The 142,159-nt window shown below is 44.4% G+C and overlaps 1 protein-coding gene across 1 annotated transcript; it reads right to left on the bottom strand.

The window, feature by feature from the left end:
- Nucleotides 1-21,829: 21,829 nt before the first annotated feature.
- Nucleotides 21,830-135,250, bottom strand: LOC115911757 (protein spinster homolog 2-like). Its single transcript, XM_030962952.1, has 11 exons — nucleotides 134,826-135,250; nucleotides 100,146-100,211; nucleotides 74,397-74,533; nucleotides 53,588-53,739; nucleotides 51,695-51,761; nucleotides 48,931-49,073; nucleotides 47,650-47,802; nucleotides 45,775-45,964; nucleotides 40,271-40,336; nucleotides 33,470-33,568; nucleotides 21,830-21,997 (listed from the first exon to the last, which is right to left on the bottom strand). Exons 1-11 carry the CDS (start codon nucleotides 135,118-135,120, stop codon nucleotides 21,830-21,832), a joined length of 1,536 nt encoding a protein of 511 aa, XP_030818812.1. The 5' UTR covers nucleotides 135,121-135,250.
- Nucleotides 135,251-142,159: the final 6,909 nt, after the last annotated feature.

Raw genomic sequence — 142,159 nt, 5'->3', positions numbered from 1 at the left:
CAGGAGCCCAGAGCAGCTGTGGCTGCCCCTGGATCCCTGGCAGTGCCCAAGGCCAGGCTGGACAGGGCTTGGAGCAGCCTGGGACAGTGGAAGATGTCCCTGCCATGGCAGGGGGGTGGAATTAATTGGTCTTTATGGTCCTTCTAGCCCAAACCAGTCCATGATTCTATGATTTGTGATGTAATATCCTGAGAGATTTTGCCAGGGACTCTGAGCAATGGGTGCAGTGTTGGAGTTGCTCAGGAGAGGTTGCCATGCAATCAGCACCTCTTTGTACAATGTGATAATTGTAAATGCACCAGGGACATCAGGGCACTGCAGCACACAGAACACACAGAGCAGCTCAGGAGAGGGTCAGGGCAGCAGCCTGTGCCAGCCCACGAGGCTGTTGTTTGTCACAGCATGGGTGGCCCTGTGAGAGCTCTACAGGCAGTGAGGGAAGGGTTTGTGAAGCAGGGATGGGGAGTGAGCAAACGTGTGGGGGCACACACATAACACACACACATATAACACACACATAACACACACACACACACACACACGGGCATGGCCCTGATCCAAACCCAGTGTGCACAGCACACTCTTCTTAGCAGTAGTTGATGGATGGAAGCTAAAGCTGCTGAGCTTCAAAGCTTATCTATCTATCTGCTGGAACATCACAATTTGGAAAATTATTCTTAATCAAGTCATTTACAAGAATGATTAAGCTGAAAGCCCTGAGAGACACTGACAAAAGGCCCTCAGGGATGGGTGTTTGCAGTGACAGAGCCTTTGCTTTTGTGGTTTCCTGGCTTGGACACTGCCCTGTGCTGGAGGAGGACTCTGAAGGGAGGCCCTGCTGTGGGAGGGTCTCTCCCAGCTGCTCAGGGGAGCCTCAGACATCTTTGTCTGTGTCAGACAAGGCTGAGCTGCAGGGCTCTGATGCAGCAGCAGCAGCCCCTTCTCTCCTTTACCCTGTGAGCTCGGTGGGCATGGCTGCTGTGGGACCACTGGGCAAGGGCAGCCTTGATGCCCACTGTGGGACCACCTGGGAATCATTTCCTGCCTTGCTGAGCACCCCACCCATGAGCACCCACCCGTTCTCACCAGCCAGGCCCTCTGTTGTGCTGTGGGGGGCTGAATGGGGCTGGAGCAGGACCCCACCTCTGTCAGGCCCACACTGACTCCTTCCCCCAGCTCTGCTCCAGCTGGATCCAGCTCTGGGGAACAGGAGGCTGTAATCCATCACCCTCCCTGCTCCTGGTGTTATTTCTCCACAAACTCCAGGCAGGCTGGTGTCCAGGGAAATTCTGGGCAGCCCTGTGGCTGCTGAAGCTTGGAGCATCCTCATCCCAGGGACCACAGGAGTGCACAGCCAAGAGGTGACACAAGAAACGGAGCCAGGGGGTACATTTTAAATACTTTTATTTCTTAATTTACATAAAGGTATATATTTGGCTTATCTTTTTTTTTTATACTCTGAGATTCACAATCAATTGCTCTTAAAAAATAAAATAGTCATTTGCTTCTGAAAGAAATCAGAACACTATTTTATACTCCTCCCTTGTATAACAAGAAAATATACTAATACTCCCATACATCACGTAGTAAAAGTGATTGTAAGTGCTGGTTTACCAGACAACAAAGCCAATGGAGAAGAGAAGAAGCATTTGGGGTGGAGCTTGGGAGAACTCAGCTTCCCAGAGCACAGCCAGACATTTTTGGGGTTCAGTCACCCTGACTGTAAGGGGAGAGGCTCCTGGGGCCACCCAGACCTGCTCTGGGGGTGGTGGCACCAGGAGCCACTGGGGTGGCACTTGCTGCCTTCTGGGTCATTCTCTTGCTTCTTTGGGCAGGTGCCCCTGCCTCAGTTTCCCACACTGTACAAACCACCTGACTGCCAGTGCAGGATCAGCTGGGGGGAGTTCATGCTTTAAAAAAATCCCCTTTATGGAGTGGAGTAGAAGAAAACCCTTGTGATTAACTGAGGGGCAGCTGGAGCCTCCCTGGTGCCTCTGGACACTTGCACAGACCCTGCTGAATGCAGCAAGGATCTGAAGAAGCCTGAGCCTCCCTCTCTTAGCCTGGAACATGTGGGAGCAGGGATTCAGGGATCCCTTGGTGAAGGTAGGACTCATTCTCACTCCTTTGTTTGCTCCCTTCCCTCTGTCCCTGTTTAAACAGAATCCACAGCATTTCCTTCATGTGCACAAAGGATAAAACCAGCACTGAGCTCTGGCAGGGACTGGAGCCTGTCACAAACAAGGATTGCCAGTGACATTACAGAACACTTCAGTTCCTTTTCCATTGTTGACTCCTGAGAATTAAGGAGAATTCCTAATCTCTGAAACTTAGCAGAAATGTTCCATTTTGTTGACAATAAATGCTACACAACAGAGAGCCTATCAGAAAAGCAATTTAGAAAATGTGGTTAATCTTCTTTGGTCTCTGAGATGAAATGACTGATTGTTGGGTTGCTTTTTGTTTCCTTTTAAACAGCTTAAAAAGGAATTTCTTAATGGGAATCAGAAATTCATGTGCCTTTAAAGCCAAGTGTTTGGCTCCCAGACTACAGCTGCTGTGTTTCCCCTCTGAGTGTAAATAGTGGCACGAGGTAGGAAGTGAAGCATTGTTGGGATTTGCTTTGCTTTGTTATTTCTAGCACCTGCTTGCTCGGGCACTAGAGGAACACTTCTGGCTCTGGTTCTTTAGCCAACTCTTGGAGCTATTGTTAAGGAATTCCAGGTGACAGAACCCTTGCAGAGGAGTCCTGTGAGGTCTGGGGAGGAGGGAAGGCTCAGGGGATGACCGGAATCCCCAGCCTGGGCAGGGATTTGCCATGGAGTGAGCACCTGGCACTAGAACCATCTCTGCTGCAGGGCTGTGCTGTAGGTCCCAGCACATCCTGGCAGGGAATGGGAGACAAACCCAGATTTACTAACAGTACCCTGCTGTGCCTCAGAAACCTTATGGCACAGCCAGGACAGCAGCTCCAGCCTTAACTCACATCTAGTTCTGCTCTGACATTTCCTGAGCAGATTTATTCCTCCTTGGACTCCAAGTGCCCTTCATGTGGCAGCCTGGCCCTCTTCAGGACCTGTGCTCCCCTTCCTCCCCCATCCAGCTGACACAGCACAACTTTGGCTCGTGCAGGTCCAGCAAACAAGACTCCAGTGGGATGGCACCATGACAGCTTCTGCATTTGAGTGTAACCCACTTCAGGCACTGGCCTTGTCTGGCAGCTCTCAAAGGCACCTTTGTAAAGGTACAAGTACACCCCAGTGCCAGGTCAGGCTGGGTGTGCAGGAGCCCAAGCACTGCTCTGAAGGCAGTGTCAGCCACCTGCTCTGGGATATTGGCAGGGAGAATTAGCATTGACAGTCTGATATGGTATCATGTAAACAAAGCACGAGGTCACTGGCACAGCAGTATTGCACTCCCAGGCCCAAGGTGCAGCCATTCAGCCAGGTGGATTTTGGTATTTTAAAAGCCTGTGAACCTCCTAGGAAGGCTGAATTTAGCATATGGAAAACTCTAGAGCCTGTAGGGATTTCTGTCCAACGTTCTTCTGGGCCTTTCTGTAACAACCACCAGCACACCCAGTGCAGTGAAACTCTCTCCTCTGTCCCATTGCTCAGTCTCAGTGACAGGCAGGTCAGCCACTGGAAGTTTTCCTGTGGTGCCCTTGCAGGCCCTGGCACCTGGGCACTGAGAGGAGGAGAGCTATGGACGTTATTCATGTCTGCTATGGTTGCACAGGCAGCTCCAGATTTCAAATGTTTAAATAAAAAATTTATCTAAGTATATATTTATATATATATATCTCATCTAATGTCTCCAGCAGAGATAAAGCATCTTATAACATATTTAAATAAAAAATAATAATCTGAATCAAGCCTTCAGTGTCAAAGAAAAGGTGATGTACAGAACAGGTCCTCAACTAGTGCAGTCTGTGGGAGTGGGAGTGCTGGCAGAGCAGCAGCATTCCATAGGACACCAGCTGCCCTACAAACAATGTGGACTTCATTGGCTACAACTAAAACCATGTACACAATCTACAGTTGCTCACTTGGGCAGCTTTTTCTGGGTCCAGTGGACAGTTGGTTTCCATGCTCAGGGGACCCCCTGAATGTCCTCACGCTCCAGAAGTTGCCACGTTCCCGGCTGCCCTGCTCATCTCCTGGTGCCTGACCCTGCAGGCTGGAGAGAGGGATGGATTTGGTGTGAGACCCCCTCTGGGATGTGGAGCTGAAGGATCCACTGACACCCAGCACAGGAGGGCTTCCAGACTGAGATTGGTGTGGTGGGAGCAGGAGTCCACGTGTCCTGGCCTTCACTGGCAGCTGCAAACAGGGAACAGAAGGTGTTACTGGGGAAGCTCCAGGGATGGATTGCTGGTGGTGCACCCCAGCTCCTGGGGTGGTGGGGGCCAGCTAAGAGACTGTCCTGGTTTGAAAAGGAAGTGAGTTTTGTTGGAGGCTGTGGTCAAACCAATGGGTACTCAGATCTGAATATTGGCACCTGGTGTGGCCACTGAGGACATGGACATGCCTCTGAAAACACAGGGGGTTAAAAGCAGACAACTCCCAGGGGGACTTTCTCTTGGTTCTGGTCCATGAAAGAGGTCAGACCTCTTTCATATTGTTAAGTTAATAAAGTTCTTTCCTTTATTCCTAAGCTGGAGCCTGCTTTGCTCTATTTCTGGTCACATCTCACAGCAGACACTAAGGAGAATATATTTTCATGGGGGCACTGGCACTGCACTCTGTCAAACCATGACAGAGACCCCTGGTGTCTGTGCAAGCAGGGGGCTGGCAAAGCTTGCCCATGGGGATGTGCTGAAGCCATCTGGAATGGGAACAGAGGCACTGTGACCCTGGCCCAGCCTGCTCCAGGAGGTCACTGGCAGCTGTGCAGCCCTTAAGGGCAGCTGTGGAGGCACAACTGCTCCTGCTGTGGGCTGAGGCAGCTCGGCACAGGACAGCTCCATTCCTGTAGACTGCTTTTGACCCCCTCAGTTTACTAAAGAGGGGCTGCCTTGTGCCTTAAATTGTCATGTTAGAAACAGCTGTCCCCTGGAGAGCCCAGCCCAGGTGCCAGCCCAGCAGAGCCCAGCTCAGTGTGCTGCTGGCACGGCAGGGCAGGCACTGCTGGTGGCCCATGCTGCCTTCAGGGACATGTCAGCACCTCTCCTCACTGCTGAGGTACCACTGGGTGGCCTCTCTAGCAGCCAGCTGCTGTCCTAGGTAATGGGGCAAGGATAACCAGTTGTCTCACTGCAGGATTTCCTGTGAGAGGGTCTGTGCTCCACGTTATGCAGGAAATTGCCCCTGACCTTAAAAATTAGTGGCTGCTGCATTACAGAAACATTCCCCTATGATGGTGCCCTGGTTTCTTTCAAGCTGTATAAAACTGGACCAAAAAAGAGGGAAGTGCAGTGAAAAACCTTCGTGTGCCCAGGACACAGGTAGTGGGGTTTATAAGTCTCTGGTTTATAAGGCAAGTTTCAGTAACAGCACCAAGGATTTCCTCCCGGATTTGTTGATGGCATTTTTTAAAAAAACCCTCCAACTTTATCTAAAAGCTGCTGCTAAATAATACTGTGTGAATACACATCCAGCCCAGAGCCTGCAAACTCCAGGCAGTCCCATCCCATGCCCAAATCCACTCCCTTCTGTGGAAATAACACATCTGCTGTGCTAGAGATTGCATGAAATCCTTTCCCTCAAAAGGCCATTCTGAAGTGTCTTATTGAGTTCTGATTTTCTGATTAGTCTTTCAATGCACTTAATTTATGGGAAAGAAATCTCCTCTTCAAAAACTTGCTTTAATTAATTTTGGCTGCAGTAAAATGCTGGGAAGTGTTTATCACTTGTGGCAGCTCCGAGCAGCAGCGTTGTGGCTGTGGGGGAGTGATAAGGGCAGCATGAACACAAGGGACAGGGTGGGCAGCAGGAAGGGGACAGGCCCTGGTCCCTCTGGCTCAGGGGTGTCACCATGGGTCGAGGGTTGCAGAGGGGACAGGGTCAGGTGTTGCCAGGAAACACTTTCTGCAGAAAATCTGGACTGTGCCAGAAATGGTGGTTTGGTAGCAGCGCATGTTTGACCTTGAGCAGGGCAGCAGGAGGTTTTGTGAACACCAAAAGGTTTTCAGTTCTGGCCTGGGACAGTCACATTGGTCAAGGGACACGGGTAACGTGGGCTTTTCTGCTCAAAGAAGGGAACATCAGGTTCTGGAAGCAACTCAGTGCCACAAAGGACACTTGAGCTGACCCCTGGTTTCCCTGGTCTTGATTTGCTCTGCTTTGGGCTGAGGGTGGCAAAGGTGCAAAGCAGAGCTGGCTAAGGAAACTTCTCTGCAATTGACAAGGAAAGAAATGAGCTGACAGGGGTTTGGAGCAGAGCTGTAGCTTGGAACCTGCAGCTGGTTTGGGTCACTCACCGTCTCAGACTTTCACAGAGGCTGGTGGCATCACAAGCTGATTTACCCTGGTGGAGAGAAAACAAAAGTGCTATGTGAGAGCTGCAATTAGCAAAGAAATGGATTCCTAATAACATACCAGCCTGGTAGATCCAGGTTTTGGTTGCTTAACAGCGTCTAAAGAAGTGGGACATTAAAAACTGTCCGGCACAATGAAACCTTGTCACATAGGGGTGCCTGACAGCAGTGCTGACAATGGCTGGAACATGGCAAATAACACTGCTGGCACTAACTGACAAGGATTTGGGAAGGTCCCAAAGGCATCCAGGTAGCTACTATTTCCCTAAGCCAATACAAGATTGCACAGTGGCTGTTGGTGTCCTTCAGCCTGACAGCACAAATGTAAACAGTCATCACTGATAAAAATTAAGTTAAAAAGTGAGTTGTCTTTCAGTTTGCAGCTGCTGAAAACCTGCTGCTGTTCCAGGCACCTGCTGCTGGGTGATGGGCAGCGTGTGGCAGGGACTGCTGTGCCACCAGGCAGGAGCTGTCCTGCAGCTCCTGGGATGAGGGCAGTGAGGGGATAGCTCCTGTCTGCTCTGAGGGACCCAGGGACAGCAGCAATACTCCTGCCAAGGCCATCCCTTGCCCCTGCTGCTTGTCCTTGCAGTACATGCCCTGGAAAATTCAACCTTCCTCAGCAGCAGCTCCTCTCCCGTCCCCTCCCACGCTGTTCGTGTTACTGCCTTTGACAGTGACACACAGCAGGGCCCCGTGTGAACTGTCAGAGGTGACATCCTCACACTCCAAGGCCTTTGGACCTCAGTGGGAACACCTGGATTCTTACAACCCCGGGAAACCCCCAGCACACCCACTGACCTGCCCTGATGTGGTGTTTGAGTGCTTTAGCCAAGGGCTCTCTGCCTGTACTTGGGCAGCAGCAGCGTAAATAAATGTGAGTTACAAAGGGACAGTCTCCACCTACCAGTGGAGGTCGGCTGTGCCGGTGTTTGGGTTTAGGACTTTTCTTTTTGTTTATTTCTCTAAAAGAATTTTCTGCTATACGTGTTGCTAGGAGACAATAACAACCAGGTATTTAAGAGAGGCAAGTGAAGTGGCCACAGCTCAGGGGAGGGGTCCAGCTGGCTGCTCTCTGTTTTTACTGGGGGGTTCTCGGGGAAAGGCAGAGATAATGGGAGAATTGGGCTGGGGGAAAAAATACCAAAGGGGCTGGGGCAGCTGCTGGCTCTCTTGCTCTTTGGAGGAGGAGGGTCAAGCTGCTGCTTGGAGGAGGGAATTTGCTGCTACAGCTGGAGCCCAGCCCAGTCCTGCTTCCTCTGGGTGAACCGCTGGGACCTTATGAACACCAAAGGACCAAAGGACCCTTCACCATCTGCTGGGGTGCCTCAGGGAGACCCTCAGATCTCCGAGCCCCTTCCAGAGAGCCTCTCCTGGCTCTGCTGGGGAGCCAGGCTGCTGCTGCCCAGCCCTGCCGTGCCTCTGCTCCTGCTCCAGGGTTTTTGAACACTGTAGCCCACACTCCTGGCCTGCCCAGACAGCAGACAGCGACAGCTGCGGAATTTCTGACACATCTCATCTACTGCCCTGGGATATTGCTCCTCCCTGCCTTTCCACCTTGCTGCTCCGAGGTTCCTGCTACATCGCCTTTTGTTCTGAGGGGGTACCAGGCTCGGCTGCCCCCCAATGTTCATAAAGAAGCCTCTCCTCTATCCTTTCCCATCTCGGCTGAACCGCCATTACCGCGTGAGGGGGATAAGGCCGGGCCCGCCCCACAGCGCCCCCTGCCGGCGGGGGAGTCCCCGCCCCGCCCTGCCTGCCCGGAGCCAGCAGCGCCCCTGGCGGCCGTGCCCGGAACTGCACCCAGGGGAAGGTCCCTTCTCTGCAGCGGGACAAGGCCGGGCTGGGCCTGCGCTGCTGCTGCCGCTGCTGCTGCTGGCTTGCTTGGTATACACACATATTCCAGTAAAAGAACTGTTGTTAACCATATCTTTGCCTGAAAGCCCCTTAATTTCAATATTATAATAATTCGGAGGGAAGGGGGGTTACATTTTCCATTCCAAGGGAGGCTCCTGCCTTCCTTCGCAGACATGTAGTTCAAAGCACGAACCAAACCGCCCCAGTGTGGTGTTACATTTTAGTTAAATGGTTTGCTCTGTCTCACCCCTTGAAAATGTACAGTTTATTCCAAGCCTGTGATCCTTCCCCTGAAGAACCATGGATCTGTAATCCCATTGGCCCAAGTCTGATTCCGTGCCCACTTTGAATCTCCCTGTTAAACTGTGTGAGGGAGACCAGAAGCTCTCTTGACTCTTTGCTCTCTCTTGGCCCTTTGCCTCTCTTGGCCCCTTTCCCCCTGGGCTCTCCCTCTCTCCCCCTTCCCTCTCCTCCCCCTTCTCCCTCAGAAACCACGCTGCTCCCAGGGGTGGGACCCCCAATAATTAGCACCCTCACCTAATTAGCACCCTCAGAAGCCATGTGGAGTCTCCAGCCTGCCACTGAACACACAGCTTAGGGGGACCCCGGGGACTCCCTGGGGACCCTCAAATGAACCACACCACCCCAGCAGTGGTTTGTAAATCTGCTGTCACAGGCAGCTTCTCTCTGCAGCAGTGAAACCCTCGGACAGCGCACACAGAGCATCACAGAGCTGCCACTGCCCCAGGCCCTGCCAGCTGACAAATTCTCAGGAAACATCACTCTCCTTTGGACACGTTAACACTTAGTTGTGGCTCTCCATCACACTTTGTCCCTGACCCAGAACGCTGTTTTTCACTGAAATGGATTCAAACACGTTCCAGGATAAAAATTAGGCAGTACTCAGGGGACACCTTCCAAGAAATCTCTGCATCAGGAACTGGTCCAGTTTAGCCCACAGCTCTTAACTTCACACCAACCCCACAGGTCTCCTCTGTGCTTTTTCTGCCTTTCCAGGCTATAAACTGAAATATTTCTGATGGAAGAGCTGACCCAAGTTTCTTCATGCAAGTCCCATTTTTGGTAACCCCACTGCACTGGAGATCACATTGTATTGAACACTGGCATTGTGCAGAATACACCAGAGAAAACTACCTGGGCGTGCTACAGGTCACAAAACTATCAGAGAACACTGAAACTCCAGAGGTTTGACTGAGCCATAATGTTTGAAAGTCCTGTCCTTTGGCATGTCATTCCACGTTCTTAGAGGACACAGAATCTATACAAATAAAGTAAGTTTTGCCATGACTTTATCATGGACCTGCATTGCTGACACAACTGGAAATAGACACAACTTTCCTGCTTGAATAACAGTCCAGCCTCCTATGGGATAAAATGTACCACCCTTTTATTTTAACACATTTCTCTCAAGTTCTGCTTTATCTCTGTTTCACAGATGGGAACAGAGGCCTGGAGGGACTAATCCTGAAATGTTTTTTGAAGATTTGATAGGAAATTAGACTGCACGTGACTTGTGAACCTGCTGGGGAGAGAAATGACTTTCAGGGATCACACAGGAGGATGGTGGACAGGAGAGAGAACTGAAATTGTTCCTAAATTTGGGACAGAGCCTCCTCAGTCCCGCTGAAGCCCCGTGCTGCAGACACTGGTCACTGCCACAACCAGTGACAGTGGGGCTCAGTTCCTGGGTCAGGCGGGATTTTGTTTACTTTTTTTAAAGCAAATCTACAAATAATAAATTTTAAACTCTCTTAGGTGGCAAAATGTAGTACATGGGCTTAAAATAACAAGGCTCAAGAGCATCTAAATCCCTCACTAAGTACCACTTGCCTTTCTAATAACGATAATCCCACACTGAATGGATCACTGAGCATTGGCTCCCAAATTGTTCTGTTTGCTCTGCAGTGTTTTTTTAAGATTGTGAATGTTTTCATTCCTTGAAGAGAGTAGGGTGGGAACCAGTCTGTTATTTCTGGAGGAGGAGGAAACTCACCCAAACTGCCTTTCAAGAACAGAAGCTGTACAACTTTTTTGGGTTTTTTTTAATGGATTCCTCTAGCAGTTAAAAATGTGGCTGATTCTCTCTAACTCCATCACTTCCTCTCCTGTCAAACCTAAATATTTCTCCTAGATCCTATCAAGTCATTTCCATGTACTGTGACAGCATCTATAATTCTGAAGTATTTATAAGACTGTCTGTTTAATATTAAACTACATGCTCTAGAGCTGTTAAATATTTATGCTATGTAAAATGGATCTAATTTCACTGCACCTCGGCCAGTTAGAGACCTGCAAGAGGACAAGACAGCCAATTTAAGATAACAGATGACTGGCCAGGATCTTTTACAGGTCAGCCATGCTCTATTTCAGGAATTGGGCAGGATTATTCTCCAGATGCTCTGTCCCTTCCAGCCTTGCTGGTGCCCAGGCCAGCAGCTAATGGAGATTACAGGTTGTAGTGCAGCCAGCACTGCTGGGCACTCCCAGGGGTTTGAAAGGATTCCTGCTGCCTACATCCAGAGCAAGAACCTTCTGCTCTACCCTGGGCAGCAAGGGGAGAGCCCAGATGGCCCTGCTCACCTGTGGGGAGCACTGTGGGATGTGTGTGCTCCTGCTGAGCTCCAGGGATGTGTCACCTCTGTGCCTGAGCTGCAGCCAGGAGCAGGCTGCCAGGAAGGAGGACACACCTCAGTCTGCTGTGCCCAAGGCTCCAAGAGAGGCTTTTGGGAATGCTGCCAGCCTGGTTCATGTCAAGTTTCATGCCTAAGTTAAACACCACCTGTGTTTCAGTATCCTGCAGCTTTCCCAAAGCCAAGTTTTCTTGCTATCTACATAAGCCAGACTCTGGCTTTTGTATCTGAGAAGCACATTAGGAAATATTGTCCTGGTTTTTACAGCCTGCTGTACTTAACATCACTTAATTTTTACAACCAACAATAAAGTGCTCCGGTAGGGTCCTTCTAGCCTGAAAATAAATCAGTTTTTGTGTTATTGAGCAGGAGTTTTTTAGTATTGAGTTGTTGAGCTCGACCTCATTCAGCAGACAGAAGTACAGGGGCTACAGTGGCAGCTGGACCACTGGACTTAGCAGCAATTCCTGTCAGTGATTAAGGATCCTTGTCCTTAATTTCAGTGGAGAGAATTGTGTGTTTCTGCTGCAATGTACCATCAGGTGCCTGTCTGAAGCAGTGCTTTAGGAAGGGACACAGGGGGACCAGTCACTAATGGCAGCACCCAGCAGATTCCTCATGTCTGAACTTCCTCAGATGTTGGGAGGTTAAAAACATCTCCAAAAGGCCTTGTAAATATATTAAAACATGAAATTTTAGGTGATGAAAAGTTCATGGCCAGACATCCTTGAAAGGTAAGGAGACTTTATGGCCTTCATCTATGAAAAACAAATCTATTTTCAAATGCAGCCAGTTAAAGGATGGTTTTTGCATCAGAGCAACATCACCCTCCAGCTGTGCCTCAGGGATGATGAGCAGCCCAGCCAGGCTGAAATTCCAGCTACTGAAACAGCGGCATTCAGAGCTGATGTTGCTGCTTGAGACTGGACAAGGAAAACAGAGGCCAAGGATGGTCACTGGTAGCTCACTCCTGCTGGAAGAGTGAATTTTATTAACTGATCCATGAACACAGAAGGGACTTGCACTGCTGCTGCTGTTATCACTAATTCCTGCAGATAACTGCTGGAAGAGTTATGGAGTAGGAGAGCTGGAGCAGCCCCTGTAACAATCAAAGCCACAGCTGTTCTTTCCCTGTTTTGCTCACTGCAGAAGCCAAAACAAACCAGAGATCTCTCAGCTGGATTCTGCCACACCCTGAGTGCAAACACTGGTGCCAGTCCTGCACCTGCTTTCCACCAGACACTTCAGGAGGAGCAAACCCAGCAGGCTGGACACTCCAGTTCCAGTGTGTACCTTCTCTGCCCTCCATTAGAGAGTTTTGGTAACAGTGCAGCAGGTAGCTGGGTTTGCCAGTGCTGCCTGCAGTAGCTAAGCACAGTTCCCATTTTCACCTGCAGCTGGAAGGAGATGGATTTGGTTCCCTGCTCCACAGCAGCTCTCCTGGGATGCTGAACAAGCTGCCACAGCCTCCAGTCTTCCCCAAAAAGGGTTCAGAACATTCACCCTCACTCTGACCTCCTACCTTCAGCAAGAACAGCAGAATCAAGGATTGCTCCCAGAGAGCAGCTCCTGCTCTGACTGACCTCAAGCTGTTCTGAGGGTGAAGTCAGGAATTCTGGGACAAGATGTGATTGACAACATGAATTCCTGCAGAACTTCAGACTCCAAGCAGGCTGCAGCTGGAAACAGTGACTGAAAGGGAAGGAGAGCAGCAGTGACCCATCAGCCTAGAGCTCTCAGTGAGTGGCACAAGGACAGGATGGCACTGTTAAAAATAATCCAAGCACTGAGCTTCCTGATGCATCTGACAGGTTATCCAGCCTGCAGGAAGGGGCTGTTGATGGAGCTGAGGTCAGTTTGCTGGAGGAAAAGGATGCTAAGAGAACTCTAACAAAATTCAGCCAACAATCTGGCACAGGAGGAGTTTGCTTTGGAGCAGGAGCAGTGCTCACTGTGGCTGCTGCCTGTCTGTGCTCCATTCCCAGCCAGGGGCTCTGTGCTCTCCATCCCAGGCTCACACAGGAGCTGGCTGTGCCCTGCCTTTCCCTCTGCACTGCTCTGTCACTGTGGTGTGACAGCTCTATGCTGGGGACAGAGCTCCTCCAGCTGCACTGAAGAAATGAATTGGCCCCAATCCCCTTTTCTTCCTGCATGTCAGTGGGTTTAGTAAACAAAATATGATAATCATGTACAGCAAATATGTTTTCCCCTCTATTTGGTTCAGCCCCTCAAAGCTGCACAGACTGTCAGTATTTTCCATCTGTTCATTTAATCCAGGTGCAGATTTGTCTCCAGAGGCAGAAACATGGGTCAGCTTCACTTTTTCCTCTTTCACACATCTTTACTGAGGAGAAAACTGGCATAAAGGAAAAATCAATAACCTTTCCTGCTATTTTCCCAGGCAGCAGAACAGATGTGAAGATGAGCAGTTTACAGCATCAATCAGGGTCCCAAAGACCTGGATGGAAATGAGCTCCAGAGCTCACCAGTCTTTGGGGGTTCTCTGCCACAGATCCCTGAAGTCTGTGAAGATGTGGGTCTTGAAACTTTGTGCCTGAGTCTGTCTCTGTAAGGATAATTCTGCCAGATATTGATGGGCTCAGAACTGAGGTGGAGGGTTTTAGTGCCACGGAAGATGTGTGTAACAACATGCAATTATGTCCTCTGAAATAATGGAGAAAAGAGGCAGTGGAGTGCCTCACTTTTGATTGAATGATTGGATGGCAAGGGAAAGAAAACATGACATAAAAAGCAGATAAGAACGAATTAAATCTTAAAATAGAAAATCCTGTAGAACATCCTGATGGCACTTGATTAAAAACATACTTCTTATCCTCCAAAATAACTGCTCATGCTACAGGTCTTTTCACCAACCTCTGAGCTACCAGGAGTGGGAAATAACAGAACCATGGAATCAGTTGGGGTGAAAGGGACCTTGAAGATCACCTCATTTCAACCTTTGCCATGGACAGAGACACATCCCAGCAGACCAGGCTGCTCCAAGCCCTGTCCAACATGGCCTGGAGGCCTCAAGGAAACATCCATCCACTCCAATCCATTGCTACAGTCCTGACATGTGGCATGCAGTGGTCTGGCGAAAACTTTGGGAATGACCAAGCCAGAGCACTTAAGACACTCCTTACTGGAGCACTGGAGGTAATACTGCAACAGTTTGTCCCTGTTTCTCTAAAAGATGTCACTCAGCCTGTGCTGGGTTTGGCTGGAGTAGATTTAATTGAATTTTCCTCCCAGTGTCTGGAGTGGGGGTGTGTTTTGGATTTGTGCTGAACATGGGTGATAATATAGAGATGTTTTTGTTATTCCTGAAAAGAGATTGCATGGAGCCAAGGCCTTTTCTGCTCCTTGTCCTGCCATGCTGGTGAGGAACTGGGTGTCCATGGGAGGAGACAGAGCCAGGACAGGAGACCCAAACTGATATTCCACACCCTATGACACTGTGCTCAGTATATAAAGTGGGGGAAGAAGGAGGAAAGGAGCATGTTTGGAGTGAAGGTGTTTGTCCTTCATGTAATTTGTGTGTAAAGGGGCCCTGCTCTCCTGGGAGATGGCTCAACACCCACCTGCCATGGGAAGTGGGGAGTGAATTCCTTGGTTTGTTTTGCTTTGTTTGTGGTGCAGCTTTTGCTTTCCCTATTAAACTGTACTCAACACACAAGTTTTCCAGCTCTTATTCTTCCAATTCTCCCAATGCTCTGCAGTGGCTGTGAGGGGTTAAAGCCTGGCCCAGGTCAAGGACCCAAGCACAGTAAATTGCTCTAACACACCCAGAGGCACAGGATCTGCCTTGCAGACTGCTGCACAAGGAGAGGTCATTGCTGCTCATAAAAGCCAATACCTTTGCAAAATGCTCTGACATCAGGAAACAGCATGGCTGAATTTTTCATGATTTCTTCCATTTCCTTGTGTCAGAGATTGTTTCTTGCTTGGAAGGCTGCTGCCTTCTGCTCAGTGCTCCAGTCACCTGCGTGGGATCTGATCAGATTTTGTCTCTGCGCCAGGGCAGCCTTAGCAAAGGATCTGTCTCAGTGAGAATTTAAATCTCCTCCTGCATGGCAAAGTCCCTGTATGCCAAGAATTCTCCTTTGCAATGCCAGTGCCAATTGACATGCTGGGTCCATTGGTAGCATATGATTTCAGTGCCCCTTGCAGTGCATCCTGTGGGAAGGTGCCTTCAATCCTGATTTACAGCTGATGAGCACTCTAGGGACAACCTCTGACTTCCTGGGGCTCACAGCAGTGAGTCAGTAGCCAAGACAGAAGGAAAACTCCCACGTAGTTCTTGATCTGGAGCTCTTGGAAAAGTGAGCTTTGGCTTTCCTACAGCATAAGGCACATGGAGAAGTTCCATTCTTGCTGTGGCAGAGCACTGAGTAGCTAGTGTAGGAATATTGTTTCCTTTCTGTGGCACAGGGGATGAACCTGGGAAGGTCAGTCTGATGGGGAATGGGTGGTTTGGAGAGCCCAGAGCTCTGCCCACAGCCCCTTCCACAGATCAGGGGTTCCCAGAGCAGCAGCAGCTGCCCCCATCCTTCTGCCTGGGCTAAAGCAAAGCTCCTGCTGCCAACGCTGAACTCTGACAGAGCATTTCAAACACCCTGTCAGGACCACAGCTGAGCTCAAACTGCCTGTGAGAACCCACACTGACCTTTGCCACCTCACACCCAACCTGCAGGAAATCCACAGGCTGCCTGAAGGGGCACAACAAATCAGCAATTGCTCTATATGAGAATATTTTCCACCTGCATGACACCAGCAGCTCCCAACTGCAGCAGCAAACCAGCATTTAAAATTCAAGTTCCAAGCTGTTACATTCTTGGTTTTGTTACATTTTTGGTTTATGGAGTTATAAACATGGCCAGTAAACAGGTGAGAAACCAACAGCTCTACAAGGAGCTTTTCCAACCAATAACAGAACCACTTACATTTTTACCACCTCTCCCCTTCATATTCTTACCACAGATTCCATATAAACCATCTAATAGTCTAATCTTATTCATCTGCAGTCTGTGAGTTTTCATCACGCCACTGTCAGATACTCAAAACTCACTCCTTGCCTCTCTCCTTCCATCACCGCAGATCCTCTGCATTTAATCCAGGCTTTTTGCTGTAAATTCATGTGGCTTCAAAGGCCAACAATGTCTTATGTGGGCTAAAAAACATTGCGAGTTTCTACCACTGTAGAAATGTTTAATTATTGTTCTTTTGTAAAGTCAAAACAAATGAAGCAATGATATTCCTCCCCATAAGCAGCTGAGTTTCAGCATTGAGCAAACTGTTCTCAAAAATCCCTTTTTGGGAGTTGTTAAAATCCACTTGCAGCTCCTGAAATCCTCAAATCCAAACTCTGCCTCAATGCAGCACTGACACATCTCTCTAAAATAAGTGTCCAGCATCCTATAAAACCCTCTGTGATACAGCTCCAGCAATTTCAGAGAAGGAATGTTCTTTTTGGCAATGCAAACTACCAGAAATGGAGCACACTCAGCACCAGTCAGCTGCCACCTCAATACCTGGGAAATGGTTAATGGCAACAACATCAGGTCACCTGGTGGGTCCCTTCTGTCTCCAGCTGCTGCCACAGAAAAATGAGAGAAAGGGAGGTTCGACAACTCTGTGAGTCCTTCCCCTGTCCCACATAATAGAATCTGCAAAGCAAAAATAAGGTCAGACACTTTCAAATTGCTGCAATAGGAGAACTGGGAGATAATTTTATATCCAGTTCTGCAAAAGGCTAAAAATAAGCCTGATAGGAGGCAGAAGAAAGAGCCTGAAAATGGATTATTCTCATTTTTCCTGTAATGCAATTTGAAGATGTGCCATGTTTAAGACAGAAGTGTCTGGACTAGGGATGGTTCTTTTTGTGGATTTTGCTATCTCCTCTGTAAAGAGGATTTTTTTTCAGTGTTTGTACACACCACTTTTAAAATTAAATGTCCACCAGCACTTCTACTCATCAAGAGCTTCCACATCAGATCAAAGACATTAAGAGTAAATTTTTTTGTCTTATTAAATGTTTAATTTTCATTTTAGAAGGAAAGAAATACCTTGAGTTGTTTAAATAACCTGATTCTTATTACGCAAACAAAGGGGTGAAGGATTCAGGCTTGCAGGCTCTCAGGTGCTGAGTGGTCACTGGTTAAAGACTTGAATTCTTTTGTTCTCAATATCTGCATCAGTGCAGCTCTTTGTTCCTGCTCTGGCTGCACCAGGGATCCACTCTGCAGTTGCATCCTGCTGCCTGATCTGCATTGCTGTGTCCTTGGCAAAAATATCAGCCTCTATCATGCAGAGAGGGATTGAGCCAGTATAAAACTTGGACACCCATCCTAAGCATCTTTTCATACCTCTGGAAAAAACCAGCAAATCTAATGTTACCAGGTGTAAAACCAGGGGTTAAGTTTAAAAAAATGAACCAAACGAAGAAGAAGTTAAAACAACAGAATCCTTTGAGGTGTCCTACACCTGCACAGGGTGATTTTTCAGGAAGAATCCAGATGAATTTGGTTTTCCCTCAGCAGCAGCTGGGAGTGGCCATGGCTGGGGACAGGGCTGCAGGATCACTGCACTCACTGCCCAGGAGAGGATCCTGCTACACATTAATTGTGGTGATTGATATCCCTGGTACCCAAAAGTTGTCACACCTTGGGAAAGGGACTTTTTTGAATCCATTTTTCTAATTAAAAAATAGCACATTTTTCCTAATTATTGATGGAGCTTCTGTCAAATACCCAACGTGGGCTTTTCTTCTGCAGCCCTGCAGGGTGAAGCTTTCTTTGTCCCAGTGCTCCACACTGTGAGTGAGGAAGGGATGGACACAAACCTCAGACACAACTCTCAGCCTTGCTGGGTTTTTAATTCCATGGAGTGAAGAACCTGGACTGCTCCCAGCCTTGGAAATGGCTCCTTGGCAGGGCTGCACAGGTACCTGGGATGGAGCTTGAAGATAAAAGTGCAATTATCAGATTTCTGATCCACTCCGGAGGGCTCTGCCATGGCAAGAGAGTCTAAAATCTAGCTTGGGTCTCACCAATATCCCTCAAGCAGGTAAGAGAATTACAGTTCAGAGTGCTGATGTTTGGAATTTAAGTACAACTGCTTTAAGTCTCCTCTGCAGAGGTGCAGAGCAGGAAAGAAAAAGCAACACAGTCCAGTGATATCACAGAAGGAATTGTAGTTGAGTGGTTTAAAAAACAATTGAAGTATTTATCATTGCTAGTGCCTAAGACCTCTTACAGAACCCATTCTTAACTGTTTTCTCTTTCTTATCACTTTGGAATGGTGGGATTGAATTTGTGTTATAGAACTAGTCCCCAAAATGATTGGATTATTAGCACAGAGTGATGTGCTATCCTGTTCTCTGCTAGTACTACATTTTCTAAAAACCTCTTTAAAATATCAGACTTCTGAAGCAGCATGAAAATGGTAATAAAAGAATTTCTATTGAAATTTTTTTTTCATTTGTGTTTTGTGAGCAGCCTTGTTGACTGGAATTCCTGTGCTAAAAAAAATACAAAATATGTCAGGAATTGTGGCAATGGTAAAAGTAGTGTGAAAGCCTGGAAATTCTTGTTTTGAAAGGAAGCATGGTGGAAACTGGAGGAAGCTTTACAGGAAAGAGTTGCTATCCTGGTATCTGCCCTGCCTGGAAGAAGAAATTATTTCTAAGCAGATGCCCAGAGACGGTTACACAAAGAAACAAACAAACTCAGAAATCCCAGCAATAAATCCCTGAACGACATTTCACAGGAGTGTGGCAGCTAAAGCAGGGACAGCTCAGCTTCCATAGGCTGTGAGAGCAGTGTTCCACTTCTCTGCTCCCGTGCTGGGTCACTGGAGGGGTGGTGACAGTGCCCTGTGCCCTGGCCCTGGCAGTGATGGATGGCTTTAATCCCTGGCGTGTGACGCCGCTCCCGCAGGTTAATTGATTTCTTTTGGCAAAGCCAGCTCCCAGCTCCTGTTGTCTGAGCAGCAGGACTGGCTGCACAGGGAAAACAAGGCAGCCTGAAATAGAAATTCCTCTGTACCCAGCAAGTAATAGGTAGGATGGAAGGGAGGACTGGCTGGGCAGAAAGCAGCCCCTGCCAAAGGGGTGTGATGCCAAGGGCAGATGGACTGACAGGTGGGAGCTGGATGGTGGATCTGGGGTTTTTATCCACTAATAGCAAAATGCTGTTACCTTTCCTCTCACAGGCAAGCATGGAGATGCTAACAAATAAATCCTGCCCCATAAATTCTGAGGAGCCACTGAAGCTGCTGGAGGGGGCAGATGGGACCTGGTTGACAGCACAGACCCTGCTGCACATACCCACATATTGAGCATGACATTACACATAGTGACTCTTATTTTTCAACAATGATGAGAAAGAGACTAACCCCAGAAGTTTGTATGTCAAGGGTCCCCCCACAGTCTCCAGCCTTACTTCTCTCTTACTCCACTCTCACTTCTCAGTAACTTGAGTGAAGCTGCACTCCAGGAATCTCACTGCAGGATGCCACAGTGTATTTTTAACATAGGAGTGGGCACACCCCAGAAAGAGTACCCTTCCTAGGAGTCACTTGAGAGAAATTATTTTGTTAACCATTATTTATGACACTTGTTCTCCCCGGTTTGCAATACAAAATATCTGCGACTGACTAATAAAAAATTCATAAACAAATGTGAGTCAGGAAAGGGAATGATGCTGAAAGAGAAGCAAAACCAGATTTGAAACCTGAATGTTTTTCTTCTAAGAATGGAGCAGTGGCTGTTCGGGAGGCTGGTTGCTCTGGATGTGGACAGAGTACAACCAAAGCTGCTAAGGGCAGAGATCCCTTTTGTGTAGGAGCAATTGGAGGTGTGGATGTGATCTCCCTCCCACATTAACACTGCTGTGCAAGCTGGGGCTTTGGCAGAACAACTGTGTAAGACACAGCAGTGCTGGCAGCCAAGCAGAGTCACCCAGCTAGTAACCAGCCTGAGACCTGTGGTGTGTCCTGAGTGAACCAAACCCTCCTCCTTGAGGTCTGCACTGGAGCTGAGAACAGCTGGATACCACAGTGCCCTGCTCAGCATAAAGGTCCAGGTGGGCTTGACATGCTAAAAAATGGGAGTCACCTGGGACTCATCACTGTCTGAATCCTGAGCCCCTCCTTTGCCACCTGAGGTGCCATCATGCCACACTGGCAGCATGTGTTTTGCAAAGGGACACAAATCACCACAGTTGGAAGTGGAATGAGCACTCTCCTCTTGGAACACAGGAATAACAAGCCCTGAAGCTTTTCTATAATCAGGTGAGCACCCTGAGCAAAGGAAAATGCTACAGAAGGGGTTTCATCTGCTGCACTGACACCAAGTAGGACTTTCAGCTCCTTGCAGCAAAAAAAACCACCCTGAGCACCCAGAAACTTCTGTTCATCTTGCCATGTCACCAGGTGGTCGCTGCCTGGACTGGCATGTACAGCTTATGTGCACAAGCACAGCACAAGCACAAAACAGGGCTGGAGAGCAGATCCCACCTCCCTGCCTCATGCCATTCCAGGGAGGCCATTAGAAACAAGGGACAGCTTTCACATCTTACCCAAATAATCTGCTGGAGGATTTACCTCTTTTTTCTCTTAGGAAGTCCTTCCTAGCACCTACTCTCCAACCTCCCTTCCTGCCATTCAAGACCCTTGTATGAAGATAACAAACCAGGCACACACATCCTGGCAAAACCAGGCAATCACACCCCCAAAGCCACACTGAAGTTCAACTCTGTAGGACTTCCCATCCTTATGACATGAGGTCTTGTTTTTCCACAATGTTTAATAAAATAAAATAGAGGAACTTCTCCTTTCTTTGGTATTTATGTATGCTAGTAAAAGGAGGGCAGAACTGCACTTGCAGGGCCACAGCACCATCTGTGGCACTGCTTCCAAATCTCTTTCATCCATCTGATAAGACAGTGTGAGCCAGAAAGTATCACCCAAACTGTTCCCACACTTATGTCAACTCCAAGCACCTAATTTTCCTTCCACCTCTACTACACCTGGAGTGATATTCCAGGGTCCTTCTCCTTAAGGTAAATCAAGGCTCCCATTCTCCAGCAGGGGAAAAGCAAAGGCAACTTACAGCCAACACCAGACTAGTCACCTACCCACATATTGAGCATGACATTACACATAGTAACTCTTATTTTTCAACAATGATGAGAAAGAGACTAACCCCAGAAGTTTGTATGTCATGTGGAAGCGTCTTCTGAATTACTGTAGTTGCCAACCGTGAGATGATCCGAATCGGTTTCTTTACTGAAAAACAGTAGCTTTTCTTTCATGAAGCTGCAAGAAGGGACTGGGAAAGACTCTTTATCATAGCAACCCTTGAATGCACATGTTCCCACACACAGCTTGCTGCTTCCTTGCCTCATGTTCTTGACTGCCAGAGATGGTGAGTGGGGCTCTGGGGATGGAGGCAGGTGGGTGCAGCCTTGACCACCAAGCTCTGGGGAGCACCTCCTGCTCCTGACCTCACACTCCACCAGCTCCAGCACCCAGCAGCCCCTCACCATGGACAGCCTGGGCTGTGACATGCTCAGGCAAGGGTGTGAGGGGCCTGTGCTCCCCTCTGAGCCACGTGGCCAACAACTGAGATCCACCAGAGCAGAAGCGTGTAAAGGATGCCCAGCCAGCATGACCCAAGCCCCTGTGCTTCGTGCAGCCTCATGCACTCTGCTGAGCCCAGGTTCTGAACACACAACCCAACATCCTTTACCTGGAAGGGCCAAAGCCAGGGGAAGAGTACAAGCATAAGGTTCAAGAGAGCAAACAGGCTGTGGTGCCTCCCTGTTGGCAATGGCCAGGCTACTCACTGTTGCTCAGCTTTGGCTCGGTCACTGAGGAAGAAGAGGGCTGTGGCCAGGAAGAACATCCCTCCCAGGACAACCACGAAGGGGCAGAGCATGAGAGCATAACCCAGGCTGAGGAACTCCCACACTGGAGACTCCTTTGTGCTTTGTCGTATCAGGTCGGAGATCTACGAGAGAGGAGCAGAAAAACAGACACCATGAGAGTGAAGGGAACAGGATTCCTGAAACAACCACCCACCAAACATGTGTGAGCTTTAAAATGGAACAGTGTGTTCAGTACAAGCTGAATGTCCCTCACACCCTTCAGCCTTCCACTCTGGAGCCTGGGCAATTTCTGCTCTGAGGCTTGGCAGGGGCTCTCCTCTGGCTGTCACTCTTCTGGCCTGATCTCATTTTATTCCCACAGCCCTTTCCATGCTCTCCCAGGCAGTGTCAGTGACAACATCTGTGGGTGTCTGACCTTGCTGCTCTGCCCAAACACCCTGGGGAGGCAGCAGGGCCATGCTGGTGCTGCCCAGGGGGTGAGGCAGTGATCAATCTTCTGCAATTCCTGTCAAGTCCAGCTCACTCCCACACCTGATCTATCTTTCAGCAAAGGGAGGTATTAAATTCCATTTCTGTGTACTGAGTGGGAAGGGGGGGAAATGTTTTCCAAAGAACAAAAAAACCCAAAAACAGATCCCATCTGATTTGGAGAAAAATAATTGGAACCTGGGGGCTTTATGCCCATGTCTGAGGTATATGGGGCTCATTCCTTCTTCCAACCTCTCAAGCCTGAAGTGTAATTGTGTGCAAGTCATGGCTCTGTCCCAGGCTCAGACATGGGGCTGTGCTGGCACTGCACACCACCAAATTAATGGATCAAGGCAATCTGCACCTTCTGACAACCAAAAAGCATCATTACATGAAAGTAAACACAAATTATTTACACCTACACAAAGGAGCAGAGACATACAACCGCACTATTTAGTTTGTTATGAAAAGCTTTTGCTAAAACTCAGTAAAATGTAATGCATATCTGTAGTTTAAACTTCCACATTTTAATATTTACTGCCCAGCGAACAATTTTACTCTCCATAAATCCAACAGAGAGGTAGCAGCAGTTGGGGTGGGTCTCAAGGCATTGGGTATTTAAATGTCCAGCTCTGTTTTTATCCATGACCTTTTGCTGGGGGAGAAACACTAATTTATATCAAAAGACTGCAGGGAATTTGCAACAAAAAATCCTGCTGCTGTGCACACACACAAATCAGCTCCAGAAATAGTCAAAGCTTGTGCAGCAACTCCAAAACTGCCACATCACTGGTAATGGAAAAGTTGGAGTCAAACACAACCTACAAGCAAGTTCTGACATTCAAGGCTTAAATCTTGACAGTGAAAAGAAGAACTGTCACCATGCAGGACAAATCACCAGCTCACACTCTGCAGTGACCTGGAAGGTAAATTTGTGTGAGGAGATGCCTGAGCAGAGCCAAGCACAGCAGAAGGTCCCAGGAGGATGATGCTCATGGGGGCTCCAAAGAACATTGGGTGTGGTTTAGCAGGAAAATTCTGGAGCACTGGGGGTCTCAGGTGTGTTTATGCCCCTCTCACAGCCCAGCCTGGCCCCTGGGGAGGGATGGAAAGGAGGAGCTGCCAGCCCAGTGCTGGAGGTGACACTACTGCACATGCTGGAGATGAGGACACATCCTCAGCACATCCTGCCCTACAGGAGGAGTGAATCAACACTGGAAGAGTGTAACTACAGAAAGAATTGAAGGGTTTTAGCCTCATTTCTCTGTTTCATTCCCTGCCCTAGAAAGGATGAGGAGAAAATTTCAGTGCTTGGGATACAGAAGAGTTCTAGTCCTCTCAAAAAGAACTTTATTCACAGTGTAAAACACAAGAAGAAAAACAAGAGTGTTGCAAACAATTCTCATGTGAGACTGAAGGCAAATAAAGTGACCATTAGTCAGAGAGATTTATTAAAAAACAGCAACAAGACTTGAATGTGAAAAGGATGCACCACAGGAAAGTAGCAGAATGTGTTCTGCATTCAGGGACATCAGCTGGTCATTAATTCCCTTTTATATCCACACACCTTAATTCCAAACATTTCCCTTACTCTTCATGATCAACCAGAATTTGGCATTGAGTCAATGTCTCTGTCAGACTGCAATAGCCAGAATTGAGGATATTCTAAAACAGAAATCTAGACATTCTAAAGCACTTTTCATTTTTGGGAATGGATACAATTATTCTCTAAAAGGACCGGACAATAAATCACTTGACAAGTTGACATGGTAAGTCTGCAGCAGAGGATGAAAAGCCATGCATGTGGTTCTGATTGCTTTCTCCATGGATGGCATGTCATTCTAGGCTAAAAAACTGCTTTGAAAGTGTAAAGTCTCCAAAAGATAAATCTCCCAATGCAGTTTGTCTCACACCTTCCCTTCTAATGCAACAAATTGTGTTGACCTTTTCTAGCAACAAATCATGTTATTATTAAATCTGCTGTATTTTTCATTTTTAACCAAACACATTCTGTAAATGCACAGTTTAGAAAAAATTGCCTTTCCTCCCTTTCAAGGTGTAATTCTTTCCACCAAGCCTGCTGGGCTTCCTCACCCAGGCTCCATATAATTCACTCCCCACGGTCTCCACCTCTAAACTCTAGGATTTACCTGGTCCACATATATATTTTTGCTGTTAGCAGTCACTGCTCTCTGTTAGTTTGCTCCAAACCACCTGCCAAGGCTGGAACTTTGGCATCTCCACTCAAGAGGACACAGGACATAATTACAGACCCAGGCTCCAAGAATGACACACCGTTTGCCAAATGCTCTGCTCTGTACTGCCAATTTTGGGTTTTCCTTGCAATGACAGCATCCTGAGCTGGCCAACTGTGATTTGGCAGGACCCAATCAAGCATAATTTTTGGTGTCTTCTCTCTAAGATGAGTAACAAACTGCGGGGGCTGCGCGTGGCCGGTGCCAGCTCTGCAGCACGGAGTCGTGTGTGGGATTCCTTCCTTTGTTCCTCCAGCTGGGAGGTGCCAAAAAGCTTCAAAACATCTCTGCAGAACGTGGGGGTGGAAAATCAAGAGGGAAGTCCTGTTGCTGCTCTGCAGTCTAATCACAAGTCTTTGATACCAACTGTAAGAGCCTGAATTAGGGATGTGGGACTCCAGGCAGCTCTCCAAAATGCAGTTTATTGGATCCAAGGTGTTACAGCAGTCCAGGGTTGTGGGTGACAGAGCTGTGCCCACAGCTATCAGCTCCAGCTGCAGGCAGGCCTGGAGACCCTGAGTTTAGGTTACAATGCATTATAGACTTTTCTTTGCTGAGCATCTTCATACAGTAGAACCAATCTATACCTTAACTTTTATCTATAGCCTACCATAACTCCTGTAATTACCATATTCATGTTACTGCTCTCAAATCACTAAAAGTCAATACATTACAGTTCAAGCTAGAAGTTGTTTTTCAGTTTTCTTGCAGTGGAAAATTCGGAGATCTTTTTTCTACTTGCAACTTTGCTGACTTGATTGCCTGTGCTGTCTTTCTGCTTGGTAAAAACATCTTGTTGTTTGAGGTGAGTTTTCCTTTGCTCTAAGCCATAAAAACCCCTTCTAACTAACACACCCTTTGCCTTCTTGGTTATCCAGTAAGACGGGCTCAGCAATTCTTTTCTTCTGTATCAAAACTTGCTTCCATCTCTATTCCTTCTTCAGATTCTACATTCAAAAATCTTTCTGCTAAGCACACATATCTGTGAGACTTGTCAAACTCTCATCCTTCCCAACAACCAACCTAGCTGTGAATGTTCACATCTCCTCCCTCGCAGTGCAGCACAGAGCTCAGAGCAAGAGGAATGACTTTGCTGAACAAACTCAGCTGGAGGCACTTTCACAGCAGAACAGGACAGTGTGTGCTCAGCTGGTGGCAGCACCTGGATGGAGTCCAGCTGCAGACAGCTCCTGCTTTCTGGAGAACCAGCAGTGCAGCTGCAGTGGGCACCATCCCAGCCCCAAATCCCCACCTGTGTCTCCATCTGAGCACAGGAGACAACAGAGGAACAAAAGGAAACTTCATTACTGTCTTGGGAGGAGTGTGGTGTGTGCCTTGGAACAGGGGACAGGCCATGGAGACAGGAGATGCCAAGATGGGCTGAAGCCCAAGGAAGGCATCTGGATTCCATGCTCTGTCTCTCCTGAACAGTCTGGGTGGGTAAATGAAATGATTTATTAATTACACAGTGTAATGGTAACAACATTTCTGAAATGACTGTTTTTCATTTCCTCCTCTCTTGTTGCTGTGTCAATATCTCAATTCCTCTGCAACTGGCTTCTCTAAGTTGCTGATGTTGCCACTTGGGCACAAATCCTGCTACATAAGAGTATTTCTGGCACAAATATCTGATTTTCATGATTACCAGTTTGATACAAGCCAGGTTCTCCCTGGCTGATCATTTCAGTACAGTTCCTTAACACAGTATTCCCTGTAACCCCACAGTGGTTTGAGATCCACCCACTCTCAAGTCAGAGTGAATATGAAAGGTTTCTTTAATTTCCTAAAAAAATGGACTATGAATGAAAATGAAGCTGAGAAAGCAAAAAGGAGCGATTTTATAAAGTAAACAATTTGCTGAGCCTGGGGAGAAGCAGAAGAGTTTACACTGTGCTGAATGGCATAAGGAACATTTTGTAATAAGAAGAAGTAAACCTGTTTTTTTAATGATATTTTCTCCCTCCCAGGATGATCAGGCTGCATTAAATACATGGTGCTGCCCTGAAAAAGGCTACAGTAAATTCAGATTATCCATAGGGATGCTGCTTGCTGTGCCAGGACATGGACTTGGTACATCAGAGCAATTATCTGCCCCATTTGCCCTGAGAGGGTTGGAAGTCTCTTTTCCTCAAGTCAGTAACTGCCTTTCTCTCTGGTCTGCTCTGCTCAGGGATTTTCTAAGGTGAGACTGGCCTTCCTCTGATCCCAGACAGAGATGCCTCATGCCATGGGGAATGTGAAGGAACTCCCATGACCCAGGTAGGTGAATGTGTAGGGATGGGGGTGCCCATTCCCATGCAGAAACAGGTCTGGGGCACAGGATCTTTAGCAGCAGCCCTGTCCCCACCTCTCCTGGCTGCACGGGCCCCTTCCCTGTCTGTACATCCCACAAAAGCAAAGTGAATCCTTGTGTTGAAGAGAATCTGGACACATTCTGAAAGGTGCTCAGCACCATGAAAACTGCCCATCTTGGGAGCATGCAGATCCTTGGCAGCTCAGAGGAAGAAAACTTTTATTTAAGGAGGTTTTCAGTGCACAGAGGAGTGACAGAGCAGATGAGAGAGAGCTTGAAATACTCGAGTGCAACAATGACCTGCTTTGGATTTCTGGGCTTTCTCTATTGACATACTTTCACCTACATTAAACATTTATCAAAAATACTGAGAACCTGAACATCTAACAAAGTCATGAACGTGACAGATGCACAGAAATCTGAAAAAAACACCAAAGCAGGCTGTGAACCCTGGGTACAGAGCATTTAGAGATGGGAAGTCATTTGGTATTTTATTAACAGACTTAAATTTTATCTGTTCCTGACTCATCAGAAGTGGGAAGCTTGTTAGCTCGTTGCAATGAGGAGATCAATCCCATGAGGACTGGTCTCCAGGTGGTTAATTCTCCTCTTCTTTTGCAGCTGACAGCTATGTCAAAAATTTGGCCTTTCAGTGCACTATGAAAAAGGCTTTTAATTACTCAGGACCAGAGAAATCCTCAACCTAAAGTTACTGCTTGAAGAAACAGGTAATAAGGAGGAGGGGTTGGAGGTTCTCACCCTCACATCATTTCCCTGGCAAGCACAGTGGATGTTCAGACTAGCAAGGCCAAGTCCCATTTTACCCACCACAGTGTGGGTCACACCCAAGCATGAACGTGGGGAAAGATCTCTGCAGGAGGAGTGGTGCCATCAGGGTCTCACCACACCTGCCAGGCAGCTGGCACTTGGACAGAAAGAACAATAAAAGCCATAAATGTGTATCACACTTCATCTACCAACTCTATCAGGTGATGGGAGATGATGCTCATACAGGCTCATATTCACTATATTAGAACATGGCTGCAAAAGGCAACAAGACAGAGACCTCTGTTCCATCCTCAGCCCCACAAGAGCAGTGGGATATCTCCTGATGGTCCATGAACCAGAGACGGATGGCAGGATATTGTATTTGCTGGGAAATGTCCCAACAAACACAGGAATGATGCATCTGACTCCATGTTCTCAGAAGGCAAATTTATTTCTTTATTACACTATATGATATTAAAGAATACTATACTATACTAAAGAATACAGAAAGGATACTTACTGAATGCTAAAAAGGGAATAATGAAAACTCCTGACTCTCTCCAGAGTCCAACACAGCTTGGCCCTGATTGGCCAAAGAGTGAAAACAACTCACAGGAGAATCCAATGGAACAATCACCTGTGGGTAAACAATCTCCAACCACATTCCACATGAGCACAACACAGGAGAAGCAAATGAGATACGAATTGTTTTCCTTTTCTCTGAGGCTTCTCAGCTGCCCAGGAGAAAAATCCTAGGAGAAAGGATTTTTTTTCAGAGAATGTGAATGCCACAGCAGGAGAGTATTTTGCACATTTTTGTTTCAGGACATGACTGCCTTTTTGACCTTGAGCTCATCTCTTAGCCTGCTTTGGCAGGAGGGACAGGGCTGTGTGACCCCCAGCAGGCACCTAATGGGCCATGTCTGAGGAATGGCTGCATGGGTCACCCAGGGACACAACACCCAGACTGCAGCATCACATCCCAACCACCCACTTTATTGCTATACCCTGGTTTTAAGTCAGACAGAAGTGGATTGGACTCCCAGTGGGCCGAGGTCTGTTTTAGTCTAGCAAACTAAACTGGAAAAAGTGTCCTTCCAGAGTAAGCATGTCCTACTCTGAAGCAGCCACAGCATTTTAAGCCATAAAATATTAATTTTAAACCATAATACACGAATTCTGCTTTCTCAGGCAGGCAAGTCTTTATACACAGAGCTACTTTGCATACAGATTTACTTGGTCAGGTAAACACCTTCAAACCAAATCAACAAAAAGGCTGTTTCAAACTGGGCCAAGACCCTGTGAAATATGCACCTCCGGGTATAACTTTCATTAAAAAAGTATCTTAATTGCTGCATTTACCACAGTTTTACTTGCCTTTCCCCTAATGAAATTCTGATCTGCTTGCCCTGGTACTCTGCACCAGGGGTAATTAACACAGCTCTGCTAACTACTTGCTAAAGGAAGGTCATTAGTATTCTTGCTGCTTAAATAGCTCATTAGGTTTATCAACCTGCTCAGAGGAAAGCTGGGGAAGGAGAAAAGTGAAGGGTGCCAAGGCTGGAGGTGGTGTCCCTCCAGTAAAACTGGAACAGCCCAGGAGGGCAGGAAGGATGGGAGCCACCATCAGATGAGGCCAGGGAGCAGTGCTGGCCCATCTAAAGGTGCTCCTGGAGGAGAGCTGCCTCTGGCACTTCAGAACATCCTCTCACAGGCTGATGTGGCCAGGTGACAAGGAGATACAGACTGGTTTTCATCCTCAGACCTTCTGAAGAGCTGCACAGAGGAGATGAGAGGGAGTTGAAGCAAACAGCAGCAGCCAGCAGCAGGGCAGTGAGGGCAGTGTGTGCCCACACAGGGACAGCACCTCCTGCAGCAGGTCCCGCTGGCATCACAGGCAAGGCAAGGGTGGAAGAGCAAAGTGCTCAGCAAATCACAAACTTGGAGGAAGGAAAGAAAAAGTCCCAAGCCACAGCCTTGAAATAAAATTCTCCTTCTGCCTGCATTCAGATTTCCAGAAGCAGAAGAGCAGTCAGGGAGTGGAGGGGGACACAAGAGGAAGGATGATGTAAACCCTGAGCAGGGAAAACAGGTTCATTCCTGTGCACAGATGGACACAGCAGCATGGACTTACAACTGTTTTATTTTAAAGGGCAACCAAGATCAAACCAGTATTAGTGATCCAAAGAGCTGGAGCTGTGTTGCAGCCTGAGAAGAGTTAACTATTTCACGTGCTACTGCCACTGCCCTCCACTTGCTCTTCTGAGTCTGAAATGCTGCCTGAGCAGCAGTTGAAGACCTTTATCTGATACTCAACATTAATGGTGGGATTTGGGGCATTTCTCTTAACACTTCTGCGCTCCAGCAATCGTGGGAGTGGTCAAGACAGAAAAGTACTACACATATGTGGGTGCAATGCACTGAGCAGATGAGATTTCTCACCTACTGCCTCAAGAATAAAGCGTGGAGTGACTCTGGAGGTGTTAAAAAGGAGTTATTTAAACTACAGGTTGGTTATCACAAAGATCCTGAAAAAAGTTGCAGGTCTCTAGGAATAAAAGCTGTCTCATCTACTGAACTTCTGCAGCAATGTCTATTCTTATTTGGAAATGAGCAGGCAGTGCTGATTTACAGTAAATGATCTCAGAGCTTGCCATGTAGTAAAGCTTTATGCAAATTGCAGCTGCCACCCTAAAGCTGTATTTGCATAACTCCTTTGTAAGTCAATCTGAAGCCTTTTTACCTCAATAAAAGTTATCAATATTTAAAGAGACATGAAAAATAGCCACACATATGTTCTCCCTGCCACTTAGCTTTTAAGCACCAATGTGTATTTGCTGCTTTAGGTGGTTTAAGGAGCTGCAGTGCAAGATTTGGAATGGGTGAAGTGACAGAAAGTCTGAGTGTGACCTTGAGTTCCAGGACACACCACAGAGCACAGCAGCAACTGCACACCTGAGGCTGATCAGTACCTTCTGTGTTTTATACAGGGATTTTAAGACCAATACCACATTTATTGTCTCCAGCAGAGATAACTGCCTGACACAGCTTGGCCCTACAAGGACAAGGGTCCCCAGGTCTTTATTAAGAGCATTGCTGGAGGGAATCTCACTATAAACTCACCAAAGCCATGTAGGATTCCAGCCATGTTTGATCAAAGCACTGATCATTTAGTGAGGGAACTCTGGGGGAATTCTGTAAGCAGTTGGAAGACACAGCAGATCCCAGGGGAACCCAAGTGATCAGGAGGTTGAGTTTCACCCATCCTGAGCCTGCCTGTTACTGCAGCTCACAGAATCATTGAGGTTGGAAAAGATCTCTCAGATGATGAGGTCCAACCTGTGACTGAATATCACCTTGTAAACCAGACCAGAGCACTGAGTGCCACATGCAATCATTCCTTGGACACCTCCAGGGCCTTCTGCTGCTCTCCTTCAAAACCCATCCCTGCTCTTGGTCTGCCTTGTGAAGGATCTGGAGCCACAGCAGTGGGAGCTGATGCCCTCAGGGTGGGGATTCCCAGAAGAACTGTGGGAATTAGGATCCCAAATTTCCCTCAAATCCAGCAGGAGCAGGTTACTCAACCCTCACAGACTGCCTTGAAAATCCTGGTCAGAATCTGAGCCCCTTCTGCAGCCTGCCCAGCTGGGGTTCAATGCTGCATGGGGTTTCTCCACCCTGCACTGCAGCTGGACAATTCCTGTGGTTTGTAACACCCAGGGCCAGTGCTTGCCTTAGCTCTGGTGCAGAAGTTGGCTGTCCTTTCACTTTAGTTGTTTTCTGTGTTATGTGGAGCTGGAGCTGACCTTTCAGTCCTGGGAGCAGAGGGAGGATGAATCAGCCCAGCCAGAAAAGAGGCTGCACAAAGGGATGCTGGCTCCTTTCATGGCACGAGGGCTTCACTCATCTTCTGCACAGAGCCTTGGACCTGCCTCACCTCCTCTCAAATCACAACTGCCCAACAATTCCAGCATTAGAAAAGGAAAATAATTCAAAAATAATAACGAATAATTCAGAAATAATTCAAAATAATAACAAATATTTTCCCAGTCTAAACAAAGCCTAATGCAGCTATTAAATTTGGGCTATAGATATTTCAGCCAGAAATCCTTAAGTAACTCACAACTTGCTTGATCTCTGAATACCAGGAGGGCAAGGCACATTATTTCTACAACCAAAGACCTTTTATTTTTAATCTATGACATCGAAGAGCCCCAGGCAACTTTCAAGAATAATTGCAATCATTCAGAGCCTTAGGAATTCCTCCTGGACATCTCTCTTCTGGAAGGAAAAGGATGAACATGCAGCAGTCACCTGAGGCAGCCTGGCCTGCCCCAGCCCTGCCTGGCTCCTTCTCCTCTCCCACGCTCCCCACATCACCTGCCCTGCATGAAGCAGCCTCTCCTGCAATTCCTTTGTTTTTGTCACCTTCAAATAACTTCTAAAATAAGATTGTTTCTCCCCAGGCACCCAGAACATTGAAGTAAATAAAGAGTTAAGCTAAATGGTGCATTTTTATTCTCTTGAGAGATTTCTCATTTCTTTGGTCTTCTCAGTCTTATCTGTATCTGTCTTTTCCTGTGTGCTTCAGAGAGCTACAGAGCAGCCACAGCACTGCCACTCAAAAGTAAACATTGATGTATATTTAAACAGATATACTCATAAAATTAAGTATATATAAATAAATATGTGTAGCTACACACACTGGTGTCTATAGGAGGAATAGATGAGCAATGATGGCTGTAAAAAATAAAAAAAACCCCACAGCACCCAGCAGCTGTGTGTGAGCTGGAGGAGCACATCAAAGTCCTGTCATTCAGGAGATGGGACCAGTGAAGATCCCAGTTACATCCCTGGGAAGCAGCACTTTCAACACACCAGGAGCAGGGTCACTTATGGATTTCTGTGGAAGCTACTGTGTTTTATAAATGATGATCTGTGATCTCTGAAACTCCATGCATCAAACTCCACTGAAGTAAAAAAAAACATTTCCCCAGTATATCCATATTTCTTTTCCTCATTACATTTCCCAGACCTTTTATTTTCAACTGTGAATGTTCTCTGAGTGCCAGATTTTGGATCTGGGTCTCTTGCTCTGTTCTGCAGCAGAATAAGGGTGGCATGGGAAGGGAGATCCCCAGTCAGACCAAGGCCAGTCACTGCAGAGGTCACAGAAAGGAGCCCAAAGTGAACACCCCAGGAAGGAACACAACAAAAACCACTGGCTGGGCATTGCCCAGGCTCCCCAGGGCATGGCCGTGGCCCCAAGGCTGCCAGAGCTCCAAGAGAGTTTGGACACCGCTCTCAGCACAGGGTGGGATTGTTGCTGTGTCTGTGCAGGGCCAGGAGTTGGACTGGATGATCCTTGTCAGGCCCTTCCAGCCCAGAATATTGTGTGGTTCTGTGATTTACTGTCACACAAAGCAGGTACAGCTGCGTCTTGCTGCCCATAAACAGGTGTTTGGTTTCTGAGGTCAGTTAACAGCTAAACACACACATAACTCTCTTCCAACCTAATTTCTCTGGGCCCCACATCCACACCACAACAGGAACACTCTCTCTTTCCAGAGCTGGAAACATCTCAGGCTAAAAAGATGTGGAAGCTTATTTCCCACACCCAAGTAGTCCCCCCGGCTTGAACTGCAGCTCACAACAACCCAACCAGGTAAAGAAAGTGGCACTGCTCTGCAGCACTTCCCATTCTGCTGACAAACACAGGCCTTCCTTCCCAGCAGGATCTAACCTGGCATTTCAGATGAGCAGTTTGGAAACCAGAGCAAACCCTGCCAGAGTCTGCTGTGAGCACTTACAAATCCAATGAGATAAGGACTGCCAGCATCTCCCAGGAGGTGTGAAGTGAAACTCTGCAAGGCCACTGCGGTTGCACGGCGAGTTGGAATGACCACGTACTGCAGAGAAGGGGAAAGAAACAAAAACAGGTAAAGAAGCTGAAACAAGAACCTGCCCATCTGTCTTGAACTGCTCAGGGCAGCACAAAACAAACCCAGACAGAGGCACTGGCCAGTCCATAGCTGGCTCAGGCAGCTGGGAGCCCCAGATATCCTCCCTTCCCACTCCATCTCTAGCCACTTCACATTTTTCTCAAAAATTTGTGATTCCATTTGTGAAAAGTGACAAAGTCACCTTGGGAAAATTTTCCAGAGCCAAGATACTGTGTTTTGGCCTCCACTCCTCTAATAGGACATGACACCCCTTAGCCAGGTCATGCAGAATCAGTCAGATTACACAGGAGCAGTGGAAAACACAAATTACTTCCCCATGAAGGGACTAGAGCTCACAGATAACAGAGCCCTAACCACAGAAGGGGATGAAAAATTAAAAAATAAAAAAAAAAAAACCCCAGCAACTCCCTGTCCTGTTGAATGACCTTAATTTTATAATTCACTTTTTAGAGGCAAAACAAAGTAATTGTCTTTGGCATAAATTGTTAAAGACACTGGCTAAGGACATCTGCATCAAGTCCACATATCCCAGTTTATTAATTGATCCTTTCTTGATTTAAAGGCTGGAAGTAATGAAGAATTCAATAGGTCTCTGAATCCAAGTGAGCATTGTTTCTGCCTGTAAGCACTGATCTCACTGTGCCTTTGCTGTGCCTCTGACAGGCATGACTCTTTTTCAGCCCTCTGGAGACCATGATCCCTTTTATTTATCCACTTTCTCTCTGATGGGCTGCCTTCATCTTGCTTTACAACTCCTGCCTTGCCAGGATCCTGAAATCCTTTCCCAAAGTAATTTATAAATGAAATGTGACATTTCAGGAATGGCCAGAGATACACAGAGACCCTTTACCTGCACTGACTGGCAGGGAGGACTCACTCAGGGCACAGGACTAAAGCACATTGCAGTGCTTGAACTATTCCTCACAGGGAAGGGGAGCTGCCCTGCCTGCAGTGGAAAGAATCACCAGAAAACCAGAAACAAAAGAAAGAGCATTGAGAAAATCCACACTAAAAGAGAACTGATGCTTATTTAAAATTACCATCTCATTCCAAGCACAGACAATTCTGAATGATGGGTAAAATCAGATTAAATGCTTTTCCTTAGGGTTTACCATGTATGTTCAGATGACCTGCCAGTTCTTTCATCCCTGATTTGACAAAGCTGCAAATGCACCCTGCTAATGCACTTTCATGCCATGTATTAAGCAGGCACCCTGTTCAACTTCTTGTGTGCAACAGAAGAGCAGGATAAGTTCAGATCCAGAGCACCCACCCAGCTGTGTATGTCAGGCCCTGCCCTCCTTTTGCATCCAGGAACCCAGAATGTGACTTGAAGGGAGAAATCCCAAGAGGAAAATTAGCTCTGAACTTCATTAGAGACACAGAAGTGTGCTGAAGGTCAGGATGTGAACAGTAGGAGAGCCCCACAATTCATTCCCACTCCCCCAAGAGGCAGATAATGGATGCAACCTGGATAGACCAGACAGAAGAAAAAGATAAAATTAAGAGTGAGTTATTTTTGTTCTTCCCACCTGGCCCAGTTCACACAGGGGCAGTGGAAAAACATTCTGCAAGAGCTCTTTGGGAAAGGGCATCTGAGTAGATAAAGTGAAATTCTACCTAATTCAAGAGTTGTGCATAAATTTGAAACACAAAATTTAAAACCTAAAATATTTTTTCTTTCTGTAAAGTTTATGTTAACCAGTCTGGAGAAAATGATCTGCCTGGTTCTGTATTCTATCAATTTTTGTAGCAAAAGGACAAAATAAACGGCACATTTATTAAACATTTACCACTTTCAGGGAGTGGCAGTGAATTGATGCTAATTAGAGGTAGAAATCTTAATGATACCTGTATCATATGTGTGCATGCATATATAAATATTTATACACATGAATACACACATATATTAGACATAATTTTGCATGTGTAGCTATATTATGCAAACACAGTTTTGCAAGCAGGCGTACAGTTTCCAGCTTAACTGAAGAAGTTATTGATGGTTGAAACACCATGAAGTGCAAAAACTTGGTATATTTGTTGTGGAATTCAAGAGACAAAGCCCCCCTCAAAGCAAAAACCCAACATGTAGCAAGGAAATGAATATGATCTCCTTGAAAAACATATTGGAAAGAAAGAAAAAAAAAGCTTAAACCAGTATCTCCAAAAAACAACAGAAATACTCCACCCTATCCCTGCTTAAAAAAACATTTTGTTCTGATGGACAGGAAGCAGTTGGTAGCAAACATCTACTGTTCTTGGAAGACAGAAGTAAATTATAACTCTAAATGGGCATTTCAATACTAAAATAGACCTAAATTCAAACCATGCACAGCCTGGTTTGGACATCCCACAGAAACTGGAGGTGGGAGAGCCACAGCAGCCAAGGAGGAAATCTGTGGGATTGCCCTGGCTCATCCCTGATTCCAGGTTCAGAGGCAGCACAGAGGATGGGCAGGGTGGCTGACCAAGCAGCTCTGCTCTTTAAATAGAGGTTCAGAAAGGCCAGGGATTGCTGCTGACATCTCCTTCCTGTGATGAAACCAGCAGGAGATGGTCTGAAAGAAGATAATGGGGAAAGCCAAGGAGAGATCACTCTTCTCCCAGGAAAAGGCCACGAGTCAAAGAGGGAAGTTCTCATGTTTATGTCTAAGCTTGAATAGGTACTCTCTCAAGCACTCTGCTGCCCTTTCTGGGTCAGGACAATTCAAACTGGCCTCTTTCAGCACCAAAGACAAAGAAAACAGGCACTAACACTGTTCAGCCACTGCCAGAACCTGGAAACAGCCCAGTTGTCCCTGCTGCTCAGAAAAGGGGAAGGCTGGGATCCAGAGAGACCCTCCACAAAAGCCAGGCAGACACTGTCTAAAAAAAATATTCCTAAATGAAGAGAAAGGAGGCTGCTGTGGTTTTGCAGCTCCCAGCACCATGGGGCAGAACACCTCCACCTGCAGCCCTTGGGTGGTTTGGGGTGGGCTGTGTTCCCTCATCCCCAGGCATTCCTCCCCTGCCTTCAAATGTAACCTGCAGCACTTGGAGTATTGTGTGGAGACACTCAGAGAAACAACAAGAAGAACCTCTGGAAGTGCAATTCATCTTCGGCTATAAAAATAGGGCAGCATTTTGTACTAAATAAATAACTGGGGTTTATTTTTAGGGAAGGTAATCAGAATAAAAGCAACATTCCTACATGCCTATGGCACAGCTGAGCATCAGTCTGTGCCTGTTTCAAGCCTAAAGGAAGACTCTGACTTCACAACAAAACATCAAAGCAGCTTCTCCATGGCAGGTCATGACCATTTAGAAAGAACTAGTGTTTTAAAAGAAATCAGAAACATTCAGAGCAATTTTTTTTTGCATGAATGTCAGGACTATGAATAAACTGGAGGATGGCTTTTCTCAGCAAAGTCCTAAAGAGAATGTGATTGAAATAGAGGCACTTTAAATTGCTTCGTGGCTCTTACACAAAAATTCCAAGCCCCTGCCCATCATCTCTGTTTTTGAGATGTGGTATGGATGAAACCCCCACTATTAGCTCCAGATTCCCACAAAGCCCCACACACTGCACATGTCTCAGAGTGTTCCACACTTGCCTGCTGCACTGGAGCTCATTCATTGTTGCTGTTATGAGGCAGTTTTAATGCTACTTTGGGGTTCTGGCAATTTTTTGGCCAATTTGCAAAGATGGCTGATGAAATCTGTTTCATAATTAGCAAGCTCCACACAAAACATCCCCCCTTTCCCCAAGCACCATCTGAGCATGTGCCTGGGAGGAGATATGGAGAGTTGTGCTCAGGAGAATCAGACCTGTTTTGTACAGATTTGCATTCAGAACAAATATCAGCCCTTCAGAATCTCAGGCAGTGCAGAGCTCTGCAGCACTGACAGCTTATCAGAGCCAGCACTTGGCACCTTGGGCTGCAGAAAAGACAGGAGCAGGGGATGCAATGCAAGCACAGAGCTAGGAAGAGCCAACAATTAAATTGGAAGATAATAAGCAAACATCCTTGTTTTGCCACGGAAATTAAACTTGCAAAACCTCTGGAGGTCCTTAACAACTTGCCCGATAGGATTCTTAAGCAGTCATGGGATCTGTAAAACTTGGGAAAGCTGTGAGAGATCATCTGGGAGGCAGTTTCCAAAAAGCCTCACTCCTGGCATAATGAAATCAGTGTTCAGGCAGTATTGAGAGCTTTTATCCATGAAAACAGGGTAATATTTATGTATAGGATGAAAGTGTTGTTAAGCTTAGGCTTATAATGCTTTTAAACTCCTTCCCAGCCTCAGGCAAGAACAGACACACTTCTGATTACACCAAATAAATAGTAATCAGGAAAATTAATTTGCCAAACATATAAAGTGCATCTGCTAAAGCATTTCCACATCTTTGTCTGGCAAGGACTTCCCACCAAGCTGCCTGTCAAACGTGGCTGTAGCCTTGGCTCTCACCTACTGTCAGTCTGAGCCCCCTCTCATCCCCTGTGTGTCTGTCTGCACTCCAGCCTGTTTGCTTCCAGCTCTGGCCTCATCTAAGTGATGTTTACATTTAGTTCTTTAAAACTTTCACACATCCACTCATGCTGTTAATGCATCAAGCTGGGCATTATATACAACACTTAGTCCATTTTCCAAAACAGACCAGAGAACAGCGAGCTGAAAAGCTGGCAGCAATTACCAAAATCCATTTTTCAACATGGCTTTAGTTTCTTTGCTGTGTTTTGGAAAATTGAGCTATTATTTCCAATCATTTCTTATGGAACTCTTTTGCACTAAAGCAACATAAATAACTGCAAATGCATCCCTACAAAATGCAACTGACTATAGGATGCTGGCAAGACAGATGGCAAATCCTATAAAAGCTGTTAAAAAGCTACAGGATATTGAAGTCACATTGAAATCAAGGCAAAAACCTCTGTAATTAAATGGGACAATGATGGCAGCCCTAATACCTTTGATATAACAGAGCAGTTGGTTGAAAATATCTTTTGGGGTTACCTTGAGACAACACAGGTCAAATTTCAGGTCTGTCTCTGGCCCAGATTTTCTGGAAGACCTCCTTGAACATGCCTGACAGGATCCTCCCTTCTGGCAGCTGGGACCACCTCATCTGAGCCCTCACCTGTGCCAGCCAATGTTAAGAAGGGTATAAAACAGCTGCAATTTAAACCTCTCCCATAATTCTGAGTGGAGAGAGCTGGGATTGCTCCTGGGAACACCACAGCCAGGGGCAGGATGCAACAGGAAGCTCTGGCAGGAGGCAGGAATGAGCAGCTACACATATTGTACTGTAACTTCTTCCTCAGCACAGCTGTCTCCAGGCTGCACATCTGGGCAAGTGTTGAGACCCCAATTATGAATGGCCACAGCGGCCTTGAACTCAGCACAAGCTGCAAAAGCCCAGGGAAGCCCCACAGAGCTCTGTCCCACCACAGCGGACCTGGCAGGAGGAACCTTGGGCATTAAAAGCCATCCAAGGCTACCAGAACCTTTGTTTCCCTGAGCTTTACCCACACTGAGAGGAGTGGATTTAACCACCCCACCCCACCTCTCAGAGAGTTCCCTGCACAAAGGAATGAAAGATGGAAAGTTCATCAGGCAATGCAGCGATGGCAACTGCAGAGCTACTTCAAAATATAAACACAACCTTGAACTTCAACATAAACACAGCTTAAGCACAGAGGCTTGGAGTTCTTTGCTGAATCAATACATCAACACCATTATCTTTACATCTCAGAATACTGAACCTGATTGTTTCCTTGCTGGTGTTTGCATAACCAGCAAATACAAGTCAAGGGAGTTTTCTATTGATGCCAGACTGATTATAATTTTAGTTCTGTCAACAAGCTGACAAAAGACCTCAGGAAAGTCCTGTAATGGTCCCGTGCCTGAGTGCCTTTCTTTTCATACAATTAGCAACACCTCCTTCACAACAGGGCTTCAACACAAGTTATGTTTGATGGGCTCTGATGGAAACCTCTACAAAACATGCAGAGCTCTTGAACAAATGTCCAGACTATTTCATGTGAAAATGGGGCTGCTGAGGTCAGCTTGCTGATTTGAAAGACTTAAAAAGCTCTGTGGTGGAGAAAGAATAGAAAATGAAGGACATGAGTTGAAAAGTCCCTGACAGTTTCCTCTTGGACAAGGTGAACATGGTCCAAAAATTCTTTATACTTTCTTTTCCTCTCTGCTCTCCCAGAGGTGGGTTTCTATTGTGTATGTGTTGAATGGTAGGTAGATGGGCTGCCTTTGTGGTCACAGGAGGGAGGGAAGGATTTCCTATTGCAGAACAAAGCTGAGTTATTGCTAACAAAGCCCACAACCATGCTGACTGTTAGGAAATGCTGCCTGAATGCTCTGCATGTGGGGTCTTGCACAAACACTTAAAATTTTGGGAAATTATTAGAATTCAGAAATGTTGTCCTTTCTGGACATCTGTCCCTGGTGCTCAGAACAAAGGACAAAAAGGATCTTTTTTTCTCTCTTTCCCCCTATGTCACTTTTCAGTAAGCAAAAATAATACTTATGAAAACCAGAATAGGCTAAAGTAGGGACTAGGATCTAGCAGAAATTGTGAACTTCAGGTTGTTCTTGCAAGTTGCCAAACTTCTCTGAGCACAGAAAGATGCTGTTCCAAAGTGCACTCACCATTAGTATGTCTGCTGTGATAGCCCAGTTTGAGAACAGAAGAGTTTCTCCGATAAAAATGCAAATCTGTTGTAACAAAACACACAAAAAGGAGAAGATTTATTCACTTGACATTCAGAGGAAAAATAACCTGCCACAAACTTTCTTTTGTTGCTTATTTTTCTCATACCTACACAGCACATTCCTTGTTGCTGTTGAGGTTTATCCTGACTATCAAGAAACCATAGACTTGTATCAGAGCTCTAGAGGGCTGAAATGTTGTTATTGTAAACTAAGTTTATGATCTACAGAGCAGCTAAATTAAAGGCTGACACATTTGATTTTAGAAGAACATGAAAAACCAGCATGAAGAGACAGCCCCAGGCTTGCATACTTAGAATCATAGAATTGTTGAGGTTGGAAAAGCCCTTTAAGGATCATCAAGTCCAACTTGCACTATTCTTTTCCAAAAAGCCAGTTAGAAAAGGCAAGAAAGCCACAGTTCCCCAAAGCACAGCTATTTCCATTCCTGGGAAGCAAGGTTTGTGTTCAGCTCTGCAGCAAAGCAGCTGAAGTTCTCTGCAGAGAGCTGAGGAGGATCCCTTCCCTCCCTGCCAGCCTCACACAGGTAATATCTGTCCAGTGGAGACTGGAATGAACTGGGCTTTGCTACATCAGTGTCTTGTGGTGAAATACAATCCTTGGCTCCGTGGAGATGGTCAGCAAGAGCCACTAAAAGCCACAGAACTGCAAGAGTGGCAGCTGTGCCATGATGTGACCACTGCCACTGTCTTTCCCACACACCAGCTGAGGTTGCCCAAACCCCTCAGACCACCCTGTCACTGCCAGGAACAATGTGCTTTATTTAGCAAGTCTTATGCACTGACCTACAGAAGCTTCCTCTATTTGTTTCTAAAATTCTTTGTTTCCCAAATACTTTCCCTCCCTATCCCCTTTTTCTGTGACTGGATCTGCTTCCTCTGTGATGGTGTCCAAGCCAGTCATTACAGCCCAGCTGCAGTTAGGAAATCTCTATTTCCATTTTACCACTGCCAATGGGTCTGCCTTGAGACTGGCTCTCCAAGGAAATGACAACTGCCAAGATAAGAACACATCCAACAAACCAAGGTGCTCTCAGGAGTTGAAGCCATGTGTCCCATGGGTACCAGATACATACTCAGACCTGCTCTGAAATCTGCCCTGCTACAGCTTTGCAGCTGCTGTTGCTGGGCTTCTGTGGCTGGAGAGACCAGTCTGAGCTTGGCAACAATGGAATCACACTGCTCAATGCAGCATCAACCTGTCCTGCCTGCTGCCAGCACTGCAAACAGGCAACTGCTGCCTTCAGCTGGTATGAACTGCACACATCTGAATTGCTCCAGGCAGCAAGAACGTGTCCCTTGTGCAGGAATTTAGCACAAGTCCTTTAAATAAATCACTGAAATGCTGCAAACTTCAGAGCACACCAGTTCTGAGCTGATGAATGGGTGTTTCAACCAATCCATGAAACATGTGATTAATAGATGGGTACTGGTAAAAGGAAAAGAGGAACAAGAGGAAGATCAAAAAGCAGGATAGAAGAAACATTAAAAATGTCTGCCCTTCAGCTGCTGATGGGGAATTATAAAAATGAGTTCACCCACTGCAAAGGGCATATGAGGATATGTGGCATTTCTGCAGAAGGGAGGCTCTAGGGAAGCTTCCAGCAAATAGGGCAGCCCCAGAGCAGATTATAGCTCCAGAAATGCTCACAGTTTGGATTCCTCACACACTTTTTGAAGCCTCCTTTTACACTGAGACTTCACCTCTACATATACATCTGTTTCTGACTCTAGCTGTGCAGTGTAACATCTCACCGTGTCCATTTGGTGCCTGATTGCTCATCTGTGCTTTTCTGTTTAAGTGATCAGTCAGCCAATTCTGACTCCCAGAAATGATAAATAAAGCAGATTTCAGAGTGGACACACCAGCAGCTCTCACAGCAAGTTCTAAGCAGGTTACAAATGCCTTCCATGACTGCTTGCAAAGGGCGTATCTGTCAATATCTTCATTATTTGTATTTCTCTCTGAAATGGTGGATAACACACCCTCCTGAATTTGGAGCAATTCTGCCTCCAGCTCAGTTCTGGGCAATATTGATGCCTCAGAAGCAGGCAGGTCACCAACAACATGACAACAGAAAGTCCCTGGGGTTGAGACTAAGATGCTGTAGAAGCTCTCTGGCAAGATTTTACCCTGGGATTTGCTGTTTCTGCAAGATCATAAAATGTCTTTGAGGAATTGAAATAGATGTTGAAACTGAGGAATTTGGAACAGTGTCAAAGGAAGGCAAAGCAGAGCATCTCTCTCCAGTCACTTGGAGATTTAAACAAGTGTAAAATCTGCAGTTGAAGTGCCTGAGCAGTGTGAGATGATGATGCCACACACATAATGGGTTTCCAGAGACAGGTTTGAAAACCAAGTTTCAAAGAGTTTGTATTTCAGGAAAAGTGGGACTTACAGATATGCCAACTGGTGCTTTAAGGAGCTGGATTACAACACACAAATCCACACACTGCAAGGCAAACTGAGTAAGAAGTGATTGGACTATACAGCCAAGCAAGATAGTAAAATAGAGAAATACAGGTGTCTGGGCAGCTAAATTATACAGAATTGTTGTTTTAGTTCACCTTGCCAGCCACTTTACCACTGCCAATAATTTACTGGATCGGTATAAAAAGACTGGCTGGAAAAAAGTCACCTGTCTACCTGCCTCAGGTGGGAGTGACTGCTACAGAATGGGAACAGCAGCTGCCCCCAGGGACCAAAATCAATTGCAAGAAAGGACTGAGCAGGAGAGAAATAATACATGTGCTCAGGGGAGGGAGAGAGCAGACAGTACACAGCATGTAAGGGGTAGGGTGATTGTGTTAATGGAAATGCAGGTCTTTTCCAGAAAGATAAAACCTATAAAACCAAGAAATTCAAAAGCAAGGGCTCTGCAGGCTCTTGCTGGAGTGCTGAACACTTCATTGAAGCTGATGCCTGTATCAGCCAGCAATAAAGCTCTCAAACTGTTAACTAAAGCAGGCAGGGAGATGGTGATCTGGTGGCCACTAGCAGTGAGAGAGAACATCATCTCATGGGAACCCACCTAATTGCTTGGAAGTGAGAATTTTAAGGCTCTGAGCCAGGGAGGGTTGCAAAAACATTCACTGTCAATTTTTGCATGGTGTGATCCATGACAGAAGCCTAAGGACAGTCACAGTACAGAAGGTTGGCAAATACCACCATACTGGGGGACAGACACTGCCTTGCCTTCCACAGACACAGAACTCAAGGACGTGAGCCAGCACAAGCTGTCAAGGAAGATATCAGAGACAGGAAAATCAACCCATAAATTTTACTGTATTGTTTCCAGAAGGAGATTTCATCATGGATTTTGACATAAGGAAGGTAACTTAGCCCATCATTCTGCCCACCAGCCACAGAACACTCTTCTCTTCATTATGGACCAGTGAGACTTAAAACAAAGAGCAATGAGAAACTGCTACACCATGCAACCTGGCAATGCAGGTCCCCTATTCCCATTCTCTTTGAAATACAAGGGAATTAAACTCTCTGGAAGTCTGCAAGATTGCACCAGCTCTTTGAATGGAAAAACATGAGTTTGTGTTAGACACTCGCCTTGGAAAGTCAATTCAGTGTGGCACTGCTATAATAATGAGAATAATGAGACATTGGTAGCTCCAACCCAGACCTGTCCCTTCTTTCTGGGCATCAGGTTTCCAGCAGCAGAGTTTTTGGGGCTGTGGAGAGGCAGAGCTTCTTGCTTCAGCCTAACAGATCACAAACAGGCTCATATTCCCTACACCCCCTCCACAAGCAGCTCTAACTTCCTTTGCAAATCATTGACTCCTTATTAGATTTACTGTTCATCCATAATAAAATGAATTGCTTCAACGATTGTTTAAATGATACCATCTATATTTATATACTTAAACAATGCAGAATAGTCACATGGCTATTAAAAAATAGAAAAATAAGATAAAAATGAGCCACCTCCTGCTGCACAGTTTCTGAAAACAGTATTTCCAGCCTAGAAAGGGAGACGATTGTGTATAAAGAGACTGAGCACCACAAATGAACATGTCTGTCACTAGGTCTGGGAAAGGAGAAAATCACAGCTCTGTCTGCACAAAGAGGTGGAGGGAGCAGGTGAGGGGTGTGATAGATCAGTGAAAGGAGGGTAACCAGTAACACCCTCTCACAGGGTGTCTGAGGTGAGCATTTTCTGCCAGTTCAAATGTTAGTTCATGGTCACAAACCAGAGACCTGAAACTTAAATAGCCAGAGGAGGCATTCTTGGCTGTGTCTTAAAATGATTTTGAACTTCCACTCTTTCTGGTTGTGCTTCCCCATAAGTGTGGCAGCTGCTGAAAGACTCAGCAAACAACCATGGCCAGGCCAGCGTGGAAACACAGAGAAATGAGGAACAGCAGTTGGCTGGTCACTTGTACAGGAATTCTCCTTGCTGGATGAGCAGGTGCTGCAGTGTGGAAGGGAAGGGTGGGCTTTCAGAAGGGATCCCATTACTCCAAACATCTCATACTTTCCCTCCAAAACTTCTCCCAATTCACAGACTTCTCTCATTCTGACATTAAAAGGGAAGCAGAGACTTGTTCAGTGCCTGGATTTTTACTCCCTGCTGAAAGAAAGATTCCAGCCTGAGGCTGGATTATTACAGTTGAGCTGTTCTTTTTCCCTTTAGTCTAACTAAAAGATGGTTGGTTTAGATGAGGTGTAAGGAAGGAGTTTTTTAAAAGGTGGTAAAGCATTGGCCAGGAGGTGGTGGATGCCTCATTCCTGGAAATATTCAAGGCTGGATTGGAGGGGGCTCTCAGCAGCAAGGTCTAGTGCTAAGTCAGGTTGGATGACCTTCAAAAGTCCCTTCCAACCCAAACCATTCTATTTATCTGGATCTATTTGATATCTTTTCATATAATTCAATTATAAGCACTCAGGGAGGGGGCCATATTTTAATCTGCATTTGTGCAGCATCAAGTACTGTAGGTTCCTGGGCTATGGTAAGACAGATAACAAATTGAAATTACTGGGTTATTAATACTGGCCTGGTGCAATCCACCTGGTTATGGAAATGAATGGCACTGAAAGGGAGCCAGAAGCTTGCCCACAGACAAATTACACTGTAATTGTCATCTGGTACCACTGCAGCTACATTACCCTCACTGCAAGGGAAGTGCTCAATTTTCCTGTACCAAAACATTAGGCAAGAGCAATAAAGGTGTGGATTGAGGTGCAGATAGAACAGCCCAGAGGCTGTGGGTTTCCATGGAGCTCTGAATTCTGACGACAGCAGGGATAAGCAGCTGAGATTTCAGGCACACTTAGTGCCAGAATGCCAAGAGGCAAAGAGAAAGACATTCAGAAGGGCAAAGAGAACACCCCAGGCTTTTGCAGGGGACAATGAACACAGCCATTAAGGAGTCTGGTGGGGGCTGGCATATGGAAAGGATTTTACTTACATAGGCTCCCACGATGCTGCTCTTGGCTGCCACGAAGATCAGACAGATGAAGATGGCTGATCCCAGCATTCCAACAGCACAGACAAGAGGATCAGCTCGCTGGGTCTTGGACCTGCACCATTTGGTGGCTCCTGCCCCTGTGATTACACCCAGGAAGCCAGTGAAGCACGTGATTGCTCCGAAGATCAAACTGTCCAAAAATAAAAAATGAAAAAAAAAAGGAAAGAAAGAAAGAAAGTAAGAGAAAGGTGGGAGGATTTTTTTGAGTTTTTCCCCAAAATAGGCATAGTCTTTGGGTATTATTATTTTGTTAGGCATTATTATTTTATTAGGTATTATTATTTTGTTAGGCATTATTATTTTATTAGGCTTTTTTATTTTATTACTAATAATATAATTATTAGGGTGAACTGACTGATGGAAATTTGCACAATTTGCATAATGGCTTTGCAAATGTTAAATAAAATAAATGCTCATGATTTTAGCCCTTTTCCCCTGCAATTAAGAAAAACACAGCATGTGAAATTTTATCATTGTACACAGGTTTTGATCCATGTGCAAAGGGGTGCAAAGGGCTCCCACTGCTTCCTTAGGTGGAACTGGGGCTCCTAGGAAGAGCCCTGAACAGCTAATTATGTATACACAAAACTAATTAATAACCTCTTCATTGATCATGTGAGGGAAAATCATGGACAGGCACCAGGAAGCTTCAGGGCAAGGAAACCTGACAAGACTCTTAAACACCAGTGATTTCCAACACACTTTGACTTTATAACTCCTTTCAGGCCACTTCAAAGCAGCTTTTTGCTGTTAGGTTACACATTTGAAATGAGTTAATTTCAATTTAAAAAGCCAGGAGGATTATTCTCGATATGATATGTGCAGGACTTGGATTACAGGGTCTTGGGCAACCACATTAGAGTAGCTTGAGGACAGTTCAAAATTGAGGTGTCATAAAGGAGGGGGAAATTGTAAACAGCAGACAGGCAGTCAGGCTGGAGCTGTGTGTTTTGCTCACTGCATTTTTGTGGAACAGCCTGAGCTTGCCTGCTGGACACTCTGGTTGATGGACTCCACACCACTAACTACTTTAATTGAGATGGGATTATATTATGGCAAGAAGGTTTTCCTAATATTATTTTCCCTCATGAGCTAAAAAGCAAAAGATCTGACAAAAGGCTTTTTTAGTATCTTTTATTTACCTGGAGGAACGCTTTTATAGCGTTTCTTGGTTTGTGCCCCCATTGTAAATCACAAAGTGAAGAATTACTTTTCACAGTTTATGTGTTGCAAGTGATATTCCATAACCAGGACTGAAAACAAAACCACTGTATAACATCAAAAACTCCAGCCCAAAGTGTCCCAGATCTCTGGGACATTCTTCAGCAAAACTCAGCACACACAGCAGTTTACAGAGCAATAAAACAGAGAAGTCCTGCCTCACACAGAAACAAAAGCCTGCAGGATTAGTCCCTGCAGCTTTAGGGAAACCATTCCAACCTCTGAATTACAGGCACCACTGGGGCCTCCTAACCTGCCAGCTTATTCTGCTGCTATCACAGATGGGTCTTAAGGAACCAAATTCTCAGCTCTCCAAACATCCTCCTTAGAGGATTTCTCTTTTCTGCTCCGCACCACAGCCTGGGGACTAAGACAGAGCTGAGGTCATTGCTTCTCCCTTGGTTTGACTGCATACAATGAAGAAGAGAAATAAAGCCTCGTTTACAATCCCAGCATTTCCTACCATTGTTACAAGGACCTAGAGGAAATTACAGACATTCTAGTGCCTTGTCTCTGTGGGACCTGCCTGTTTCCTCTGGTAAATAACCCCCACCCCCTCTCCCCCTGTGTAAAGCAGCTGACTCTGGCTCTCACCTATCTTTGGTGCCACAGGGCTGGGAGCTGCAGGTCTCTGCTGTTTTCTGCACAACCTGTGCTCTGTGAAGGTACAGAGGGATCCACATCCCAAGTGCCCCCGTGGCAAAGGAGACAGCTGAGGTGGCCAGGGATGAGAACACATAGCTGCGGCTGGGAGACAAAACCAAGAGAAGGTTTAGTGAAAAAAATGAAAAAGCAGGGCCCCCATGCAGGAGCCAGGGCTTCAGTGATAAAGTCCTGTGCTCCCCCACATCTGCCACTTCTCTTTGCCAAGGGGCAGAGGTAACACAGGGTATAAAGGAACGGAGAATAAGAAGCATGGAATATCCACATGTGATGCTCCATTGATAATAACAAACTGAACTCATCAGAGATGCTACACAGGGGCTGTTTGAGAAGACAATCAGTACTAGGTGACTAGGACATGATATGTGAATTACAGGGCTTTCACCCTTATGTCACCTGTTTACCTGGAAGAGAAGTTTCACTTCTCCCTCCCCATCCATGCCACCACATGGTTACTACCTACATAAACTACCAAAACAGTACCATAGAAATAATGATAAATTAGCTCACATCACTTTTCACAGTCCTTTGGCACTGGATGACAATACCAGGGAGGTGTTCTAGCCACTAGTTCCATCATAAATTTCCCATCAGAATGACAAGGTAACCCTGAATTCAGAAGTGAAAGTATCTGTACATTCACAGGCCAGATTTCTGGAAGGAAGTGCAGCTGCTGAAGCACTTGTGAGCATGTGAACCTTTATGCACACATAAAGTGCCCAAGCACATTCAGTTCTCATGGATTCAGCCACATGTGGCTGTTCACATGTATTTAAACTTGCCATAGTGCAAGCTTCTGTGTGGTTTTTTTAATCTTAAATTGCTAAAACTCTCTTTTCCCCCTCAGCAGAATAGCTCTTTTAAAGAAGAAAAAGGATCTAAGTGTCTGAACAGCAGTGGCACAACAATTAATACAGGAACACAGCACTTTCTACACTTCAAAAGCCCTGATTTGTGTGAAGTATGAGCCAAGCAAAGCAAGCTTTTTCTTAGATGTCAATCTTGGAAAGGTTAGAGCAAAACTTGGAATTCATCATTGTAACAGCAGTCAGTAACTCATGTAACTGTGATTTTCTTCCCTAGGTCCACAGACTAAACTTCCTGCAACTCCCTGCATGTCATCACTTTCCAGTCTCACTGTGCTAAATTCAGACTATTGGGTGTTCCAATTAAGCATTAGAGGCAAAACATGGTTTTTACTCATGCTCTTACTTTCTAATCAATGCTTTCATGTCTCTCAGCCATGAAGTCCGAGCCTTCAGCTGCCCCCCAAGCTGTTCAGCATTTCCTCTTTTAGCAGCAGGCACAAATATCAAGATGAGTGTCCCTGTTATCATTCCCAGGAGTGGAGATACCTGCAAGAAAGGAGCAGGGAATTAGCACAGGAGCCAGGAGGGTTTGCTTTGGCTGGTCAGGAAGAAGCAGAAGACATCCTTTTGGTTTCAGTGACTGCTCCTCACAGCCAGTCAGAACCTGTAAGCATCGAGGCATCTGCTCCTTTCCTTCCTCCATGTCATTCCCTGGACTCGCTTGTCTCACTCTGGAAACATGCAGCTTTGAAAATACCCTGAATAAGGCAGTCCATTGTGTTAATAAGTACCAAGATTCATCTAAATATGATTCTTGAGTGATGTTTAACTCTTTGGAAACCTACTCCCAGCTGGGCTGAGAGACCAGCTGGTTTCTGGGTGAGTGCAGAGGCCATTTAAAGGCAATTGGACCAGCTGAAAGATTTTTGGATGTAGGAAACATGCTGGTTTTGAAAACCCTTGCTTGATACACATCCCTCTTCCAGCTAACCCACAACGGCTTCCTGTTTTCAGGCATCTTCCTCAGTACAACAGACCAAGAAACATTGAAAATTCAGGCTGGAAGATAGGGAAACAACACATTCAAGGGCTTGGTTTCCCAATATCCAACCCTTTCTCCCAGGCACTAGGCAAAAATAAAAAGATCACACAGCATTTTGTAAGCTATAAGAACTATTCTTGTTTTGACAAGAATTCTTTGTTTTGAAATTCCATTATTGTCAGAACGGAAAATAGCTCCATCAGGAAAATAGGAACATGGATTTCACTGACGTATCATCTCATCTAGACATGCTATTTAAAAAATAATTCGTGTCCAAGAAAACAACAACAACAAAAAAACCCACCAAAACAAAACAAAAGAAAAAGACAAAGAAGTAAAAACCCAAAAAACGTCCATTATTAACCTAAGAATGGCCTTTACACATGGAACAGTGTTTCATGTCCAAAGATAACAAATTCACAATCCTTCTAGGGAAGGAAAGACAAAAGTATTTCAGAATTTAAAAGTCAGGAAAATCACTCATCCAGCAATACACTGAAGCCTGATACAGTATCCTTATGACAGGTGAACAGAAGACACAGAACTGGTAAAAAATATTAGAAATGCTGTTTTTTCTACAGCCAGATGATTGCAAGTATCTTTGATTTTTATCTGAAAGCTTAAGTACCCATCAGGACAATATCCATGGGCACTCAGTAATGCTGCAGTAAAACACTTGGTTTATTGTTGGATCCAGAGGCAAAGCTGCCACTTGTCCACGTGCCCTTCTGTCTTTTTCAGCCCACTGAAGTGTGGATTATTCCTGATGTCTTCTGTATTTGGAGCCCACAGGAGATCACAGAGGGAAGCATCATCTTGGGGAGTCATTCCCATCTTGTAAGAGCACTTAATTGCCATAGGGATGGAAGCTGCTCTACACTGATGTCTGGATGCTTTTTATAGGTGCTGTGTGGCCACAAAGACTGAGCAATGGTGTCCAAAGCAACCCCCACAGATGTGTGCAGCTCATCAGATTCCCCACATTTTGTACAGCCAGGGAATCCTGCACCAACGTGTCATTTATAGTGGAAATCATGATCCGTAAGGGGTACACTCTTGCAGATAGCCTGGATTTCTCAGGATAACTATGAAGACACCACCTGAAAAATTCTAGTGATGATCTCTTTTCACAGATTAACCATTTGGGTTTAACAGACAGATTTGGGTTTTCCAAGAGTGCTCCAGTTAAAGCCCTGCTGACCAGAGGACAGGCTTTGGGGTTTTTACTTCTTGTGTTTGCCTCTGCTCAAAAGTTCATGTTACTCTTAAATATTTCTGCTAATGAGGCAGCATCCTCCTGGTGGGAAGCTTTAGGCTACTCCACTTTCCACTCCAGTTGCAGAGCTGGAAACTGCCCTGCACTCTCCCAGATGAACCATTCATGGTGATGCTCCTGGCTTTGCTTATCCTGGGCATGGGCTGTGTCACAGAAGGCATATTTGCTTCAGATGGGAGCCCTTGCATTTCATCACCAACTGTTATAAACAGTGCTGGCCTGAGATTCATGGTCTCCATGAAGTGCCAGAGCCAGAGAATGCACCTCACATGCCACCCACAGCCCCAAAGGTCAGAAACCAGTTCTGCTGGGCCACTTCCTCTCAGCTCTTTCAAGACATCTTTGTGTGCAGAAGCTGTTTGTGAGCATGTGATTGGAGTGGATTATCTTTTCAGCCCATTTATCAGGGTCCCAAGAGGTTAAAATAGAAGGAAATGGAGTGTCTCAGGGCAGAAAAACAAGCGGAAACTGGAACAAAGTGTTTTTTCCTCAAAGCCGGAAGCCATTCTCAGAGTTTCTTGACAGCAGGAGACTGAAAGACTGTGGAGTTGATTTAAGGCCAATGCCTCGTCTTCCTGCCCCCATCAAGAAGTCATGATTGATTGATTGATAAGAAAGTGATTGGAAAATTCTTGCTCCCAAGCAGGGAAAACTCCAAGTCCCACAAGCCAAGCCCAGGTATCTTTGCTTAGAGAGCGCATCTGCCACGCACTCAACATCCACAGATGTCATCTCCAATCCTTCACCTTTCAGATATAACAACAGGTTGAGCCATTGTGTGATGGAACTCTTGCTAACACTAATCAACCAACCCCCTCTCATTAAGATGTGTAATTGAGAGGGACTTACCCGCAGTGCCCAGTGCCAGTCTCCAGCAACCTGCTTCACACTGGAGCCAGTGATGTACCCCAAGCCACTGCAAGAAAGGCCAAGAGAGAGCTGGTCAGAGCTTTAAGTGTGCCACACTCACAGCTGTTCTTAGACAAAGAGAGGCACAACCAACTGTGTGTCCTCAGCTCTCTTGTCCTACAGCAAGAAATATGGGGATTGAAGCAGATGGTGGCTACTATGTGACTCTACCCAGCAGTGCTGATCTAAAAATGTCCAAATCTGATGGAAATTTGGAAGTTTATAGCTGATCTTTCAATCTACAGTGGATGGAAAGAAAGACTTTAAAAGAATTTATTTCCCAATTTCACTTCTACATCTTTTCTCTGTACTAACATGAATATTAAACAATTTTATGTTCAAGCTTTCAGTTAAAAAGTGCCCATCAAGGACAGGCCATATTCTATCATTAGATTTTTTTTTCTTGCCACTAAATAGTACTTGGCTCTAATTACGCAGGAAGAGTCGATTTTCTATTAGCTTGGAAGAAAAACCAAGAAGAACATGCAAGAAGTTTGTTGGGAGACCTTCAGCTACATGTAAGACTAAAGGTGCATCACAAGAAACTAATAGCCACAGTTCTCTCAACATGAACTGAAGATAAATACCCTTTTTCAAAACTGCTGCATTTGTTGCTGAGATTGCCTTGGCTAAAAGTTGCCAGGATTGCAGTGGGGCAACTGTGAGCCCCCCTCCCCAGACTCCCCTTCCTTTACTGAAGAGGAATTGAACCTCCTTTATTTGGAGGTTGTCAACTGTAACCTCCCTAGAACTGGACATTTTACCCATTCAGGCCCCAAAATCAAACCATGAATCATCACAGACTGGTTTGGGTTGGGGAGAAACTTAAAATCCATCCACTTCCACCCCCTGCCATAGGCAGGGACACCTTCCACTGTTCCAGGCTGCTCCAAGCCCTGTCCAACCTTGGGCACTTCCAGGGATCCAGGGGCAGCCACAGCTGCTCTGAGAATCTTCACCACCTTCACAGGGAAGAATTTCTTCCTAATACCCAATCAAAACCTCTTTCAGTTTACAGCCCTTGTCCTGTCCTCCATGGCTTTGTAATCCACGCTGCTGCTGGATATTGAGACAATGAAGTCCCAGAATCAGGCTCAACAGGATCAATATTTGTAATTTCTTTTTTGTTCGTTGAATTTTCTATGTGAATACTTGGAATCCTTGGTCCTCTCGGCAAAATATTCTTTTCACCAGTTAAGGATCTGTTTCTCTCTATTTCCTCAAGAGCAAAAGGATGTTTGTGAGTTTTATCTCACAGGTAAGTGCTCCAGCTTGTAAAATGCACCACCAGGAGATTTTCTCTGAGTTTGGAACATGTTGCCCATGGATTCCCTGCTGGAAATGAACCCATATTGCCCTTTTTCTCAGGATGTTGTCCAGCTCTGGGAAATGGTATGCAAACTATGCAAAGCCACCTTGCTGACAATCTCACAACAGAGGGTCAGCCATTATTTTTAAAAAATAAAAGTAATGACAGATTCCCTCCTGTCCCAACAATCAGATACTGTGCTGGGCTGATAAAGAAATGCCACTGGAAGAAAAAGTCAGCTAAAATATTTTTATTCCATTTCCACCCCATTGCTGTAAAAATGGAGGATAAAACCTAAATAAACCAACAACAAACTTCCCATTAGTTCCCAAAAGTCACACATGAACCAGTAACAGGGCCAAAAAAGAATCTAATTCCTGCAACTAATTAGTCACTGCTCACAATATTTTCCTGTCTCCCTTCCAGCCAAGGTCAAGAACTATCATCACTAGCAATTTCAGATCTATGTGAGTTTATTTAAGAGAAAAGCCATAAGCAGATGGAAGAATCTTTGTGTCACTTACCTGCCCAGAGGAATTGCAAAGTAGAAAACAGAGAGCATCAGGGTCCTTGTGTTTTTGGTGAACAGGTCTCCAATGATGGTTGGTGCAATAGTTGAGTAACTCGCTTCACCAATGCCAACCAAACCCCGGGAGAGCACAAAGAGCCAGAAATACTGAGAAAAGAAATAGAAACATTAGCAGGTCCCCCCTTGGCTTTTTTAATTCAGGATGGACAGCATGCAGGGAAATACAAATTCATGTGACTGGAAAATGATGCTCCTGTATGCATTTATTTTTAGAACTTCAGAGCTCTTTCATTTGTCTTTTGCCCAGAAGAAAGGGACGATACTTTTTGTGAAGATTTATGGGCATGAAGCAAAAGTAATAATAAAAAATTTACTCAGTGACATTCAAGAACATTTCCTAAAAGAGGCAGAAGACCCCCAGTTTGTTGCCAGATCCCAGCTCACTCTTGCTGCTTTGGGAAGGCCTGGGGGGGTGGGTGAGTGTAACAAACCCTGCTCTGGGATCCAGGAACAGCAACTCCTGCTGAGCACAAGCCATCCTCCCTAGTGTGCCAAGGACAGTTCTACTGGGAAATCCTAAAGGCTCTTCAAAGCTGGGAAAGAGTGGAACATGCAATCCCCCCAAACTAAATGTGTTCCTTCACTAAAAGCTATGGAGTAACGGAATCTTTCAAAGGTGCTGAGCACCCATCTCACTCCACTTGCCTTGAACAGCAGCAGACACCTCCCCAAAAGTGTCAGAGGAGACCTGAGCTTTACTGGGAACCCAGGAACATCTGTGTCCTCTGTAAGCAGGAGCTGCAGGGAATGACCCAGAGCCACACAGGGCAGGGGCATGCAGGAGGCATTCAGCTGCCCAGGGAGCACCTGCCTCTCTGGGTGAAGGGCAATCCCACAGGATGAGGATATACCAAAAAACAGGTGACCCCAATGTCTGGGAGTGATTGGAATCTGACTCCATTGATCCAGAATGTTGAACAATTGCTTTATTAAAACTATATTATATTACATTATACAATACTATATTAAAGAATACTAAAAGGATACTATACTATACTATACTAAAGGAAACTCATGACTATCTCCAGACAGCCAGGACACAGCTTTTTCCAACTGGCCAAGGAAACAAAACAATCCTCAGCAGAATCCAAGTGACAAATCACTTCAGGTAAAAAATCTTCCTAATATTCCACACGTGCAAAAACAACAGGAGCAGCAAGTAAAGATAAGAATTGTTTTCTCTTTCTTCTCTCTGTTCAGAGAATGTGAATGCCACAAGGATACACTTCACATTCAGCACAACTCAATCTAAAATGGTCAAAAAGAATTTGCTTATCCAACAGAATTTTTTTAATGGCCCATTTCAATCAACACTTTCATGAACTGAGAGGACCTGATTTTCAACCTAAGCTCTTTCACTGCCCCTGCAGCTTTCTGGGTGCTGCTGAGTGCAGGCTAAGACACAATGCTTTGATGCCTGAATACCAGATACATGAGAACAAGCAAACTCTCAGCCATCTAAGCAGCTTGAGCTACACCCAGAAATAATTGCAGGGACAGAAATGAAGCAGTCAATGCAGAAAGTTGTAAGCACAGGGAAATCTATTTCTACAAATTTAACCTCTACAAATCCTCAATTTGCTGTCATTATTCTCTAGATCATTTGTGAGAAGAGCAGCAGGGATTTCAACTGAAGGAAGGCAGATTTAAATTAGATATTAGGAAGAAATTCTTCCCTGTGAGGGTGGTGAAGCCCTGGCACAGGTGCCCAGAGCAGCTGTGGCTGCCCCATCCCTGGAAGTGTCCAAGGCCAGGTTGGATGGGGCTTGGAGCAGCCTGGGACAGTGGAAGGTGTCCCTGCCATGAAAGGGAGTGGGATGGGATGGGATGGGCTTTAAGTTCCTTGCCAACCCAAACCACTCTGTGATTCTATGCTTATGATATGTCCTTAACCATGAAAGTGCTTTGGGAAAAATGACCAATTACCAATTCTCCTTCTTCAGATAGGAAAAAGTCAAGGGAAATGACTGATTTTGTGCCCTACAGCAAAGCCAAGCTAGAGTACAAGTCTCATTCACAAACATGGAAAATGCCATGCAGACTCCAAGCCACGTGCCTCAGTCATAAATACATCCATCAGCAGACAAAAATCTACCACTGACACCTTTGCATTGTTTTCCTCACTGTAATCCCTGGCTGAAAAGAATATTTTGAGGATTCCAACAGCCACAAACACAAAATACTTCCGTGTACTCTTCACTTCCTCATATTTTGGTGTGAATTGTGGAGCAATATGCATTTTCTGCAGGAGTACAAGTTCCTTGTTTGCTGGCAGGGTGTGTGCAGTGCTGCTCACATTCATGCATCTCCCACAAGCTGCACATACGTAACTCACACACGTGGGTGTGAGCAGAAAGGGCAATACTGTGACTCAAGTGATTTAATTTCTGTCAATTTCCCAATGCTCAACCACTCCACTGCAGAAATATGCTGGCAGTCATTGGTGCACAGGTAACCAATGTATTTTGAATGAGCAACAGTATTTATAACGTGCTGAAAGGCTTAGTCATGCAGAATTAGAAAGCAGGGAGCTGCAGGCTGGCTGTGGTTTCTGAGGAAGATCTGGATCACAGAGAGGGTGACAGGCAAAGTAGTCACCTGCTTGGGATGAGCATGGACAGTGTTACCTACAACTGAAAAATGACAAGTTTGTAAATGCACTGGATGTTCCTCAAATTTGAAATACCTACAGAAAAATGACACAGTTTTGTGCTCACCAGCTGGTATTGCCCCCAGTGAGTGCACTGGGTAGGAATTTCCTCCAAACAATGCTGAGAGAAGGCTCCTCTTACAATCCTTGTGCAAAGCAGGAAAACTGTACCAAGTGTTCCTTTTGTGGTAGAGTGACTCAGTTTCATCAATACCATGGAATCAGATGCCCAATACCATGAAATCATCTGCAACAAGTAACACATCCACTCTTCTCTCTCAGTTCCTCCTCAAATCCTTCTCCTTGGTTTATCCCATGCAGACACATTCCAAATATCTGTTTAATATTTAAACTATGTTGTTTGAAGCAGTGGTATTCGAACTTAAGTAAAGAGATTTTTACTTCATCTGGGAATAAAAGCAGCCTTAAAAAGCATAATCCACATAAAGACCTGAATAGGATTGCCCTTCTGAGATCAGATATTCAAGACTACAGACCATCCAGCCATTAAGCTGTGATAACTAGATTAAACATACAAAAATCTAAAACAATGTAGGGAATTATTTATAGTTGGTTCCATATTGTGCCTGGTTTTGGAGCTCTATATCTAGGATTAAAGAGCTAATTCCTCTTCTTACCAGTTCTTTGGGATCTTTGGCTAGCATGCACCCTGTTGGAACTCAGATGATAAAATTAATTTGCTCAAATGAGCTGGGGCCCCCATCTTCCATCTCCAATCAGTCACTCAAAACTTATGTTTTAGCTGTCTCTGAAGAGGGACAGCTGGGGAGCTCCCCAGGGCAAAAAGGTGTCCCATCCATGACAGGCCTTGTCTTTTAGTTTTCCATATAAGAAGAAATAAACACAAACAACAAAACAACTCTAAAATTCTTATGCTGCTGCTCATTTGGACCACAGGCATTCCATGAACCACTCAGAAACTGGTCCCAACACCACTCCACATGCAATACAGACAACTGCTATTTTTGTGAACATTTATACACATACACCCATAGAACATCCTTTTTCATCTCCAAGTGTATGTGGACATGACAACCTGCACAAACACATGGCAAAGTCAGATATTCCACACACTGAGGGAAACTCTGTTCTCCTCCACAGCTGTGGCAAGACACCTCTGCCATTTCCTCTGCACTGGATTTTCCCCCCACTGCTTTTCCATTTATGTCCTACCTCAGGGTTCTCAGGAGTTTAATGAAAAAAAGGGCTGACACCAGCTCAATTCTGCCAGTGCTCAAAAGCAGAACAGGCAGCTCAGACTTTAACTGAATTTCACTGTTCCCCAAGCAGAAATTGATATATATTGAAGAAGCTAGTTTCTTTCTATATGACTTGGTAACTCTGCTGTAATTTGTTCATCTGTGCAAGTAGGTTTCTGGCAGGAAAACTGAAAATATCTGAGTCAGCTTTCAGGACCTGAACTAATTCCTTCCCCACAGGTTAAGCCCAGCAATCTCAATATTTATCAGTAGTGTTTTCCTAAAATGAAACGCCTGAAACTTAAGTTTTTTTGAAACAAGGTGCTATTAGGGCAAGCAAATAATTTGTCTTTAATTTTGGAAAGCAGTCATATCAGAGACTGTCTGCACCTCCACGAGAGCTGCCAACATCCCCTGGTTTGGAGAGATGCAGAGGGTTTTTTGGGATGAGCTCATAGCCTCAGTCCCCCTCCTTGCCTGTGTGTCAGCCCAAGGTGCAGCTCCCTGGCTGCGCTGGATTCTGCAGCCACAGAGCAGCTCTGTGCACCAGCCTGGCTGTGGCACTGGGAAGGGACACCTGGGCCACACAACCTGCCTGCTATGAGCTCCAGGAGCAAGTCAGGGTGCAAAATTTGCTCCAGGAACTCACAGCAGGCAGGTTGTGCGGCTCAGGGCTTCCAGTCCCTTTCTCCAACTCGTGTGGCTGGTGAGACACAAGCCAGGGAGGATTCCAGTACACAATAAACCATCAACATATGGAAAGAATGTTGGCTGCAGAGACCCAGAACTGCCACAGCCTTCCTGGGAATTTCCCTTGAAGAGATGACATCACCAGAAATTAATGTGTGGAGAAAGCACTCACACCTATGAATGGGAGGTACAAAGGGTCAATGGGTGTGCTCTCTTCTTCCCATCTCCTAAATGCATAGAAGGAAAAACAGCCTCTAGCCATGAAGCAAAAGAAACCAAATTCCTCAAAATAGAAGTGAGTTTCAGAAGGGATACAAATCCTTATCCCTTGGGGATGTGTCAGTAAGGAACAGAACATTCTACCTACCAACTTCTACCTTTTTTAAACTATCAGCAAGTCACAGACAGCAAGAGTGACAGATCATGGGGTCCAAGGGACCTGGTCTCATTACTGTCACCAGTGTCACCAAACACTAGAAGCTATGGATGTGACACTCCTTCCAGAATTTACATCTGAAGAAAAGCTTTCATGGTTGGACTTAAATATTTGTAATACAGAACCATTGAATTGTTTAGGTTAGAAAAGACCTCTAAGAACATCAAGTCCCACAGATAAAATGTACACTGTGGTTTCTATTCACACCTTCATACTGACTTTACTCTCAATCTCCTGCCCACATAAATGTTTGATGGCCTAGGACACATGACTGGCTTTAATCATGTTTGGTGAAACCTCCTAATTATACATTTATCCTAGTTGTATAGACCATTCAGGGAGTAATATGTGTTTTAAGAGGTCTAATTACAGCTTGAAGTTCTTTCTCCTTTTTTAATTAGCTAACAAAAGGAGGAAAGCCACTGGGTCTTTAAAAGATTATCTGCCAGTGGTAAACCTATAATCTGCCAAATATGTGTACAACTCTGAGCCACCAGATTTACTGTCTAAAGAATCATATGATCCTTAAGCTTTGTTTGTTAAGTATTTGCATTTGAATGTGGAATAGCTTGCAAGGGTCTCAAGAGAAGCTGAACACATGCTCTTTCAGATGAGGGACACCTGGACTGAGGAGATCCCACAGACAGAGACACTCCAGAGTCATGAATTCCTCTGTGTGCACAGCACCAATGCAAACCATGTTTAAAACTGCTGTGCTGGCCTAAAAGAAGGATCTTTTATACTGCTACAGCACCTGCACCCTTCCCTATGTGAGGATGTTGATAACTCCTGTGGATAATGCATTTAGCTGATGTAAAAGAGGACTCAGTACCATTAAATTCTTCTTTGAGCTGAGTTTTGCCATATTTTTCTTTCTTTTATTTTATATTATGCAAAAATCAAGAATATAGAATCAGGGTTTGCATCCTTTGAAAGAAGATGTGCATGAAGTCATTCCTACCACAGGCAGCTGGGGTTGCCACACAGAGCCTAAAATGTGGTGAAATGACAATAAACTAAGGAGAAAGCATTGGGATTGACCTAATTTCCCTGAGTTACACTCCTGTATTTCTCCAGCTGGCTGAGCCTTGCACTAGGCAGCCAGGGTAGCACAGCAGTCACAAGTGATCAGTTGGATAAATCTGAGACACTGCAGGAGCCATTTGATCAAAGTAAAGCCCACAGGGCTCAAATATTGATTCAAGGGCTGCACAGCAGTGGTTCCCTTTGACAGAATTTGCCCTCCTGGAGCACACCCTGCATTTTCTGGCCAGGCAAACAACACTTTCTCCCTTGCTCCTGTAAGTTTTCCCAGCACCCTGCAGGGTTTACATGGTTAATGATGACACACCACACCTTCTGGAAAAGATGCACCATTAACTATGAGGTAAACCAAACCAGGAACCTGCTCTGAGTATCGGGGTGGTGACTAAGAGCATTGACTCCTGCACAGTCACAGCTCAAATTCCAGCTCGTTAGCTGAGAGTCACTGAAGAGCTGAGCACTGGAATGACATTACATATTTGCTTAAACACTAAAAGCTCCAATTCTCTCAGCCCTCCCAGGAATGAGGGCTCACCTTGAAAAATATGAGAGTTTCTAAGTCAAACAAGGACACTGACATAGCACGAAAGACAAGCTGACATTAAACAATGAGGTTGGTGTTTCAAATTCCATTCTGTGCCTGGGTGGATGACAAAGGCCACAGCAGAACAGATAAGCTTAAATACATCTTCCAGCAATGTGCACCCCTAAAGCTTTAAGAATTTTGCATATATATCTGCAAGGCACCTGGTTTCCATTGCTGGATACAAGTTCTGGGCACAAATACTTGATGGGAATCCCATGTCAAATCTAGATATGAAACTCAAAGTTAACGCCTCACCTTCTCAAACATCAATGGTTCTAACTCTTCTCTGATAAAAGCAGAATAAATATTATAAAGAGTCAGAGAGGGGTTACATAGTACTGGTGAATTGTTCCATGCCAATCCTGAAGCACGTCCTCCTGTCAACTTCAGCCCAGATTTTTAAGTAACTGAATATTCATTCCAAATTTTGGCCATCTGATGTCTTACCATCTGGGAGATCTTTGAGCAGGAACAAAGGAAGATGAATTTCTTTTTCTTTATTGACAAGTAATCTTACCTAATCCCTCATGGGAATTGCCAGCCAAGAGACCAAAATACAAACCAGCATGAGGGCAAAACTGTGCACTGAGATGCTTTGCTGATCAGTACTCTCCTCCTGTGTTCAGGGGTTGGCTAAGCACTGGTTTCAGCATTTGCTACAACCAAAGGAGTGGGTTCTGCTCAGTCTCTGGGTGGTACAAAGGGACCAGCAGGGCACACGCTCAGGTGGGGACTGGTTGGAGACAGGCTGATGGGTTATCAGCTCTGAGCCAATGCTGACAGTTTTCAGTGTTTAACTGTTTGCTGTAGAGATACCAGTGCACTGAGAAGTTCATGTTAGAGCTACCTGTCAGATAAATCTAATTATGAACCACCCTTCTCACCTCCACCAAGAGTTCTCACCTAATCAACCCTGACTCCTGCACCCAGGGCAGATGCACTGCAGCTGCTGCTTCTTCTGCCATTTATCCTCTGCAGGGAAGTGATTGGGTTTAGATTCCTCTTTTCTTCCCTCATTGTGTGTGTTATCTCTCACCCATGCCTACTTCTCACTCCCCATCTCTACCATCACAACCACTCTGTAAGTCATTACTGCACACAACATTTCCCAGAACTTCCATCACCACTGGATTCTATTTAAGTTCTACAGTTTCCTCCCTTCAAATGGAACTCTTGATGCTAAGTCCATCTTCCATCACCATTTTTAACTTCTCCTTTGCAAGCACTCAGAGAATAAGAGAATACCTGAGACTGGGAGGAGTTTTGGACATAGTCTGGTCCCTGTCCCCTGATCACAGCAGAACCAACTACAGGCTGGTCAGGATAATTTCCAATTGAATTTTGAGTATCTCCAAAGATGGAGGAGCCACAGCCAGGCTGGACAACCTGTTGCAGTGTTGGACCATCCTCAAAAATTGCTTCTTCTTATGTTTAAGTGAAATTTCCAGTATTTTAGTCTGTGCCCCTTGCCTCATCTTTTCACTGGGGACCTTTGAGAACAGTCTGGCTGCATCTTCACAGCTCCCATCAGGTATCAATACACACCAAAGCAGCACTGTGGCCTCTATGGGGACATCAGCACTTCTAGAGTGAGGATGCCACTTTGACAAAGGTAAAGTATTTAAATTCAGTTAAATCCATACAGCAGATGCCATCTCACATTTGCTGTGTCTCTGCCACGTTCACACTAGCCAGGTTTTGCTTCACTCCTTTTCCCTTAAGCCTGCTTGGCATAGAAAGTACACTAGTTTAAATATTTATGTCTGGCAAAGGATGCTCCTCTTACCCAAAGATCCTCCCCTCAACTCTCACAAGCAGGTCACTAAAATTCAAGTGCAAATGCCCCAGGCTTTCTTCCTTCAAGTGTTCACAGCTTTTATTCCCACATTCACATTAGTTTTATTCACATGTATTTATTCTACATCCGCTGGCTGGAGGTTATAACTGAGTTACAGGTGAGACCACACCAAGATTTAACAGCAAACTCTGATTTACTGAAACCTTAATGCATTTGATTAATCATTTGCTCAAGGGTCAGCACTGAAACCCTTTGCATTTAGGATGGACTTATACAACAGCTTCTAAAGCAGGTCTGATTCCTCTGCAGCATCCATTTACACTTTGTCAAACACTTCCAAACTTCAGCTCATTTGGATGCATTAAGTGTCTCACTGATTCTCAGCTCTGAACACCTCACCTTTGAACAATTCCCTTTTGGGAAAATTCAGTTGCTACTCAGAGCCCTAAGAGGAGAAAAGAGACTGTAGCAAGCAGAAAGAGATCAAAATACATATTTAAATATAAAAATGAGCAAGGGAGATGAAGCAAAGTCCACTCACCTTTCCTTTGATTGTCTCTATTATTTGTTAATGGCTTTAGTTCTCCCAGGTAGCCTGTTCAGGCACACTTAACAGAATGTGGAAAGTTTTATTTGGGAATGCATTTAAGATTCTGGCTGATTAAAGCATTCCTATTTTATGAGATTTATATTATTATTATTTAATAACCAATTATATTGTTATTTCAAATAACTAATAAAGATTGTATGATACTCCTTTTTCAACTCATCACACCCTTCAATCAGCAACTGGTGTTTAACAACTGCAAACCTACAGGGAGGCTCTAAGGTGAAACACCCAATTAAGTGTTCTGGAGATAGAAAACAAACCCAAAGGACCCTGGAAGTAGCAAGACTCCCACAACACTTCTTCCACAGAATTGCTTTGTGCTTCACAGGGACAAAAATCCGTGGCAAGGTTTTCTGAGCTATTTGGAAATGTTGAATGTGAAAATTCCTTTCAACAATAAAATTTCCGTGTCTGAAATCCAGGTTCCCATCACTCTCCTCCCTCCAAAGCTTTGGCAGTCCTGAGGGAATCCTCTGTTGCTTTTCAGTCATTTTTGGGCAGGGAAAAAAAAAAGAGCAAGCCCAATTTCCATTCTCCATCCCACTGGGGAGTGTAATTACAAGACACTGGGTGATGAAGCAGCACCACCAGGCCCTGATAATAAACTGAGTAAAGATAAAGCAGAGTTTCAGCTCCCTAACTGAAGGGCTTTTCATTTGATTGACCTGCCCATGGTAAAAATACTACAACATGCAAATGATTGGATTTACATTCTCCTCAGCATAGTTTCTTGGTCATTAATATTGGATTAATGACATGGACCTGGGATGAAATTAGGAGGGAGGCACCAGGTTACTCACACACCAAACCCCATCCAACAGATGCAATGCTGCTGTAAAATAGACCTAAAGAAAAAGGCTGATGTTCAAATAAATCACAGGGTTCATAAAGAGCCCCATGTTCCCAGTGCCTGGTAGAAGACAGAGTTAAAACATTTCTTTTCATCCTTGGCTGTGGTGTAAGGCCCAGAGGAGTCCATGGCCCTTCACATGGCTGAAATAGTGGTCATTTATCCCTGTTACAAACCCATTACACCAGAATGTATCTTCCAGAAGTGTTCCCCTAAGAACATTGATAGTTCTGGGTCGGAAGCAAATGGCTGCTTTTTGTTCCAGATCTGTCAGGTGGGACACACTCACCAGCACTTGCCTCAAATTTCTCTGGCATTAGGCACTATCACAGTTTCCTTCCTGAGATGTGCAAACACAGCCATAATCACTAAAACAGGGACTGGAAGGAATAAAATGTATTTTTGCAACTGTGGAAACACTGCAAGGTTTCTGACAGACTCAGGTTCCCAAATGCAGCTGGAATATGGAGTGGCATTCACTGAACCAAAGGATATTCACAGGCAGTAATGGGCTACTGTGTCCCACCACAGATGAGCCACAAGCAAAGCCTAAATCCAAGCAACAAAGAGATGCCAGATTTTTCAGAACAAACATTTTGAGGCACTGATACCTAGCGCTAACAACATCTGCACCTCCAGTGATGTCTACAGAAATGTGTGAGACCCAACTTCTTAAACATGATGGGCTGTCTTGGCTCCAACTCTTTGGTTTGGACCAATTCTTAAGCAAAAATTTAGTCAAATCCATCAGGTTGGATTGGAAATTCTTGGAGAGCACAACCCCATGTCCCTATCCCTGAAACCATTGCAGAAACTGATTTCTCAGTGCTCTTTGAAAAAAGCTTCATCCAACTGACTGAGACAGCCAGGTGAGAACACTTTGCCTGCACTAGACACATTCAAGTTTTGAGAGTGCATGAAGGACACATTTTAAGGGAATCCCTCAAGGTTTAAATGAAATTCACACGAACTTACAGTCCCTGCAACTTTTCCCATAATGTTGGTTCTGCTGATTCTTGGCATATTTTGCTCTGCATATGCTAAAAATCAAGTACACCAGCAGGTCAGCTCTTGCAGCAACTTTGCTGAAGAACCATTTAAATCATTCCAAACTCTGATTTTTGCTCCTGCTTTCTGTTTTCACACTTCCCTGGGCTTGCTGACTCAATCAAGATCCAGAGGCCTCCAAGAACCCTGCAGAAGGCTGAGCTTGCAGTATGTTTGGCCCATATCTGAGAGATGCCTCTCTTTTAGCATCAGATTTCCAGAGAGAAAGTGGTGCACCCACCAATTCCTTCTACTTTGGAGTTGCTTCTTATTCATGATCTTCCTTGAACAGTTGTCATGTTCCTTTTCGAAGTGTTATTAATTGACAAGGTTTTGTCGTGCTGTAGCTTAATTTCATTCTTTAAATCCAGCCTATCTGACAAAATGACAGCCTATTAAACCACACTAAATACATTTGGATGTTTTGTGACTATCTTCTCATGAGGCTTCATCACTCATGTTTTCAGATTTGATGATCAGCACCACTGCCAGGGATTTCCAGCTCAAAATCTATTAAGGAGGGTTGAGATTAGTACTCTAATTTGACTTATCTGAATTGCAAATGCAGTGTTTTGTGTAGCCTGGGAACTTTATACATTTAAAAGAAATGTCAACACTTCAAAAGACTAATTTAGCACCTGGTACTGTAAAACATTTCCCTTTTTCCCACTATTTGCACATGACTCAGAACATAATGGTCCTTTTCTCAGCCTTTATGCACAACCCAGGAGGCCAAGGCTGTGTGGCCATTGAGGCAGCACTTACACTTCCCAAGGAGTGACTGATGCATTTGAATCAGCAGGCAACCAGGAGCTCAACCAAAGAAAGGCTCAAATCCATACTTTTGCATCTGAACAGAAGCCAGAGCATGAATAACACATTCTCTCTCTCCTGCATCCTGTTTTTCAGGACAATACACACAACCTTCAAGAACCATCCTGCTAACAGAAAGTTTAGATTTGTTTCCAGGCCTCCTAATGAACCTAAACCTGGGATGAATGGATTGTTTTCTTTGTGAGGCATCATTAACCAAACTCTGCTAAAGGCATAAGCTCCAAGAACACCATCCATAAGCTGTCTCACAGACATCCATGCTAAACATACATCAGTTTACAGCCTTCAAAAATGGTAACATTTCTCCAGACCCATATCTGACCATCCCAGTGCATCATGAAGGCACACATTCTATACCACCAACTTGGCACCTTCTCTGTACCATCAGCATACAGCTAATTGGGAACTAATTCCCAAAATGACAGGACCACCCAGGCACTGCAGAAGTGACTTTCTTTGCCTTCTGAACTCGTCTGACCAAGCCAGGCATCCCCCTATGAAGCCCAGCATGCAGCCATGGACCCCACACCAGGAATGACTTGTGTCCCTCAGGCCACAGCACCACTGCAAGGACCCTGCCAGGCTGATAGGAAATTTAACAATTCCTCTATATTTTAACATTTGCTTGGAAACTTACATGCAGCACTACTACTTTTTTTTTCCTTTATTTTTTTTTCACACCAACTGATTAAACCCCAGTCTATTTAAAGAACATTTTCCCATTCTTCCATTCCTTTAATGTTTTGAACAATGTTGAGCTTAAGATAGTGTCATAATTATTTATAAAATATAATGCTAAGGCATTATAGAGATTTCCACTTACACAGATTTAAGAAATAAGACATTATTTGTGTTCCATCAGCGTGCCCCAGGGTTAGGCCTCTGCTGCAGCATGACAAGCAGAATATACATTTTAACAGACAACACAAGAAGAAGGAATTTTTCCAAGACACACACAGCCTGGAAATAAAACAATCATGCCTTCTTCTCTCTGCCTCCTCAACAAATAACTGGCCCAGGTGAGATTTCCTGCTCAGGCACAACAGAAGCAGGACAGGTGGAATGGTACATTGCTCCCACACCATCCATCAGCCGACACAGCAGATCAACTTTCCTGCTCTTCAACCTAGATACTATAAATTCAGCTTTCTGAAAAAAATGGGACAAACTTGTAAAGGTCTTTGGCCTGCAAAAATCCTTCATGCACCATGCTGCTGTCTCTAAGCATTTCCATGATCCAGTGAAACAGCACCAAATGTGTGATGTAGGGTCTGACTCAATTGCCACAGACACACAAAAGGTTCCCACAGACTTCTAAAGAAGGAGCTGAATCAGAGCCACAATCACAGAGCCTGTGATAATGGTTTCAACATCTTCCAGTAACCCAGATAACAAAGAGTGCTCTGAAACAGGACAGGCAATTACAGAGGGCCCTCACTGAGACCCTGTGCACATCAGCACTGAGCTCTGAGCCTGCTCCTGGGGGCTCTCCCAGCACAAACCTCTGTCCACCTGCTCCAGAAAATGCCTGAGCTCTGAGGGGCAGCTCTGACATCTCAGTGCAAGTAACTGCCCTCATTCCACTGAACTGGAATCACAGCCTCTGCTGCAGCACACAGTGAGTGACTTCTGATGCTGAGCAATGGAAACATCTCTTCTTTCATACCCACAGTGTTTGATTCAGATACTGTGTGATTTCAGACCAATTAATGACCTAAAAGGAGGTGCAGGAAGCACATTTATGGACACACAACTGGGGTGATTTGAGAAATTTGAATAGGACATGGTGCCAGACTGACCCCACCTGGGGGGTGCATCTTGATTGCTCTCAGGTCCCAGAAGGGAGAGCAAAACCATTCCTGTTCCACACACTCTGCAGATGGGAAATGCAATGTGTGGTAGAGATATTCCTTATGATAGTTACTTGAAGTTCATTTTCCTCATCACAGGAATAAGCTTTCTGAGTAGGCTTTGGAACTGTGCTGTGCCTCTCTCCTGGCAGCCATCACCAGCTGTGTTTTCAGTAACTCTTCCCAAATGCCTCACAGGTACACGGACACAGATACTGGATGGAAAAACCCCAGCACTGAGCAGAAAATACACTTCAATTTCTGATAACACCTTTGAAAAGCTGCCTGCTCTCACAGATTGGCTTTTTTGGGTCTGATGCTCTGAGAACACCTTAATCTGGTTTTCATTTATAGTTTCCCTTGGAAGAGTGACAGGTACAAAGGGACAAGGTAAGAACATAAAATGACCAGGAGACAAACACATGACAGTAATTCTGCACTCTACAACTATTTCATTTATATAAATCTTTTCCCAATGCTTCTATCCTTGGTTAGCAAAATCTGAGGGAACAGCGAGGACCCAAGATTCAAGAGTTCAAATCATTGCACTTGTCTGTGCAAGAGAAGATGTTCTTACAGAAAAACAGTTTCTCCAATACAAATACTCCAAATACAGTATTTGGAATCAGCTGTGCTGAAGATGATAGCACAGATACCTGGAACATCTTAAGATAGCCAGAACATCTTAAGACCAGCTCAGTCAGTGCTCCATTATTAAAGGAATAATCAATAGTGTATTTTTTCCTACAGTACACCTCATATAATCCACATTAAAAGGTGTGAGATAGTAACACAAGAGCACTGGGAACAGCACTTGGAACAGCAGGTGCCTTCTTGCTGGTGAGGGGTTAAAGAAATGGTGCTTTTCAATTTCCACATGGTGATGCTGGGTTAGTGGCTGGACTCCATGATCTCAGAGGTCTTTTTCCAGCCTTAACAATTCTCTAATTCTAAAAGGGGCTGTGGGAACCATCTCTCTTTAAATTACCTCCTTTCTGACGCACAAGAGAGGGACAGTGGGGCAGACTCAGTCGATACAGAATTCCACCCTGCAGTATAAAGCAGAGATGAGAGCCCTTATCCTTTCCCTCTCTTACTGGGACTTCTGAGCCACCTAAGACCAGCCCAGCACCTCCTGCACCAGGCACCCAGTGACCCCAGGCCCCTGTGGGGAGGAGAGAGCTCTGATAGCTTGAAGGAGAAGAGATGCAGGGATTGCCATATCTCACTTTAGAGAGCAGAGGCCATGCAGGAAGCTGAGGGTATCTTGTGGTGCAGGGGCACTGGGGCAGCACAAAGGGCCAGAACTGCAGCTCAGAGGGATTTGGGAGCTGACAGCACCCACACAGAGAGCACCAGCACCCACCCGACCTCCCTCTGATACCAGAGTCCACAGCAGGTAGCATTTCTCCTGAGCAGTCTAGCACAGGCCAAGTGTGCAGAAATCCAAACTTCAACAGCACTTGCTCATCTGCAGAGCTCCTGTGCCCCATCAGAGCTGGCAAACACAGCAGAGCCAGCCACGAGCTGTGGCCATGCCCCCCTTTAGTTAGTCCAGCATCACCTGTGTGGCAGCCACAGGGCTGCTGGGAACTGCCTGTGAGGGAGGGGACTGGATGCACACACAGCTGACTGCCCAAAGCTGCTGGGAGAATCCCTTCTGCCTTTTTTTCTAGAGAAAAAAAAGAGAGTTCTGCTCAAAAATAACAGGCCGGAACAGTAGGATAGAAACGTTCCAGTAATTCAGGGGGACTTCAAAGACAACACTCAGTCTCCTTACATATAAAATGTTGGCTTGGGGATTTCAGTTTTGTTTGTTTATGTTTTTCAGGCTGTGTATTTATCTAGCACAGTGGAACCACAGGCACAGGAGCTGTATGTTTCATATTACAACTTTTGCCAGAGCACTTAAAACTAAAGGCTTTTTTTTTTCTATAGTGAATCATCATGTGTAGGGGGCGGCTGGATTATATTTATGTTTTTAAAATTAACCCAGCTAACCATTTGTTCCATACTGCACACAATTTGTTGCTTCTCTTTTAGAAACTCCTTGAAAGACAAGTTTTGGAAATAAAAATACATCTGGCAAGTCTGAAAGACAGGACTTGAGCAAGCGCTGCAGACTAACTGGAACTCCACCGTGGACAATTTGCTTCCTCTTCCAGAGATAAATCAAAATAAAAGGAAAAGAAAACAACACTAAAAGAAATACCTATCCAGAGGTAAATTGCAGTGGGAGCAAAAAGGTTTTGTCATGTCAGCTATATCAAAGTCTGAACAGAAATATTTACCAAGAAGTGGAGAATTCCAAAGCACATTCCTGGTTTACCTTGTCAATGCTTTGCTTTTCCAATTCCCAACTTTCTGGCTGGTGTCTCCCAGCCAACCCCCATTAGCACAGCCTGCCCTGGGTGCTTATGAGGCACTGCTGGTCTCCCAGCCTGGGGGAGAAGAAGCCTCGGTTCATTTGTAAGCCAGCACACCTTTTACACAGAAATATGCTTTATACAGGATATTTACATGGACACAGCAGTATTTCAGAAGACTAGAGAACAGTCTGGAAATTTTCACCTCCAAGCTCTTTCTTGCTTTAAGATAGAGGCCCACGAAGAGAGGGGTCCTGATGTGCCAGAGGGCTGTGCTGAGAGGGGCTGGAAGTTTAGCACCAAACCCCAGGGCTCACCTAAGACAATCTGCTGCTCAGACAAACCAGCTGAGAACATTTATCATGACTAATGGATGTGGATATCCAAGCAGGCAGAAACAAACTCTCCTGATAACTCTCCTGATGATCACTCCTGACAACCAGGTTGCTTCATATTAAGCTGTTCAGAAAGAGAGAAATGGTGCAATTGGGATTACAGACCCTTCCCAATGGCATCTTGGAATATAAAGCACCCCAGGGTGATCAGCCACCACATGCAATCAGGCACTGTGCTCATGAAAATGCTACCAAGGGAAATAAACTGGTTACTTATTAAATCAGAGTTTATATTGATACAGAGGAAGACAAACATGTATTTAGCTTTTTGTGTGGTTGGAAACACATCTGGGTAAAGAAACTCTATGAAGATTGAGCCCTTGGTTCATTACTCTGGGATATGACTCTATACCACACAAAACCCTACTGATTTTTGTTGATTTATTACAGTTCATGAACCAACAACCAGCAAGTGTTTCCCCAAATGCCTGGCAAAAGCCAAAAACAACACAAGAAAGGGCTTTGCAGGTGCAAGTGCCAAAAGTTGTGCTGGTAGGTGCAGATCTGATTTAAAGTCAGGTTTAAAGGGAGAAAATCTCTAAGCAGGTGTCTGTACTTAGAAAATAAAAATTAAGAAACACCCATTATTTATTGAAGCTTCGATAAATGGAGTTAATCTAGAGATACGTCTAAATATGTACCAACTTTACCTAATTTTATATTATTGAACAAGTTTGTTAATGATTTCTTAATGTAACTTTTCTTTTAGCAAGTGCTAAGGAGTGTTATAGAGCAGAAATGTGCAAGTACCAAAGCAGAGAGGCCTCATGTCTTATCTTTCTATAGAGAAATTCTGTGCTAACATAAATCATCAAACAACACTAAAAAGTGAGCTTCTCAATGTTATCTCAGTCTTACTACTTCTGATGATTTTCTTTAGTTAAATTTATCATTAGCTATTTTATCCATGGAAACAGGTGTATTTATGGAATCAATCTGTGGCACGGTATTTATTGTGTTTCTTACTATGATATGTTTCAAAATTAATTTAAGATCTCATGAACAGCGAACAAACTTTTAATCATGAGTTGTCCTGTTTCTATTTTGCTATGTGTGGAATTCATGCATTGCTGTTTTCTATCACCCCCTATATGCACTGGAACGACCCCCGGATTTTAGCCTGATTTTCTTTTTCATTGTGAAAGCCTATTATCTAATTATTTAGTACCTACCAGCAGATAAGACATTAATTCTTCATTTATTTGACAGTCATTATTCCATTTTAGGAACCCAGAGATACCTGATAATAAATAACTAATGATATTTTAAAAAGGCAGAGCTCTCTAACAACTGTCTGTATGGCACACGTATCCAATTCCTGATTTATCTGCTGATTTTCAGTTACTTTTTTTAACCCAAGCAGAATAAAATAGCATTTAGACAGTCTCTTAGATGAGCTTTACTGCACTCCAATCCTTTTGTGCTGCTTTTGGCTGGGACAGAGTTAATTTTCTTCCCAGTAGCTGCTATGGGACCATGTTTTAGATTTGTGCTGAGAACAGAGCTGATAACACAGGGATGTTTTCATTGCTGAGCATGGGTTAGACAGAGTCAAGGTCTTTTCTGCTCCTCAGCCCCCAGAGAAGGGCTGGGGGACACAGGAACTGGGGGGACACAGGAATTGCAGAGACACAGCTGAGCCCAGGGATATCCCAGACCACAGGGCATCATGCTCAGCAGATGAAGTTGTGGCAGGACAGTAGGACAAATAAGAATGAACATGTCTCTCTCTGTAAATTTGTTTGCACAATAATCTCGCCATTGACTCAAACAACAGCATTTCTCATGGCTTCCTTTAGATGTTCAAATTTTAGCCAGGAACTGACACACCACCAAAGAGCTTTACAAACTCAGTGCCTTCAGAGTTCACCAGCTCTGTAGCTGCTTTTGGCCTTTGTTAAGCTGTCTCCTTCCATTTGCACTCCAGATCTGAGCTGTGTGCTGTGCATTCTATTTAATTACACAGTGACAAGATGCATGAGGCACTGGGCCCCATCAAAATGTGAAGAAAGGCAATCCCTGAAGACAGGGATTCTGTTATTCCTCCTGAAAGGCTGCTCTTTCTCACCTAATTCAGGATTTTTGGTGCTGCCACATAAAGGAGTTCTCTAACGGGCTCAGCCTGTGTCAGCTTGCTCCTTCCAGCCCTGTGTTCTCATGTCAACTTGGATGTGAGAACTTCTCTACTCACAGTAGTTTTACTACTGTTTTTATTTGTGCCAGCAAAGAGTTTTTGACATTTCAGCTCCCTGTGCTCCTTCCCAACAGATACATATACTGTCTTGAAAGGAAAAATAATATTGAGAGAAAAAGCAAGATTTTACTCTTCAAATGAATTCTAGAAAACAAAGATCAGGAAAAAATGCCTACATGTGAAAAAAAATAGAAAAAGCTCTTCTCTGACCCTTTTAGCATGTCAGGAATTCACCTTGTTCAGTGTGGCATGTCTTCCCAATTAGGGATCAGGGCTCCAACATGGGCACCAAAGTGGGAGGGATAACATGGGAAGCTGGATTATTCTTAGGACCTTGCTCAGCTGCTGCAGCCACTGGGTAGAGAACATCCTTACAGCAGCTGCAACATTTTCCATTACCTCCTGGAGCCAGAAACAGGAGCTGGGCATGAGAACTCTGGATTGATAGCTGAGTCTTCTGCTGGAGTTGAGGATTGCAGGAAAATCGGGACAGGGGATTTTTCTAAGTAGGAGGGTGGTTTTTGTCAAGATGGTCTTTGGAGTCCAGAGTTAGTACTGATGCATATCCAAGATGACTTAATACAGGTCAGGCTATTTTGATCTTGCCTCTCTTATGACTTCCAAAACATTGGGTTTGGATTCCAAACACATGCTACTGCCACTCTGAGCCCCTGTGTACAAATAACCGTATATATTAATCCCTGAACTACTTCAGCTAATAAGCCCCAAATCCTTAAACTGAAATTCAACTCTGAAAACATCAGTCCAGTTCCAGTGCTCTCCTACTTCCAGCTGTGGGACCCAGTTGCAGGGAGATCAATGAGAACCTAAGCATAAATATATGTCTGTAACACAGGAAGTGTTTATAAGAAGGTCACTGGTTCTCTCTAAAATGCTTCTGTCTTTGGGCTCTGATCAAAGCTGCTTTTGCAGAATGTTATGAGAAACATTTAAAGAAAAAAAAAATTAAAGAGAAAACAAAAAGAATCCTTCTTTATTTTAGATGAGAGACATTCTTTCTCTGGAAAAGGTGCTTCCTGGCCAAGGGTAACTCAGAACAATTTCCTGAGTTAAAGGCGTCCACATTTGGCCATATGCATCGTGCTTTAGAAATGCAGCAACAACCAATCCTGGTGAAAGCCACACTGACATGAGTGCCACTGCCTGCTTTAAGTGGAAACTCTCTTTTTTAAAAAACTGAAGAGCATGTGGGTGGGCAGGATGGAGAAGGGTGGAGAGGGTTAGTCCCTGGTTGTCATTCTTTAGGCGTGACCACAGTGCTGCAATCTCTGGAACGCAGCTGGACAGAAAGGATGAGGAATGCCCCCGCCTCCCTTGGGGAAATCAGCCTGATGATGCCAGGAGCTGTGATTTGTCTCTGCAGGAATGTTGTCACCTGCAGCAATTAAATCTCTGCTATAATATGATTTAAACAAGAGGATACTTCCCCCCAGAAACTGCCAGATCATTGTTTCCTCCAACTGCCTCTGATAGACAAGAAAATTAATGCAGTGAGGAGTGCTCAGAATGGGGCACTGCAGCTGTCCAGGGAGCAGGAGAGGGATGCAGAGCTTGGCAAAATTAGGTGAGCCTGACAACTCCATCACCAGTTTCCCCAGACAAATCCACTGACAAGTGTTGAAGGAGCTGAAAGGCTGTCTGATCTCTGTGTTATCATCCACTTTCTCTGCCTTGGTGGACAGAAACCAAAGTGCATCTCTAAAACCACTGCTGGATGCATTTTGTTATTCCACATACCATGAGCAGACTTCCCAACAAAATCCAATGGCTTCAGTTACATATTAGAAGACAAAAGAACCACTGTGTAGCCATAGATTCATTTTCCCAAGACTTTTGTAAAGCCTTTTAAAGCTTCTTTAGGATCTCCCTCCAAACAAAGCCCTTATGTCAACAGAAACTCTTGCTTAGATAAGCTTCATCTGTTCCTTTTTATGAATATGCACGATCAAAGGGTGACAGCTTTCACAGTTAAGCAAACACAGTTACACAGAGCACACTTCTCCCACAAAAGGTCAGATAATACAACATGCTAAATGTTAAATACACACAGGAGGGATGTGTTCCTCTTGAGCACACTGCAATGGGGAGTTATTTAGGAATATACTGTCCATCTTTTCAGGACAACCTGCAAAGTGTCTTTGCAAAGATCTTACCTGTTCAGTGATGAAGGAGCTTGAAAAAGTGACAGCTGACCAAAAGAAGATGCCACAGCTGAGAATGATCTTTCTGTTGAAGCGGTCACCAAGGTAACCAAAGATCGGCGCCGCGACCATGAAACTACAGATAAAAACTGCAAAGGAGAGAAAAAGGAAAGAAATGTTTAATAAACATCAGACCAAGAACAGGAAGACTAATTTTCTGCAAGCCAAATCCTCTAGAGAACAGTCCCAAATAATCAGACATTCTGCAGCCCTGCCTTGCAGAGCTGTGCAGGCCAATAGGCTTTCTGAAGTCAGTGCTTCCTTAATCAAACAGATTTTTCACTCCCAGAGAAACTTCAGACCAGTGAACTCATATTACTTGAAAGCACCAGCCCCTCACAGTCAGCTGAGCTCACATCTGGGGATGGGCAAAACCAGGACAGAATAAATTAGGAGCTTCTGCTTAAATGTTACTGAGAGGGTGAAGTGGAGGTTGGAAGGAGCTTCAAGCAAACAGAAAACAGGCAAGGGCTTCTTGTTGGCTCTGCAGCAGGGACCTGAGAGAAATGGGCCACAGAAACTGAGGTTCTTTCACCCTTCCAATTTTAAAGAAATTGTGAAACAGTGAGGAACACCAGTAAACACCACTATCATACTACTGACACCAGCCCTGTCTCCTCACTAGGTCCTTTCACCATCACTAAACTTGCATTTAAACCCATCACTGAGCAGCAGCCTCACTAGAACAAAGAGTTTTAACCTACAAAGTCCAAACAGGCCAGGATTGCCCTCACCTGAAAGACTTCAAGATGACTCTTTGTTCCCTCCAAAACCCCCAAAGCATTAACCTAAGAGCTCCTGTCATGTAGGAATGAGGCTCTCGACAGAGCAACTTCTGGAAAATCACCTCAATTCAGAGTTCATTCCTCTGCCCATCTCAGAACAATCTGGCCTGTGAACACCCTGAGAACACCTGAAATGGGGCATTCTCAACATGTTCCTTATTAATTTGGATTTTGGCAGAAATTGCCATGTTTTAAGCTGATTTATACCTGGCTTTGTCTGTCCACATTAGAGAACTGGATAAGGGCAACTACATGACACGGATTTTATTGGTGTGCAGTATGAACTCTGACTATAACTGGCTGTCTGGGATTCAGCAAACCCAGAAGGATTTGGGTAGGACACCAGAACACCTGGAGGTCTCTCTTTAGTCACACAGTCCTGACACTCATTTGTTATCAGGTAGGTCTTGGAGGGCACTGTGGGGTTTTGGCACAGCCCAACCCCAGCTGTCTACTTTTCATTGTATAAAATACGGTGGGGGGATAGTATAGGGAAAATAATAAAGGACAAGAGCAGAGGACACATCCTCTTTTGGGTGGAATGTGCATATAAAATTAAAATGGCTGAGACCCAAATAATGAATTTTTCACGGATGATGATATAAGATAGTTCAAAAATGTGCAGAATGCTGAACTATGACTAAATGTCTTTTTTTTAGTATAGTAAGATATCAAAGCTGCTTTATAAACAATACACATTCATTTGCATCTGTGTTCTGTGACCCATGTGAGTGTGTATGTATTTTGCACTGTGATATTTGAACTTAATTTCAGGATTACTCTTTTTACATTTGGAGTAAAATAAATCAAGATAATAGAGAAATGTTAAGGCCTGAAATGCAACACATGCAACATATCACACATACTTCAGTAGTAATGCTATGAAAGTTTTGCTGTTTAGCTCACACATAAACCCTACTGACAGAACTCAGTCTCTGCATCTATCCCAAAATCCTTGTGCAAACAAAACCTACAAATAAAACTACAAGCAGTGTTTTCATCTCTGCTTTACAGAGAAACTAGACCAGCAGCAGCTCACAAATCTCTGCTCAGCAAGGGCACATCTGCACTGGCCCCACTCCAACAAGGCACTTAAGCACATGCTTATATTAGGCACTTTAGAGTCATCAATTCCATGATTAAGTGCTTTCCTGAATTAACACCAAGGGCTTGGCACCTTGCAGGGCTGGTGCAACAACCTGGCACGAAGGATATGTGGCTGTTCATTGGGAATGAGAAGCAGAAAATGACTGTGACTCGTCCAGACCACTGTGAGCACTGCAATTTGATCTTTCTCTTGGAAGGACACTACAATTCATTCATCTCAGAATCCCATTTTCTGCCATTTTTACGATGTAAAAAGGCACAAAACTGAAAAAGCTTCCAAGGGAAGATCAGAAACATCCAAGTCAGCATCCCAGCATTTCAAATATCAAATAATATGGTTAATTCAACTTTGAGACACGCAGGGTGTCATTCAAAACTCACATTAATCAGTGGGATTATTAGCTTCAATGACCTCTGGATCATAAATGAAAAGTCTAATTCTGGAATCTGGGCAAATGGACAAAGCTACTCTTTCAAATAAAACAAACCAAAAAAAAAAAAAAGATTGTCCAATGACTTTCCAACAGTATACATCCTTCTGCTGCTCAAATCCCTTTGGAGGATTTATTTTTGGAAGACTCTGAGCTGTGAGCTTTGTCAGTGGTAAGCAGCTGACTTGACAGCTCCACAAGGTGTAAAATGAAAGGACAACAGAGCCAAATAAATAACAGGTAATAGAACACGGCTGTCACAAGAATAAATGCAATTTATATCAAAGTATTTATGACCCAAATATGCATCAGAGCATTGATTGACTCAAATAAACGCAGGGTATGATGGCTGTGTGGTCTGTCAAAAGGATTTTCCTGTTAGAGGCATTTCCCATGAATCAATGTTTGCAATTACTCCTGCCAGTGACAGCCGAGGCTCCTGAGCCCAGCCTGGGCTGGCACAACTGAGGTGAACAAAAGCAGGGCCCATCCCCAGGTGGGATGGAAACCTGAGTTACTCTGGAACAGGAGGTTCTGTGACAACTAAACACCACAAAGGAGAGACCCCATCCAGAAGACACAGAACTGTTTGTATGTTTTTACAAAACAGGATTGAACAAAACCCTGTAAGAATACTAACTGAAAGGCTGCTAAAGGTAGCTCCTCTTGTTCAGGACATCCTCAGTGGGAGAGAGGGGCAGCAGAAACATGTTTAACCTGTAGGCAAGAGGGCTGGGCATAAGGCAGAGGTTTGCACTCCAGTAAAGAAGCCTGGAACTTGTGCCAGCCTCCTCCTCTCTGGCTTCTCTCCCTTCTTCCACAGCATTTTCTGTTCCTTGCACTCCCCCACTCCCAAATTAATAAAACTGAAGTGACACCACAGCAGCTGCTGCTTCAGCTCAACCACAGCCACAAATCTTTTCTATTAGGGCAGCAGTGGGACAGAGGTTGGCATTGCATTTTCCTCTTCCCAATCAACAGCTCCTCTTCCCATTTTCACTTAGAGACATCATAGAATATTACAGCTCTTGAAGAGACAGAGAGTGCAAGTCAGGGCAGGGTTAGAAACCCACTGGGATTTAAGATGAGCTACTGTGGAGGCAGTGATGGCACTGGGAGCAGCTGTGGGCAGGTACAGCTCTGGCAGTCCCATTATGGATGTGTCCAACTCATTTCTCCTGGTAAATGATCTCCAGCAGGACCAGCAAAAGTGGCTCAGCCACAGCACAGGGTGGAGCTGAGATCCATTTCTGCAGGAGTAAATTATCATGTGAGCAAGGGATGAATAAACAGACACACAGTGAATGCCATCAAGGAGGGAGGTTCTTTTAAGTACAGGTATTTTCGAAAGGAGAACCCATTTGTCTTTATTCCTCCCTTTGTGGCTTAGCCACTGAAACACTGCCTGTGGTGAGAAGGCAGGAAGAGTGTAATTGCCCAAACAGGATGGCTTGGTGTCTATTTCTGCCTCTGGATGCCTGTCCCACCCTGTACAGGTGCACAAGCACTTTCTCAGCCAGCACTGCCCAGCTTTTCTGTGCGTGGCTGGAATTACAACAATGTGCAGCATAAAAAGCCTTACACGTCCCACCCAAACACCCACCAGACAAGGAAATCATCCTCCCAAGCCACTACTGCTGCTGCAGGTGCTGCAGCTTCAGTCCTATTTCAGGATTATGGCCAGGGAGCTGCTATTCAGACACACTTTCTCCTCTCAAGAGCTCCCTGTGTACCCAGGGGAAAAGTAAATCCAACAGTGGAAGCAAAGGAGATGAGAGAAGAGGAAGGAACTGTAAACTTTATATTTAACACTCACAAAAAGCTCCTGCCTTCTGGAACTAGACACCATCACTTCTATTTTTCTCTTCTTTCTCTCCAAACAAAACTTTACCAGCTTGACTATACAGCTATTCCCTGAAAAGGCTCTGACCTGCCAGCTCTCCACTCTGGGATTCCAAAGACACTTGCCTCCATCTCACTTGCTCTTTTCTTTAGTGGACTTTTGTTTAGTGGACTTATCAACCCAGAGATAACCTCAGAGAGGGGTTCTCCTGCCAGCAGGTCATCCACAGAGTAGAATCAAGAAGGAAGAGAGGCAGTGACAGAGGCACACACAGGAGCTGCTGTTCCTCAGTTCCTGGAAGGTTGAGTAGATCACAGGCGCCTCTGAAAAAAGGTCCCTTCTTTTGGTTTTGACTTTAAGCACACAGGGCTTATCTTTTCCTATCAGAAATAATGCTAGAAAGGTTCAGGGTCAGGTGAAAATAGCTTTCTCTACACAAGGATGCTCAACAAAAAAAACCCTAGTGGGTATCTTTGAGCTTTGAGTCAGCAGAAATCGTGTGTACACATCTAATTGAGTGCTGACAGTGAGCTTGGCTCTGTGGAAGGCAAACCCAGACAGCCTCTGCCTCAAGGGACTGGCATCCACTGAGACACTGCTGAGAACTATGTGCTGAGAGGTTGATAACATCTTCCCAACAACAAATTTCCAAACAATGAGAACACCTAAACAGGCAGCTTGCCCTGGATGGGATGCTCCATGGGTGTGTACAAGTGCAACCCTGGGATTTGGTCGAGCCACTTCTACCCCAGGGACTTTCAGTCATGAGTGCACGTGTTTCTCAAGCTGCTTGTGACACCAGTTACCATCCACCTGCAATGGTGAATAAAACTCTCCAACATCCTAATCGACTCCTCTTCTCCACAGACATGTTTTTGCAATGCTTCCCTATTTTAATTTTTATTTTCTCTATGATTTTATGCTATAATAATAGCATAAATTCAGTACATACAACACATTTAATCATGGTGAGGCATGGGACAATTTAGAAGGAAAGTCAAACATTAATTTCTACTTTAGGGCTAAGGAAATTAAGACACAGGAAAGTGACCTGCCCATGATGAACTACAGACATCTGGAACCCACACAGGTATTCCAGCTTCAGCAGTGTCCTCTTTATATGATCATATCTATGCTGGAGTGGTTTCTGAAGGTCTACAACCACAATTTAAAGTGATTTTTTCCTTACAGCACCGTTCAAGCTAAGAAAGAACAAAGATCCTTTCATGCTACTTAACCACTGAACCTGAACTGTGCCACAGTGGCACAATGTGGTGCTGGTCCAGCACTGGAACAAGCTGCCCAGGGCAGCAGAGAAATCACCATCCCTGGAGTGCTCAAACACTAGGTAGTTGTGGCATTGAGGGGCATGGGTTAGTGGTGGAGTTGGCAGTGCTGGATCAATGGTTGGACCTGATGATCTTAGAGGTCTTCAGCCTTAATTGGATGATTCAACCAGGATTGTATGATATGACCAAGGTAAAACTGATACCCAATGGTGGCGCAGCCCAAGGCCCCGGGAACCTCAGCAATGTGATTTTACACATTCATCTTTTGAAGGAGGATGAATTAATACAAAACAATATAATTGATTTTAGAAAATACCACCCTGAAAACCATTCCTGCCACAGACATTATTATAGGTACTCTGTTACATCACTCTGCACATGGGCTTTGTTTTACTTCATTGCTAATTCAGCAGCCAACAGATGGATCGTGTTACTGCACTTTGCTGGGTGCAAAACACGAGACCACCAGGTTACAGACTCATGCAGACAAGAAGTTTCTGACAAGTGTGAGGAGCTTTGAAACACCATCAGTTCCATATGCCATGCAAAGCTGTCACACACTGACAATGTTGAACACAGGAGCATTAAAAAATAAATAAAAAGCCTGAGAATGCACCAAATCAATTGGAGTTAGGTATATGAAGGTTTGGGTTGGATGTGGTCTGAAATGTTCTCCCAGAACAGACCACAGGACAAAATGGAGAATTTTATAAATGCCTTGTGTCCTTGTGCTTGTTCAGGAAGGCAAAGTGAAAAGTCCTGCACTTCAGCCACAGCCCAAGGCAGTGCCACAGGCTGGGGACAGGGTGGTTAGAAAGCTGCCAGTGGGAAAGGATCTGGGTGTGCTGGCCAACAGGGGCTGAACATGAGCCCAGATGTGCCCAGGTGGCCAAGAGGCCAATGGCATCCTGTCAGGAAAGTGTGGCCAGCAGGAGCAGGGACACTGTCCCCTGTAGTGAGCAAGGGTGAGGCCACACCTCGAGTGCTGCACCCAGTTCTGGGCCCCTCACTGCAAGAACAGCATTGAGGGGCTGCAGCATGCCCAGGGAAGGGCAGCAGAGCTGGGCAAGGGTCTGGAGCACAAGGATGAGATGAAGCACCTGAGGGAGCTGGGGGAGGGCTCAGCCTGGAGAAAAGGAGGTTCAGGGGGGACCTCCTGGTTCTCCACATCTCCCTCCTGGTTCTCCACATCTCCCTGACAGGCTGGGATAGCCAGTGGTGTTTGGACTCTGCTCCCAGGGAACAGGGACAGGACATGAAGGAACAGCCCCAGGCTGTGCCAGGAAACACTCAGGCTGGACTTCAGGAGGAATTTCTTCACTGAAAGGGTGGTCAGGCATTGGAAGGGGCTTCTCAGGGAGGCAGAGGAGTCCCCGTGCCTGTAGATGTTCAAGGATCAACTGGACGTGGCACTCAGTGCCCTAGGCTGGGTGGCAAGGTGGGAATGGGTCAGAAGTTGGGAAGAGAGGAGAATAAATGTTTTGAAGGTGTGGCCCTAATTCCTCACACAGCCTGCGTTTCCCAGTGTGTGTTTCTGTTTCCCAGGAGACTCTAGACCATGTTTCCCTCACTGCAAATGCCACTCATCAGTATTTAAGCTCCAATCTTGTCTTTTCCATAGGGAGAACACTGCACCATGAGGTGCCAGTTTTTTCTTTAGCACAAGCTGATACAAAATGTAAACAACATGTTTAGGATGAGTACGTGCACACACAGTTGACACACACACAGCGAAGGAGGCTGTGGTACAACACCACTCAGTTCCACTTGCTGAGACAGGGTCAGAACCTGGTTACAAAAACACCACTTCAGAAGCCAGACAAGGCCTGAGCACAGCTTGTCTGGCAAGTTCACAATTCACTCAATAGTGCACAAGATGCAGTGCTTGGAAGAGTTAAGTACTGATAATTCCCCCCCTTTTCCTCACTGCAGAAACCAGATTCTTCCAAGGGTTAGCCCCTATGTTCCCAGTAAAGGATATCCTGAAGTTTGCTTTGTTCACCTTAACTAACAAGAATAACTGCTTCAGTGGGAATTGCTGGGAAATCCACTCCTTGGAAACAGAAAGTAAGATAAGACTATCCAGAAACCCAGCACTCAATTTTTTAACTGTTTTTTTATTAATTTCCTACATTATGTCAATTGAAGCTGCACTTAAAAATTCAGCCATTCATATATTCCTTACTGCTGAAATCATAAGGAGATAGTTACCACAGTTATCAATTCACAACCCTTTTATACATCTGAGGTTCAATTCCATCCTGCTGTACTTCAAAATTTTTACCTAAGTGTACAACAGTGGAAAAGCCAGAATTCTACTGTACTGTTTTATCTCTCTGGATGTCCAAGAGATTTACTTGGAGCAGGAGCTGACATGCCACAAGACTAAATTTTGAACAGCTGTACAGAGACAACATCATTTAAATAGAAAAGAGGAAACCCCCTGCTTCTGCTTTTCATTGTGGGAATTACAGTGATCACATTAGCACTGTTTTAAAGGGATTTGGGCAACCTCAACATCAATAAAACTGTTACTGAAGGGATGGTTCCAGCACCCAGCTCCCAGTCCATCACTTCCCTTGTGTCTGAACTGGTGCTTCACTGACCCTGCAGTGGGAGAGCAGCAGCCATCCAGCCCTGAGGAGCAGCTTTTCCAATGAAATAATAGTAGCAGAATGTCTTCTGTGGCTATGAGAACTTGAGGAGGAGTAGACACCACCTCTCCTCGTCAATAAAAAAAAATATGCACATTAGTGAGTTCCACAATCTGGTTCATTCCATGCAGAGGGAAGAGGAGGTTGTGGCACAGCTGGGTTTCCATGGCAGTGCCATACAAAGCCATGCAGATTATTGCCTAAAACAGCATTAGATTGCTGGCACTTGACAGCACAGCCCAGAAAACGTGCTTTTCTGGCAGTGTTTAAACTCTGCTTTTGCATTTCTTACTGTTCAGAAGTGATGGATTAAATAAGCCAAGGCCAATTCTGTTTTACAGCTACTTCCACTTTGAGTTGTTTTCCTGCAAAATGCTTTCAGTGTGGTTTCATTTAGACTCCTGACCAAAGCTGATGGAAGACTCCTTGATTCAGTGGGCATTACAGCTGAGAATTTTATTTAGATAGAACTGCTTATGGCTTCTAATGGCAGCAGAGATCAGAACCTCTGTGCCAATAAAAACACTTCTGCACCAGCAAGTTTACTGCATCCCTGTAATGTTTAAGGTTATTATTGAGAAAGGCACTGAGGGCATCAAAAAGAATTGCCAAAAGGGCAAAACAAGTTATTTTACAGTAAAACATTAAACAACTGGAAAAGGGACAAGCAGTGTGGGATATGGAGATCTAACACCATGAGTGGCAAGGAAAAGGGGAAAAGTGAATCACCTCCTCTCTTAGAAGACTGACCAGCCAGGTGGCATCAAATAAGACTGGCAGCTGAGAAATGGAAATCAAAGGAGACCTTAATTCACAAAACTTAACTAAACATTGGAATTTTATCACAGGATGCCCCAGGAGCTCTGAGTTTATGTTTTTACAAAACAGGATGGAACAAAACCCTGCAGGAATACTAACTGAAAGGCTGCTAAAGGTAGCTCCTCTTGTTCAGGACATCCTCAGCTAGCCAGGATTTGGTATACCCAGGAATTACCACCTTATTCTTGTCCTGCTCATCTTTTTCTTCCCTACATACGTGATCACAACCAAACACTGGCTAATACACCAAAAGGACATGTGGTCTGGAAATTACAATTATTCCCACAGTATTCTGAAAAAAACCCCAAACAAAACCAAACAAACAAACAAACAAACAAACAAAAAAACTTAGGAAGACAAAACTGCATCTGCATCATTTCCACCAGCTTGATCAGGCAATAACTTATTAACAGACCCCTGAGCTGCACCTAACGTATTTCTAAAAAGCTGGAATGTGGCTCACAGTTACATTTCTAAAACCACAAGTTACTTTGACCCTGTACATACACAGTTATGAAGCTCCCAGTCAGAGCTTTATCCTGTTTCAGTTTCTCCTCCATTTGACTTAACCAGCTCTGAGTGTTTGAGCACTTTCTGGTCACAGAGGGCAGCAGGAGGTGTCAGCCCTGCCCGGCTGTGGTGCTCACACAGTGCGTGACACGGTTGGTTTGCCATTGGGCAATCAGTTGCAGGGAAAGTTCATTAACTTAGTTAGCCAATTAGGATGGATTTGTATCCATTCTGGTCAATCCTGAATTAGACATGAGATCCCAGAGGTGCAGAGACTGGTCAATAGCTGTGCAGCACTGCAGCATCATGAGTGACAGAGCTACGACATGACCAAAATATACCTAAACCAGTCTTGGCTGCTGGTACAGACATAGCCAGCAATCACTCTAGCACTCATGAAAGTCTGCTCTCAACAAATAGCAGTTTTGCTTTTCCCTTTCTGTGCAGTTTTCCAGGATGTTCTGCCCGTTTTCCATCCCTCTGAGAGCTGCAGTCACAAATAACCCTCCAGCTGGGACGAGGCTGCTCCTATTTGCCAGGAGGATGAAACACCTACACCCAGGGCTCACAGCCAGAGAAAGGTGTCTTAAAAAAGCATTTAAATAACCACAAACCCCAAAGGAGCTTTATTTTGTTCTGCTCCCTTCCTCTACTCGAAGAGCTCTTTCTTTGCCATTGCAATTATGACTCTGGGCACACGCACGGAGCCGCATCCGCAGGAGCCTTCGGAAGCAAAGGTGAGATCTCCTCAAGAACTGCTCAGACTTTCCCTTGTGCCAGTACAGAGCTCGTGTGACCATCTGGAGAGCAAAATCTGAGGCCTGCTGAGGGCTGAAAACTAAGCTTGTCTCTGTTGTGGCAGCATGAGCTGGAGGCTGGAACTACAGCGAGTCCCTTGGGGCAGGGACAGGGATGTGCACCTTCGCCCTCAAAGCCTTTCCAAGCACAGCAGACACTTAAACACATCAAGAAATGACAGCCTGAAGCTGGTAATGCAGGATAATCTAAATCCCTTGATCCTTGAAATCTGCATTGAGTACCATGAATTAGATTTAACTAGCAATAAAATACTTTAAATCTGTTATTCTCATAATAGAATGATGCTTCATTTGTATGTGGTATAAAGAGAAATAATGTTCCTGGTTCCCATTTGAGATAGGGGGGGAAGACTGTTTTCATACTAAAATGAGCTTTGCCATCCTTCTCTACAACAGCACTACCAATCCTGCATCCTTCCTCAATGAACATTTTAATTTCAAATAATTAACTAGGATGCAATGGGAATTATTCTGTCTCAATCTCAAAACCTACTTCCTGCAGCAATAGAGAACAGGATAGAGAGGAGACACTTGTACTGGGTAATACTAATAAATTCCTTGCCACATGTTATTTACTGACAACAGCAGTTTCCTCAGAAAAAAGAAAAGAAAAACAAGGCAATAGGAAGTGCTTCCCCTTCTCTTTAGAGTGGAATCAAGAGCTCCTCATGTATTTGTGAGGGAGATCATCTGATACATTCTCATTCCACTTCTTTCAGACTTAAGGTTTGTTTGGGTTTGTTTTTTAAATGAAAACCCTAAATAAATGACTATTCCACAGTGGGAGTGCCTCGCTGACCTCTACACACAGCTCTCATATCTGCTGGTTGCATTACAAAGAGTTACAAACTCTGCAGGAACCAAACATTCTCTTCCCAAACACGCAGCCGGGGACTCAGGAGCTCGCTGGTCCCTCATGGCCCAAGGGATTTGGGCAAGGCTGGGACAGGATGCTGATTTTGCCAGCAGTCTTGGCCAGAAAGAAACCCCCAGCCCCTGCCTTCCACCAGGGCCACAAGCCCAGGGGGATTTTGGAGCTACCAGTTCTGATGGCTGCACTGCTGGGAGCCAAGGAAAAGCTGCACAAAGCCTTGAAATCCACACGGCTCTGCTTTGGGAATGGGGAGGGGGACACAGCTCTTTGCTGACATTCTCCCCAGGCTGGCAGTGGCATTGATTGATTTCGTTTTAATTATTTTTACAGTTCTTTAGGGGGCTGTTGTAGCATCTATTGTGGGCTTGGCAAAACACGTGCTCCCTCTTTGGAAGGAAAAATGGCCAGAGCTGCATTTTAATGATGGAATTGGCTGTCAACCACCACAGCACTGACAGCCTTGGGACAGCATCTAATCCGTTAGGACACAAGGAGTAAATGAGAGTTTCCTCTCAATTTTAATGTCTATCATTGGCATCCACCAAAGAGAGTTAAAACTGGAGACATTTCTGCAGATTATGTGCTCCAGAATTGACTCAGGAAAGGACGTAAGCACAGGCAAATGGGCAGGAAATGCTCTGGGGTGAATGAGAGACACGCAGGACACCCCAGATCTTGTTTCAGTGTTATCACCAAGGCACAGGAGCAAAGCATTGCTGTCCAGAGAGGGAAGGACAAGGAATCACACTCACACTGTGTGTTTGTGCATGTGCAGATAAAAGTGTGTCAGGGCTTGGTAGCAAACTCCTTCCACACCCTTTTTCACAAAACTGTTCCCTTTCCAACTCAAGCCATACGTCTTCAAGAGTGCTTATAACAGATCAGTAAAATGCCATCTTTTAAAATCAATAAAACTCAATAACTAAGAAAATTATCAATCTGAGGGGAAAAATACAGATTAATCTCTGTATTAGAGCTGACTTCCTTCACAGGGGTCAGTTCACATCTTTCTGAATTTCCAAACACACTGACTTCACCCTGGTCTCCCACTGCCTGCCTCTAGATATCTGGAGCAAGGCAAACATTTGTCAAATTAAACTGAATTCTAAGGGATGAAAATATATTACTTCTCATCACAAGAACTTCAAGAGGACATCTAAAATATCTGATTTTTATTCACTTGCTCTGAGATGCAGGTGGTGCCAGCAAGGGGTACTGCTCTTTAAATCCTGCCATCTGCAGCCTTATGCTAATTCACATTTTTAAGGAATAGAAATCACTGTGGAATGAGAATATGCTAAAATTCACAGAAGATATGGATATAAAAGCCATTGTGGGTAATTGCTTTGGTTTGATGCTTATCCAACAACTCAGAATTGTCTTATTTTCCTCAAAGATTTTCCTCCTCCCAGGGCCATTAGTGCTATTGATAGCTTCACCTTTATTTGCAGAGGAAACACACACATTTCATAACACTGCCTAGCCAATCCTTACTTCTGAAGAGCTGTTTGCTGGTCACAGAGGGAATTTCAGTATTTTTCCTGCTCAATTACCTACTTTTTTCTGGGTTGCCTGTAAAATGCAAAGTATCTTGTGCAATGACAGTTTTCTATATAAGCTGCCACCCATTAGGGGACTGGCCCAAAACCACACTAACTTTTCAGGGGAAATTTCTGCAGTGCTGAGTGGGTTTCAATTCAAAGCACCAACACAGAAAGAGAAAAAAAAAATCATCTCACTGTGGAATCTCACAGTTTCTCCCTAGCAGCCGTGTCCATCTTTCTGCCTGAGGCATTGCCAGTGAATAAATAAGTCCCCTAGTAAGATATCTTTCATTTAACCTCAGGAGACCACTTCATAAGAACACAAGAACAATGACAACAGATCAGAAAACCATGTAGCCTTGCATCCTGTCTGTGGCAGGGACAGCAATCAGATCCTTCCGAGGAAAGTACACAGAATTCCTACACAGGCAGCTGAACTACTCAGAGCCTGCCTTCAGCACTCCCAAGAATTATAATGGGTTATCCACACAAACATCTGATCTTTTAAGCTCAGGTCCTGACAATATTCCTCGTGACATTCATTTCCACAAGCTTTCCACTTTTCCTTGAGAAGTTTTTGGAATGCTTTCCAGCAAACTGACCCCTGCTGATTGTTTCTGCATTGTGAGGAAAAACATACACCTTATATCCTTTTCAGGACTTTCATTATGTTATGTGATTTTACATTACCCCCCTCTTATTTTTTAACCCCCTCTTATTTTTGAGGACAAGCAAAATAGAAATAATGATTTTTGAAACTCCTCCTGTGAGAAGGAAGTGGAGGGTGTATGTGAGAGTGCAGCAGGGGCCAGGGCTAGCTGCTCTGGACCAGACATGCTGGCCCAAAGTGTGGTTTGTGTGTAAATGTCTGGTTTCATTATGAATCACAAATCCTCTACGAGGCAAGGAAGGAACCATTTGCTCTCACTTACCCTGAGCCCTGATCTGATTCTCATTTATTACCCATCATTAAACTCACCCAGCCACAGAAACCGTGTGCTCGTGTGCTCGGACACAAACAATCACCAGCAGCTGCAAGAGACAGGTAATAAAGTGCTGAACCATTTCCGAGTCTGATTAGCAGCACTGTGAGGGTCAGGGAGGAGTCTGAGCCACCAGACAGCAAGATCTGCTTTTGGAAGAAAACAAGGCTCCAGCCCCTCAGCAGTTGTCAAGCTGCTTTCTCCTGTGTTAAAGAACACCAGGTAACTCAACCTTTTCTCCTCTGAGAGTCTGGCACCTAAACTACAACACAGATATATAAAACTATCTACTGATTCATCTATCCAGATATAGATATATAAATAAAGACATATTTATTTTAAAATCCTACAGGCTTTCCAGACAATCACCAAACCCCAAGTAACAAGATCCACAAGTGAGCCAGAGGCATTTTGAAGATGACCTTAAGACATCCAGAATACCCTAATCTCCCACAGTTTTTTATGTCCAGTAAGCTTAGAGAGAGTCTCACCATCATTCAAGCATCAGTGGTCTGAGAACAGCTCAGGGACCACAAATATTTTCTATTTCCTATCCCATGCCACACGATGCCCATCAGCACTTCCATGGGCTGACCCATCTATTATTCCAGATGCCAGTAACATTTCAAAAAGCTTTTGCATCACAAAGTAAAGACAAAGAAACATCATCATTGACTGCCATTTGCAACTGCATATTGAGGACTAGGACAAGAGCTGAACAACCAGCAGGCCACAAATAAACACCTGCAGTGACAACAGCCTTCATCCCACAGTGAAGAGACACCCCAGGATGCAGGGAAGCCTCTCACACCACTGTAGGTGCTGTGCAACAGAATTATTTGCCAAGTCAATGTTGTGAGCAGTATTTAGAAAAGCTCCTGCCTCTTGCTGTTATAAATGACAATTTAGACAAAGAGCAAGTGTTTCACAGTGGCTGGGGGGCCTTCAAAAAGGGACAAATTAGTTTCAGGAAATTGTTGAAATACTGGCATATCCCAGTGTTTAACTTGCCACGGTTTGGAAAAGGATCACAGCTACACTGGAGAATGAATCTCTGTGTGTCTTACAGAATCTCTGTTTTACAGTTGTTATTTCTAAGATTATCACCCATGTGTCATTCCTGACTTGGAAAAATATTCTAATGCCAAGCTGAGCTGCAGTTCCAGGAGTGAGCTTTGCAACTGAACTTGTTCCTATGGATAAAAGAACAGGATATCTGTAGAAGACTTCAGGGTTAATCACAGAACAGCCATGGAGTGTGACTGGACCCTGTTAAATAATCCCTCAGTTTAAATTTCTTTGGACCAGTATCTTTCTGGGGGAACAAGAACCACTGGGAAAAAACCACCCTGAAACAAACACTGCAATGCGCAAGGCTTGCAAATGCAATTCCTTCATGCATCATCAATTACATTAATGGAGAAAAGGAAAGGCAATATTGGCTAAATCCAGGGATTGTCAAGGTATTAAAGAAGCCCATTTCAATTAGGTCTAAAAATGTAGAAGGTGGGCCTGAGGAACGACCAGTGGCCCATCTGGTGCTGGTTTGTGTTCAGTGCCTGTTCCATTCCCCTCCCAAGAGACCAGAAATGCCCCGAGGCACCAGCTGAGCTCTGCCACCACAGTCCTGTTCAGCTGGAAATGAACCTTGGGGGAAAACTTGGCATCGTGCTGCCCAAAGTCTATTTGCCTGGTGGCTAGACAAGAAACCAGTTTCTGGATTATGAATCCAGAAAGAATAAGTTCAGTAAGTACAAATGAGACAATTTATACATCTTCTATATACAATGCAAGTATTTTCTCTGTTCAGTGTGTCATACACTGTCCAAGTCTCTGGAAGGTGCAACATTAGCAGCTGGTAGGAATATCTCACTGGGGAGTTTTTAGTGAAAATTCAATATCCATTGTATAACATCCTTTATTATACCTCTTCTGCCATAGAACATCCTCTATGAAAACAAGGACAACTTTAGACAATCTGCTTTTAAGGAAAATGTTTGCTCTCTTCATGTTTTTGGGGGTTTTTTCCCCCAGAGATATTTTCTTTTAATATTTTACCTTTGTTTTGCCACCCTCCCCCTCAATATGACATATTTGCTGTCACACTTGCTAATAATTTTCCCCATTATCACATCCATGGGTTTCAAAGCAGTTGGCAGGCAGCAGGGCTGCTACGTCAGCCAAAAGCTGGAAGTCACTGAAGGCTCTGGGTGGGTAAAGCAGCAATGAATCCACCTACATTTTTATAAGAATTTTCTAAGAATTGCAACCCAATAACTCTTTGAGACAGAGCCTCTTTCCAGGCCCCCATGACTAAGCCACAGAGCTGAGGCAGTCCCAGCTCCCTGAGCTATAACAGCAGTCGTACCTCACTGGTGCTCCAGTGTGATGGTGGGAGATGCCAATTTAAAAATAAAGCAGGAGATGGTGAGAACTAAACCAGCAAAAATCATGAGACATTTTCATGCTCCTGTTCTGTAGTTTCACTTTCAAGAAGACAGGTAAGGGAGATGGATTTATCTAGTGAAATATTGCATAGTTCTCACTGTAATAACTGTTTACATCAGCTCTTCTGAAGTAATATCTATTTTTAGTATCAGGCTTTTAAAAGATTCTTAGCTCAATCACTAATTTTGAGCTTTTAATTTACCCTGGGAGCAATTTTTCAGGTGGAATTAGTGCCACTTCACTTTGATTTGCAGGCACAATTAGTAAGTTAAGCATTTACATATCCCAAACTACACCTGGAAAATGGAAGGCTGCTTTTCAAAAAAGCCCATATGCTTACATTAAATGGAACTAAGTAAAGACTTTCTTCTTTTTCTTTTCTTTCCATTTTTTAATTGGTGGTAAAGTTATTCTTTAACTCACCCATCTTTCTTAACATGACTCATTCTATCACAAAGGCTCTCAGGAAACAATTCCTTTCTTTGTCAGACTTTGTCAATGATTTCTAGCGCTCAAGAGGTGTGGCCAAGGGCACTACAAGAATTTTATTGTTATTTATACTGCCAGGTAGTTTGGACAAAACCACAGGAGGCTGAAGACACAAACACAGTGCTGACAACTGATACCATCAATTGCTGAGGTGACCAGGACCACTCACATCCCTGGATGAGGCAGACAAGGAAAAATACAGTAATTGTGAATAAGGCAGAATTAAAAACAAAGAATTCATGACATATTTCAAACATCCTTCAAGGAAAACAAAACAAATCCAACCCAACCCCAGACAGACAAATCCTCTGCTGAAAATGTCAATGTGTAACTCTTAGCAAGGTCAGTTTTAACAGGCATTCATCAAAGGCTGGCAGGGGATCATCCTGCCTCCACAAACTGATGATCCAGACAAAGAAGAAAATAGGCAAATGACACAGAGAAGAGAGCACTTGGCCACCACTGTCACTGGAATGATCTCAGACACAGGGTGGGATTGTTGGGGTGGCTGTGCAGGGCCAGGAGCTGGACTTCATGATCCTTGTGGATCCCTGCCAACTCAGAACTCTCTATGATTCTATGAATTGTAAGTTCACAGAATTTACAATAAAGAAATCAAAGCTCAAACTGTTTTACCTGTACTGCCTCCCCAATTCACTTCCAAGTCCACCCCAACAGTAATTTATTGTAACCATCCATTTAAAGTTAGTGCAGCTCCAAATAAGCAAGTTTTTGTAACTCCATAGCTCTTTAGGGCAACTCTTTGCAGGAAAGGTGTATTACTAATAATGTTCTCACTTCAACACCACTGTCCCACAAGAAAATAAATTAGAGGTGCCTCATCTCCAATTCAGCTCACCTACAAAGAACAAGGGGAATGATGCAGTAGGAGAATATGTAAAGTAAGTCTTCTGTAAACATTAGTGGATGAAAAGTTTGGAAGGAGCAAATGGTTAAAACTGTTCAAATGTTTAATTGTTAATAACCTAATGTATAACTGAGTGGGGGAATAAAAGACATCAGAACTGAACTTCCCCTAGAAATGTCCTTTCCACTGAAAACCAAACCACTGCCCTGCTTGCAGCAGCAAAGACCACAAGAATTTGTGTGAACCTCTCCTTCTACTACTCATCCCATCAAAGAACTGTTTGTTTTTCACCTGTGATTTAAAAACCTAAGCCTTCCACAGTCATTTGACTACCTTAAAAACAACTGAAGAGAGTTTTAGCAAAAAAATGTTTATATACATTTACATAACTGTACATGTACAGTGAATTAGGGTAAGTAATGGATTATGATCAGTAATATTTTCTCTCCAAAACTAGGCTTCCTACATAATTTAAGCAGAAAATGGGTCTTTGCTCTATAATCTTACATCAGCATACAGGAAACATCCCCAAATATGTGCATGTACTGGGGGAGGCAAGGGGAGATTGATACAACAATACACCATTCATGCAAGTCAGGCTTACTTGTGTTAATTGGAATCTAGTTCTGCAGGCTGCTAACACTTCCCAATACCACGAGGAATGTTCACTTTTTACATAAGTGATGCCCTGGAATTCATTGCAAAGCCAGGTACAAGTGCCTGTGAATGAGTCACTCCTCCTCAGGTGCATTTGGGTCTTTATATGGGAATCACTGCAGCCCTGCTGACCTGTTCTTGCTTCTGCATGGCTACAGTTCCCAAAACTGTGGCCCACAACATAACAGCATGTTCTTTCCAGCCAGACACGTAGCAATGCTACTTTTATAGTGATAAATCACTACACAAATTTGGTTGTAGGGATGCAGAATGGTCTGGCCCACAGCCCAAAAGGTTTGAGAAGCACTGGTTTGGAGGAAAAGTCACCTGGAACTCCAGAGAGGACATCAGAGAAGCAAAACAATTGCATGGACTGCTCCAGGACCCCAGCATTCCCACTCCTGCAAACACAGCCCTGGATGCCTGCTGTGTTACAGGAACCAACCTCAGTGCTCTTCATTCCCAAACAGCACCTTCAGTGCTCCAGAGCCCTTCACACTCTGTCAAGACTATTTGGGTTATCCAAGTGATCTCTCTCTCAAATCCAACAGTACTGTGTCACCTTGGGGATCTTCCAGTGGGCACAGACCAAGCCTGACCTCTTTCTCACCTCATCTCTCCCTGCTGTTCACATCCTCACTGCACTCACCTGCAGAACTGCAGGTCTGTGCTCTAAAAAGTGAGAGTTCTCCAAGTGTGGGAGACAAGACAAAACCAAAACAAGCTTAAAATACATCTTTTCAGAGAAAGCACTTGAGGCTCCCCTGGGATGAAGCATGTTAAATATATAAAATGTACTATAATTATATAAAATGTACTCTAAATATATAAAATGTACTATAAAAATTAGGTCTATTTTTTCACTCTCAGTTAATAGAAGACCCTGATCCAACTTTACTGAAGTCAAGGCAAAAAAACCTTTCCCTTCTGAGCTAACACTTCCCTTTACATTGGGCCCAAGATGTATCAACAGCAACTGATGCCATACTCAGGCCACACACAAACACTCCCCTGGTCACCACACTTGAAAATTAAATTTATAGGCAGAGTGAAAGCAAGAATTAAAGATAAGCAGCTTTTCCACTGACTACCAAAAGCTTAGTGCCACTGAAGAAGGGGAGGAAAAAAGTAACCCACTTATAAGATTTTTGAATATAATTCCGTGCTTCCCTTCCAGCAACTGGTAGCCATAAAATACATAATAACTGATAATGTAAATGTTCATCTCCCTCTTTCATAATTACAGCTATGGTGGTAATGAAAAAAGTCAAGAGAGCCAGACCAGCCCTTCTGAACTATTTGTGCACAAAACTGTCCAGATACCAGCTACATGAGACTGCACTGCTGGTACTCAGAGGAAAATGTTGTTTGAAAGTATTACACAATACCAACAAAAATCCTGTCAGTGCTTGAATCAAATTCTGAGGTCCAAGGAACATACATGGGGGGGTGGACAGGCTGTGTTAAAAGCTGTGGGGACTTTGGGTGGAATAATAACTACTTCTCTAAAATCTGTGGGAAATCTTTCCCCTCATTACTATAATAAATTGCAGAAGTGAAGACAACCTTGGCAAGAGGTGTCTAAACTACAGCCTGAGGAAAAAAGGCCAATTTCTACTGATAGTACAGATGTGCCAGAGGCAGCAAAAGTGCAAGTTTCCCTCACAACACCCAGCCCAAGAACCTGAAAGGCCAACGGTGAGGACAAACTTTCCTTGTGCTAAGCAGAAAGACAAGATGGGGGAATGAATTGTTATCTTGTGCTACTGGCCATGCATTATCATAAAGTGGAGATATTAATGAAGACAAGGCAGTCTGGAGAGCTTCCCTGTTCTAGTAGCCTGCACTCACTTGCTGACACAAACAACTGAAAGACAAAATACAACAGCAGCTGAAGCACTTCCCTCCTCTCAGCAGGAAGCAAGGACACCTTCCCTTCCCACCCTGACCATTTCATCCCCCCCAAAGAAGATTTACTTTGCAATCCAGGGCTGTCCAGTGAGAACACAGGCTGTAAATGGCATTTTTATAGTTCAGTCCTTGGTGCATGGGCACTGGGCCAGGGCACAAACACGTTTTCTTCCAACCTGCTCACTGATTCAAGACAATACTCTGCTCCTTGATTGCAGAGGCATTTCCAAATAGGTTTAAGTGCTTTCATGAATCAGACCCTCAGACTGCCGTGACTTCCCAGGAAATCAGACTGTTCTAGCACACAGGAGAAAAAGACTGAGCAAAGGATGTAGGTAGGAAATAATCAAGCTCTGGACTTTGTCAACTCACTCCAGTAAAATAAGACCAACCCTTTTCATAACATTAATGAAGGCATATGGAAGGAGCCCTGCTTTCTCCTCTTCATTGCTTAAACTGACCTTGCTTAATCCCCACATGAGCAGAATCCCACAGAAGGTAGAAAAATGTCAGAGAAAAGGACACAAAGTCAGGGATGGAGGGGAAAATGGGAAGAAAGGTTTTGCTCATTGTTGAAAGGGCCTTGGAGGATCTCCTGGCAGAAAGAGAGCTCCACCCTGTCATGCCACTTTAAGCACCAGACTGCCAGAGAAGTAACCTGGATTTAAGAATGCTTAGTGCTGTTGGAAGCAGGGTAGGGCATGGTGGACCAAACCATTTGCAGTCATAAGAAGAGCAAGCACAAAGTACTCTATAAGCATTCTATCTCACCTCCTGGCTGGGACACCTGAGGAACCACCTCCTTGGGAAGTGCTCAGGTGCAGGAAGCCATTCACCCAAAAGGAAAGCCCATGAACTTGAAATAGAAAACAGAAAGTGTTTAGATTATGATTTTCGCTGTTCTAGCAAGAAGAACAGTTAAGTGGTGGAGTAGGAAGCAAAATGTGAAGATGGAGTCCAGTTCTGCAGAGCACAGCTGAGGAGAAAGTGTCCATTTAGGGAGAAGCAGGTGGTAGAAAAGAAACAAGCAGCACCTGCAGCTCATGTAATATTCACATATTCAGGGGTAGCACCTGGAGAATATTTCTGCATGGAATAAATAAAAATGTTAGAGAGGTACAGCTGCCACCATAAGCCAAGGACAAGATGGGAGTGAAAGGATACTGAATTTCATCAAGTGTGATTTATCCCACCCTTGTACTGCATCCACTATGTTCAAGACCCATTCTCAGTGCATGTGTTTATAGCTTGGTGGGAACAATCACAGCACAAGAGAGCTGATTGTGTATTTGTGAGGTTGTAACCTCCTGAAAGGTTACACTATGCCAGCTCAAGAAGTAGGGCAACACAGGCAGATGAAAGTTCCACTTTTCAAATGAACAGAGACTGTAGCTGGAATTGACCCTTACAGGAAAAGTGAGCTCACAACAAGATTTATGAAAAAGTACCTGGCATTGCTTGGCTTTCTGGGAAATCAGGGGCTGAAAGGCATCTAGGGGAATGCCCATCCCTCTGCACAGGAGGAAAGGTAAGTTTCTTCAGAGCCCTAGTTATCTATGATTATTCACCTTTCATGAGTCTTTGCTGACCTCTCACCTCCTTACATTCCTTGTGACCTTACACTGCACACTTCTGCCTGCCAGGGTTTCCTCTAATGGCATCTCTATGTTACTCCTGAAGACAGACACTCTCCCCCTCTGCATTTCCACGGAATCCTTGCAATAATCTCCATTTGATACCTCTCAGTTTCCACCGGCAGAAGTCCCCAAGCTGGAGCTGTCTGGGTTGGAGGATTCAGGTGCCCAGTAACAAGCACCAAATCTCTGGCTCTAAACATTAACCTCATTCATTAATTCATTCATTACACTAATGCTGCATGTTCAGGAATAAGACTGTAGCTCTCATCCTGGCTCTGCCTCAGACCTGCTGTGCTACTTTGGGCAGGTAATTTTTCCCATTTGGCTTTCTTGGTTTCCCCATCCATAAGGCCCAGCCTTATAAGCCCTCCTGATATAAAACATCCTGAGATCTTTGGACAACAAACTGTATCATGAGCCAACCACTGCTATTATTAGAGCTCTTGTGTGCTACAGAAACACTGGCAAGAGACACAAAAGCGAAATAAATTCAAGGGCAGAGAGAGCAGACAGAGCAATAAAGCACAAAAATTGTAGAAGGAAGAGAAAATAATCTAGTCAAAACCAGAGCACAGCACTGGGGCAGTACTCCCATGGTACAGTGTATATGGAAGGATAACACTATTTTGAAGCAGTTTGAAATCCAGCTGCAGCAGTACAAATCCAGTTGTCCACTTTCTTGGTCTTTGTGTTCCTAGTGGCCTGTAGTTCTGTAGCTGCTCCTACCTAACTCCACACATAGATAAGACTTTTTGTATGGTTTGGTTTATAAATGTATTGACTGGATACAGCTGTACAGCTCAGGTAGGCACAGAGATGCTCCACCACCTTCTGAGTTCAGCCAGGTTTATCCTTTCTCTGGCTGGGAAAAGCAGCCAGTGAGAACTGAAATGCACAGGAAAGCTTGGCTGCAGAGCTGCGGGATGGTCAACTAAATCAATATTTACACAACTGCATATGTAGTGCTTTAAAAGGGAAGATCAGCACACAGTTACAGCATCATCTGGAGATAAGTGAAGCTCAGATCACCAGTTTTATGTGTGCCACTCTAGAATGCTATTGAGCAAGCAGCAGTTGTGCTCCATCAGTCAGCGTGTCCTCTGCTGTCACAGGATGCTTGCTGTAGAGCAGACCATGGTCTGCTTCTTTCCATTATGGATGAGCCTGGATTGTCCTGTGATTTTTCTGTACAGAGAATTACAGCGTCTCTATAACCAGTTTACATTTTCTCTTGGTTAAAGAGCAGCTTGTATGTCAGGATTAATATAAATGAGGATAAAAATTCTATTTGTGTCTGCAATTCCTAAGGAACAAGTCACCTTTGCTTTCCAGAGAGCATCAGAAGCTGGGAGTATGGACTGGTTTGGAAGTGATCAGAGGGAGAGAGATACCAGATCAGCATTGCCTGCCAAGAGTGGGGAGTGGGATGAACACAGGTCAAACACTATCCTTGGTGGATTTCTTTTCCCCACTTTCTGTTTGGATTTTCAGAACCATTTCCTCCTAAAAGTTTGTGCAACTTTGCTTCTCAGTTAAAAGGCTTTTTAAATTTTTTAAAGTTTTCTATTTTATTGCCTTTTTGATGAGTGATATGAACTGCATATAGACTACATTTCACTCCCCCTCATTAACATTGTAAATTAATTTAGGACTCATTTAGATGCAGGATTAACAACCTGAGGACTAATCCAGTCTTTATTCAGAGGACATAATCAGGATGAGCAGTCTTTCGTCTCACATCACTCCATTAGTTAGCAGGACCATCTCATGGGAAGCAAACAATATTTGTGTGTCTGCTGGCAAAGGAACTGTTCAGGGTTAGGGCAGAAGAGTGGGAGACACCTGGCCTGGCCCCAGCTTTGCTCCAGGCTTCTTCTGCAACCCTGGGCAAGTGCTTTTAAACTGCACCATTTCCCCTTATTTCAACATTGAGAAGTCTGGTTTGGAGAAAAGACAAAAGATTAGAAGCAATGTTTGTGGTGGTTTAGGGCAGCATCTTTTATTTAAGCAGGATTAAGGATACCTGGGCCATGGGCCACCTGCCAACACAGAAACTTGGTAAGCTGGAGGAACAGATTGAATAAGCCTTCAGTTACATGCCTCTATCCTTATTTACATGAAATGGTTTTATTTTCCGAGCACTCTTTTCCTCTGACAGCATTGTGATTACTACATTATTATCTGTATTGCAGAAGCAAAGTGAAATCCTCAGTTTTCAGATCAGCAAAAAAAAACCCAAGAGAAAACACTGTTTTTCCAAAAGCAACAATAACCTGTTAGAAAACTTGACACACTCAAGAGAAACCCTGCACCATCTCAGTGATGCTGTTTTCAGATGCCCTGTTTGTTTGCTAGAGAAATAAATAACATATCTTGCAATTAACAAATGAATATACTGCTGAAGTTAGCTTTTACTTGCTGTCAATGAATAATCTTCAGAAGGATTTCATCCACTGAAGTGAATGAAGATTAAATACATGCTTTGGCAAGTGTCCTTTTACGCCAGAATATTTTCTTGAAAGCACTTTGTGTCTAATGATACATTGAGGACCTTGTCCCCCTGAGTACAATAAATAAATACAAATAATTGCTGTAGAAGAGAATCTGACAGACAGGCAGTGCCATTTTGGGCATAACTGATTGATGCTTCATATAATCAGTGACACTTGTAAACCTGAAACCTTCTGTTCTGGACACATGCTGCTCACATCAGATGAGCTGAGCTCTGCTGTCCCACAAGGACAGCATTTTTTAAACATTTTATACAAATTGTTATTAATTGTTTGCATTACAACATTACCAAGAAGCTGCAACCACAGATGAGGACCCTGCTGTGCCATGGGCTGCAGGAAATAAAAAAGGAGGGGATATTGCAGTGGTTCACATCATTTGAAATCAAAGACCAATTGATGGAGCTCCAGAACAGTCTCACCTTTAGTGAGATCATAAAGAATGAATGATTTTCTACAATTGTAGAATTTCACAGATAAGCTCCTGACAGGTGTTGGGTATCCACCATGATAGCATAGGAAAACATGTCATGCTGGCACACTATTTCAAAACCTAGCAGAATTCTCACTTTTTCAGAGATATAATTGTTCCAGCGTGGTTCCCTCAGACAGATGACAGTGACAAGACAGCTACAGCACCACAAATCCGTGACTCTAATTAATAGTTCTGTAGGAGCTTTTCAAAGCAGACTGTTTTCTTAAAATCCTGCATTTCTTAAAAATCATGCTACTCCTTTCCACTCTCCACGAGGATCAAACTGTGCTGTGGTGTGTGCATGAGACTGACTCAATGTCACCCTGTGCAGCTCACTGATACAGGCCCTCCTCTAAGCCCCCTCAGGACAGAGGCCAGAGAAGCTGAGCTTCTCCTGGGCTTGTTCAGCTCTGCCTAAAGATGTCTGAGACATGAAAATGCCTGCTCCATTGAAAGGACATCAGAGTTGCAATAATCCCTCCTTACACAACAAGAGAAATGCTGGAAGCTAACAGCAGAATTCCAGGGCTGTTGTTAATCCATGAGTTCTCATGGATGCAGTGGCTGTTAGCCTTGCCTACAGCTTTCATCCTCAGGTTCTTGCCCCAGTGAGTTTCACATTTTCATGCCACACCATGCTCCAGGGACTGTCCATTCAGCAGATTCTCTGTCAAGCACTTGAAGGGCAAAGTACATCACACTTATTACCAACTAAAGAAGTGGACAGGACCCTGGTGTTGGTTTAGCATGAGTTTTCTAACCTAGGGGAAAGAACCACCTCCTGTTTGAATTTAGTTCTTGTAAATAAAATAATTATTGGTCCATTCTACACTCAAGTCATTCTGAGATCCAACCTCCTGGCCAACAGCAAATCAAGGCCAAAAGAACCTCTCATGTTCATTTAGCTTCCCAGTAGGAGTGCATTTATTCACCTTTCTAAGAGTAGATTTCACAACCAGTATGCCATGCATCAGAATGAAGAAATCTTAGGCACCCATCAGACAAACGGAGTGTTACAAAGAGCAGGGAGAGAGGAAACACTTTCTTACCTGTCTGCAGCAAGCCAGCCCCACTGTCTTTGACTCCAAAGTGCTGCTGGATGTCCAGTAACACACCTACAAGGAAAACAGAGAACATGCTCAGTGCCTTCAGCCTTTGACAAGCATTCAACTCAAACCTTTTGTGATGCATCAGCAAAGCTTCAAATTACAGTTTAAACACATAACTTCTAAAGGTTGTACTTTTTTTTTCCCCTATACATGCACTCACAGTAATTTTGGGCTACTACAATAAAGGCAGAGGTGGGCAGATGCAATATCATACAATGAGCCTGGGAATTAAATCCTCATGAATGGAAACTGGTCTTTTCTTTCTACTTAAATAAGATCAGGCTTTTCTTTTTGTGTGTGTTTTTTTTGGTTTTTGTTGGTTTTGATTTTTTTTTCATAATCCAGACCTCTTACTTCTGTTATTTCACAGAAATACAGGGAAACTGATTCTGCACCTAAGGTGCTTCAAATGGTTTGACAAGACAGATTGAATCCAAGACAAGTTTTAACAAATCTCTGCTGGGAGGAGATATGACAGATTGATAGCAATGATGAAAGGTTTCATATTTAACTAGTTCTGGGGAGTTTCTACTTTCAAAGCCAATATAACAAATATATTTAAAATACCTTAGTAAAGGTGGGTAAGTGACCAGATGCTCAGATTTAAAGCAACTACAAGCAGAACCAAACCAAATCTTCTGTCTCCCTTGAACCCCAATATATTAATTGACACAAGCAAAATTAGCAGGTTTTGAAGTATTTACACATTCAACTAGATTTAACATTTTTCTACCAAACATTTTGGAACATGTAACATCAGGTGTATGGGACAGCCATGTTTTTGCAACCAACAAACCAATATGAAAATCCACAGCAGAGCTTCAATAGCTCATTTGGGGGCACACAGGTTTGCCAGGCTCTACATGGTCCAATGGTCTCAGATGCAAATCCATAGGCCTGAATATTTGTCAGTGGTCCAAATAGCCAGCATCTGACTTCCTGGGTCTGGAATTGAGGCTGTTGCTCTCTTTAGATCTGGGACTTCCTTGTTTTGACTGCTGTCTACCCCAAACCTGAGAATACGCAAGTTTCTTTTCTAAAAAGAAGAAAACCATTCTCTAATCACACTGAACATCCACACAAGTTCACCTCCAGCTCAAATTCTGATCCAAGGCTTTATCCAAAGTCACTCTTCTCATCTCTGCAGGTTACAGAAATCAGCTGAGCACCAACCCGAATCACTCACCATAAATGTCCCAGCTTTTGGGACTGCCAAGATCACACTAAATGACAAACACAGAGAGATAAAAGACCCAGAGATAACCATTCCCAGAAGACATCTGGGACAATGCCAAGGGAACAGTCATAAATTAAAGATACTAAAGGAAAAGAAGAAGATGGAGAGAAGGAAAGAAAAAGCAAGAAAGCTCATTTGAGCTATTCTGTACTATTTGTATATCACTGTTTACTCAGGACAGCATTCAGGGGGGCTTTAGGCCTCAATATCTGCCCAGAAACATTAGTGCAACCTCCTGCAACAACTCCCACTTCCCTATTCTCTCATCAGACTGTTTAGCCCCAAACAAGAAGGCTGAGGGTGGGGAAGGGTGTGAACCTAATTAATGTATGTCTCTACTGATAAAAGTGGGCAGATGCAGAGCCAGGCTCTTCACACAGGTGCCCAGTTAAAGAGGCAAAGGGCAACAACTGAAATCTGGGAAAGTCCATGTAAACACAAGCACACGAATTTTTACTGCCAGGGAGGTCAAGCTTGGATGTTCAGAGAGGTTGTGGGTTCCCCATCCCTGGAGATATTCAAAACCCAGCAGGACACACTCCTGTGCAACCTGCTCTAGCTGACCCTGCTTTTAGCAGGGGGCTTGGATTAGATGATCTCCAGAGGTCACTTCTAACCTCAATTATTCTGTGATTCTATACTTTTCTGAAGAATTAAGTGCCTGATTACATCCATCCTGACACAGTGTTCCCCTGGCCTTTCTTTTCCTTTGGAACATTGCTGTCTACTACAATTTCAGCAGGAATTTCTTTGCTTTCTCTTGGATGGCAGATTTAACTGCATTTACAAAGTGCCCTGGCATTTCATGACTGTGCTTCCCTAGTTTGCTCCATTAACAACTGAGATACCATTATCCAGGCAGCAACTGATGAGCAAAAATAAATTTGCATTTGCCTAGCAAACCCCTGAGTGGTGCAGCTGACTTACCTGCCTGCTCCCCTTGGTTTTCCACCCTTCCACAAAAAATGTGTTTGTCATGCCACCCGACTTAGAAACCTCATTGAGCTTAACCAGCTCTGAGCACTGTGGGCTCCAGTCCTGCTTGGTCCCAGACTGATACATCAGGCAAAGCTCAACAAGTCAAAACAACTCCTGGGCACTATAATCCCAATTTTAGAGACACTGAACTCATCAACATCCCCAAGAACAATGTGGAAGAAGAGAGGAAATGCCAAGTACAATATTTTCTCATGCTCTCCTATCATCACTCAGTTGTGCTGCACAGAAATTAAATATCCTACTCATTGCTTGCAGTGAGCAGAGGGTTGGACTAGATGGAATATATTCCATGAGGGAATGCATTCACATGTAAGATCCACCCAGCACCCTGAAAGGTGGCTCTCCTACCTTCAGCGACAGATTCCCAGCCATGACAGAATGCCAAAGAGGCACATTAAACTTCTAACAGCTATGAGAAGCAGGAGCCTGGGATGTGATGGAAAACAGACTTTTGTGGGTTTGCATGAAAAACCAGAACAGAAAGAAGAGAGGATTATAATGGTGCCTACACAAAAAAAGCAGAGGAGAGTTTCCAGTTTGTGACAAGTTATTTGTCCAGTGACAGTGGTTTTGCCATCCTACAGACCTTAATGAGTTTTACAAGCTTGAACTCTTGTAGCCACAAATTAAATACATTTTGGACACAGACATGCAGACACTTGGATTAATCCTACAATTTTATCCTGTTCGTGGAAAGTGGGTTCTGTGGAGAGTCAGTGCAACAGGACAATGCAAAACCACAATTATAAGTCCTGTGTGACCTTGGAAGGTCTCAGAGGATTAAGAGAGATCTGCATGTCTAAATAGCATGGATTTCCTACTCCAAGTTATTTTATATTCTCTTTGGACTACAGGTGTTTTGATTTGGGTTTAGAGCATTAAATTAGAGGCAACAGAGGGAAGATGATGCAACACACCTGTGAAGTGATAGTACCTCCCACCTGCTGTGGGAGTTTTCCTGCTCAGCCACTCACCTGGGAAGACACTCCTCCTCTCCTGAATTCACTCAGCTCTCTTTCCACCTCACCGTGGCAATGACTCACCCCAGAATTTAATAAGATTTAGGGATGCAATTAAGCAATGATAGACCAGGGGAGAATACAAGAAAATGATAGAGCTTTTGACTTTCCCTTCTGCTCTAGATGATGGGAAGGGAGAGAGCTGGAGCCAGGCTCCAGACAATGACCCCATTGCTTGCAGTGCTGTGTCTCACAGCACCTGATGCAATCCAAAGAGGTGAAAACACCACACATGGCTGGCAAGGTCTTTCTTGGATTAAAGCTCATACCTATGACCCAGGAGGATCTCAAAATAGCCAAGGGCAGCCAGCAGGCACCAGCCTTCCTGAGAACCTCTCTGGAGGGCTGCTGGCCATTTGGGATGTCTCTATGATAACATGGCACCTCATGCTCTCCCACCTATTATTTCTTAAGCACATTCTGTATTTTCAGGGCTGAGCAAACATACAGGAAACAGGGTGCCAATCTCCCAGAGCATCTCAGCAGCTGAACCAGACACTGTTAATGCTGATGTAGATTTGGAACTCAATGAGATGAAACACAGGCAGCACCCAGCCAAGGAGTGCTGATCAAGATGGGCACAGGGACAGGAGTTACTGGGAACCCAGACAGAAGAGCAAAGACTGGTTACTGCAGCCATCTCCAGGGGACTCTTACCAGGCCTAATGTCTTAGAACCTGACAGACACCAAGGCAGCTATCAGACTTTTGTGGGCACTGGGCATGAAGAGGACTTTGAGGAGCAATTTGGAGGATAAAAGTTCATGGAGATAGGGAGGGACATGCCTGACCTCATCCACTCACAGGGTCAGAGGGTTTTTCTAGGGTACTGCTGATATTTTTACTGATCGTTGCACAATCAGTGATTGTAAAAGACCTGATTCTGAGGCTTTTGGAATGCAAATCCACGTTTAATGGCCCAGGTTATCTCTGTTTTAGGGGAAATACTTTGGGAAAGCCAAATTTTCCTGGAAGTGAGCAGTTCACACTTCACACAGGGAGGTAGGTGGTCCAGATGAGGCATGAGGCAAGCTGCTTGCCTAAATAGGTTTTGTGTCCCTGATCTGAGCTACAACAAATCAAAAGCTGCAGGATTCTACATGGGCTCCTCACCAAATACTGCTGCCTGTATACATTGGCACAATCAGAAACAGTGTCCCTTAGCCAAACCACAGTGAAATGACAATTTCAAGGCAAAAACACATTAGAGCTTCCCTGGGACGGCCCTGTTTTCCAATCACCAAAACAAAACATCATGATTTGCTTTCAAACTGCTTCCAAGGCAGGTACCAAATGCAGAGTTGGCCTGTGCACAGAGTGCAGAAGTAAAGGCACAGGTTTGCAGCTCACATTATTTAAATACTGTGTGTGTGCTGCAACACCACTGGCCAGCATAACCACTTACTTAAGAAAGCATGTTCATTTTTAAAGGCATTTTTGAATGGGGAAAAAGGATGGTGCTTGAAAGGAACCAGCACATGGTTTTCCACAGGATACAGGATGTGTGCCCCTAGCACCCTCCCTCCTGCCCCACTGCAGGTCTGGACCTCTCCTTATGGAACCCAGTTTTACACTCTCAATTCCCTGAGAGCCAGTGCAGACTCTGTACTGACAATTGTGTTTCTTCTATTACCTCTTGCTGCCTACCTCTCTTCCTTACAAAGGCATTTTCTTCCCAGACCGTGGTCCCTGGTATTCCAGGACCTTCCTCAGAGGGAGGTAGCTAAGCAGGGATAGCCAAGCCCTGGCCTTCTATCCATGAAAGACACAAACCACCTTCCTCCCATCAGGCTCTTCCTCATGCCTGCAGCCATATTCAACCTCCTTCAAATAAAGCATTAAGGAGGCAGAGGGGTGGTGCAACACACCTGTCTCTTTAGAGACATATGAAAAGATTAGGTGGAGAGAAGTTTGTTCTGAAGTCTCTGTGATTGTATCTTCTCTGCAACCCCAAGGTGCAGCAGCAGTTCACACACTGATCCCTCAGCTTCAAACGAGCTGCTTCAGCTCAGCCACCCACCAGCTATTAAACACCAGCGTCACAATTTGAGTCCTATTTAAATATTCAGCTGCAGAAAACCACCGTGGTAGCCCTACTGATATTTGTACCTCAAGATAAATTCCCACTGCTGCCAGAACTAGCAAGTCTAGAATATAAATGCACTATTACCTTCTTTGGATTGCCATGAAAGCATTCCCTGCCTGCTCTTCAAGTACTGATAAATGCCTGGTGACATCTGGCTTGAAAACATTGACAGGAGCTTCCTTAGGATATAAACACCAACTTTCATTCTGCAAAACTAGTTTCCACTGTTGCATGACACGACAATACACACTGGTGAAACAGTCTTTGGTTTCGAAATAATGCTGCAGGATTAAAAAGAAACAAACAAAACAAACCCAGCAATTAGACAAATCAAAACAAGGGTTTCCTAAGATCTGCTCACACTGGAATGCATGAAACTTGTGACCTAGAAAGCACTGAAAAGCAACTGCCAACACCCACAGCAGCGTCCTTTGGAAGGGGTTTCCCTGAGTAATAGAGTAGAGTGCTGGGAAGAGACAATCACAGCAGCTTGAGCTGAAGATCAGAGTGAGCCAGGATCCTGATGTCATTCACAGGACATGAAACAGTTGCTTAAAAATCACAGAATAGAATCAGAGAATATCCTGAGCTGGAAGGAACCCACAGGGATTATCCAGTGCAGCCCCTGGCCCGGCACAGACAGCCAACAATCCCACCCTGGGCACCCCTGGAGCGTGGTCCAAACTGCCCTGGAGCTCTGGCAGCCTCAGGGCTGTGCCCATCCCCTGGGGAGCCTGGGCAGTGCCCAGCACCTTCTGGGGGAAGAAAGTTCTTCTGATATCCAGCATAAACCTCCCCCGACAAAGCTCCAGCCATTTCCTAACAAAACCCCAGAGAAGTGTGAGAGCTCACAGCCTTCACGGGCACTGAGAGCCTCCCACACCTGCAGAAGGTGATGAGGTGGAGGCTTGTCTGAGATGATGGTGCTGGACTGTCAGGACACAGCAGAGGAATTGCTGCTCACTCCAAGCAGCATTTGCAGCGGGTTTTTGGAAGGACAGGTGCTGTGAGCTCTGCAAAGCACACACTACTGCTTGGGAAATGAAACAGAAATGCCTGTCTGAGGTGACATTCCTATTCTGAATCAAAACCAGTGTTATCCTCAGAGACTCACACCACCTGTCACACCCACTTTTTCCATTCACTGTTTTTGTCATTATTATAGCATCAGTAGGGAAGTATCTGAGCTATTCATTTATTCATTCATTCCCAAAGGCTACTACTGGCTTACCTGCATCGCATGTAACAAGTAATTAAGCATCACGGGAAAAAAATAAGGAATGTGATTAATCAAGAACATGGAGAAGAAGTATATTAAAAAAGCAACTTCTTGCTCTGGCAGTAATAAACGATGGTTTCTCTAACACAGCTCAAACTCCACTGTAATGTGGTATGCAAAGTGTGAGCACAAAATTGCCTGGAAGACTGGGAGGAGATAAAAAAGTTCATCAGGTGTAGAATCGATTAGCACAAGGCACAATTAACACAGGGTCAGGGCGTCTGGGGAAGGCAGCACAGGACAGCCAGTCTTGTTGGGATTAAAAAAAAACCAAAACAAAACAAATAGGAGTTTGAATGTAACCATGGCTGCCAAATGCTGGGTGCCTCATTGGTAAACCCACACCCTAATCAAATCCTTCATCTCCTTAATTACAGTGTATGTCTGTTCCCAGGACTATGGTTGGGAAGGACGTCCTTGTCAAATAGGGAACATGGGATACTTGGCCAGCATGAAACAAAGAGCTTAAATAATTTCCAAAACATGGAATATTTTCTATTTATGACCAATTTCAACAAAAGCTCTCAGCAGTAAGAGTTAAAAATGACATGGGCCAGATCTGAGGAGAAGCTCACAGTGTCACTCCACTGTCCTCTCCAGCTGGGACACAGCTCCCTACAAGGAGATCCCTCACTTCACCCCTGCCTCATCTCACTTGCAGACTCCTGCTTATAATCAGCCTGGCAGCTCCCACAAGCCAAGGGAAGACTTCAATTAGAGACAAGTGACAGGATTTGGCTCAAAGGACAGATTAAAATGAATTGGCACCTAGACCTGAACTTAAAACCAAACTTATTCATTGAGTCTTGGAACAGCTCCTTTATGTGGAATGGGAAAAATCAGAACCTCTTACAAATCTGAAAAACCAACAGAAACTGAAGTAGTAGCTGAGGTTTGTATTAGTCATCAGGATAGGAACCATTAACTTTCAGGCAATGCTTTCTCCCACACCCAGCATCTCTAGCTCAGGACTCAGTTTAGACCCAATTTCTGGGGGTTTTTATCTCATGCAAACACAGAATGAAACACAATCTTCACCAGAGGAAAAAAACTACTCTTGGGACATTTTAGATCTAAGCAGCAGCCTCACCAGATTTTCACATCAAAGAGGAGAGCCTCAAAAAATAATGTTATTATTTCAATTATTCAAATCTCAGAAAATTCAGATACTCCCCCAATTCACATTCTCTTCATGGACTCTGTAGCAGAAAAAATTGGGCCTGCCACCAGAAGCTCTACTTGTCTTCTGCCTTTCTAATCTTTAGACAAGACTAACAAGTTGAGCTAATTCATGCAGTGAAACATATCTCAGAGACTTTGTATATGAACTAATTAAAATAAATAAAACCAGTATGGATAATGATAGAGCAAATCAAGTGCATATGAATTCAGTCAGTGACTCACTGCTCCCTTGTTTTCCTTATTGGAAAACTTGGCTTATCACCATACCGGGGTGACGATGAGTCAGGAAACTGGCATGAACCACAAACTGCAAGGAAATTAAAATAAGTATCTACAAAATCTCTTTTTTTGGAGAGATTTTGGAGATTTTTGCTGTCTTTGTATGGATGTGGTTATAGACTTCACAGTTGGAACCTCACGGTTTTCTGACTAGATAAAATCAAGAAAGGAAAGAGGCATTTATGAGATCCAGAGACAATGGATAATGATTGGGCTCTTATTCTCAGAATCAGTTTGATGCCTTTACTTTTATAAAAGTAAATATTTTAACCAAATACATTTGAAACATATTACCATATTCTACTGAGTGCCTGATACTACCTTATCAAGTAAATAGGTGGGTATTAATGACTTGGAACCAGTCAAAGCACATGCAAATATTTTAACAGCACTAAAGTGAGCACTAATAGTGTGCATGGCATGAGGTTAACAGTTCTAAACCCAAGTCCATGCCAGCACAAGCACTTTGCTGCCACCTCACTCACACAGACCACGAGAACTTGCTCTGTTACACCTTCTGACACAGCACCTGTTGGATTTGAGGTTTTCAGGCAGGTTGGGAACACATACCCCACCAAAAAGCCTGGGCTAATATGTGCACTTCTGTGTACAAGCAGCTGTGTCTCTGGAGCTCATTGATTTTATTTCACAATAATAAAATTAAATTCAAACTGTTAAACTGAAAAAAAAGATCAGAGAGACAAAAAAATGTGAATTTCAAGGTTGTGAAGGTGAAAGGAAGAAATCCTCAAGGTTCTCCAGTTCCACACTCCAGCACTTTTTACCCACTTCCTTTTCTCCAACAGCTATGCACATTTCTGTGACACAGGAGACTGAATGAACTGGGCTAATTAGTGACTGATGATTTACAGCAGATGACAGCTAATTTCTCCAGTTAAGAAGATTTCTATCAAATCTGTAGAAATGTGCACTCAGATTGGACATACTTCCAAGTGACTGCATCTCATCTCTCATTTGCATTTTGCTTCTGCTTGGCAGTGCCTCGCAGCTATTTCAGAACCTCACAAGCTGTCCAGGGCACATTGCTATATTGTATGTAATTGTAAGGAGCTTGCTATTCTTTTTTACCACAAAGAATGTTCTACAGAATGCAAGGGAGATGCCAGATGCAGAGGTACCTTGTACAGAGTGATCTGCAGAAGAGCAGCAGCCAGGAGCAAAGCAGCCCATCAGGGAATGTCAGGCACATTCCAGGCAGGTTTCTGCAGTGTATGACTGTCAGATTTCTCCATCAAAGAATGAAACATCCACTGCCATGGTCCTGGGCTAACAGAGAGCTCTTGTCATCAACTTCATGACAGTACAGGGGTGTAAGAGCACATCTTCAGTGCTCCTGCACACTGATTTTCACAAGTGACTGTGCAATGTTAATGTCCACTACACAAATCACCCTCTGTGACCTAGATGTGGACAGGCTCATGAGGTACATTCCTACACATTGCCCATGTTTGGTTCCTAGAACCACCTTGAGCTTTCTGTCACAAGTGTTTGAAGCAGCCACTGCAGAGCTCTAACCATGGGCATATTTTAATTTATGGATGAGTGGAAATGCCCTCCTGTCACTGCCCATTCCAACATCTCCCTCAGATTAAAACACCTTTCCCTGAGCACAAAGCAATGTGACACTCCTCACATGCATTTATCTCCCACAGAAACACACTGAATGTTTTTATTTCATTCTGTTCAGGGTCAAGCTGTGTTAGGTCACAACTGAGTATGGTGCCCACCTGTCCATTAGTTATTCTAAGCAAAGTGTCTTTAAAATAATCTCACTGACAAAGCAAGTGCCTTTGTACAGGTAATTAGTAAGAGCACACAGGTATTCAAAGATCTGTATAGGGCACAAAAGCTTGTTAAGGAACCCACAGCTCACCCACAGCACTATTAGAGAAAAGAAACCAGCTCTGGAGTTATCACAGGAGATATTTAAATGCCTCGGTCTAACTTCTTAAAATTATCTAGTAAAGAATTTACTGTGTTCCACAATAGGTCCATGGCTGATATAGCAAAAATCTGTGGATAAAACCTTGTACCTGCATGAGAGTGTGTACTCAGATGAGAACAGGGGACACTAAAATAAGCATGGGTTGTTTTTTAGAAGTGAGGGCTTCTCCAGACCTGTAAGAAGTCAACACCCTTCCCAGGAAGGTTTTTGATTCTGCCAAGCTGCACTGCCACAGGATCTCCATGAGAAGGGCCATGGTTACAGGACAGTGATGCACACTCCTAGGTGACAGAGCAAAACCTGAATGCAACCCTGAATTAGGAGACAGGGCTGCTCTGTTCTCAATCCTGACACTACATCACTATTTAACCTTGGGCATGTTACTTGATCATGCAGAATTTCAGAGTCTGCATTAGCCTAATGAAGATAATAACAATAATCATGTGTGTCACAGATACAGTTGGGCTTGGTTATTATGTTCTCATGAAGTGCTTGGAAGAGCCCCAGATGAAAGGGAAATTAGGAGAAGGAAGATTAATTATAAGATGTGCATCCCAAATAAAAACCAGACAGGAACATTGTTGTTGCTGTTATTAGTGGAAAGTCTGTCTTATTTAGGCCAGCTTTTATTTCTCTGTTGGTAAAGCAGACCCATTTTATTCACTTTCCACGTTCAAATTTTATTTGTAGATGGTAGGCAGCTGATAAAGGCTGCTGAGCTTCTGATACTGCAGACATAAAAGCCTTTGATTGAAGGTCTGATTTCACAGTAACCAGTGTCTGTGATATGACAGGCCTGCCTGTGCTTTTACTGTTGTGAGGCAAAGCAAGGAACCAAAAGTTTACTGCCACTCTGAAGAAAAGACTGGGATTGAAGAAAAGGAAACATTTCCTGTGGCTAAACACACCACTGTGAGCATAGTCATAGTGGGAAACATTACACTGAAATTATATCAACAAGCACTTGGGTGTTTAACAAAAACTTGTGCAAATGGAAACATCTTTTCTACAGTGATTTTGTCTCAGGAAGTACCAAGTATTTCTCATTTAGATTACTATCATTGCCTGTTTCAACATGGGAAAGGGACACAGGGAAAGGCACAGTGATACATCTGAGCTCACATCCAACTGAGCAGCACAGCCCAGAGACCCAAGAGTTTCCCCAAGCCTCAGCCTGGGCTGCTCTGCCCTGGAGCTGCCTTCCTCCTCTGCCAGAGATCACCCTTGTTCCTCCTGCAGCCTGCTGAGAGCATCCCAGACAAACTGCATCCCAGCCTGCTGAGAGCATCCCAGACAAACTGCACCCCAGCCTGCTGAGAGCATCCCAGACAGCCCAGAATCACTGAGGATGGAAAAGATGTCCCAGATCATGGAATCCAACCTGATCCCCAGCTGGTCACCCAGCCCAGAGCATTGAGTGCCACCTCCAGTCATTCCTTGGATACCTCCAGGGATGGAAACTCCATCACCTCCCTGGGCAGCCCCTTCAAATGCCTGAGCACCCTTTCCATGGGGAAATTCCTCCTGATGTCCAACCTGAACCTCCCCTGGCCCAGCCTGAGGCCGTTCCTTCTCCTCCTGTCCCTGTTCCCTGGAGCAGAGCCCCACCTTCCCCAGATGTCCCCTCCTGTCAGGAGTTGTGCAGAGCCACAGGGTCCCCCCTGAGCCTCCTTTCTCCAGGCTCAGCCCCTTTCCCAGTTCCCTCAGCCATTCCTCACATGATTGACCCTCCAGACCCTTCCCCAGCTCCACTGCCCTTCTCTGGACACGCTGCAGGCCCTCAATGAATGCCAAACTCAAATTCAGCATCATCCAGTGACAAATACAGTTCCGACTCTAACTTCACTGTGATACCAAATTTCATTAAATATCCCTTGGGGTATTCAGTAATGAATTGCTTAAAAAATAGATGAGTACAGGAACCTAGGAAAAAATTAATAATCGCACATAGTTTCCAGGACACACAAACTCCTTGCTTTCACCTTGCATAGAAAGTTTCCAGGTTTTAAAAAAATAGGGTGGTGCTAAACCCTTCATTTCTTTAGAGTCAGATTTTTGAAAATTGCTGTCAGCAAGTCACCTAAACCTTAATTTGTGGTAATTAACAATGCAGCAGAAGAAATAGAAGTACATAGCCTCCACTTGTTTCAGGAGACACTGCAATACAACTAAAGGAGAAGTTTCACCCCTTAACTATAAACAGCAAAAGGCTCTAATTTGTTCAGCTTCTGCTCATGAAATGTACATTAATTCCTTAATGACAGGTGCACCTTGGAGTCAGGACAGCTAATCACTAGATCAGGAGTTAACCACAGTACAGGGCTCAGAGAAGCCCACATCTTTTTCAAAGAAAGCCTTGGCAAGGTCCCACAAGCCAGTTCACAGCAAGTTTATAGTAAAAGGTTATTTCCTAAAAGCAGAACTAATGATCCCTGTTTTTCTATGGCTTTATGCTTGAGACAGCAATCTCCAAGCTTTTTCAGAGGTGGTGGATATTTAAAATCTTTTGCCTTTGTGGTTTCTTTCACATCTCATAATCATTAAGCTCATCTTCCAGGGACTCCCTCCTTTCCCTGGCTCCAAATGTCTGTGAAACCTCCAGCAGTATTGTATCATGAAGGAATCTTCCTTCTAGTGTGGCCAAAATTGCCAATGGATTAAAAGGGAGGAGGGAAATAATAAATAATCCAGAGAGAAACCAACTCACAAAATACTCTCTGTTTAAAAGAAACTGCTTCCATTGCCATCCATGTATCCATTTATTGGAATTGCTGAAGTTCTTTTATTTTCTATTCCCCATTCTCTCCCATAGTAACTTTCCTGTTTCAGAACAGCCATCTGCTTTACAGGTCCAGAGTCAGCCACAGCAGCTCCTCCTCTCCATACAGAAGCAGTATTATTCCACAGCATCTATAAACTTGGAAATGTGTGCATTACCCCTTGTCTCTTACAACTCTCTCTTCTGTTAATCAACACTGTCAGTCTTTTAGTAAGATAAACACCACATAACTTTGGTGGTGGTTGGTTTTTGGGGTAGTCCCTAACTGCCATTCCTTATCTCAGGACGTTATGTAAGAAGTAGAATGCTGTTAAAAATTCAGAGATAATCAAAATCAGTCACAGGTGCTGCACACAAGGGACTAACACAAATAAAGCAAATAGACCCTTCTTTTGCACAGAAATACCTAAACAGCTGAAGAGATGGGGTCAGGAAGAATCTGCTTAGCCACTAAATGGAACACAAAAGGCAGAGCTTTGATGAAGAAGCCCTGTTGGTGTCCTGTGAACTTCCTTTCTCACTGAGAGAAGAAAAAGAAAATATCCATTTCAAAAGTAAAAGGCAACTCAGTCCTGAATCTGGACAGTCAGTAATCCACACACTGGTCCAGCACTTCAGTCACTGGTATCAAGGACACTTCCTTCAGGAAAAATGTCAATCCTTTTGTTCATTTATTCTTGAGTTAGACATTAAGCAGAAAATGAAACACCCGAGCTGTGTTAGAATGCCCATTAGAATGCTGCATTATGTCTAGGGGAGCAAATAAAAACAGTGCCAGTCTGAAGCAAAAGGAAACCCAGCCTCAGTGCTGTTTGGGTATTGAAGGCAATGCACAGTATAGCAAAATGCTTGTGTGGCAGTAAATTTAGAGTAAATGAGGATTCAGGAACTACTGCAAACTCTGAGCACTGAGATTGATACTATCAGAAAAAGTCATTGTTGGATATAAGAAACTCTATGTCAAGCATTCTGCTGTGGGACATGCATGGTGGAGGTGGAGAGCAGGCTTAAGACCTCACCTAAGGGTGCTGTATCCCACAGACTTTGTCCTGCTCCTGCCACTGGCTGGAATCATGCCTGGCTCCAAGCACCCTGCTGGTGCATGAGGGGTTTGCTGGGCTGGTGAGCACCTGCTGACCCCTGCTCCCATCAGTCCCTGCCCTACATGAGGGGTTTGCTGGGCTGGTGAGCACCTGCTGACCCCTGCCCACATCAGTCCCTGCCCTACATGAGGGGTTTGCTGGGCTGGTGAGCACCCGCTGACCCCTGCTCCCATCAGTCCCTCTGTGGAGAAAGAGGAGGCTGCTCTGGAGGGAAGTGCAGAACACGCCATGGTGCACACACAGGTGCCACTGAACATGTTTGAGCACATAAGGGCAGCAGGTAGATCCACCAGGACCTGACAAAAGACACAGGTGAGCAGCCCCAGCACAAAGAGCTGTTTTCAAACAGGCCAAAGCCAAGCTAGCGAGGGCGCTTTCAACTCAGGCCAAACCCTGCTGTGAGTGTCACCCAAAGCCAGCAGATCCCTGTGCAGGTCTGAGCAGGCAGCCAGGTGCCCCCAGGAGGGATGCACTCCACCAAGGGAGTGCAGCATTCCTCAGCAGCCTCCGCACTGCCATGGTTTTCAGCCAGGGCCCCAGAAGCAGTTTATTCCTTAAGCTCTTCCCCGCAAGGTATTGGAGATGATGGAAATGAAAACAAGAAAAAATTAATCTTTTTATTAATTTAGAAAGATGCAATTCGTGACTCATAGCCAGCTTGTATAAATAATGACATTGTTTAAATCTTATTTGTAATTATACTTAAAGCCAGAGCCTTTCAAAGCTGCACTGAGAATAAGGCATCCAACTGTCTAATTTATTGTTATTTTAAGCAGGTACTGTATGCCCAAATTCCCTTGGCAGATTATATCTCAGTTTAAGTGTTTTGCTAGAGGTAATTTTCACATGTTCATGACAGCAGCAATGAGAGGAAGGAAATCAAACAAAAGAGAATTCCATCTATGTCATCCAATTTCTTCCTCTCTCTGGCAAGCCTGGAAGTGCTTTGTGCATGACTGAGAAACTGCACATTCCCTCTGCTCCACCTGCTTTGGCAGGGAAGAGAAAGTGGAAGTGAGGAAGGACCAAATGCAAGTGGTTTGGGAAAGGAAACAAACCAATAGGCTTTCTTTATCTTCAGTGCAATCTTAGAAAAATGAAAAACTGCTCTTTGTGCAACTTCTCATTCTATGAGGCACCTGTTCATTCATTTCAGCAATGGTAATAAGGAACACAAACTCACAAGCAGATCACCTTGAAAGTCTTGTTCATACTTCTTCAGACTCCTGCAATCCCCAACCACAGACTTAAAATTTAATAAGGATCAAAAAATATGTATAGAAAACTAGAAGTTACCAAGGGGAAAATAATTTGTGCTAATGCATTTATAAACCTGGAGCAGCAATCTGCCTAGGAAATTAGTCTTATTAACACCTCTCTTGAAATACCCATGGCATGTTTGGAGGGCACCTGCTGATCCTCAAGGAAATTGATGCAATTTTGAGGACCTGTCATACAGCTGGTTGATCTGGAAAAGTTGGACAGAGAACAAAAAATGGTTGGAGAAGTGCCTAACATGTATCTACTGCTTTTAAATCCTTATCACAGTGCTGCACTTGTTGCATGAAATCCCAGAGGTAGCAAACACATGGAAAATTATCAGCCTTCTAATATATATAACTGCTAGCAGCCAGAAGGATCACAGTCACCCATTTTTTCAGCACAGAAGTTGGGCTGGGAAAGAGTTACCATCCATCTTTCCTTGAGATTCTGTTTTAACCATGAGAAATTTCTACAAGTAAGTATAATCAAATCCTAAAATCCTACATTTACTAGGACTGCAGGATATTGATTATATATTCAGAAAAATTATACCCTAAATCAGTTTAACTTTTTTCTTTCCCTGCTACTAGGAATCTGGGATGCTGCTCCCAAAATGAAGACATTTGCCTTTCATGTCAACTCCAATTCCCACGCAAGGGATTTCGTTTCTGTTTTTTTCTCCTGCTCATTTTGCTCCCACTTTGTGATGGAACTGACACTGAGGAATCAGAGCTGCTCCTCGCACACTGAAACTGAAATGAAACCAAACAGAGCAGGTTTTCCTTCTGTGTTCACAAGCATGATCAGTAGTTTGACTTTTACGTGGCCATTATTTAAAAACACAAACACAGCCTTTTCCAACCTGGAACTGACTTTCAGTTTCTTTCTTGACTTAGCTGTGTCCCTATCAGTGTCTGCTACAGGTAAGAAAATACAGCTTTGATATCTTCAATGGCAGAGACTGAGAAATCTCTTGCAATTAATGCATTTTAAATGACCTGTAATTTCAGAGAACACCATTAATTCACCTCCTCACATGCGGGGTCACAAACTGCTCTTCCCTCTCTTCTGATACACTAAGGGCCCAGAGGAGGACTGCAGATACTGAGGGACAATAGACATTAGATGTTAAAAATTCAAGTTTTAGAAATGAAAAAGACATTTATCAAATGCAGACACACACCATCCTACTCCTACCTTCTTTTTTGTATAATTTCCTCCTTTTTATATTGTTATTAATGCCATTTTGGGGGAGAGAGGAGGAAAAAATATTCACCTCAAGCACACCACCCTAGGACCCATGAAAAAGAAAAGACTGCATAAAACATCTCTAGACATAAAGTTCCTGCTGTGTGCTGGAGGCAGAGTATATCACCATTCAGCTAAATGGTGCAATAGAGAAGTGGAGAAAAACTACAGAAATTGCTTTGAAAACAAAAACAAAAAACTGCTTTCCTGGAGCTATCATCAGGTTTGCTTGTCAGATTGGATGCTTTTTCTTCTATGCTCCATTCAAATGCAAAGAAAATGCTTGAGGAAAATTGCTAGTTCTGATATTTACACCCTTCACATATGCAGCTGGAATGAGATTTCTGCTGTGGTGGAGCAACAGCATCAACAAAATAGTCTCAGCCTAATGGCAGTCACACTGCAAGCACTATTTAAACTTATGCAAAGGATTTCTTGATTCCCTGCTACATATTTCCTAGTAAACTTCATGCTTATATAATTTTTAAGTACTTACTGTTACAGCAAATTTTAGGAAAATGGGCCAACTCAGGGTTAGATGAGTTTGGAGGTAGAACTGGAGGAAGGAGGTTAATAAAGGTAGAATGGAGTAATCTGTAGATGTGGGATCTGGTGACCTTGGCAGTGCTGGAAATACAGTCAGACTTAAAGGTCTTAAAAGTCTTTTCCAATCTAAAGAATTCTTTGATTCCCTGAAAAACCTCCCCACTGCAGCAAGGAAAGCAGAAGCTTCACAGAAATTCCACACAAGGCAAATCTTCCCTGAGTCACCAGCAAACATTTGTTGTGTTTTAGTTTCCATGTGACAGCAGCACACGCTCTGCCTCATGCCACGGCTTTCCAAGGAAGCACTTACAGAATCAAACCAGATTTTTAGAGAAGTAGGATTTAAGAAATGCCATCTCCTATGAGATTTGGCATTCTCCTAAAACAGCTGTTACTGAATACTATAAGACTAAGCTCTACAAACCCACATAGTTGTACAAAAAATCCTCCAAACAGGAAAAAACCAGGCTCCAAATCCAGAATACAACTCTGCAACATCCAAAAGCTATTTATCTCCAAGTTCCATAGCAAAATGGAAAGGTCTCCTCATTATAGTGCCCATAGTTGTGAAAATTATTATCTGTAGGGTATAAATTTCCATCAGACTTCAGCACCATATCTTTTATTTTTTTGCAAACAGAAAAATGATGATTCCTGACACAAAAATCTTGCTCAGACATAAGACAACAAGGCCACAGATTAATAGAAACACAAATGAAAGGAGAATACAAGAAAACAATGCATAATTTCTGTCCCTCTGACAGGTATCCAGAGGTTTAGGTTGGATATTGGGCAAAATGTCTTCACTGAAAGGGTTGTCCAGCCCTGGCACAGCTGCCAGGGCAGTGGTGGAGGCCCCATCCCTGGAGGGATGTAACAGATGTGAGGAAATGGCACCTGGGGACATGGGGCAGTGGTGGCTTTGGCAGTGCTGGGGGATGGTTGGACTCAACCTTGGAGATCTTTCCCAACCTGAAGGAATCTTTGATTCTATGCCGATCAACTCAAGGCTTTTTTTTACAATATAACTTCTGCAAAACAAACTCTGCAGCCATAAAGCTACAAGTAAATAAAATCCTCTGCCTTTTGCTTTGTTAACAAAATACTACCATGCCTTAAGGATGTTGTCTGGGGTTTTGCCCCCACAAAAATTTAATTGCCTAATCTTTCTTATCCAATCAGCACAGTGTCCCAGTACTTTGCTTATCAGCTGCTTATTCCCAGAAACCTGCCCTGCCCTGATCCTCTCACTGCTGCTCCCCAAGTCACCTGCCAAAGCAACTACTTGTGTGGCCATGCCCAGAGTAGAGAGGGAGCAAAATCACCTGGAAGGGAGAGGGAAGGGAAAGGGGGAGGTATGTTATTGCATTACTTTCCCCTCCCTGCAGAAAACAATGACTGATTTGCCTTATAAGACAAAACTAACAATGCTCCTGCCTAAAAATATTCCAGAAAGCCTTCAGAAATTACCAAACACATTATTCCAGCTGAAGCTTGTCCTAATCCTCACCTCCATTGCTCCAGGTAGATACAGGCTGGTTCCAGAGCCTCCTAAAGTGCTCTGAGTTGCATCAATTTCCTCTTCAAGTCCTTTATACCAACTGATATGTTCTGAAACACATCCATTTCTGTCACTGTACCGGTATTTAAAAGCCCTCCATCAACCTATTTTTACTTACAGCCCTTGCCCTCTTTCTCCCTTTCACACACACACTCTCAGAATAAGCAGGGAAAGCTTCCTGTTTTAATGCACACTTCCATCAGTAGCAAACAAGAGGTGTGAAAGGAAATTAGGCATGCAAGTCAGCTCATTCACAAATTAAGTGCCTATTCATTTGCAGGAGCACTGGAAGGCCCTGCCAAATAACAGGAGGTGAGCAGCAGTGCTTTTCTAGCAGCCTGGAAACAACTGGAGCAGGTAGATGACAGACACCTCCATTTCTCTGAAAAGCCATTTCAGGATCAACTCCTCCTGGTTGCTGTTGCCAGTTTCCAAGCACAAGGCAGACATCAGCATCACCACCAACACTACAGTATTAATGACAAATAATAAACTTACAGGGCCACTGTGAGTACTGATTATTTGGGAGGAGTTTTTATGTGCCCAAGAGCCTTGCTGTGCCAGGCGGGAAAGCACAGAGAGGCTGTGCTGAGTTATCCCAGGGCATGCAGCAGGTCTGAAGAATGGACCTGGGATGGAAGAATGGAATGGACCTTCTCCCTGTGCATTCCCTGTGTGCCTGCTGAAGGACCCTGACATGACTGAGCCTCCCTCTGTCCTTTTAACCCTTGCTGTCCTGCTGCCAGCACCACTGCCAGGGTGCAGCAGCTGCAGAGCACTGAGACTTCTGCAGCAGGATCTGCCCCTGTGCACCTGTGGGCTCTGGGCTAATACAAACACCAACACTTCCTGGTAGTGCCCAAAACCAAGCCTGAGCTCTCTGTCCCTTCACCCATTTATCCTAACACAAGAAAATAAAGTAGTAAATCCAGACTTCAGTTGTACAATATGAACACTCTGCAACTGCCCTGTACTCACACTAACATGAAGACACTTGAGCCCAGCTATTTTCCTTCCAAACTATACATTACTCAACTTTGATCAAGATATGCATATCCTTTCCTCTCTGAAACTTTTCTCCCCAAAATAAACATTCCTCTTTCACAATTTAATGTCTTTCTAGAAACCCACTACTAACATTTCACAGCACATTTGAAAAATACATGCTTGCAGCCTATCAAGTAAAGCATTTTGCTTAAATTACACACTCCTCTTTCATGAAATTCCAGTATGTGGTTTTGCCTTCTCTCCATTGCTGGGCCTGCAGAAGAGAACACTGCAGGCCCATATTCTGCTTCATATTAATCAACATAAAATCCATTAGTGTGTTGAGGAGCAGATAAAGATGGTCAGCCTTATCACTGAGGGCTGCCAAGGGCAGAGAGATGGAGGTAAGGAAAGGCAGTGAAGGAATCCATGCCTCTGGCTAGGGCACAGGTGATCTATGTGCCAAGCAGAGCTCCAGATCCTGACAGAGCCCTTAACTGCAATTCCTGAGTGTAAATGGAAACGCTTCATGATTGCTCTATAACCAAAGAGCCTTCCCCAGGCATTTCAGATTCAAGATGCATCCATGGCTACTTCAGTAAGCATCAAGACTTCAGTAAATTTTAGAGCTGAGCAGAAAAGTAAAAATACCAAGAGCTGAAAGTACCTTTGTGCTTGGGACTGACCTCCATCCACAGCTTCAGTTACCTCATAAATCCCTGAAGATCTGAATAGTTGGTTAATTGCATTTACTTGTCTTGTCCTCTTATGTGAGAGATCCATACTGAGGCTATGAGAGCAGTACAGTCATAACAACAGCAGATGCCAAGAGGATAAAACCAATGTAAAAAGCAAACAAAGAGTAAGGTTAAATTTCTTTGGACTCCTAAAAAACCCCAAACCCAAGAAAACCAAGATGAAACCCAACTGAAATGATGAAAACCAGATCAAAGCGCAACTCACATCCATCTCTCCTTTCATCTCAGCATTTCAAGTTCTGAGATAAGATAAAAAATGATATATTCTTTCAGTTTATGACATAACAGTCAAACATATGGCATAAAATGAAGAGAATGGGTGCTAGCTAATCAAAGCATGTAGCTAATGATTTCAAACCAGCAATAGCTGATCCTTCCAGCAGCTGATAGGAATTATACAGCAGGGCACATTATTTGGAAAATTCTTGGATTTTCCATAACAAATGCCTCAGAATTGTTCCCACAGTATCTTGATCTGACATATTGAAGTATTGCAGAAGAGGACAGCCTGTTTCTCCAGCACACCCTTCTGCTGGATGGCTACACTGCTTTCCACAGGGTACCAATGTACAGCTAACACACAACCTAGGGGCTGCCTCCACAGTCACAGCAGGCACCTCCTGCAGCCCTGCTCATCCTCACTGCCTTCCCAGGGCTTTCTGTCCCTGCAAACCCAGAGCTGCTCCTCCTCCCTGCCAGGCAGGAGCCTCCACCTCCACCAAACAGAGAAAAAACATGCTGAAGAGTTTAAAGTGTTCAAAATTCCAGCTCAGAAAGAGAGAGCTGACCATGGCCAACATTTCTAAAGGCAAAATTACAGCATGTGGGAATTACAGATCTGCAGGCAAACCAGCAATTTGTGAGGAATTCAAGTCACCAGAAGCGACAAATTAGGACCACAATGCTAACAAAATTAGACACAGTCTCCTTTTAACCCCATCTCTATTTTAAGAGCTTTTTTTTTAAAAAAAGAAAGGGTTTGTATTTATTTTGTTGTTAAAGTTTCCATGACATTGGGCTGAGACTATTTAAGAGCAATGTTCCTCCATCATTTACTCTCTTTACCTTAGGATGTGTAAAATTATGCCCATGCCTGTACAAGGAGGTTTCTCTCAGCCCTTGAACAGTGACAGAGTCACCCAGCAAAAATAAAATTCAGTAGCCACATGAAAATTTCAAACATGCAGCTTGACTGATGGCTGTCAGCTCTGGGATTTTTTTTAGATTCCCTTGCATTCTTCAGTCTTCTCCCAACTGGAGGCAATGCTAGAATCAAAAGGCAGCTCTTTCCCAATGAGATTCTCACTCACCTACAAGTCAATAGACTGAACTATGGAAAAACAAAACAAGAACCAAGCCAATTTCCACCCTCTCCACTCAATAACAATAAAATCACACAACAGCATCTTTAAAACCCTGCCTGTTCATTTGGATAATTACTCTAACAGCCCATCTAAGCATGGCCTCAGCCCTGTCCCCAATGGAGAGACCAAAACCTGAAAGAGAAGGAGGAAACAGCTCATCTGCTGAACACAATGTTCGGAAATGTGAGGTGAACATTCCTCACCACAGCAAGATAAATGTTCCCACCCCACAAAGAAAGGGTTCATATTTCATATATTTTCCATTGTTTGAGCTTGCTTGTACATAAGCAACTACATTTAGCAATTACCAATGGGAGAGACTGAGCAGCTAAAAAGATTATCAGGTTTTTAACAGTGCAACAGCAGAATCAATGAGGGAGGCTACACCCTGATCAGCTCCACTAATGTTCTCCAATTCCAGCAGAGAGACACCTTTCCATGGGTACTGTTACCTGCAACACTCACTCGTGGGATGTGCATCATCTGCTGCACAAATGAAAATTACCCATCACAGGAGAAGTTATCCACAGTGAGGGATCTGCAGCAATGCACTCCCAAGGAAGCCAAACACCACCAATCTGATGCTTGATCTCAGCAGGGCTCTTATATAGATCCCCTGTGCTCATCCTGTCTCACTGGCGTCTTCAGTGGTAGAAAGGGAGTGGATACACATCTGTATGGAACCAAAGAATTCCGGATTGAAACAAGTCAGTACTTTGAAACATGAAACATTTCAATGAGATGGCTTTGTGACATAAGGAAATACCCTCTAGGTTGTGATGGAGATGGTGGTTTTGGACTGGTTTGACTCCAGGGAGCTCATCAGGCAGTGAAGAGCACAGAGGAAGGACTTGCACAGCCCTGGCAAGTCTCACAGCCTGGTGCCTGTTCCACGCTCCTGTGCTGCTGCATCCCCACCCTGCCCAGACAGCAGCTGCTGTGGCTGGCACAGCGTCCTGCCCAGGGAAAGGGCAGCAGTCTTGTACTCAGGGAAGGCACAATGCCCAAGGATCTCAATAGAAACAGCAAGAAAGGCTTTACCCACCTACAAAGGGTTTCAAAGAGAAGTCTGCAGTGTTGCAGGAGTGACTGCTCCAGCTCCAATGACACAGCATCCTCACACAGTTATCACTGCCCAGCAAGTGCTGCCTTTATGTGTTTAACAGAAACCTCCTAACACTGCCTGCTCTAGCTTCCATTACGTGCTCTGAAAGAACTCTTCTGCTGGACCCTTACAAAAATAATGCAGAGTGTTTATGGACAAAGACAAGCTTTAGAAGGCTGGCAAGGAATAAAGTGTCCTTAGAACTATTAATTGGGATGGAAGGAACAGGGAACACTTATCAGCACAGGCTGCTGGCACACGAGGTCACAGCAGCAGCCAGACACGGCAGGTGCAAGCGATGAAATCTGTGTGCACATTCTGGAGAGACAGCTTCAAACAGAGCTGCTCTTCTCTGCTGTGGCTGCTGCTGCTGTTTAATTTGATTACACGCAAGTGAGAGCCAGGGGAGGGAGGGGAGGGAAGCAAGGACAGGAGCAGGACCCTCTGGGCAGCCATGCAGAAGGCACTGGGCGCCCGCAGCTGCGGTCTGAGCGCGGGCTCTGAGCAGGAGCCCCGGGAAATTACAGGGGCACCAGAGAGCTGACACGGCACGAGCCTCTGCGAGACACAAAATGACTTGCTTTCCCCTCAGCAAACCACATGCCACATAGCAATTTGGAGTGGAAAGACGCTATTCTGGATTTAAAGGGAAAGGAATCTGCTTAGAGAAACAGATCCTGGAGCAGGAGGGTCTGCAGTCGCTGTGAGAACAACCCTCACACACACTGAGACACTTCTGGGTGCTACACTCTTCTAGATTCCCACCAACCAAGTCTTCCACTACCTGGCTTTCTAAGAACTGCCAAGAGACTCTTTTGTAAGAATAATCTCTAACCTGAAATTATCCAAAGTGTGCTCTTACTTCCCTCTAGCCCTGAAATCTTATAGAAGAAGCCTAGGAGAAGAAGCCTGTCCTTTAAAAGACAGAATAATTCAGTCTCTACTGAATTCTGGGTTAAAAGGAAAAAAAACCCAAAGCAAAAAACACAGAGTCTAGAATCAGGTCCTCCAGACTAAGCCCAAGAATATCACTAAAGAAGAAAAATTGCACTTTTTGGAATATTTAGATACAAGATATTTTTAAATCTACCTTAAAATTGTTATGACACTACCTACCAGAGTCTAATTATACTTTCATAATTATATGTATTAATATCTAAAGTGTGTAATTACAAAGGAGCCGATATATTTTAGAAACATCATACTTATAAACCTATTTTTTTTTAAATAGAAACTTCCTGCATGACTTTAAGATCTGTATTTTAGTTCTTCTGTCTTGATGACTCAATAGTAGCAGAGGCAACTGGAGTCCACATGTTTGAATGGAAGCTGCAAACAGGGATCTTCTATATTATGTCAAAGCCATTGATCAAAAAAACCACCAAAACCTTGCTCGTGCAAAATAAAAGAAACACCTGAAAACAGTGGAGAAATAAAATAAAAAATAAACAATTAATAATAATAAATTTTCTTCTTAGCAGCTTTCTTCATTAAAGCAAAAACTTTTATGCATTTGTTTTAATCTAGAAAGAGAACTGGAGCATTGAAAAACAGAGATCTTGCCAGCCAAAAGGGTGATTAATGGAATTTACAAACATCTTAATCATCAGATCAGTGATACAAACCTACTGACTAGTGGTGTCCACACCATGGCTGAGCCTGCCTGTTGTTTTCTGGACAGAGACCACAGGTGGAACATCCATCCCTGCCTGGACAATGGGAGCTCTCCCACTGCTGGGCTCAGGCTGTGCACACAAAGCTCTTCTGCAGGCAGCAGTGGCCCAGGAAATCTCTCCCACTCGGGGCTGAAGTGGTTTGTGCTTCAGTTGCACAAGTCTGAGTGAATAAAACCAAACATCATCAGGTTACAAAGCCCAGTAATTTCTGAATGGTGATGAATGTATTTCCCATTCATGTGGAAAATGAGAAGGGATGGTATAATAGAGCTTGACTAAATATTTAAATCAAAATTGTTAAATCCTGATTCAGATTTGATTGCATCTGCTTACAGACAGAGACCTTTCTCCAGCCACTCACATAACTTCTGGTTTTATTCAAACATCAGCTCCACTTCTGATTTACTCTTGTTAAGTGGCTTTCAGCAATGCAATGATTTAAATGCACACTTGAGAGGCAAATATAAGCTTGCAATAAGGTGCAGTTTGACATTTAAACCATTACATATTTTTGAACATAATATGACTACAGAAGCATTACTAACTTTGGCCACTTCCAGGCAGAAGTTTAAAAAGCACAATGAAATGCAGGCCAAAAGTGATTTATCTCTCTTTTCTCCAGTAACTGTTGCAGCTGTCTTGATTCACAGCCCAAAATCCTTGGTAGGTTTGCTAGCTTTGTAGTAACATAAAGTACTGCCACTGCACCTTAAACAGCTGGAATTGTCAACACATAAGAGGCGAAAATTTTGACTACTTAAAAATATGTTTCATGAAGGAAATAGCAAGTGAGACTAAACTTTAGCAGATCTGCCAAGACCCTTCTATAATGAAATTTTGACTACTTAAAAATATGTTTCATGAAGGAAATAGCAAGTGAGACTAAACTTTAGCAGATCTGCCAAGACCCTTCTTAATTTTATTGCCTTTGCAGCTCTTCTGTACAGTTCAAGGTACACCCCAGAGCTGAAAAGCACACAGCAACAGACGCTGGGGAGGTGTTGCTAACTGCTCCTGAGCATCCAGCATCTCTATACCTGTAAAAAGGAGATTAAATAAACACAGAGGTAAAGGAAATAAAGTTATTTCCTCAATGACTAAGAAATGATGTTGGAGAGAAGGGCAAGGGAGGAGAGCAGGGGATGTACTCACTCTGTGGGGCACCAGCGGCTCCCAACAACCTCATGTTCTGACCAGTGACTCAAGGTTTTTCATTAGGGATTGAGTAATTGCTTGTGCAGTCTGTACGTAAGTGGAAATGAGCACAAGAACCAAAATTCCTCTAATTTAGAGGGGAAAAAAATCTTCCTTGTCTTAATACCAGCTGGGAATAAAACAGGCAAACACCAGATATTAACTGATCAGCATGTTGTTCTTACAGTCAAAAATCAATGACTAGAAGCCAACACTTGGCATTTTCTGTACCTTGTTATAGGAAAGTCATCATGGAGAGATTGATGTTGGCCCTTCCAAGCACTATTACTCAGGTACTTTGGTACTTCTGAGTTATAAATTCCTGGAAAATTGCAAAGGAAAAAAAAAAGTCTCATATCCTAATACTATTACATTAAATAAATTTTTGTCCTCTGTCTTCTCTTCCCCATGAGAAAAGGAACTAACACATCCAAGACGGAGCTGATCAGGAACTGTCAGTTTTAATCAGAGCACTGTAGCTGTCAGTCACCAGTGGCCCTTGGGTATTTTGTTTCCTGATTATATAAAAGATTGTTATCCTGAAAATTAGTCAGCATTTCTGGCTGCTGGACGGAAATAACAAGACTATTAGAAATGTTTTAACACTGGTATAAGTGCAGCAGAATTTCAGTTCTAATAGCTCAGCACAGCGACACAGGCAATGACCCCTCTTTATGAGCCACACTACTGCAATAGAAATAATTTCTCCTTATTGCATAGTTTGCACTGTTGGTATTTATTAATAGTGTTGCAATTCTGTATTAATTATTATTTAGCACTGAGAACACGCCTGAAACTGCACAAAATTAGTGCCTGGCCCAAAGTGCTTAAGCAGCTCTGATTCAGCATCCCATAAGCAACATTTCATCCACCAACCTGCCCAGGGACTGAGGCCTGGACAGCAGTGGCACTTGGTCAGCTGATGTCACATCAAATTATTTACATCCTACAGCTTGGGACAGCCAAGCCCCAGTGGGTCTGGCTGAGGCAAAGTTTACAAGCACCAGTCTGATGGAAAAAACCACCACACACTAAAGGCAATGTGAAAATGAGAATACAGTACCTTATGCAAAATTCTTAGAAAAGAAATCCTGTCATAGTCTCCCATTTTCAAATGAAAAGTCTCACTGAAGAGGAACAGAGCAAGAGCACACAGTGATTTGTGAACTTCCCAAACTGCCCACCTGGTAGGAAAGCTGAACTAAAGCAGCTGCCTAAGCCAGGATTAAAAGCAAAACTTCCAAGGTCATGACCACCACACAGCACAAATCATGAAATGCAAACATGACAGGCAGAGAGAAGTGAAAATCACAAATCAACAGCAGGGCAAGACCCCCCCCTCCACCTTTCAGATCCATACTGCTTTGTTGGCAAACCCTCCTGAGGGATCACTTCTCTGAAATGAGAATATGCAGAGAGCACAGATCAGCAAATCCCAGGACTGCCATGGGAATCAGAGGTAACCTTCAGGCAGGTTTCATTCAGGCCCTGCAGACTTCACACAGACACCAGGCCTGTTGCCACTGTCAGTTCACCCATTTTTGTTGTTTTCCATGCTGCCAAGAACACAGAGCTGTATTCTAAGACAATAATGATATGTTACTAATACAAATAAGGAAAATAGGAAGCTATGAAACAAATAATTAACTGTGATCTGTTATTTACATAATTATTGGCAGAAGCCTGAACAAGGAGTAAGATGGATTACTGCAGTTTTGGTTCAGTGCAGTCTTAAAATAAAAAAAATTAAACAAAAAAAATCATCACATGCCAAGGCTGAAAGGATTTTCATTCTAGCATGGGGTTCTCTCACTGTGCCAGCCAAACTCCAAGCTGTTACTGCAGCTATTCTCCAGATAAACACTGGTCTTTTCCCTCTGCTCTTCTGTTCAGCTACTGCAGTTGCTGGTCACCAGCAGAAGCATAAGAAATAAATTTTTTAAAAAAAGAAGAAAAAACAAACAAACAAAAAATCTCTATAGGAGATAATATTGCTCACCAACAACATAACCCTGGTATGTTCATATTGCTCAAGCCTGAACTTAGGAAAGGCAAGGCATAAAGCCTGGTTTTTCTTCTGTATTTCTCTCTCTTCTCTAAAGGTAAAATTGCTCTATGATTTCAGTTGTGACAGGAGATCAGTTCTGGAGAAGGACAATTGATTGATACCTATCTCCTCAAAACCAGAAGCACAGAATTGGTGGGATGTTGTTCTCACAACATGCTCCATTGCTGTCTAGAAGGTTCAGCCTGACAGAAGAATTCTGTAATTTTATATAGTGAGAGATAACGTGGTGGTTCCAGCCATGCCTTTTGCAGAGGCTTCCCTGAAACACAGAGCACCATGAAGAGTGGACAGAGCCACCAGAGCAGCCTGAACAGCTCCTTCAGGAGCCTTCCAAAAGAAACCTTCAGCACTCCTGACTGGTGACAGGCACAAAGTCATTGCCACAAGTGGGAAGGATTCCACATCCCTTCAGTCAGCCAGGATCCCTTACACTCTCATCCTCCTGATTTTTTACACGCTGTTGTAAAACCAGGAGCACAGATATTAGTGCTCCCTCCCTTTCACTTCCTTTCCCTGCAACCCTACAGAAATAGCTGGGTTACATCAGACAAAAACACTCAAAATAACAATGAAAACAGATGTGTCAAGAAAAGAAAAGCCATGCATGGGATGCCTGCTGTGCTCAGCAGTTCAGCAGTTCTAGGTGGGGTACTCATTCAGTCCATGAATTGCAGGGTGAGAGGTTTTACAGCACCAGAGTCAAAGGGGGCGTCTAGTACTTAAAAACTCACTAGTCATGACTGGGAGATTGTTGTTTGGTTCAGGTTGTTTGGGGGTTTCTTTCTCTTATTTTGCCCCTACCTGTCTCGGATTTGCCTCTTGATTTTCAGACCAAGGATTTCAGTCCAGTTCACCAAAAATGCAACTCAGGAGAGGTCTATGCCAAGATGGGTACTCAAAACTTCTCTGGAAAACCATGAGGTGTTCTTCATCTCACTTACACCTCTCTGGGCTCTGAGCCCAAACCCATTTTGCTCAGCTCCCATTAGCTTCCCTGCCCCTTAGGCACCTCACAGGTTCTTTGCAGAACTCATTTTGCACACACACATTTTTTCTAGAACACTCATCACCCTACATCCATAGTGCCAATTTCCACAAAACTCAGCCAGAAGGGCATCATCCTCCTGTAACCACTTCCAACAGACATCTTCATCCTTTCTCCTGTTATGCTCATCATTTTTGGAAGATGCTGTTTGTAAACTCTTGTTGAAAGCTGCCCTTTTCTTCCCTCAAATCCCTCCTCACCCCTTGGCTATACTGCCTACCAAAAAGCCACATCTTTATACTTCACCTTTACAAACCTTATTTGATGTAAGTGATACATTATAACACCTTTCTACCATGAGTTCCTCAGCAATTGAAATACCAAGCAAGAGCTATGGGATTTTGTATTACAGGAAGTCACCAGTTTTTAACAATATCTGTTCAAATTTATAACCCATCATGCTGCGTCATCAGCAGCTCATTTGCTTCTCATGCCCAGTGTACCAGAAAAAAATGAAGAATAAATGTTCTCACTTAGTCCTATTTATTAGAATTTAACCCTCTTGCAGCTTGGTGTGGTATTTGAAAAGTCTGAAGGAATCATTACAGATTTCTCACACTTTTGACCAGAGAAGCTTTATCACAAAGCTGCTGGTGTTGACAGTCACAGAGATCAAGGGACTAGTAAGATCATTACATTATTCTTAAGAACACACTCAATATTTATGAGTATATTAACTCCATGTAATAAAGGCCACATTCTCTGGCTGTGATGCCTTGGATGCTTTGGGGATAAAATTAATCAACATGCATGAAAGAGGATCTCAGAGTCAAACAGGAAAATCTGCACATAATAACAAAGATAGTTAGTATCTGGCAAACCTACAGCACAAGGAAGAAAAAAATACTATGATTAAACATAATAAGACTTCACTTGAAATGTAAAATACTCTGGAACAAATCCTGCCAGCTCGCATAAGAATCAGCAAACAGGAAGCAGCAGCCTTTGCAATGAAACCCATCACACAGGGAAAACAACACTAGAGAGCAAGATGCTATAGCACAGTCCCCATCACTGTGCTGCAGAGCACTTTCTGTCTCCTGCTTTTGAAGTGCATGAGGGTCAAGTCTAACTTCTGCTCCCCAAGCAGGAGTAGACGGATTTTGAGTTAGTAGCAGGTCCCTGCTGCCCAAGTGAAACACTGTCATCCTTTCACACACTCTCACATGTGTGAGCTGGCAGCACTGCTGCCTCAAGTGCATTCTGTCAGTATCATTTTCTAATATTTTCCAGCATTACAGCCCTTCCAGAGCTGTGGCCTGGGTGCTTGCACTGCCTCTTACTACTTCCCTCCCTGAAGCTACGAGCACTGAGCATAGTCTTGTTACAAGGGGAGAAGGGGCTCTTTTTATCCCATTCCATGTGAATTCTCTGACTACCTTCACTAAGAAACGCTCAGTGGGGCATTATATTACTATCAGAAATGTGAGCTCACAAGTAAAAAGAAGCAGTTTTGGCTCACAACCTCTTGAATGTCTTTGCACTTGAGAGTTAGTGCTGAACCTTTCCTAACCCTTCAGCTGGAGTCTGTACTACATAGTTGTAAACTTGACTTTCAACTTTCAGCGATCATTTGCATGTGTGTATCTTCAAAGAAGGGCATTTGATTTGCAACTATGTGTTGTAATGAGAGGCTAATTAACACAAATACAGTTATTAGCAAGTTGCAGACATTTAAAGGATGAAACCAGCAGACCAAAGTCTGTGACATACTGTGTGACAGGGATGGAGAACTTCAAGGATGAACTGATACCAGCCAAGGCTCTGCCACTAACTCCATTACCACAGGCAAATCACCAACATTCTGCAACTTGGTTTCCCCTTCTGTAGTGGGATAGTGAGACTCATTTACTTTGCTGGGTAGTTCTCCAGCTTAATTAAATCGTTACCTTTAAATTAAAGCACTACAGAAATGCCAGGAAGTAGCATCTGAATTAGAAGGTGGAGGTGACACCCTAATGAAGCAAGACTATTTTCATCGTCAACAGCAGGCACAGTAAAAGGTCACCCATGGTATAATTGTGAAACCACATTCCAAGCTTCTGAAGGCAAGATGACTTTTCCCAAAACTTCATTAAGGAAGAAGATACATCCTAGCATCATGGGATGGCTGAAATCCTGCAGTTTCACAGGAAATTGGCAATGGATTAATTACTTTTGTTTTCCCCTTGTTTGCTATCCTAATAGCATAAAATATCACAGCTTTTGAAAGAATGCTTTCTCCACAGGCAGCTGTTATCAGTATGGTCAAAAACCTATTAAGAAAATTGCAGAGGATCATTTCCCTTCGAGTTGGTAATGCTCAGCACTGATTGAGTTTTCAATCTTTTCTTTACAAGACCCACAGCAGAGGCACTGGCACTTTTTGTCTGGGACAGCTTCTCCCAAATATCAGTATGTTCCAACATACTCCACACACGCTGGAAATTTCCAACTCTTTGTAAACATAAGGACCTTATTGAAATACACAATACTGCTATGCAGGCTCTTTATTTTTAAGTACTGGAAGAAATTTATTCTGAAAGCTTAATAAACAGGCTAGTCCTCAGTGGAGGCCCATTTTCATCGTGTATTCCCAAAAAAGCTGCAAACTTAGTGTCAGGTGTGAAGCTGTGTATGCCCTGTATCTTGGAAACTGCACTCAAGCTCTGTCCCAGATACCAAAAAGGCATATCCCATCATAAACTCATTTAGTCCATGCTGGGAAGTCATTAAACCAAAACCAGGAAAACAAGCAGCTACTTCCTTGTGTGTTGCACTTGAAAAAAAAAAGATTACCCAAAACCAACTCATTATACACAATGTTTATGTGTCCAGAGTGTAAACACCAAGAAATAACACATTTGCTGTTTGCTTTGTAGCAATGCAAAAGCTTTTACTTTTAAGGGCAAGATGTGCTATAGGACAGGTCAGCCTAGTTCTTTCTATTACATAAGGTGCTCTTACATTGACTGGATACATGCTACCCAGCTTCTGAGAGGCTATGTTAGAAAATACTGAAAGATACTCAGGAAATTACCTCTGGAAATAACTCTGTATGTGATTTTTTTTTCCCCCCAGTAAATAAATATATACTTGTTATTATAGATATATATTATTTACACATATACATATATATATATCACATATTTTATATTTTATATATAGTAAATTTTTATTTATTATATATACACTAAATATATACTTGCTTTTTCTTAACTTTTTGGCCGATCAAAATGATTGCAACTAAGTTGTCAAGTAAGACAGAAGATGTACTTGGAGTATTGTGCCCATACAGCTGGATACTCTGTTTGCTTATGTCTGTCTGTCAGCTGCCTGCTAATTGCTTTTGAGGCCACTGCCTGCCTTTGACTAAATTTGACAGCAGGAAGAAGTCCCAAAGCTTCCAACACTTTCATTTTACAAAAATGGTTGGGTAGATGCAAGACTCTTATAAGACAAGAAGAGAAAGGCTAATGACAAAGGTCAACTTATTTGACATCAGAGAATCCACAGCAGGGATCACCCTGGAGACAAATCCTCAGGAACCAGCTTCCATTGGAACTGCTGCCCTTCCAACACTTGTTTCAAATAGAGCTGGAACCAGAAATTAATTCCAGTTCTCACAACAGTCCACTGGCCTTAGGTAAATCATAACTTCTGATGCTACTTCCCCTGCCATAACGTGGCTGGTGTTAAAATCCCTCATTACGTTGCTGCAACAATTCATATTTGAAATGTACTTTGAAGGTCTGGAGAGTTGTATTTACTAATTATTACCTGTCTTGAGACATGAGCTGCATATTCAAAGTGCTAGCTTGATTCATCTGCAAGTGCACATCACATAAGCATGTGGTATGCACTAAGACTCAAAATACAAAAGTAAAGATTACTTTTACAGAAGACTTTATAATCAAGTCAGTTTTGAGCTCAAAACATATAATTTTTATTACCACAACTCTTCCATTACACTGGATTTAAATGATTTCATGTTTTAGATTAGCACTTTATATTACACCAGTTTGAAAAGTAAATACCAATTGACAGAAGACAAAAAGCCCATGCAAAGTTTGATTCTGTCCCCAAAGGCAAGTCTGATGTCTGAGATCTCAAACCTTTGATATCAAGCTACATGTTAATAGATAAGTTCCACAGGGCAGTTATTGAGCACAGTAATACCAGAGCTTGTCCTAGGAATAGCAGCAATCACAGCACTGGGTTTGGCAATGCCACATTACAGTAAGCAGGCATTTTTACCTTCTGCTTGGTCAGGCACTTTCCAGCCTTTCCAGAAAAGATGCTTTCAGTTCTTGCAGGCAGAAAAATCAGATAGCAAAGGTCTCCGTGGAAGTGCTAAAGCCAATAGGTGAACTAGATGTGATTTTTTTTTTAAGAATGCATGATGGGGGGAATAGCTTCCTAAAAAGGAAACTTCCCATGCATTAAAGGCGCTTTGTAGAAAAACTCCACTCAGAGAGGTCCCTATTTGAGGGCAAGGGAGCACACTACAATTTCCTTCAATAATAACAGGTTAACCTTCTATCTTCAAGCTTCCTTCTGTAACAGACTGACTACCAGCTGAGTACTTAATATCTTCCAATACTGGCCTTTACATTTCCTGAAGGAACAAGCCACATCTAAAAAGAAAAACAAAAAAGCCACAATGGTGCCAGCTAAATTCTCCTTCTAATCCTCCCCATCTCCCTACTCCAGACAAAATAAATACAACCTGGCCAATTTATTCTAACAACAGTGACTTAGATTTATGTCCCTTGCTATCACTGCCCTACAAACATATATTATTTTAATGTAGTATAAACAAATATTGGATTTGCTTAACACCACATTGAGTCCTAGTGATTAAAACATATATATGCATAGAGAAAAATTTATACATGCACAAACCCCTTTGTAAGCTCTGAAGATAAAATTATCAGTATTGCCAAACAGAGAATATGTATTATATTCTAATGACATGAGACAGTTGATTACCAACAAGCCTACTTCATTTCTAATTAGAAAAAGTTCGGTGATGATCTTCTTCCCTGCTGTTATTGCCTGACAAGAATAAACAAGGAGTCCTCTCTAGGGATGGCACAGTAAACATCCAAACAGGCATTTGCTTTGGAGCTGAGCTTCACCGTAGTAGTAAGTACTGAGGAGCACAGTGGCTCACACACTACGGCTGGTCACACATCCACCAGCGCATGATTTTAAGTGTTTACCTTAAGAAAGCTGAGCTTTGCAAAGTGCATTGCAGCTGCCTAGCCGCTCCTCCTGCCAGCTCTGCTGTCACCCGCCCGGGAGTTCTGCAGGGAAGGGACCCTCCTTGGCACAGGGCTGAAGGGCAGCCGGCTGCTCCAGGCTGGACGCACTCCGCAGAGACAAAGCAAAGGGGATTTGCTTCGCTGCGATTTTCACCCAAGGACACCCCGCTCGCACGTCTCCCCCCGTGTGGCAGCAGGCTGTGTGTGTCTCTCCGGCCGCAGCTGCACCTGTCGCCCGCAGCGTTCGCCCAGCGCCGGGATCGATAACGCGTCTGCCATCACCCCGAGCCTCGCCGAGCGCCCTCCGCTCGCACCGCGCTGCGGACGCCGGTCCCTCCCGAATCCCAGCGAGCACCGATTCCATTTCATCGAGCCCAGACAAACAAAGGACGCTCCTCTCATTTTCGATAAAATTCACACAAACTAGAGAACAATACCAGAGGGGCCGCACAATGGGCACCGGCCGCGCCGCATCCCTCACGCCATCCCTCCTCTCCAGCCCCGGCACGGCGGGCGAGCCCCGCTGACCCGAGCCCGCGACAACCCTGGGGACGGCGGCGGCTGCACCGTGCCCGGGAAGGGCTGTCCCCGGGCAGCGGGGGATGCCCTCACAGCCGCGGGGTGCGCTCACCTGCCACGGTGTACCGGTCCAGGTAGTTGAGCACGTTGCCCACACTGAGGATGCCGGCGGCCGCTACCCGGGCCCGGCCGAGGGTCGGCGCCTTGCGGAGGGCGGCGGGGCGGTCGGGGTGCTTGCCGGCCGCCGGGGGGTTCATCCTGCCCGACAGGGTCTGCACCTCGCCCTCGGCACCCCGGCCGCAGCAGCCCCGCTCGCCGTCCTCCTCCTCCTCCTCGTCGCCAGCTCGGAGCCGCCCGCCGCAGACCGGGCTGCTGCCGGAGGAGCCGTCGCTTTCCAGGCACATCATGGGCTGCGGGAGGGAATCTCGGCGTGCGGGAGCCCGGGCGGGGAGACCGATGGACGGACGGACAGACGGACGGAGAGAGCCAGCGGAGCGCGCTCAGCGCCGCATCCCGCGGTCGCCCCGAGCCTGCCCGGGACAGGCCGGCTCTGACAGCCCGGGCGGGGCCGGCGGGGCGGGGCGGGGGCTTGGAGGCTCCGCCCCTGTCCCGCGCCCCGCCCCGGCTCGGTGGCTGTGCGCGCGCCGCCCCAGCGGCCCCGAGGGGTCCGTGCGGCCGGCCCGGGGCGGCGCAGCAGGGCGGTGCCTAAGCAGCCCTTGAACCGGCCCTAGCAGGTGCCCCGTCAGCCGTGCTCTGCACCGGCTCTTCAGCCGTCCAGGGACCAGCTCGTAGGGGTGTCCCCTCAGCCCGCCTCGGGGCGCCTCCTCATCCCTCCTCAGACCGGCCCCGAAGGGTCTGTCAGCCGCTTTAGGTCGGCACCTCCTCTGTTTTCAGTGTGGCACTGAGGGTGTTCCTCTAGCAACCCCCAGGTGCCCTGAGGGAATCCCTCAGCCCAGCCAGGAGCGGGTCGTCCCTCAGACCAGGCGGTTCCTCAGAAAGCTCAGCTCGGCCCTGAGGGGATCCCCCCTCAGCCCAGCCCAGCCCAGCCCAGCTCGGGCATGAGGAGGTTTTCCCTCTTGTCCCCCTCAGGTGATCCCTCAGCCCGGCTGTGAGGGGATCCCCCCTCAGCCCAGCCCAATCCAGCCCAGCCCAGCCCACCTCGGGCATGAGGAGGTTTTCCCTCTGTCCCCCTCAGGTGATCCCTAAGCCCGGCTTTGAGGGGATCCCCCCTCAGCCCAGCCCAGCTCGGGTATGAGGAGGTTTTCCCTCTGTCCCCCTCAGGTGATCCCTAAGCCCGGCTTTGAGGGGATCCCCCCTCAGCCCAGCCCAGCCCAGCCCAGCCCAGCTCGGACATGAGGAGGTTTTCCCTCTGTCCCCCTCAGGTGATCCCTCAGCCCGGCTGTGAGGGGATTCTCCCTGAGCCCCTCAGCCCGGGAGAGGCTGGATCTTACCTACCCAGCCTCACCACAACAGTGGGTCATGTAATGAATTTCCTTTATCTACCTTTGTTATTCTTCAGCACTGCACAACGAGCTTCAAACACACGGGTGGGTGGAAGTGTGGAGGTAGCAGGAAGAAAAACGAACCCACCAAACGAAACCAATGGCTCCAGCACTACCGGCTTGTACCTAACAATGAACTCCATGTGGCTTGTGCAGGCCCACCCTCAGATGTGGATTTTAAAAATAAATCTGTCCAAAAGTTCTCCTTGCTTCTCCTGAGTGCCCAGAGCTGTCTCCTGGGCAGGGAAGGGACAGTGCAATACAGGGCAAGGGCTTGCTGGGTTGTGCCACAGACCTCACAACTTCCTGCTTGGCCCCAGATGATTTTCCTACTGCACAAAAGTAGCTTCAGGAACAACACACATCTTCAAAGGAAGTAAAATTGCTCTGGAGTTCCCCCCACTGCAAACAGTTCCATCCCGCTCCCTATAAAGTTCCACCTTTGAGCTAAGAACGGCCAAGAAACATTTCATTTCAAAAGGAGAATCTTCAAAGAGATAAAAGTGTTCACAAGCAGAGTGGCTCCAGCCTGTCATACCTGTCATAAAACTACAAAAGGTAACTAAAACCAGAGAAATAAAAAGGCTGCTGGAGAACCAACACATGTCCAAAACCAGCATGTTACAATTTCAGATTTCTCTCAGTTTGTTGACATTACCTAAGAAAATGTGTTGCGATTAAAGCCTTTGTCTCTCAGGTATTTAAACAAATCCCCCCTGCCACTCTCTGAGGAACACAGAGCTTGCAGCACAGCCCGTGTGTGTGCGCTCAGCATACCCGTCTGTGTCACACCCTGCCCACCAATGACACCAGATTCAGACTATGCCAGAAATCTGGGGAGATACCACCAACGTAACCCTCAGGATGCTACCAGAGAAAAGGGCACTTTTTGGTGAGTCACCTGCAATTCAGGGCTGTTTGTGCAACACTGCTGAGGAAAGGAGCAAACACCATTTCCGGTGATAGGTGACACTCCCAAACTGTGAGAAGTGACAATGCAGACCATTAAGAATGGGTCTGCACAGATGTTCCAGAGTTTATTTCAGTAACAGAAACAACATATCTGGTTTAATGGAAATGTTCAGGTTGACTTATTGAAGTCTAGGGGATTGTTTTTTGCTCCATAGCAGCATCTGCAGTTCAGATGTATATGGGAACAGTTATATTGACAAAAGTGCTTATTCATGCCCCCACTAATTTCAGAATTCTAGTGGTGTACCTAATTTGGTTAAGTCACAGTGCTCACATCTTATATAGCCCAAAAGGAAACACAAACCAAACAAACAAACAAACACCAAACCAACCAAAACCAACAGAAAATGGTAGAACTGAAAAGAAAAAAAAAGAAAGAAAAAAAGGAAAAGGAAGAATATAAGAAAAAGGAAAAAAGAAATGAAATGGCTTCACAAGGACCACTTGGCTTGCTCAGCAGTGGAAGCAAAACTTATCAGGCACTAAATACAGCTGAAGTGCCACTTCAAGGAGTCCCACAGAGAGCAGCCAAAGTGTCCAGGAGCCCTCAGATACAAACAGTCTGCTCCACAGTCTATTCTACTCTCTGCTATTAGACTCTCACAGTCTATTTTCTCACTGTTTGGTCTACCCCAGGTTCTGCACACAGAAAACAATGTTCAGAAAATGTCAATGAGATTAAAAGGTAGGGTACAATTAAAGACCTTAGTCTCTTGAGTCAGATGGTTCTCCTGAAAGCAGCTAAGAAAGCACAGTTCTCTTAAGGAACAGGTGTTTAATTTCATTTTTTCTTTTCATTTAACCAGTATCAAGCACATAAACACAGCTAACACTAGAGCAATGGTGGATTGATGCACATTAGAATAACTGCCTAAAAAGACTAGGGAGTGACTTCTCCAAATCTCCTCAATCCAGCAAATCCCCAAGAAAAGAAAAAATCATCCCAAACACCAACTTACTATTAAAGGTCAACGTATCACGCAGACTTCTGCTGGCCATTGAACATGGAGCAATGCAGGACCAAGCTGAAGGAGCATGCAAGAGCATCCTGTTATTCCTGATGTAGGGAGAAGTTTCAGCTCAGAGTCAGCCACAGATACAGCACAAAGACATTGGTTGGGCGGTGAGTTATGTGGACACACAGGGTCTTGCAGCCAACCCTAACATCTTCCACTGTTCATGGAAAACTCACAGACAAACATGGACGATGCCAATGCATCCATGTCACGAGATTTGTGTAAAGAGAAAGCAGAGGGAACTGGAAAAAGTGTAATAGAATGGTCTTTACTGGCAGGATGAATCATATAACTGAACTGCTTTTAAGAGGAACAGCATAGATTCTAGCTCAGAGACATTGCTGGGATTGGCAGTTACAGGATATTGAGAGGCAGGTTGATTACACTGTGCAAGTTCTAACATGGGGAGAAAAATGCCAGTTTTAAGAGCTCTAATCAAGGGGGGAAAAGCATAGCAAGAACCAGAACAATGCTGAGAGCTGGAGTTAGAAAAATTCTAATGAATCATCTAGTTCATATTTGTTACAGAGTGATTATCCTCTGGAACAAAATACTAAAGGAGTGTATTATCTATCCCTTTCTGTCCTCTGATCCAGGTTTGATTGCCTTTCTAGAAAATGCATTATTGAATTCAAGATGAGCTCTTGCACTCCCTGCAGAGAGAATGGGCTGTAATTTGATGATACAGGTGCTCAGGCTAGGTGGGTTGAAGTCCTAGCCCTGAAGATACCAGTTCTTACTCTGCTTACCAAGCACGCATTTTCTGCACCTACCTCAGTCATTAGATTGATCTGAGCACAGCCCTAGGAAAGCACATTGACAACAACCCAGTGTTGAAATGGTGACTGCACAACAGGAGTGTCCACATAGCCCAGGTGACAAAGATGGACAGCATCCTCCTGGTACTGGGGATACTTTGTTTTGTTTAAAAGCTAGGAGTCTCCTCATACTGGGATCCTCATACCAAGAGGTTTGTGGATACATTGAGAAGCAAGTCTGAGCTCAGCTAGCTCATCATCCAGCTTCTTCCACATTAGGCATGTCATCCCTGCTCCAGAATGAGCCCTGACCAGTTCCTGCAGAATCAAGTGAACATTAGTAGGACTGATAGAATTAGCAGCCTTCCTGCTCTCTGAGAGCCCCTCAGCCCGTACCCCATCCCTGTCTGGTGCCAGTGGCCACAGACAAAATGTCTGGGTGAGACCAAAGCAAACCAGGCACTAGTCCTGTGCTCAGGGAACTTGCAGGCTGCATATTCAGTGAGGAAAGAACAGACTCACTTGTCAGTAGCCCTGCTCTCTCCCAGGGCAGTCAACAGAGTATATCCCTTCAGGGATTATTTTCTTCCTTTCAGTATTTTGTTAGTATCGTAAAAGCTTGAAAATGTTTATCTTAGTTTATCCTAGTCTGCACTTATTGATTTTTCCTCATCTCCAGAGTTCTAGAGAGGGTCAGTATGAGCAGAAGTGCTTCTGTTTGACAACAGAACTTATCTTTGAGGAAACAAACCCACATTTGCCAGTGCATCAGTATTAACTTCAGTGACATAGTCCAGCAGCTGACCCAGGGGCTGTTCCTGGCCTGCCAGAAGGTTATGAGCAGACTCCCACCTTCTCTCCCAAGGGAACATGGCTATTTGCAGAGAAGGATGGAGAGCTGGACCACCTGTGGAAGGAAAACCCCAGATGATTGATAACCAGGCTGGACCTTACCTAGTTTAAGCAGTTACTGGAGGCTGACGAACTGGACCATCATGAGAGCATCACATTGGCCTTTTGGAAATAATGGAAATTAGCCTAGTTTGTTTCAAATCCAGTTTTCTTCTTTGGTTAGTAAAAATCTTAGGTAAAAAACCCCACTTTTTTGTCTTCATAATGTCACAACAATCTCTAAACCAGAACTGTCAAATGGCTGGAGTCTCCCTGAAGTAATGCTTTGCCAAAATATACACCAGTGTAGCCCCTACCATTATCAGGAGCAGTAACTGCATACAACAGTCTAACATGTTCAACTGTAAATAATTATGACTCAATGCTATTATTGTCCTTTTCCTGTTTTGCTTTATCTGATTCAAAATCAGCACTCAAATACAGACACACAGAGACACACAGCTTCTCACTTAAGAAAAACAGAGCTACACAGAGTACCACACTACAGGATCACAAACCCCAGATTTTGGGTTATCCAGATATGAGCCTCAAACTGATGAAATTCCATGAAAAGTCATATCATCAGGTGATCATTGAGGCTGTGAGGGCAAAACAGGACAATGACACAACTGTTTCTAGCACTGTGCATTCTTGGTCTTCAAACAGATTGCAGCTCTGCAGAACAAGAACCACAACCCTGCAATTGCACACCTGCATTCCCATTATGCCTATGGTTATACCATGGCAAATTTCTCAGCTGAATTAACCTGTGTTACTGACACTTGATATTACACAGCAGCATTTACAAGCTCATCCAGCCCAGAGGTTTCTTGTGAGATGCTGTACCAGGGAGACATGACAAGGATCAAACAGCTGTCCCAAGGCAGTCAAGGGGGATATACATTAGCACATATCTCCATGTTTTCCAGCAATCACTCTCTCAGACAGGCTATGTACTCTAAACTATCTCTGGAGACCATCCTCTGGATCTTATTTAATGCATTCAATGCTCATTCATGTGAAAAACCTTCTGGTCATCATCCATTTCCCTCCACATCCATATATCACACATCTCACTGAGGAGAGCTCTGGACACTGACCATGGCACCTCCAGAACAATTTCATTAAGAAAAGAAGATACAAACAGTGCTCCAAGATGCATAGAAATTTTAAAATCTCTCAGAAGCCAAATTAGACTTAGTATTGAAAGTGTAGCAGTGTTTTAATTCCTTGGATTCAACAGAAATATGATGGAGGCAAAGGCAGTGAATCGAAAGAAAAATCCATGAACAGAAGCTGGCATCCCCAGGTCCAATTCTTTTCTGATCCTCACACTGTTGTGCCTGAAAAGATAAATTGGATGCAAAAGAAGCTGTATTTCCATGAAAACATTTAGCTTTTGAAACAATACAAGCAGCTGCTCTCACCCTCCACTACAATCCTACATAAATGCTGGAATATTTGTTTGTGACTTTTTCAGTTACAACATTTGTATAACATTCCAGGCTGCCTTGCATAGAATAGCTCATGCCAACCAAAACCAAATTAAAGGGAAAAAAACCAAAAAAGTCCCACACAAAAAAACCCCAAGCACTCCAAACAACCCTGTTCTCTCCACTCCCAGAGGCAGTTGGTACAGAAGGCAAACACTGCCACTGCCCTTTGTGATGTCCTAGCAAATGGCCTTTGATGTTCAGATTTGTTGAGTGCCATGATCCATTTCTAGAAGTCCTTGCCTTCATTATACTCAGAGGAATCCTAATGCTCCAAATAAATGGAGTTTGTGGTGTCACCTCAAGTCCCAGCAGGGACTACAATTACTAGTGTGCCACATTTTTGGCAAGTTTTGTTCCGTTTGAATGAAGGATGTAGACTCTGAACTTCTGCCTCTGCCCACTGGAGTAGTCAGATTCTGCAGATGAGAAGATGCATCTTTGCCTTTAGCCTCACTTCTCAGAACTGCCAAATACTTGAGGTCTGATTAACTGGTATTTAAGAACCCAGTGTGGAATGGATAACTACAGAAATAGCATTCTTGCACTACCCCAGCATTTTAGGAAGAGACTGCCAGATCCATGTGGGAGCAGAGGAATCCTGAAACAATAAGGACAGACCCAGCAGTTACCAATTCATAAACAGCTTCCTGGCATCTTGAACAAAAGGGTTCAAGCCATGAGAAGGGGATGCAAAAACATTAACAGAAATGATTCCATTCTTTGCTTTGCCCACGTGAGGACAGGTAAAAGATGCAGTCACACAGCATGGAACAGGCTGGAACTGTACAGTTCAAACTGTGTGGTTTATTCA

This window comes from Camarhynchus parvulus, chromosome 19 (genome assembly GCF_901933205.1).
Source record: "Camarhynchus parvulus chromosome 19, STF_HiC, whole genome shotgun sequence".
Lineage (NCBI taxonomy): Eukaryota > Metazoa > Chordata > Aves > Passeriformes > Thraupidae > Camarhynchus > Camarhynchus parvulus.
Note: the sequence above shows the minus strand (reverse complement) of the source record. Positions and strands in the feature narration are given on the sequence as shown.

What these genes read in the sequence shown, in the direction of transcription:
- LOC115911757 (XM_030962952.1), bottom strand. Translation starts at nt 135,120, where the DNA reads ATGATGTGCCTGGAAAGCGACGGCTCCTCCGGCAGCAGCCCGGTCTGC. An exon ending in CCCTGTGGCACCAAAGATAG is followed by an intron (nt 45,965 to 47,649) that starts GTGAGAGCCAGA and finishes ATTTTTGGACAG; the next exon opens with TTTGATCTTCGGAGCAATCA. An exon ending in GCAGCATCGTGGGAGCCTAT is followed by an intron (nt 40,337 to 45,774) that starts GTAAGTAAAATC and finishes TTGTTACAACAG; the next exon opens with ATTTGCATTTTTATCGGAGA.